General features: G+C 44.0%; 1 protein-coding gene, 13 non-coding genes and 1 pseudogene across 14 annotated transcripts; 6 read left to right on the top strand and 9 right to left on the bottom strand.

The window, feature by feature from the left end:
• Positions 1 to 9,220: 9,220 nt before the first annotated feature.
• On the bottom strand, positions 9,221 to 11,541 carry LOC137335624 (zinc finger protein 271-like; the record flags this gene model as incomplete). The annotated part of the gene is made up of 1 exon (XM_068000926.1): positions 9,221 to 11,541. A coding segment is annotated over one exon (1,734 nt), but the record flags the coding sequence as incomplete, so codon positions are not given.
• An 8,948-nt stretch (positions 11,542 to 20,489) lies between these two features.
• On the bottom strand, positions 20,490 to 27,799 carry LOC137335919 (zinc finger protein 84-like; annotated as a pseudogene).
• A 9,652-nt stretch (positions 27,800 to 37,451) lies between these two features.
• trnak-uuu (transfer RNA lysine (anticodon UUU)) lies at positions 37,452 to 37,536 on the bottom strand. The gene is given in 2 exon segments: positions 37,452 to 37,487; positions 37,500 to 37,536. It is a non-coding gene; the product is annotated as a tRNA-Lys (tRNA).
• Positions 37,537 to 45,213: 7,677 nt separating this feature from the next.
• Positions 45,214 to 45,285, top strand: trnaw-cca (transfer RNA tryptophan (anticodon CCA)). The gene has a single exon. It is a non-coding gene; the product is annotated as a tRNA-Trp (tRNA).
• Positions 45,286 to 49,160: 3,875 nt separating this feature from the next.
• On the bottom strand, positions 49,161 to 49,252 carry trnar-ucu (transfer RNA arginine (anticodon UCU)). Its single transcript is given in 2 exon segments — positions 49,161 to 49,196; positions 49,216 to 49,252. It is a non-coding gene; the product is annotated as a tRNA-Arg (tRNA).
• A 2,629-nt stretch (positions 49,253 to 51,881) lies between these two features.
• On the top strand, positions 51,882 to 51,954 carry trnar-acg (transfer RNA arginine (anticodon ACG)). The gene has a single exon. It is a non-coding gene; the product is annotated as a tRNA-Arg (tRNA).
• A 7,672-nt stretch (positions 51,955 to 59,626) lies between these two features.
• On the bottom strand, positions 59,627 to 59,699 carry trnak-cuu (transfer RNA lysine (anticodon CUU)). Its single transcript has one exon. It is a non-coding gene; the product is annotated as a tRNA-Lys (tRNA).
• Positions 59,700 to 62,433: 2,734 nt separating this feature from the next.
• On the top strand, positions 62,434 to 62,523 carry trnap-ugg (transfer RNA proline (anticodon UGG)). Its single transcript is given in 2 exon segments — positions 62,434 to 62,469; positions 62,488 to 62,523. It is a non-coding gene; the product is annotated as a tRNA-Pro (tRNA).
• Positions 62,524 to 63,049: 526 nt separating this feature from the next.
• On the bottom strand, positions 63,050 to 63,123 carry trnai-aau (transfer RNA isoleucine (anticodon AAU)). Its single transcript has one exon. It is a non-coding gene; the product is annotated as a tRNA-Ile (tRNA).
• A 2,511-nt stretch (positions 63,124 to 65,634) lies between these two features.
• On the bottom strand, positions 65,635 to 65,708 carry trnai-aau (transfer RNA isoleucine (anticodon AAU)). The gene has a single exon. It is a non-coding gene; the product is annotated as a tRNA-Ile (tRNA).
• A 1,873-nt stretch (positions 65,709 to 67,581) lies between these two features.
• Positions 67,582 to 67,671, top strand: trnap-ugg (transfer RNA proline (anticodon UGG)). The gene is given in 2 exon segments: positions 67,582 to 67,617; positions 67,636 to 67,671. It is a non-coding gene; the product is annotated as a tRNA-Pro (tRNA).
• Positions 67,672 to 68,197: 526 nt separating this feature from the next.
• trnai-aau (transfer RNA isoleucine (anticodon AAU)) lies at positions 68,198 to 68,271 on the bottom strand. Its single transcript has one exon. It is a non-coding gene; the product is annotated as a tRNA-Ile (tRNA).
• Positions 68,272 to 84,782: 16,511 nt separating this feature from the next.
• On the bottom strand, positions 84,783 to 84,854 carry trnaw-cca (transfer RNA tryptophan (anticodon CCA)). The gene has a single exon. It is a non-coding gene; the product is annotated as a tRNA-Trp (tRNA).
• Positions 84,855 to 105,037: 20,183 nt separating this feature from the next.
• On the top strand, positions 105,038 to 105,119 carry trnan-guu (transfer RNA asparagine (anticodon GUU)). Its single transcript has one exon. It is a non-coding gene; the product is annotated as a tRNA-Asn (tRNA).
• Positions 105,120 to 111,424: 6,305 nt separating this feature from the next.
• Positions 111,425 to 111,498, top strand: trnan-auu (transfer RNA asparagine (anticodon AUU)). The gene has a single exon. It is a non-coding gene; the product is annotated as a tRNA-Asn (tRNA).
• Positions 111,499 to 144,179: the final 32,681 nt, after the last annotated feature.

The raw sequence follows: 144,179 nt of genomic DNA, 5'->3' as shown, positions 1-144,179 counted from the left end.
CCCGAGTCATCCAAGGTTCCCTGCTTCTACCAGCCTTGCCCTTCACTTTATAAGGAATGTGCTTACCCTGAACCCTGGTTAACATACTTTTGAAAGCCTCCCACTTACCAGACGTCCCTTTGCCTGCCAACAGACTCTCCCAATCAACTTCTGAAAGTTCCTGTCTAATACCATCAAAATTGGCCTTTCCTCAATTTAGAATTTTAACTTTTGGGCCAGACCTATCATTCTCCATAGCTATCTTAAAACTAATGGAATTATGATCACTGGTCCCAAAGTGATCCCTCACTAACACTTCTGTCACCTGCCCTTCCTTATTTCCCAAGAGGAGGTCAAGTTTTGCCCCCTCTCTAGTCGGGCCATCCACATACTGAATGAGAAATTCCTCCTGAATACACTCAACAAATTTCTCTCCATCCAAGCCCCTAATGCTATGGCTGTCCCAGTCAATGTTGGGAAAGTTAAAGTCCCCTACTATTACCACCCTATTTTTCTTGCAGCTGTCTGTAATCTCCTTACATATTTGCTCCTCAATTTCCCGTTGACTATTTGGGGGTCTGTAGTACAATCCTATCAAAGTGATCTCTCCCTTCTTATTTTTCAGTGATGGGTCAGGGAGAGTCTGTAAATGAAGCACAAATGGTGATCAGTCAGGGATCGTCTGTAAATAAAGGGCAAATGGTGATTGGTCAGGGAGCTACTCCAACCCCCTTGCAATAAATTCCAACATTCCATTTGCCTTCCTGATTGCTCGCTGGACCTGCAAGTTAACTTTCAGTGTTTCTTGTACGAGGACAACCAAATCTCTCTCAACGCCAACATTTCATACTTTCTCACCATTTAAAAAGTATTCTGTTTTTCTGTTTTTCCTACCAAAGTGAATAACCTCACATTTCCCCACATAATACTCTATCTACAACCTTCTTGCCCACTCACTTAACCTGTCTATATCCCTTTGCTGACTCTTTGTGTTCTCCTCACAGCTTATTTTCCCACCTAGCTTTGTATCGTCAGCAAACTTGGATACATCCTTGTGGCACCCCACTGGTTACACGTCTAAGTCATTAATATATCTCAAAAAGAGTCATGGTCCTAATGCCAACCCCTGCGGATCATCACTGTACACTACCTTCCAGTCTGTGAAACAATGGTTCACCACTGATCTCTACATTCTGCAAATTTTGTATCCATGCTGCCATCGGCTTCAATTTTACCAACAGGTCCATTTGGTGGTACTTTACCAAACGCCTTTTAAATGTCCGTGTACACAACATCGAGTCACTACCCTCATCAACCCTCTCCGTTATTTCATTGAAGAACTCAGTCAAATTCGTCAGACATGATTTTACTTTTAACAAATCTATATTGACTGTCATTTATTAACCCACGTTCTTCCAAGTGAGAATTAATTTTGTCCCGGATTCTGGTCTCTAGAAGTTTCCCACCACCGACGTTAGGCTGACTGGTCTGTAATTGCCGGGTTTATCCCTCTCCCACATTTTTGAACAGGAGTGTAACACTTGCAATCCTCCAGTCCTCAGACACCACTCCCATACCAAGAAGGATTGGAAGATTGTGGTCAGAGCCTCCGCTATCTACACCCTTACTTCCCTCAGTAATCCAGGAGGCATTCCATCTGGACCGAAAGACTTTTTTACTTTGAGCACTGCCAATCTTTTAAGTACCTCCTCTTTATCTATTTTTAATCATCTCCAATATCACGACGACCTCCTCCTTTACTGCTACAATGGCAGAATCCTCTTCTCTGGTGAAGACAGATGTAAAGTATTCATTTAGAGCCTCAGCCATGCCCTCTGCCTCCACAAGAAGATCTCCTTTTTTGTCCCTAATCGACCCCACCCTTCCTCTGACTCCCCTTTTACTATTTGTATGTTTATAAAAGACTTTTGGATTCCCTTTTATGTTAACCACCAATCTATTCTCATACTCTCTCTTTGCACCTCTTATTCCCTTTTTTAGATCTCCTGTGTACTTTCTTTGTTCAGCCTGGTTCACTACTGTATTATGAACCTTACATTCATCACAAGCCTCCTTTTTCTGTTTCATTTTAATCTCTATCTCTTTAGCCATCCAAGGAGCTCCAGCTTTGGATGCCCTTCCTTTCTCCCCCGTGGGGATCTGTCTGCTCTGAACCTGAACCAACTCCTCCTTCAAGGCCTCCCATTGTTCAATTACTGTTTTGTTGCCAATTTTTGATTCCAATCCACCTGGACAAGATCCCTTTTTAACTCACTGGAATTAGCCCATTTTCACATTTGTTTGTTCCTTGTCCTTTTCCATAACTATTCTAGACCTAATGAGATTATGATCACTGCTGCCCCACTGAAACATGCTCCACCTGCCCCACTTCATTCTCCACACCGAGCCCACTGCTGTACTCACATTCGCTCTCTCACATTCGCTCTCTCACATTCGCTCTCTCACATTCGCCCTCTCACATTCGCCCTCTCACATTCGCCCTCTCACATTCGCCCTCTCACATTCACTCTCTCTCATTCCCACTCTCACATTCGCTCTCTCACATTCGCCCTCTCACATTTGCCCTCTCACATTCGCCCTCTCACATTCGCCCTCTCACATTCGCCCTCTCATATTCGCCCTCTCACATTCGCTCTCTCACATTCACCCTCTCACATTCACTCTCTCTCACATTCACTCTCTCTCACATTCACTCTCTCACATTCACTCTCTCACATTCACTCTCTCACATTCACTCTCTCTCACATTCACTCTCTCACATTCACCCTCTCACATTCACCCTCTCACTTTCACTCTCTCACAATCATTCTCTCACATTCAGTCTCTCACATTCACTCTCTCACATTCACTCTCTCACATTCACTCTCTCACATTCACTCTCTCACTTTCAATCTCTCACATTCACTCTCTCACTTTCAATCTCTCACATTCACTCTCTCACATTCACTCTCTCACTTTCACTCTCACTTTCAATCTCTCACAATCATTCTCTCACATTCACTCTCTCACATTCATTCTCTCACATTCACTCTCTCACGCACTCTCACATTTACTCTCTCTCACAATTATTCCCTCACATTCACTCTCATGCACTCTCACATTCACACTCTCTCACATTCACAATCTCTCACATTCACAATCTCTCACATTCACAATCTCTCACATTCACTTTCTCAGTTTCACACTCTCTCAGTTTCACACTCTCTCACTTTCACTCACTCACATTCAATCTCTCACAATCATTTTCTCACATTCACTCTCTCATTCACTCATGGTTTAGGACCACTGAAAGATGATGCGATGTGTTTGGATTTCAGCACAGGGAGGAGGGAGAGTGTTTGGGGCGGGGATTTACAGCTTTGGGGAACAAGAGAGGAAAGAATGTTCCATAGCATCTAGAATTGTCTGTTCTGAATTTCTATCCTGTATTTACAGTGATGACTTTTATAAACACCTTTTACAGGGTATGAGAAGGGGAGGATTTGCAGACAGGAAACTCAAACCAAAGATCACGTCAAGATCTGACAAGAGTCATTTGATTCATCAGGACTTGAATATCATCGGCCTTTGAATGTGGAAGGAGAAATGTTCGTCTGTTCTGTCTCTGGGAGAAGATTTCAAACATCAGTGTGAGTGGAAAAGCACCGAGACACACACACCCGAGTGAGAGTGTTCCAGTGCACTTACTGTGGAAAGAGCTTTCACCGGTTACACAGCCTGAAACAACATCACACCATTCACAGCGGGGAGAAACCGTACACGTGTTCTGTGTGTGGACGAGGCTTCAACTGATGTGTCTCTCCAGGTTGGACTAAGGACACCCGGACCACGGAGAAACCGTGGAAATGTGGGGACTGTGGGAAGGGATTCAATTACCCTTCAGAGCTGGAAATTCATCGACGCATTCACACTGGGGAGAGGCCATTCACCTGCTCCGTGTGTGGGAAGGGATTCGTTCAGTCATACGGCCTCCTGATACACCAGCGCACTCTCACTGGGGAGAGACCATTCTCCTGCTCTGTGTGTGAGAAGTTATTCATTTGGTCATCCAACCTGCTGAGACACCAGCGAGTTCATTCTGATAATGGACCTTTCAAATGTTCTGACTGTGAGAAGAGGTTCAAAAGCAAATGTAATTTGCTGGAACACCAACGCACCCACACCGGGGAGAGGCCGTTCATCTGCTCCGTGTGTGGGAAGAGATTCACTCAGTCATCCACCCTGTTGACAAACCAGCGAGTTTAATCTGATGAGAGACCTTTCAAATGCTCTGACTGTGGAAACAGCTTTAAAAGCACAAACAAACTGCTGACACACCAACGCACTCACACTGGGGAGAGGCCATTTACCTGCTCCGTGTATTGGAAGGGATTCACTTGTTCATCCCACCTTCTGACGCACCAGAGAGTTCACTCTGGTCAGAGACCTTTTAAATATTCTGACTCTGAGAAGAGATTTAAAAGCACAAACGAATTGTTGGAACATCAACGCACTCACACTGGGGAGAGGCCGTTCATCTGCTCCGTGTGTATTAAGGGATTCACTCGGTCATCCCACCTGCTGACACACCAGCGAGTTCACACTGATGAGACCTTTTAAATGTTCCGACTTTGGGAAGAGGTTTAAACGTAAAAGGAATCTGCTGACACACTAACCCACTCACACTGGGGAGAGGCCGTTCACCTGCTCCGTGTGTAAGAAAAGAATCACTCGATCATCCCACCTTCTGTCACACCAGCGAGTTCACTCTGATGAGAGACCGTTTAAATGTTCTGACTGTGAGAAGAGGTTTAAAAGCAGAAACGAACTGCTGAGACACCAACGCACTCACACTTTGGAGAGGCCGTTCACCTACTCCATGTGTCAGAAGAGATTTACTCGGTCATCCCACCTTTTGTCACACCAGCGAGTTCACACTGGGGAGAGACCTTTAAATGTTTTGACTGTGAGAAGTGTTTTAAAAGCACAAATGATCTCCTGAAACACCAACACACTCACACTGGGGAGAGACTGTTCACCTGCTCTGTGTGTGGGAAGGGATTCACTAATTCATCCCACCTTCTGAGACGGGTTGCACCAAAGCAGAACCGGGACCAATATCCTCGAGGGGGCATTTGCTAGTTCTGTTGGGGAGGGTTTAAACTAGTATCGCAGCGGGATGGGAACCAAAGGGCAGGTAAAGATAGGACAAATTCAGAACAGGAAACGGTAAGTAGAAAAGCAGTTAGTGACGTAGCTAGCGACTCAGAAAGGCAAAAGAAGCAAAGGTTAAATAGTGTTCAGCACAGGAATTTGATGGGGTTAAAGGGTATATACGTCAATGCAAGGAGTATTACAGACAAAGCAGATGGGGTGATATAAATCGAGTACAAAATTATGTGGGGCCAAAATAGAGTAGACAGGAAGTACCTATTTCCCCTCGTGGAGAGTTCAAGAACTAGAGGACATAGATTTAAGCTGATTCGCGGAAGGATGACAGGGGACATCAGGAAAATCTTTTTTATCCAGAGGGTGGTGGGTGTATGGAATTCGCTACCCGAATTGGTGGTGGAGGCAAGGACCCTCAACTCATTCAAAAGGTACCTGGACCTGCACCTAAAGTGCTGTAAGCTGCAGGGCTACGGACCGGGTGCTGGAAGGTGGGATTAGAATGGGCACCTCATTGTTCTTCGAGCCGGCGCGGACACAATGGGCCGAATGACCCCCTTCTGTGCTGTATTTTTTCTATGTTTCTATGGTTCTATGAGCTGAGGGCATAGATAGACACATGGCAGCATGATACCATTGCTATAATGGAAACCTGGGTTAAAGAGGGGGATAATTGGCAGCTCTGTATCCCTGGATATAGAGTTTTCAGGCAGGATAGAGTGGGTGATAAAATGGAGGGTGGTAGCATTATTGGTTAAAGAATCAATTACAGTTGTGAGGAGGGATGATATGCTAAATGGATCATTAATCGAGGCCATATGGGTTGAGCTAAGAAATAAAAAAGGGGCAGTCACACTACTAGGAGTGTACTATAGACCCCCGAATAGTGAAAGAGAGATAGAAGAACAAATATGTAGGCAAATTTCTGAGTGCAAAAATAAGAGGGCAATAATAGTCGGGGACTTCAACTCCCCTAACATCAACTGGGATTCAAACAGTGTGAGGGGCACAGATGGTGCAAATTTCTTGATCGGTGTCCAGGAGAACTTTTAGCCAGTACGTGACAAGCCCAACAAGAGGGGATGCAATTCTAGATTTAGTCCTTGGAAATGAAGATGGGCAAGTGGGTGAAGTGACAGTGGGTGACTATATTGGGGATAGTGACCACAATTCAGTTAGTTTTAGCATTATTATGGAAAAGGACAGAGTTAAATCAGGAGTAAACGTTTTAAATTGGGGTAAGGCAAATTTTACAGCACGAAGAGGTGATTTGGCAGAAGTGGGCTGGACACAACTGCTTGAGGAGAAATCAGTTGCAAGCCAGTGGGAGGCTCTAAAAAGTGGAATTTTACGGGTACAATGCAGACACGTCCCCTCAAAGAAAAAGGGTGACACTGCCAAATTTAGAGCCCCCTGGTTGTCTTGAAGTATTCGGGGCAAGATAAAGCAGAAAAAGAAAGCTTATGACTGTCACAGAAAACTAAATACTGCAGAAAGCCTAGGGGAGTATAGAAAGTACAGGGATGATGTAAAAAAGGAAATAAGGAAAGCAAAGGGAGGGCATGAAAAATATTAGCTGGTAAGATTAAAGAAAACCCAAAGATGTTTTATCAGTACATTAAGAACAAGAGGCTAGCTAAGGAAAAGGTGGGACCTATCACAGATGATAAGGGTAACTTGTGTGTAGAAGCAGAGGATGTGGGTAGGGTTTTAAATGAATATTTAGTCTCCGTATTCACAAAGGAAAGGGATGATCCAGAGGTAGTGGTTGAAGAGGAGAGGTGTGAAATATTAGACAAGGTAAACATAACGAGAGGGGAAGTACTAGAGGGACTGCAATCCATGAAAGTTGATAAGTCATCATGGCCGGATGGATTGTTTCCTAGACTATTGAAGGAAGCCAGGGAGGAAATAGCGGATGATCATTTTCCAATCCTCATTAGATACAGGGGAGGTACCGGAGGACTGGAAGACTGCAAACGTAAGACCATTGTTTAAAAAGGGTACGAGGGAAAGGTCGAACAATTATAGGCCGGTCAGTCTTACCTCGGTGGTGGGCAAACTATTAGAATCAATACTGAGAGATAGGATAAACTGTCACTTGGAAAGGCATGGTTTTATCAGCGATAGTCAGCATGGATTTGTTCAAGGAAGGTCATGCCTTACAATTCTGATTAAATTCTTTGATAAAGTGACAAGGAGGATTGATGAGGATAGTGCAGTGGATGTTGTCTACATGGATTGTAGTAAGGCATTTGACAAGGTCCCACATGGCAGACTGGTCAGAAAGGTAAAAGCCCATGGGATACAGGGAAATGTGGTGCATTGGATCCAAAATTGGCTCAGTAACATGAAACAAAGGGTAAAAGTCGATGGATAACTTTGTGAATGTAAATCCACTTCCAGTGGTGTGCCATAGGGCTCAGTGTTGGGTCCCTTGCTGTTTGTGGTATATATTAATGATTTGGACTTGAATGTAGGAGTGCATGATTGGCAAATTGCAGAAATTGGCTGTGTAGTTGATAGTGAAGAGGATAGCTGCAGACTCCAAGAAGATATCAATGGGTTAGTGGAATGAGCGGAAAAATGGCAAATGAAGTTCAACCCGGAGAAGTGTGAGGCAATGCACTTCGGGAGGGCAAACAGTAAAAGGGAATACGCAGTAAACAGGAATATATTGAGAGGGGTGGAGGAAGTGATAGACCCTGGAGTGCATGTGCACTGGTCCCTGAAGGTGGCAGTACAGGTAGATAAGGTTGTGAAGAAGGCATATGGAATGCTCTCCGTTATTAGCTGAGGTATGGAATACAAAAGCAGGGATGTAATGATGGAACTGTATAAAACGCTGGTAAGGCCACAGCTGGAGTATTGTGCGCAGTTCTGGTCACCACATTACAGGAAGGACGTAATTGCTCTGGAGAGAGTGCAGAGAAGATTTACAAGAATGTTGCCAGGGCTTGAAAATTGCAGCTACGAGGAGAGATTGGATAGCCTGGAGTTGTTTTCCTTGGAGCAGAGGAGGCTGAGGGGAGACTTGATTGAGGTGTACAAAATTATGAGGGGCTGAGATCGAGTAGACAGGAAGTCCCTGTTCCCCGATCGGAGAGTTCAAGAACCAAAGGACAGAGATTTAAGTTGATTGGCGGAAGGATTAGAGGGGACACGAGGAAAATCTTTTTTACCCAGAGGGTGGTGGGTGTATGGAATTCGCTACTCGAATTGGTGGTAGAGGCAGGGACCCTCAACTCTTTAAAAAAGTTCCTGGAGCTGCTACAGACCGGGTACTGGAAGGTCGGATTAGAATGAGCACCTGGTTGTTCTTCGAGACGGCACGGAAATGATGGGCCGAATGGCCTCCTTCTGTGCTGTATCTTTCCTGTGGTTACCTTATATCCATTAATACCAGGTTTTAGCTGTTGTCAGGAATAGTCCCTTCATGGTCGCCAATTGTAGGATTTAAACCACTATTTTCAGGATTATAATCTGATCCAATCTAAGGACTGGTTCCTGACAACAACAAGATCACCACTGGTACTGGTATTATAGTTAAAGGCAAAAGAGATTGAATAAGCACATCACAATTAGTACAAAAAGGTGATACTTAACATAGAAAAATGGTCAGTGTTCCTTGAAACCTCGGAAGTATCCCTCCAAGTGACTATGGCGCGGTCTCTCTCTCTCTCTCGCTGTGAGAGTTCTCTTCTTCCTTGCCAGAATCTTGCGCGCCTTCCTCAGCTTTTGAGGTCTATTCGAATCCCCTTTTTCAGTTTATGAGCAGTTCACTATCACATCCACATCTCTCAGCCTTACCATTATTCATGTCTCTCAACCTTCGGAAGTTACATTCCAAGCATAACTCCTGGTACCATCCGTGCCTTGTTGTTACAGACTGAACAGAACCTTATCTTAGAGTTTACATTGTCAGCCTTCACAGAACCGTTTCTATAAACAGACTTCTATTCACTAGCTTGCGGAGGCTCGAGATAGAGAGACCGAAGCCTGCGTGACTCCTTGATTTAATTAACCTCCAGTCCCAGTTATCTACATGTCTTTTAGACATTGTGCTATTACAGCACATTCCTCCCTTACTGCCTGTGATTTCCCCAAGGTCTGTTACTTCCCACTTTACTGTTGTCAGCATCCTTTTAGTTTTAACTGCAAACTTGACTATAATAACCATCATGCATCCTTCTCGGCCCACCAGCACTTTCTTATTGAATACACGTGACATGGTTCATACTATATTAATACACAGTACAGTTTACATTTATAGATACATAGATTCATAGCACATTTCATTCTACTTCCACTATTGATTATAATTGGACTGAATTATATCTGTTAATGGGATAATCCTTACACGTTATTCTTCCTGACTCGAAACACCATAGTTCAGTCCTGGATGTGATTAACTGCAGAATCCAACCCCTGCAGTAATATGTGAACTCGCTGGTGTCTCAGCACATGTGATGACTGAGTGAATCCCTTCCCACACACTGAGCAGGTGAACAGTCTCTCCCCAGTGTGAGTGCGTCGATGTCTTCACAATTTATATCTGTATTTAGAGCTCTTCACGCAGTCAGAACATTTAAATGGTCTCTCATCAGAGTGAACAAGTTGGTGTGTCAGCAGTTTGGATGAAATAGTGAATCCCTTCCCTCACACTGAGCAGGTGAACGGCCTCTCCCCAGTGTGAGTGTGTTGGTGAGTCAGCAGATTAATTTTGCTTTTAAATCTCTTCTCACAGTCAGAACATTTAAAAGGTCTCTCATCGGAGTGAACTCGCTGGTGTATTAGCAGGGTGGAAGATTGAGTGAATTTCTTCCCACACACGGAGCAGGAGAACGGCCTCTCCCCAGTGTGAACTCGCTGGTGCATCAGCAGGTTGGATGACCGAGTAAATCTCTTCTTACACATGGAGCAGGAGAATGGCCTCTCCCCATTGTGAATTCGCTGGTGTATCAGCAGGTGGGATGACTGAGTAAATCTCTTCTTACACACAGAGCAGGAGAACGGCCTCTCTCCAGTGTGAGTGCGTTGGTGTGTCAGCAGATTAATTTTGCTTTTAAATCTCTTCTCACAGTCAGAACATTTAAAAGGTCTCTTATCAGAGTGAACTCGCTGGTGTGTCAGCAGAGTGGATGACTGAGTAAATCTCTTCCCACACACGGAGCAGGAGAACGGCCTCTCCCCAGTGTGAACTCGCTGGTGTATCAGCAGTGTGAAGGACTGGGTGAATCCCTTCCCACACACAGAGCAGGAGAATGGCCTCTCTCCAGTGTGAATTCGCTGGTGTGCCAGCAGGTGGGATGCCCAAGTAAATCTCTTCTTACACACGGAGCAGATGAACGGCTGCTCCCCAGTGTGAGCACTTTGATGTCTCAGCAGATTAATTTTGCTTTTAAAGCTTCTCTCACAGTCAGAACATTTAAAAGGTCTCTCATCAGTGTGAACTCGCTGGTGTCTCAGCAGGGTGGATGACTGAGTGAATCTCTTCTTACACACGGAGCAGGTGAACGGCCTCTCCCCAGTGTGAACTCGCTGGTGTGACAAAAGTTGTGATGACAGTGTGAATCTCTTCCCGCTCACAGAGCAGATGAACGGCCTCTCACCAGTGTCACTGCGTTGATGTCTCAGCAGTTGGTTTCTGCTTTTAAAGCTCTTCCCACAGTCAGAGCATTTAAAAGGTCTCTCATCGGAGTGAACTCGCTGGTGTATCAGCAGGTTGGATGATTGAGTGAATCTCTTCCCACACGCAGAGCAGGAGAACGGCCTCTCCCCAGTGTGAACTCGCTGGTGTGCCAGCAGGTTGGATGACTGAGTGAATGTCTTCTTACACACGGAGCAGGAGAACGGCCTCTCCTCAGCGTGAATTCGCTGGTGTGCCAGCAGGTGCGATGACTGGGCGAATCTCTTCTTACACACGTAGCAGGAGAACTGCCTCTCCCCAGTGTGAACTCGCTGGTGTGCCAGCAGGTGGGATGACCGAGTAAATCTCTTCTTACACACGGAGCAGATGAACGGCCTCTCCCCAGTGCCACTGCGTTGATGTCTCAGAAGTTCATTTCTGCTTTTAAAACTCTTCCCACAGTCAGAGCATTTAAAAGGTCTCTCATCGGAGTGAACTCGCTGGTGTATCAGCAGGGTGGATGAATGAGTGAATGTCTTCCCACACACAGAGCAGGAGAACGGCCTCTCCCCAGTGTGAACTCGCTGGTGTCTCAGCAGGTGCGATGATCGAGTGAATCTCTTCTTACACACGGAGCAGGAGAACGGCCTCTCCCCAGTGTGACTGCGTCGATGAGTTTCCAGCTCTGACGGGTAATTGAATCCCTTCCCACAGTCCCCACATTTCCACGGTTTCTCCGTGGTCCGGGTGTCCTTGTCTCTCTCCAGGTTGGACGATCAGTTGAAGCCTCGTCCACACACAGAACACGTGTATGATTTCTCCCCGCTGTGAATTGTGTGATGTTTTTTCAGGCTGTGTAACTGGTTAAAGCTCTTTCCACAGTCAGTGCACTGGAACACTCTCACTCGGGTGTGTGTGTCTCGGTGCTTTTCCACTCACACTGATGTTTGAAATCTTCTCTCAGACAGAACAGACAAACATTTCTCCTTCCACATTCAAAGGCCGATGATATTCAGGTCCTGACGAATCGCGTGACTCTGTCAGATCTTGACGTGCTGCTTGGTTTGAGTTTCCCTCTGAAAATCCTCCCCTTCAAATACCCTGTAAAAGGAGTTTATAAAAGTCATCACTGTAAGTACAGGATAGAAATTGAGAACAGACAATTCTAGTTTCTACGGAACATTCTTTCCTCTCTTGTGCCTCAAAGCTGTAAATCCCCGTCCCACACACTCTCCCTCCTCCCTGTGCTGAAATCCAAACTCATCGCATCATCTTTCAGTGGCCCTAAACCATGAGTGAAAGGGTGAGAGAGTGAATGTGAGTACAGCATTGGGCTCGGTGTGGAGAATGTTTCAGTGGGGCAGCAGTGATCATAATCTCATTAGGTTGAGAATAGTTATGGAAAAGGACAAGGGACAGTCAAATGTGAAAATTCTTAACTGGAGGAGGGCTAATTTCAGTGAGTTAAAAAGGGATCTTGTCCGCATGGATTGGAATCAAAAATTGGCGAGCAGAACAGTAATTGAACAGTGGGAAGCCTCCAAGGAGGAGTTGGATTGGGTACAGAGTTGGATTGGGTACAGAGTAGACAGATTCCAATGAGGAGGAAAGGAACGGCATCCGAAGCTAGAGCTCCCGAGATGAATGAAGATATAGAGATCACCATTGCTCCTTCATTTACGGACGATCACTGACCGATCATCATTTCTCCTTCATTTACAGACGTTCCCTGACCGATTACTATTTCTCCTCCATTTACAGACATTCCCTGACCGATTACCATTTCTCCTTCATTCACAGACATTCCCTGACCGGTCACAATTTCTCCTGCATTTACACTCTCCCTGACCGATCACCATTTCTCCTTCATTTTCAGAAGCTCCCTGACCGATCTCCATTTCTCTTTCATTTACAGACAATCCCTGACCGATTACCACTTCGCCTCCATTTACAGACGTTCCCTGACCGATTACCATTTCTCCTCCATTTACAGACGTTCCCTGACCGACCACCACCATTTCTCCTTCATTTACAGCCGCTCCCTGACCGATCACCATTACTCCTTCATTTTTAGAAGCTCCCTGACCAATCATCATTTCTCCTTCATTTACAGACGCTCCCTGACCTGTCACCATTTCTCCTTCATTTACAGACGCTCCCTGAGAATTCCCAGTTTACACCGCGCATGCGCGGGGCCGCGGCCTTTTGTTGAGAGTTGGTCCGGAGCGAAACGGGAGAAACCGGAAACCGGCGGGTAGTGAGGGGGGATAATGTTCACTGTTTTATATTCGGGTCTGGGCCCGCACTCGGGGTTTGTGAAGCCTGAGCCTGGGCCTGAGCCCGGACCCGGGCCCCGGGGTTTATTGATCCTCTTGCTCCGATCCTCTCACCTGCACCGAACGCGCTCCTCCCGCAGCCTCGACTGGCCGCGCATGCTCAGGACACACTGCCCGATTATGAGTCACTACTGCGCCTGCGCGCTGTGTTCCACTGATTCAGATAGGGCACAATCTGTAGCGCGCTGCATGCTGGGTGGTGCAGCCGCCATTGATGATCTTAATATGTGGCCGAAAAGCAAAGACATTGGAACCAGGGAGAGCGCGTTTGGACCAAAGATAATAAAATAAACTGAAACCCCAGCTCCTCGTGCCATTTAAACCGGCAAAAACACACAGCGCAGACGCGCCCCCACTTTGGTGAACTCCAAAAAATATTTTTTTCGTAAGTTTTATTAATTTCGTTGTACTAAATGTTGCAACTGACGGGTTCGATTAATGTTTATTTTCCAACTGCAACTCAGGACCACCAGTCTCACTATTAACCCCGCCCTGATGATTAAGGGGAGTTCTGGACCAATAGCAGGAGCGGAAATTGGTTGGATGGATGCCGAACAGTTGGTCCTCCAACCAATCGGAGTGCGTGAGGGGCGGGAGTTGCGGCACCCAATGGGCGGGTCGAAGCCCAGATGTCCGTCATTGTCTGAAGCATCATTTAAAAAAAATATTTTTTCTTCAACTCCAGGAGAAAACTCGATCTTTCTGTTGCGTCTTGAAACAGATGAAATCCGATGAGGTGGAGCAAACATTTCAACATTTGTTAGAAAAACACATTAATTAAGAACAGGCAACATTGATTATTTGAGATAATTCAAGTCTACTGATAAAGGGAATGTAGTGGCTGTTGTGTAGTTGGATTGTGAAAAGGTGTTTGATAAGATGCCGGACAGGAGGCTTGTTGATTAAATTAATACTCACGGTATTAAAATGAATGGGGCAGTATGGATAGGAAGTTGTGTCAAGGGCAGAAAACAGAGAGTAGTGGTTAATGGATGTTCTTCAGACTGGAGGGATGTAAACAGTGGTGTCCCCCAGGGTCAGTGTTGTGACCATTCCTCTTCTCAATATAGAGAATGATCTCAGCTTGGGTCTGTGGGACACATGGTGAAAATCTATGCCCTCTATCTATTGACTTCTCTGCTAATGGAAATAGGTCCTTCTTATCCACTCTATCCAGGCCCCTAGTAATTTTATACACCTCAATTAAATCACCCCTCAGCCTCTTCTGATCCAAAGAAAACAGTCCCAGCCTATCCAATCTTTCCTCATAGCTAAAATTCTCCAGTCCTGGCACATCCTCTGTACTCTCCTCTGTACTCTCTCTATTGCATTTACACCCTTCCTGTATTGTGGTGACCAGTACTTTATGCAGTATCCGAGCTGTGGCCTAACCAGTGTTTTATAGAGTTCCAGCATAACCTCCCTGCTCTTACATTCTATGCCGTGTCTAATAAAGGAAAGTATTCCATATGCCTTCTAAACCACCTTGTCTACCTGTTCTGCTACCTTCAGGGATCTGTGGACATGCATTCCAAGTTCCCTCAATTCTTCTTCACCTTTCAGTATCCTCCCATTTATTGTGTGCTCCCTTGCCTTGTTTGCCATTCCCAAATGCATTCCCTCACAGTTCTCCGATTGAATTCCATTTGCCACTTTTCTGCCCACTCAACCAGTCCATTGATATCTTCCTGCAGCCTACAGCTTTCCTCCTCACGATCAACCATACGGCCAATTTTGTATCATCTGCAAACTTCTTGATCAAGCCCCCTACATTTAAGTCCAAATCATTAATATATATCACAAAAAGCATGGGACCTAGTACTGAGCCCTGCGGCACCCCACTGGAAACAACCCTCCAGGCACAAAAACACCCATCGACCATTTCTCTTTACTTCCTGCCATTGTGCCAATTTTGGATCCAATTTGCCACTCTCCCTTGGATCCCATGGGCTTGTACCTTTTTGACCAGTCTGTCACGTGGGATCGTCTTGAAAGCCTTGCTAAAATCCATGTACACCATGTACAAATCCTTGTACAAATGTGCTGCCCTTATTGACTCTCCTTGTTATCGCCTCAATAAATTCAATCAAGTTAGTCAGACACGACCTCCCCTTAACAAATCCATGCTGACTGGCCTTGATTAGCCTGTGGCTTTCCAAGTGACGGTTTATACTGTCGCTCAGAATTGACTCTAATAATTTGCCCACCACCGAGGTTCGGCTGACTGGCCTTTAATTACTCAGTCGATCCCTCGCTCCCTTTTTAAACAATGGTACAACGTTCGCAGTCCTCCAATCATCGGCACCATACCTGTATGAAGTGAGGATTGGAAAATGATGGTCTGAGCCTCCGTTATTTCCTCCCTTGCTTTTTCAACAGCCTGGGATACATTTCATCCGGTCCTGGTGATTGATCTCCCTTCAAAGATGCTAAACACTTTAAAACTTCCTCTCTCACTAAGGTTATCCCATCCAATATTTCACACTCCTCCTCCTTAACTACAACTTCTGCATTGTCCTTCTCTTTTGTGAAGACAGACGCAAAGCATTCATTAAGAACCATACCAACATCTTCCTCCTCCTCACGTAGGTTACCTTTTTAGTCTCTAATAGGCCCCACTCTTTCCTTAGTTATCCTCTTGCTCTTAATGTATTTATAAAAGATCTTTGGGTTTTCCTTGATTTTACTTGCCAATATTGTTTGATGCTCTCCCTTTCCTTTCCTAATTCCTTTTTAATTTCACCCCTGCATTTTTTATACTCCTCTAGGCTTTCTGTAGTATTTTGCTCTCGGTGTCTGACATAAGCTTTTCTTTTCTGCCTTATCTTACCCTGTATGCGCCTTGACATCAAGGGATATAATTTCATATTCATTGTTCTAAACATCACACATTACAATCTAATCTACTATATTACTCACTCTGGTTTAAGTTTATATTATGGTTGATAACAGACAAAGTCTTTTCTTTCTCCTTATCGGTTTAGAGATTCCAACGAGCCGATTCTGTGGAATGGAATGGCTGATTAGTGTTGCCATGGCGACCTGCCCGCAGTCAAGTGCCTGTTTGAGTTTCTAACTCAGACTAAACCTCTCCTCCCCATAATACACATTATATCAGACATTTGATGTCAATGTATTTTAGCCATGTTATGTTAATATCTCGAGACCTGCAAAATGTTGAGATACACAAATCTTTAAAAGTGGGAGCTCAAGTTGATAAAGTGGTTGAAAAAATACATGTGATCCTCGGTTTTACAAATAGGGGTATAGAGTACAAAAGGACAGAGGCCATGTAAACCTGTACAAGTTATTGGTTAGGCTGCGGTTAGAATATTGTGTCAAGTTTTGGGGATCTTACACTAGGAAAGGTGTCAAGGCCATGGGGAGGGTGCAGAAAAGATTCACTGAAATGATACGTCTGACGAGAGACTTTAGTTATGAGGAGAGACCAGAGAAACTGGGACTCTTTTCATTGGAACAAAGAACAGTAAGGGGAGATCTGAGGGAGGTGTTCAAATTTTGATTCTGGGCATTGTCTCCATGTGTTCGGGACACTCAATGTCTCCTAAGGACTGTGGACAGGGGAGGAGCAGATGGGTTTATCTTATCATCTTCGGGTTAAATGTTGTTCTCATCGAGATGAGCACCCAGTGTCAACACTCTCCAGTCACGTACAGCACGGGTTAGATACAGACTAAAGACCCTCTACACTGTACAATCAAACACTCCCAGGACAGGTACAGCATCGGTTAGATAGAGACAAAAGCTCCCTCAGCACTGTCCCATCGAACACTCCCAGGGCAGGTACAGCACAGGTTAGATTCAGAGTAAAGCTCCATCAGCACTACCCTATCCAACACTCCGAGGGCAACCACAGCACGGGTTAGACACAGAGTAATGCTCCCTCTACACTGTCCCATCAAACACTTCCATGGTAGGTACATCACGGGATAGATACAGACAAAAGCTCCCTCTTCTTGTCCCATCAAACAGTCCCAAGGCACGACAGCACAGGTTAGATACAGAGTGAAGCTCCCTCCACACTGTACCATCAAACCCTCCCAGGGCAGGTACAGCACCAGTTAAGTACAGAGCAGAGCTCCCGCTACACTGTCCCATCAAACACGCAGAGACCGTACAGAACAGTGTCGGATTTAAACCGCTACTTTCAGGATTATAATGTAATCCAATCTAAGGACTAGTTCGTGACAACAACAAGATCACCATGGTACTGGTATTCTGGTTAAAGGCAAAACAGATTTATTCAGCACATCACAATTCGTACAAAAATCCTCGAGATAGAGAGGCTTAAGGCCGCGTGACTCCTTGATTTAATTAAACTTCAGTCCCAGTTATCTACATGTCTTTTCAACATTATGCTATTACAGCACATCCTCCCTTAGTGTCTGTGATTTCCTCAACGTCTGTTCATTCCCACTTTGATGTCAGCATCCTTTTAGTTTTAACTGCAAACTTGACTATAATAACCATCATGCATCCTTCTCGGCCCACCAGCACTTTCTTATTGACTACACGTTACATGGTTCATACTATATTAATACACAGTACAGTTTACATTTAGAGATACATAGATTCATAGTACATTTCATTCTACTTCTACTATTAATTATAATTATACTAAATGATATCTGTTATTGGGTTAATCCTTACAATTCCCAACCTTGAGGGTGAGGTATTTATGCCGATCCCTCATACTGCATGCGAATATATTTTAGGTTCCCAGTTTTTGCTCCTCTCTATTAGGTCTTGGGTTCTTATATCTGATGATCCTGTCACTTCCATGGTGCAATTTAATCCTTTCTGATTCCTATCAAAACCACACGTGTCTACTGAATGGTCATATAAATCATCGGGTCAAATGAGGGCATCTTCACTGGAATAGCAACCCTGTAGGTTCGGTTCTATCCAAGTTAACTCTCTTAATTGGACCAACCATTGGGGTGGGGTCCAAAATCGGCTAACAGTAGCTCCTTTCACAACTCCTATATTTTGCACTCTGTAGTGTTTTGTTTTAAACACAGGTTCTGGATCTGAGACAATATAGTACACAGGGGAAAGTAAAAGGTGCTACTATATTGTCACACTTATAACATACAAGTACTGTAACAGACAAACAATCAATCACAAGCTCACGTCCGTCTGCCCGTCGGGGACCCCTGAAGTCGACGGCTGGTAATTGAGCCTGTAGTTTTCCCAGGCACCGGAAGCACTCCCAGTCCTCAGTGAAATCCTCCGAGTCTGGGAAGTCCCCGATAGTTATACTGGGGAGTAAACAAGTGGACTTGTGGCGGACGGCCAGGTCAAACAGCTGGTGGCCTTGAGGCGTCTTGCGCGATGTAAACACGTTTAGCTGCTGACAACACTTGTGATATGTCATACAGTTCACCCTTATGTTACACACTCTGAACAGGGTATTGGGTATCGTTCGGTTCATACTACATGGGAATTCCTACTCCTAGTTCCAATCAACTTCTGGCTCCCTACCTCGTGGCATTCATGCTTGATCGGACAAAATTTGATGAATTTTCTGATTTTACATAAATCTGTATCTCCATTGATAAGATTTAGATTTAAACCATATTCTTGCATCTCCATTTTGAACCTGAATGGTTCAAATTTTGGGTCAATTTTCACCTTAACCCGTAGCCTTAAAACAAAACAAATCAAATGTTTTTCAAAAGAAGAAAAGCAGATTGGATCAAGGCTGATGATTGCTTTTCCTTCTCTATTTAATTTTGAATTATTGAAACAAAATCACCATGCTGTGACATTTGATATCTGCCGATATCTGCAGCTAAGGTCTTAAATTTTTAACACCACTGGATCGCTTCCTGCCCCAAATTCCTCCAGCAAAGATTGCACCGTTACTTTGTAAAGCCATTTCATGTAAAAGAACGCCTCTTGGTAATCCTGCACCATCAACACTCATGTGGTCCCGAAAATCAGGGTCACCTGTTTTAAACGAAACACATAAAATCCATTGTGGCTCTTCCTGAGAGCCCATGGGGTTAATTTGTCAAATCATCATTTATTATTTCTTTTGTCCAAAGGAATAATCCCTTTACCCGAAACAAATCCAGAAAACAAAACAGGAGAGAGAGGGACTGCCCAGCCCCCCTCCCTCCCTCCCTCTCTGGAGCTGGCAGCCTGTCTGAAATAAAGCCTGTCTCTCCCACGCACAGATGTACGTAGGACTGCCAACTGGAATTTCCAACTCCAAATCCTTCTCTCTGTGTTTTCAAGATGTAACCACATTAAGAAAAATGTTTTGTGTTTTTGATTTCATTTATTCCCTCAGGGGAGGAGGGTTTAGGGGTCCTCACCATACACTCCTGAAGAAAGGAGGTGTCTCCCTTCAATATTCACAAAAATCATTGTTTTTATCAAGAGACAATAAAATTGTTTACAGTACCTGCTCTTTCCACTTTCAGAATGCTGTGACTCCAAAGGTGTCAGATCAAAATCTTAAAAAAAACTAGTGCAGTCCAAATACTTAACTTCAGCAATACAGAAGTACGAGTTAGTTACTTCTTGCTTCTCAAAACCTTCAGGGGTGAGGGAGGAATCAATCACAATCGCACAAAATGCTTCGAAGAAGTTCAAATTAATTTATAACCAGAGACCATCCTGCAACTGTAACTTGTAATTCTTTAAAGCTGCACTTTATCTTTTCTTTTATAATTAAATCTCATTTTGTCAATTATTTTATATGAATGCAAAGGTTGTTGCTTGGTGAAATGAAAACAGATGTCGGTGTCCTTGGAAGGGGTTATTTTTTGCAGAAACAAAACGACGGAGCCAGATATCAGATGCACGCAGCGTTCTCAGCTTATGTCAACACAGCTTTCACGTAAATTATTAAAAAAAAACATTCGTACAGGGAAATAGCATCTCTGTTCGTACATTTTAGTTTTTAGTTCGTCCAGTATTTCCAGACTGTTGTGATCAAAGTTTTGTTGAGGTCCCCCTCAATTTCTAATTGTTTCTTAAGTGTTATAATTTGCTATCATCGCCATAATACAACTCTAGCTTTCCAATTCATTGTTTTTTCACATACTTTCGTGGGTATGATTGCAACCAACTCTCCGAGTGTTCCAGGTTTCCTGCTTTTCCTATCAAGGTGATATCAGATATCCTTTTTTATCTCTTCCGTTTTTGGGTCACTTTTTTTTCAAACCACAGCCAATCACAAGATAAAAAGGGGTGTGCTGTCAGAGCTAACAGCTATCACACTTTAGGACAACTAAGATTAATCGCAAAATTATCAAAATTGATGCCCTGTACTAGACAACAAGATGTCGTTCTTCGATTTACAGTTACACAACATTAATTACTTACACCAATTCACACTCACCAATACTCAACACAACTTAAACTTCAAATCACTTGAATTTAAGAAATTCAAAATGCCAATTTTTCTGTGAAGATCCCATGTCTGGAATTTGACACACTCACATTTTATAAGAACCAGAATTTAATAGGTCACTTAACCTTAATAACGCCAATTTTAATTCAGCAATCTCAGAATTAAACACAAGACAAAACAGATACATTACACAAAAGAGGAAAACACGTAAGACGCAGTAAGAAAGGGGCGTGGCCCACAACACCAACAGAAAACACTCACAATAAAGGCAGGCTTTTTAAAGAGACAGTACACTGAAAACAAAAGAACACATTCTGTAGTTATTATCCCTCCCTTTTTAAATCATTTATCCTTCATCTCTGCACTCCATTTTCAATCTCTAATTTTTCCTACTTAACTTAATTCTAAATGATTTAAAATCTCATGTTGAAAGCCCTTTTTACCAGGCTTGTTTTTACTCCCATGTTGAAAAGCTTTCTTGTTTCGGGCAGCAGCTTGGTTAAAGACAATAAACGGAAGGCCACCTCCCAAGTCCGAAGTGAGAGCGGATAAAATAACATTCTTCATATCACTGTCTTCAAAATTGGGGTGGTAATTCCGAAACGTCTGTCGACACTGTCTTAATTCTGGGGGGCACGTTTGTGGACTAATTGGTCCTAATTGTTGGTCACATGCTTGTAGTTCGGAATAATCTAAGGGCTGAGACCGTTGGGATGCACCTGCCCAGGGGACCCCAGGTGGAGAATTTGCTCCTCCCGCTGCTGGTGCTGCACCTGGTACATTGGGAACTACCCGAGTTCTGATAATAACACTCACCGGGTTTTCTGCACTTGGGGAATCAAGTGGGCCTTGTCTTCGCCAGGGGCTTTTCCCTCAATTTGGGCAACGGAAACCGGTTTCTCCTCACGGTTCACATGGGGCGGGGGATCTAGTGCAGGGAGGGGTGGCAGAGGGGGATATAAGTTCTCACTACACTCATTTCTTTCTTGACCATAATCCACGTCAGGGTCCCCCCAGGGTCACTGCCGCTACCACTGCATGTTACACGCTCAGTTGTTTTTCTAACTGGCTAACTCTGGTATGGCATTGACGATGATCCGCCTCTCTCTGGGGGTGCTTGAGAGCTTCTCTCAAAGCATCTCTTGCATCCTCAAAGTTTTTAGTGAGGCGAGTATTGTCTTTCATTACAGTTTCTAGCTGACATCATATTTCTTCTAAATTATGTAATGCTGATCCAGCATTTACAGCCTTAACACTTTGATGTTACATGATTGCAGCTGCCGATGCAACTTGGTATTTTAGACCATCAACCTGACTATCTTTCTCGGCAAGTTCTTTCTGCTGCCATTTTAACTGGTCATCAACCTGACTATCTTTCTCGGCAAGTTCTTTCTGCTGCCATTTTAACTGGTCATCAACCTGACTATCTTTCTCAGCAAGTTCTTTCTGCTGCCGTTTTAACTGTTCATTCTGTACCAGGATAATGTGCCGATCTTGTCCCGTGCAATACGAGGGTGCAGAAGTGATCAAGCGGATCGCCCTATTCCGCCTCCATTTTTTACGCCACGGCGTCCTTCAATGTAACTTCCGGGCCTTTACCCAACCATTCTAACAATAAGACCTGTACATCGGTCCCACTACAGTTTTTCTTGATCCGGGTACTATACTCCTTCCAAAGATCCCCGTTCGGCATCTTAGTGTACTTTAGAGAGCCACTATCCGTTTGTTATTACTAATCCCCCACAAGGATTGACTGGTGATCAAGTGATAACCCTCGCGTCCGTTACCCTATATCCAGTAATACCAGGTTTTGGCTGTTGTCAGAAATAGTCCATTCGTGGTCGCCAATTGTAGGATTTAAACCACTACTTTCAGGATCATAATCTAATCCATCTAAGAACTGGTTCCTGACAACAACAAGATAACCACGGTACTGGTATTATGGTTAAAGGCAAAACAGATTTATTAAGCACATCACAATTAGTACAAAAAGGTGATACTTAACAAAGGGGAATAGTCACAGTCTGTTCCTTGAAACCTTGGAAGTATCCCTCCATGTGACTGCAGCGCGGTCTCTCTCTCTCTCTCTCTTTTGCTGTGATCTGTTGACTGAAGAGTTCTCTTCTTCCTTGCTCGAATCTTGCGCGCCTTCCTCAGCTTTTGAGGTCTCTTCTTATTCCCATTTTCAGTCTCTGTGGCAGTTCACCATCGCATCCACATCTCTCAGCCTCACCATTATTCATGTCTCTCAACCTTCAGAAGTTACATTCCAAGCATAACTCCTGGTACCATCCGTGCCTTGTTGTTACAGACTTAACAGTACCTTATCTTAGAGTTGACATTGCCAGCCTTCACAGAACCGTTTGTATAAACAGACTGCTATTCACTAGCTTGTGGAGGCTCGAGATAGAGAGGCCTAAGCCTGCGTGACTCCTTGATTTAATTAACCTTCAGTCCCAGTTATCTACATGTCTTTTAGACATTATGCTATTCCAGCACATCCTCCCTAAGTGCCTGTGATTTCCCCAAGGTCTGTAAATTACCACTTTAATGGGTTAATCCTTACACATTGTTCTTCCTGACTCCAAACACCATTGTCAAGGAGACTTCTGTTCCGTGCCTAGTAACTCTGAACCATGGAAGAGAGCGGCTGGGACACATTTCTTACACGCCTCAAGATTAACCCGCACGGCGACTTTGCTGTCAGGGAAGAGAGACGAGAAAGACCAAAGTGCTGTTTGTCCCTCTCAGTGTGGCCTTGAAGGACTGTGTCCAGGCTGAAGTTCTGCTCTACCGGACGATCCTCCCCCCAAATTGTCCTTTCTGAACTCCAGTCAGGTGATGCTATACACTCAGGTGGGAAAGAACAAAATCTACAACAAGGTGTTTAAAACAAAGCTTATTTATTTAACGTGTCCAGAATATTAAACTCTAGCCCAGTTATAGGGGTTATTAACATCAGCAGAAACAAACCCCAACTGTCAGAATGAACATGGTTCAGTCCTGGATGCGATTAACAGCAGAATCCAACCCTGCAGTCATATGGGGAAAACTCTCCAGTGGCTGGAGTCATATCTGGCACAAAGGAAGATGGTGGTGGTTGTTGGAGGCCAATCATTGCCTCCAACAACCACCAGGAGATCCTCAGGGCAGTGTCCTAGGCCCAACCATCTTCAGCTGCTTCATCAATGACCTCCCCTCCATCATAAGGTCAGAAATGGGGATGTTCGCTTATGATTGCACAGTGTTCAGTTCCATTCGCAACCCCTCAAATAATGAAGCAGTCCAAGCCCGCATGCAGCAAGACCTGGACAACATCCAGGCTTGGGCTCATAAGTGGCAAGTAATATTCGCGCCAGACAAGTGCCAGGCAATGACCATCTCCAACAAGAGAGAGTCTAACCACCTCCCCTTGACATTCAACTGCATTACTATCGCCGAAATCCTCACCATCAACATCCTGGGGGTCACCATTGACCAGAAACTTAACTGGACCAGCCATATAAATACTGTGGCTACAAGAGCAGGTCAGAGGCTGGGTCTTCTGCGGCAGGTGACTCACCTCCTGACTCCCCAAAGCATTTCCACCACCAACAAGGCACAAGTCAGGAGTGTGATGGAATACTCTCCACTTGCCTGGATGAGTGCAGCTCCAACAACACTCAAGAAGCTCGACACCATCCAGGACAAAGCAGCCCGCTTGATTGGCACCCCATCCACCACCCTAAACATTCACTCCCTTCACTGCAGTCGCACTGTGGCTGCAGTGTGTACCATCCACAGGATGCACTGCAGCCATTCGCCAAGGAATCGTCGACAGCACCTCCCAAACCCGCGACCTCTACCACCTAGAAGGACAAGAGCAACAGCTACATGGGAACAACAACATCTGCACGTTTCCCTCCAAGTCACACACCATCCCGACTTGGAAACATATCGCCGTTCCATCATCGTCGCTGGGTCAAAATCCTGGAACTCCCTTCCTAACAGCACTGTGGGAGAACCTTCACCACACAGACTGCAGCGATTCAAGAAGGCGGCTCACCACCACTTTCTCTGGGGCAATTAGGGATGGGCAATAAATGCCGGCCTCGCCAACGACACCCACATCCCATTAACGAATAAAAAAAATGTGAACTCGGTGGTGACTCAGCACGTGTGATGACTGAGTGAATCCCTTCCCACACACGGAGCAGGTGAACAGTCTCTCCACAATGTGCGTGAGTTGATGTGTCAGCAGTTCATTTCTGCTTTTAAAGCTTTTTTCACAGTCACTGCATGAAAAGGTCACTCAATAGTGTGAACAAGTTGATGTCTCAGAAGGTGGGATGAATTAGTGAATCCCTTCCCACACACCGAGCAGGTGAACAGTCTCTCCCCAGTATTAGTGTGTTGGTGTTTCAGCAGATCATTTGTGCTTTTAAAGCCCTTCTCACAGTCAGAACATTTAAAAAGTCTCTCCCCAGGGTGAGTACGTTGGTGTGTCAGCTGATTCCTGTTGCTTTTAAATCTCTTCCCACAGTCAGAACATTTAAGAGGTCTCTCATCACAGTGAACTCGTTGGTGTGTCAGAAGGTGGGAAGACCGAGTGAATCTCTTCTTACACACGGAGGAGGTGAACGGCCTCTCCCCAGTGTGAGTGCGTTGATGTCTCCACAGTTCATATTTGCTGTTATAGCTCTTCTCACAGTCAGAACATGTAAAACGTCTCTCCCCAGAGTGAACAAGTTGGTGCATCAGCAGTTCGGATGAAATAGTGAATCCCTTCCCTCACACGGAGCAGGTGAACGGCCTCTCCCCAGTGTGAGTACGTTGGTGTGTCAGCAGATTCCTTTTGCTTTTAAATCTCTTCCCACAGTCAGAACATTTAAAAGGTCTCTCATCAGTGTGAACTCGCTGGTGTCTCAGCAGATGGGATGGCCGAGTAAATCTCTTCTTACACACAGAGCAGGGAAATGGCCTTTCCCCAGTGTGAGTGCATTGGTGTGTCAGCAGATTAATTTTACTTTTAAACCTCTTCTCACAGAGAGAACATTTAAAAGGTCTCTTATCAGAGTGAACTCGCTGGTGTGTCAGCAGGTTGGATGACTGAGTGAATCTCTTCCCACACACAGAGCAGCAGAACGGTCTCTCCTCAGTGTGAACTTGCTGGTGTATCAGCAGGTGGGATGACCGAGTGAATCTCTTCTTACACACAGAGCAGATGAACGGCCTCTCCCGAGTGTGAGCGCTTTGATGCCTCAGCAGATTAATTTTGCTTTTAAACCTCTTCTCACAGTCAGAACATTTAAAAGGTCTCTCATTGGAGTGAACTTGTTGGTGTCTCAGCAGGGTGGATGACTGAGTGAATCTCTTCCCACACACAGAGCAGGAGAACTTACTCTTGCCAGTGTGAACTCGCTGGTGTATCAGCAGGGTGGGGGACTGAGTGAATCTCTTCCCACGCAGAGAGCAGGAGAAGGGCCTCTCCCCAGTGTGAACTCGCTGGTGTGCCATCAGGTGGGATGACTGAGTAAATCTCTTCTTACACAAGGAACAGGAGAACGGCCTCTCCCCAGTGTGAGCGCTTTGATGTCTCAGCAGATTAATTTTGCTTTTAAAGCTCCTCTCACATTCAGAACATTTAAAAGGTCTCTCATCAGTGTGAACTCGCTGGTGTCTCAGCAGGTTGGATGACTGAGTGAATCTTTTCTGACACACGAAGCAGGTGAACGGCCTCTCCCCAGTGTGACTGCGTCGATGAGTTTCCAGCTCTGACGGGTAATTGAATCCCTTCCTACAGTCCCCACATTTCCACGGTTTCTCCGTGGTCCGGGTGTCCTTATGCCTCTCCAGGTTGGGCGATCAATTGAAGCCTCATCCACACACACAACACGTGTACCGTTTCTCCCCACTGTGAATGGTCTGATGTTTTTGCAGACTGTGTAACTGGTTAAAGCTCTTTCCACAGTCAGTGCACTGCAACACTCTCACTCGGGTGTGTGTGTCTCGGTGCTTTTCCACTCACACTGATGTTTGAAATCTTCTCTCACAGACAGAACAGAGAAACATTTCTCCTTCCACATTCAAAGGCCGATGATATTCAGGTCCTGATGAATCGAGTGACTCTGTCAGATCTTGACGTGGTATTTTGGTTTGAGTTTCTCTCTGCAAATCCTCCCCTTCTAATACCCTGTAAAAGGAGTTTATAAAAGTTATCACTGTAAGTACAGGATAGAAATTCGGAACAGACAATTCTAGTTTCTATGGAACATTATTTCCTCTCTCATTCCTCAAAGCTGTAAATCCCCATCCCACACACTCTCCCTCCTCCCTGTGCTGAAATCCAAACCCATCGCATTATCTTTCAATATCCCTAAACCATGAGCAAAACGGTGAGAGAGCGTGAGAGAGTGAACGTGAGAGAGTGGTTGAGGTAGAGTGTGAGAAACTGAACATGAGAGAGTGAATGTGATTGCAGCAGTGGGCTCGGTGTATAGAATGAAGTGGGGCAGGTGCAGCATGTTTCATTGGGGCAGCATTAGGTTTAGAATAGTAATGGAAAAGGACAAGGGACAATCAAATGTGAAAATTCTTAACTGGAGGAGGGCTTATTCCGGTGAGTTAAAAAGGGATCTTGACCAGGTGGATTGGAATCAAAAATTGCCATAGCATATAAGGCTACGGACCAAATGCTGGAATATGGGATTAGAGTAGACAGGGCTGATGGCCGGCGCGGACACGATGGGCCGAAGGGCCTCTATCCGTGCTGTATAACTCTATGACTCTATGACTCTAGATCAGTAATTGAATGGGAGGCCTTCAGGGAGGTGTTGGTTTAGGTGCAGAGTAGACAGATTCCCACGAGGAGGAAAGGAACGGCCTCCAAAGCTGGATCTCCCTGGATGACTAAAGGTGTAGAGATCACTATTTCTCCTTCATTTACAAACCTTCCCTGCCCGATCATCATTTCTCCTTCATTTACAGACGCTCCCTGACCGATCACAATTCCTCCTTCATTTACAGGCGCTCCCTCACTTATCACCATTTTTAATCATTTAAAGATGGTCCCTAACCAATCACCATCTCGCCTTCATTTACAGACACTCCCTGTTCGATCACCATGTCTCCTTCATTTACAGACGCTCCCTCATCGATCACTATTTCTCCTTCATTTACAAACAATCCCTGAACAATCACCATTTCTCCTTCATTCACAGACGCTTGCTGACCGATCACCATTTCTCCATCATTTACAGATGGTCCTTGACCGATCACCATTTTATCTTCATTTACATACGCTTCCTGACCGATCACCATTTCACCTTCATTTATAGACACTCCCTGACCGATCATCATTTCTCCTCCATTCACAGACCCTCCCTGAACGATCACCATTTCTCCTCCATTCACAGACACTCCCTGACCGATCACCATTTCTCCTTCATTTACAGACACTCCCTGACCAATAACTATTTCTCCTTCATTTACAGACGCTCCCTGACCGATCACCATTTCTCCTTCATTTACAGACGCTCCCTTACCGATCACCATTTCTCCTTCATTTACAGACGCTCCCTGACCGATCACCATTTCTCCTTCATTTGCAGACGCTCCCTGAGAAGTCCCAGTTTACACCGCGCATGCGCGGGTCCGCGGCCTTTTGTTGAGAGTTGGTCCGGAGCGAAACGGGAGAAACCGGAAACCGGCGGGTAGTGAGGGGGGATAATGTTCACTGTTTTATATTCGGGTCTGGGGCCGCACTCGGGGTTTGTGAAGCCTGAGCCTGGGCCTGAGCCCGGACCCGGGCCCCGGGGTTTATTGATCCTCTTGCTCCGATCCTCTCACCTGCACCGAACGCGCTCCTCCCGCAGCCTCGACTGACCGCGCATGCTCAGGACACACAGCCCGATAATGAGTCACTACTGCGCCTGCGCACTGTGCTCCACTGATTCAGATAGGGCACAATCTGTACCGCGCGGCATGCTGGGGGATACCACCGCCATTGATCGTCTTAATATCTGGACGAAAAGCAAAGACATTGGAAGCAGTGAGATCGCGTTTGGACCATGGATAATAAAATAAACTGAAACCCCAGCCCTTCGTGCCATTTAAACCGGAAAAACACATAGCGTAGACGCCCCCCCACCCCCACGTTGCAGAAATCCAGAAAATATTTTGTCGGTAACTTTTATTAATTTCGTTTTATTAAATGTTGCAACTGACGGGTTCAATTAATGTTTATTTTCCAACTGCACCGCAGGACCGCCAGTCTCACCATTAACTCCGTCCTGGTGATTAAGGAGAATTCCGGACCATTTGGAGTTGCGGAAATTTATAGGAATTTCCTGCAACTAGTGGGATGCCGCAGGGATCAATGCTGGGGACCTCAACTATTTAAAATATATATCAATAACTTTGATGATGGAACAGAGTGTCTTGTGGCCAAATTAGCTGATGATACAAAGATAGGTGGAAAAGCAACTTGCGATGAGGACACAAAGTGTCTGCAAAGGGATATTGACAGGTTAAGCGAATGAGCAAAAATTTGGCAGATGGAATCTTATGTGGGAAAATGTGAAGTCATCCACATTGGGAGGAAAAATAAAAAAGCAAAATATTGTTTGAACGGAGAAATACTAAAAAATGCTGTGGAACAGAGGGATCTGGTGTCCTCGTACACGAAACACCAAAAGTGAACATACAGTTGCAGCAGGTAGTCCGGAAGGCAAACAGAATATTGGCCTTAATTTCCAGGGGTATGAAGTGTAAAAGCAGGGAAGTCATGCTACAACTGTACAGGATGCTGGTGAGACCACATCTGAGGTACTGTGTACAGTTCTGGTGACCTTATTTAAGGAATGACAGACTTGCATCGGAGGCAGTTCGGAGAAAGTTCAGTAGGTTGATTCCGGGTATGGAAGGTTTGTGTTATGTGGAAAGATTGAACAGGTTGGGTCTATACTCATTGGAATTTAGAAGAATGAGAGGAGATCTTATTGAAACATGCAAGATTCTGATGGGACTTGATAGGGTAGATGCCGAGAGGATGTTACCCCTCATGGGGGTATCTAAATCGAGGGGGCATAGTATAAGAATAAGGGGTCGCCCGTTTAAGACGGAAATGAGGAGGAATTTCTTCTCCCAGAGAGCCGTGAATCTTTGGAATTCTTCACCCAAAAAGCTGCGGAGGCTGAGTCATTGAATACATTCAAGGCTGAGTTAGACAAATGTTTGATCAGCAAGGGAGTTAAAGGATATGGGGAAAGGGCGGAAAAGTGGAGATTAAGGTAAAAATCGGATCAGCCATGATCTCATTAAATGGCTGAGCAGGCTCGAGGGGCCGAATGACCTATTCCTGCTCCGATCTCTTATGGTCTTATGGTAAATTGACTGGAGGGATGAGCGGACAGTTGGTCCTTCCACCAATCGGAGTGTGTGAGGGGCGTGAGTTGCGGCACTGAATGGGCGGGTCTAAGCCCAGTTGTCCGTCATTGTCTGAAGCATCATTTTTAAAGATTAATTTATCTGAAGCTCCAGGAGAAAACTCGACCTTTCTGTTGTGGTTTGAAATAAATGAAACCAGATGAGGTGGAGCAAACATTTCAACATTTGTTGGAAAAACACATTAATTAAGAACAACCAACATGGATTATTTGAGATATCTCAAGTCTACTGATAAAGGGAATGTAGCGGAGGTTGTGTAGATGGATTGTGAAAAGGTGTTTGATACGATGCCGGACAGGAGGCTTGTTGATAAAATTAATACCCACGGTATTAAAATGAATGGGGCAGGGTGGATAGGAAGTTGTGGAAAGGGCAGAAAACAGGGAGTAGTGGTTAATGGATGTTCTTGAAACAGAACAGATGTACACAGTGGTGTCCCCCAGGGTCAGTGTTGGGACCATTGCTCTTCTCATTATAGAGAATGATCTGAGCTTGGGTCTGTGGGACACAAGGTGAAAATCTCGAGTTGACGCCAAAATTTGCAGCGTGGGGAACTGTGAAGAGGAGTCAGTGACGTCATTGTGACGTCCACAGGTTCGGAATCAGGCAGGTGAAGTTTAATGGAGAGAAATGTGACGTCATACATTTTGAGAGGAAGAAAAATGAGATTAAATGTAAACTAAATGGTCAAAGTTTTAAAGTAGAGGAGCAGAGAGACTTAGGGGTGGAAGGTTCTAACTAATACGTTGTCTTATTAATTAACAAGTCTGAGAGTCAGCAACTTTAATACCTTATTAAGAAATATATGAGTAAATTCTCTTTCCTCTACCGTACCAGAGTAAACATGCATGGCCCCCGTGTACACGAGATGATCCCTCTGGATGGAACCTCAGGCGCCCTGAGCTTGATCTCCAGTGTCTCCAGTCCCGACTGCCCTTTACATCAGTATCCCCTCACTTTTATACACTGTAGTGACCCATCCCTGTCACTGGAGCTGGATCTTCCATAGTCTGTGGTTCACAGGGACACATTGCTTGGTTCCCAGCAGTTATTTTTCTTCAGCAGCGTTCTCATGACCCCTAAACTATCATGCTTACTGTTAATTAGAATCATGGAGTCAAAGGAATTTACGGCACAGAAAGAGACCGTTCGGCCCATCGTGTCTGTGCCAGCCGAAAAAGAGCTGTCCAGCTTAATCCCACTTTCCAGCTCTTGGTCTGTCGCCTTATAGTTTACAGCACTTCAAGTACATACCCACGTACTCTTTAAACGCGATGAGGGTGTCCGCCTCTACCATCCTTTCAGGCAGTGAGTTGCAGACCCCACAACCCTTGGGCGAAAGAATTTCTCCTCAGCTCCCCACTAAACCTCCTACCAATCACTTTAAATCTATGCCCCTGGTTACTATCCTCTCTGTGAAGGGATATGTGTCCTTCCAATCCACACTAGGCCCCTCATAATTTTGTACACCTCAATTAAATCTTCATTCAGCCTCTTCTGTTCCAAAGAAAACATCCCCAGCCTATCCAATCTTTACTCTTAGCTAAAATTCAGCAGTCCAGGCAACATCCTTGTAAATCTTTCATGCCTTGTATAAAATGTCTGTTATTTGAAAGTCGTGACATTGATCAAAGTCTGCGTTCCGTTTTCTTGCCATTTGTGTCAAGATTTGGAAAAGATCTGCTACCTGACACTTTAAATGTTGCCGACTTTAACTGTAGCTCACAGTGTCTGAACAGTTACTGTTAACATTGGCGTTTTATGTATCTTCTTGTGTTCCATCTCCTTAACAAAACAAGCTGATCACAGCAATGTTTTCATCAAATGGAATCCCAGTGTGAAAAAATGCACAATTTCAGAGCGAAGCAACATATGCAAGATTGGTGGGAGATGCGACTGGAGGGAATGGGTCTGGGCAGTGAGAACATCTCTTGAGCATTAAGATATTCAGTATCCGAAGAAGCAGGGAGATTAGGTCGTTGTGTCTATTTATCCAGGTATCTGCAAAATCCATCGTCTCTCAATGCGCAGCATCATTCTTCCCCTCTCCTGCTTTCCAGTTAAGGTTTTTTACTCGTTCAGTCGCAGTATTTACTTTGAACATCTATTTCACCGGCATCTGGAGGAGCAGAGGAAGCTGGAGATAAAGTAATGACAGCAACAGAAGGAGATGGCTCGTGATGGCAGAATCTTGTGTGTGTCAATTGCTTCAAGTGAGACATGACAGTCCTGCGTTGCCTTGCATCATTCCAAGGAGCTGCACTGATTCGGTGCGTGCGTTTTGGAAATGGAAACAGTTACACCAGCAGCTTGTGGTAATATTTCCCCTCACTGTCCATTTCATGTACCTGCCTACCCGCACTTGGTGCTGTCGTTGTCTGAACGAGTCTTTCATGTTCGAACAGCAAATTCCATTTTGTGCGAGCAACTTGTCTGGGACGAAAGTGACGTGAGTTTCAAAGGGACAAGTCGGAAAGGCAGCGTTGGTCTGCTTGCTTGAATTAAAATTGCAGCGGATTCGCTGGTGGTCCAGTGCTGAGGATTCGGCGCTCTCGCCGCCGCGGCACCATGTTTGATTCCCGATCAGGGAACTTGACTTTCCTGGTGTTGTTCAAAATAGCACCAACCAAATTCCCCCGACTGAGCACAAAGCTCGCTCCTGATCATCATGAGCAATTTCACCGCTCCTGCCTGAACAGCCAGCAGCCCATCATTCTTCAATTTTACAACCCATAAGAGCGATACACAATGCACTTTCTTGCCTTCTGTAAAATGCCTCCTGTTCGAAAGTCGTGCCGCTCATCAAAGTCTGCATGAAGGTTTCTTGCCATTTCTGTCATGATTTCGAAAAGATCTGCTGCCTGACACTTTAAATGTTGAAGAACCTTTAAATGTAGCTCACAGTGTTCGAACAGTCACTGTTATCATTAGCCTTTGATGTATCTTCTTTTACTCCATTTCCTGAACAACACCAGCTGATCACAGCTTCGTTTTCTTTAAGTTGAATCCCAGTGTGAAAAAATGAACAATTTCAAAGCTAAGCAACGTGTGCAAGATTGGAAGGAGAGTGCGAGAGGAGATAATTGGCTTGGATCAGTGATCTCTTGAGCATTCAGACATTCATTATCTGTAAGAAGCACGGAGATGATATTTTTGTCGAGATTTATCAGTGTAGAAAAGAAGCAGGGTGTTGAGATACTTTTGTCCATTCATCCTGCTACCTACAAAATCCTTTGCCTCCCAATGCCAAGCATCTTTCTTTCCAATCCCCTGATCTGCAGGGAAGTCTTGGTTTCATTAATTCTCCGTGCTTGCTGCAAACATCTAATTCACCTGGCAGATCTGGCCTTGTCTTCCAGACATAATACGTCCCATCGTGCTGACATGATGTTAGCAACTCAAGATAAGCTGTTTTATGTTGATGGAATGCATTCGAGCCAGTTTTCTTGATCAATATGTCGAGGAACCAACAAGGGAACAGGCTATTTTAGATCTAGTATTGTGCAATGAGACAGGATTAGTTAGTAATCTTATTGTAAATGATCCTCTGTGGAAGAATGATCAGAATATGATAGAATTTATTATTGAGTTTGAGAGTGATGTCGTTAAGTCCGAAACTAGGGTCTTGAATTTAAACAAAACCAATAACTTAGTTATGAGGGGTGAGTTGGCTCAGGTAGTTTGTGAAATTGGATTAAAAATATGATGGTAGATTAGCAATGGCGAACATTTAAAGACATAATTCATAATTCTTCAACAAGATTACATTTGCTTGAGGATTAAAAACTTCACCGGAAAAGTGGTTCTACCTTGGTTAACTGGAGAAATTAATGATAGTATTAGGTTAAAAGAGGCTTACAATGTTGACAAAAAGAGTAGTAAGCCTGAGGATTAGGAGGGTTTTTAGAAATCAGCAAAGGATGACCAAGAAATTGCTAAAATGGGAGAAAATAGAATGAAGGTAAACCAGCAAGAAATATTAAAATGGATTGTAAGAGCTTCTCCAAGTATGTATAAAGCAAGAGATTAGCGAAAGTAAACATGGGTCCCTTGGAGACAGAGACAGGAGAATTTACAATGGAGAAAACGGAAATGGCAGAGACGTTAAACAAGTATTTTGTATCTTTCTTCACAGTAGAAGACACAAAAATCATACCAGAATTATTGGGGAACCAAGGTTCTAATTTGAGTGAGGAACCGAAAGCAGTGAAGATTAGTAATGAAAAAGTACTGGAGAAATTAATGGGACTAAAAGCTAACAAATTCATTGGACATGATGGCTTACATCCTCGGGTTTTAAAAGAGGTGGCTGCAGAGAAAGTGGATGCATTGGATTTACCTTCCAGAGTTCCCAGGATTCTAGAAAGGTCCCCATGGATTGGAAGGTACCAAATGTAACCCCGCCATTCAAGAAAGGAGGGTGAGAGAAAACAGCGAACTACAGCCCATTTAGCCTGACAATAGTAGTGTGGAACTTGGGAGAATCGATTACTAGGGACGTGGTAACAGGGCACTTAGAAACTCATAATATGATTAGGCACATGGAACACGGTTTTATGAACGGGAAATCGTGTTTGACAACTCTATTAGAGGTTTTGAGGGTGTAAATAGCAGGGTAGATAAGGGAGAACCAGTGGATATAGAATATTTGGATTTTCAAAAGGCGTTCGACAAGGTGCCACACAAAATGTTGTTAAACAAGATAAGGGCTCATGGGATTGTGGGTAATATATTAGCATGGATTGGGGATTTGTTGACGTACAGAAAACAGAAAGTCGCAATGAACAGGTCATTTTCGTGTTGGCAGGTTGTAACCAATTGGGTGCCGTGAAGATCAGTGCTTGGGCCTCAGATATTTACAATCTATATTAATGACTGAGATGAGGGAACCGAGTGTAATGTATCCAAGTTTGCTGACGATAAAAAACTAGGTGGGAAAGTAAGCTGTGAGGAGGACGCAAAGAGGATGCCAAGTGATACAGACTGGTTACGTTAGTGGGCTAGAAGTTGACAAATCAAGTATAAAGTGTGGAAATGTGAGGTTATTCACTTTGGTGGGAAGATAAAAGCACAATATCTTTTAAAAGGTGAGAGACTACGAAATGTTGATAGTCAGAGAGATTTGTGTGTCCTTGTGCACGTATCACAGAAAGTTAACATGCAGGTGCAGCAAGCACCTGCATGTTAACTTTCGAATTGGCGGAAGCCAGTCTTCGGACAATTCGATTCACTCCACGTGATATCAAGAAACGGCTGAGTGCACTGGATACAGCAAAGGCTATGGGCCCCGACAACATCCCAGCTGTCGTGCTGAAGACTTGTGCTCCAGAACTAGCTGCGCCTCTAGCCAAGCTGTTCCAGTACAGCGACAACACTGGCATCCACCCGACAATGTGGAAAATTGCCCAGGTATGTCCTGTCCACAAAAAGCAGGACAAATCCAATCCGGCCAATTACCGCCCCATCAGTCTACTCTCAATCATCAGCAAAGTGATGGAAGGTGTCGTCGACAGTGCTATCAAGCGGCACTTACTCACCAATAACCTGCTCACCGATGCTCAGTTTGGGTTCCGCCAGGACCACTCGGCTCCAGACCTCATTACAGCCTTGGTCCAAACATGGACAAAAGAGCTGAATTCCAGAGGTGAGGTGAGAGTGACTGCCCTTGACATCAAGGCAGCATTTGACCGAGTGTGGCACCAAGGAGCCCCAGTAAAATTGAAGTCAATGGGAATCAGGGGGAAAACTCTCCAGTGGCTGGAGTCATACCGAGCACAAAGGAAGATGGTAGTGGTTGTTGGAGGCAAAGCATCTCAGCCCCAGGGCATTGCTGCAGGAGTTCCTCAGGGCAGTGTCCTAGGCCCAACCATCTTCAGCTGCATCATCAATGACCTTCCCTCCATCATAAGGTCAGAAATGGGGATGTTCGCTGATGACTGCACAGTGTTCAGTTCCATTCGCAACCCCTCAGATAATGAAGCAGTCCGAGCCCGCATGCAGCAAGACCTGGACAACATCCAGGCTTGGGCTGATAAGTGGCAAGTAACATTCGCGCCAGATAAGTGCCAGGCAATGACCATCTCCAACAAGAGAGAGTCTAACCACCTCCCCTTGACATTCAACGGCATTACCATCGCCGAATCCACCACCATCAACATCCTGGGGGTCACCATTGACCAGAAACTTAACTGGACCAGCCATATAAATACTGTGGCTACGAGAGCAGGTCAGAGGCTGGGTATTCTGCGGCGAGTGACTCACCTCCTGACTCCCCAAAGCCTTTCCACCATCTACAAGGCACAAGTCAGGAGTGTGATGGAATACTCTCCACTTGCCTGGATGAGTGCAGCTCCAACAACACTCAAGAAGCTCGACACCATCCAAGATAAAGCAGCTCGCTTGATTGGCACCCCATCCACCACACTAAACATTCACTCCCTTCACCACCGGATCACTGTGGCTGCAGTGTGCACCATCCACAGGATGCACTGCAGCAACTCGCCAAGGCTTCTTCGACAGCACCTCCCAAACCCGCGACCTCTACCACCTAGAAGGACAAGGGCAGCAGGCGCATGGGAACAACACCACCTGCACGTTCCCCTCCAAGTCACACACAATCCCGACTTGGAAATATATCGCCGTTCCTTCATTGTCGCTGGGTCAAAATCCTGGAACTCCCTTCCTAACAGCACTGTGGGAGAACCGTCACCACACCGACTGCAGCGGTTCAAGAAGGCGGCTCACCACCACCTTCTCAAGGGCAATTAGGGATGGGCAATAAATGCCGGCCTTGCCAGCGACGCCCACATCCCGTGAACGAATAAAAAAAAAAAAAAAAAATTAGGAAAGCAAATGGTATGTTGGCATTTATTGCGAGGTGGTTGGAGTACAAGGATAAAGAATTCTTGCTGTAATTATATCGGGGTTGGTGAGACCGCATCTGGAGTACTGTGTACAGTTTTGATGTCCTTATCTGTGGATCGATACACTTGCCTTAGAGTGGGTGTAACAAAGGTTCACTGGATTGATTCCTGGGATGAGAGGGTTGTCCTGTGAGGTGAGATTGAGTAGAATGAGCCGATATTCTCTGCAGTTTACAATAATGAGGTGATCTCATTGAAACATAAAAAATTCTTAGAGGGTAGATGCTGGGACGCTGTTTACCCTAGCTGGAGAGTCTAGAACTAATGGTTATAATCTCAACATCAGGGGCCGGCCATTTCGAACAGAGATGAGGAATAATTTCTTCACTGAGAGGGTTGTGAACCATTGGAATTCTGTACCCCAGAAAGCTGTGGATGCTGAGCCATTGAATATATTCAAAATTGAGATAGATAGATTTTTGGACACGAAGGAACTCAAGGGATATGGGGAGAGGACGGGAAAGTGGAGTTGAGGTCGAAGATCAGCGATGACGTCATCAAATGGCGGACCAGGCTCGAGGGACTGAATGGCCAACTCTTGATCCTTTCGCTGATGTTGGTCCGCTGGAAAAGCAGAACTTGCCAGCTGTTTTAAAACTTTTAGCCTGAACAGGGACTTGAACCCGAGACCCTCAGATCACTACGTGTTTTAAAAGTCTGATGCTGTACCGACTGAGCTATTCAGGCTCGCTGTTGGATTAGTTTTCATCATACAGATTCATGGTCGGACTCTGAATTATACCTGTCGCTGTCGAATTCGGGGGAGTATCCCCTTTGTACAATTTTCAGCATCGTGTTGAGGAGAATCCTTGTTTCTGTTGAACATGTAAGAAACATGGACAGTGAACTCGTGATTTTGCAATTCTTCTTGCTGTACAAAATGTCTTGTCATTCGTGAGTAGCAATTAAAAAAAACACTTCAGCCAATGGCTCAAAAGCTGAACTTGTTCCACACGGGAGCTGGAAAATGCCTCTCGACCTTTCAGCTGATAAATAATTGAAAGTTAAATAATTTCACCCGTTACACCGTGACACCAGGCAGCAGATTTGCCTGTAGAATTTTCCCGACACGACACTTCAAGCCGATGAATACCTGCTTCACGGAAAGAAGAATTGTGTTTTTGGTTGTTTAGATTTAAAGATTTCGTGCCGGCCCCTTTACCATTTCAGTTGTCGCCAATTGCCCCCTCTCCTCTTATGAACAAATAAACTCTCACCTGCTTTTGCAAGACGGTAGGCCAGAGGAGCCTCAGTGCCCACATGGGGACACGAAGAAGTTGAGGTGTTGTGGAACATACCGGTTGTGGCTTGAACTCTGGTCAAAATGTTCACCTACTTTAGATGGCGTTGGAACTCACAACGTCGAGCGAATAATTATTGTGGAAGTAACGCGCGCTGACCGATTGCGCCACTGGAGCCGCGCACGGTCTGTGTCACCAGTGCTCCCATCAAACAGCTTCAACCTCGGTCTCTCAATTATCGCTTCGAGATCTTTCCCACACAGAAGCCTCCAAACAAGAGGCGAATCGTTAAACATCCGCAGTGACATTTAAAAGCCGTGGCTTCTGAAACAAAACCCCAGACGACAAGAAATTTTAATTATATTATTATTATTAACTTAAGGACAATTATGTTCATGCTACTTTGAGGATTTGGGGAAATCGGGAGCTGAAACTAAGAAACTCTTCCTGTGCTGTCGTTGATTGAAGAGATGGGCGTCATTTTATTTGAAAACCGAAGCTCGGAACTTTCCGATGGAGAAGTGTGACAGAAGATTGTGGTTAGTGGCAGTTGTCGGGGAAATCCATTGGAGAGGGAGAAAAGTCAAAGTCACCGCTGTGATAGCTCAAGTGCTTTGCTTACCTGTAATATTTAAAAAGTAATGTTAAACACAGGACAAACCATTTTGGTATAGGTTATCAAAAATACTAAAAGTCCCGGGTTCAAAGGCGGATTTGTGAAGATGGAACTGATTTAACCGCCAGATCGAAATCATTCCACATGAATCTGAAGCGTCTTGCGGAAAACGGCAGTGCGAACTGTTATGTTCGTGTCATGACTTGAAAGACCCTCCAATTACCGACAGTATCTTTGAACGAGTTGTGCAGCAAAACCGTGATAGAAGCCGCTTTGCATTCGTCAAACGTGTAAGTGACGATATTGGGGTTGATAAGGGTCGATTTCAATTATTTGAAATCTCACCATGTGACCCGAAGATTGATGGCAGAATCGAGTTTTTCCTGTAAGTCCTGAATTGAAGGGAAAGGCGCAACAAGCAGGTCGGAGAAATGAAGAGCAGAAAATGTGGATGAAACTTGCACGAGTGAAAATCCCTGTATGTTGGAAGACTCAGTCCCCAGTGGTGGAGAGGATTGGGATTTCAAGCTGTTTCACAGCTCACACACACACCATTGGCTCATTTAATCACCTTCAACAACTCGATTACATCAACACTTAATCTTCTCTTCACAAGGAAATACAAACTTTTTCTCTGCAACTTGTCCGCATAATTTAACCATTTTAGCTCCGGTATAATTCTGGTGAATCTGCGCTGCACCCCCTCCAAGGCCAATATATCCTCCCTGAAGCGTGGTGCCTAGAACTGAATGCAGTACTCGAAATGTGGTCTGAGCAGAGTTTATATAACTGTAACATAACTTACACCCCTTTGAATTCCAACTCCCTTAAGATAAAGGCCATAGTTCCATGAGCCTTTTGAATTATTTTTTGTAACTGTCCACTGACTTTTAATGATTTCTGCACTTGGACCCGTAAACATCTTTCCTCCTCCACAGATCCTGGCTTCTCACCATTTAGAAAATATTCTCATCTATCTTGCTGAGGTCCAAAGTGGGTGACCTCACACTTCCCCGTATTGAAAGATTGAACAGTCTACGGCACTTTCCATGGAAAATAGAAGGCTGAGGGTGACCGGAAATAGTACTTCAAGATTATGCAAGGGTTTGATAGGTCAGAGGTGTTTGCAATTTTGTGGGGAGGAGTCCAAAATTTGGGCCATAAATATAAGATAGTCACATTTAATCCAACATGGCACTCAAAAGAACCATATTTACAAAGAGGCTCGCTGGAATGTGCAACTTGCTACCACAAGGAGTAGTTAAGGCGAAACGCATGGATGCATTTCCGGGGAAGAGAGATAAACACATGGAGGAGAAAGGAATATTCGGGTTTGCTCATCGGGTTCGATGAAGAGGGGTTGGAGGAGGCTCGTCTGCAGCATAAACACCGGCATAGGCTAGTTGGGCCGAATTGTCTGTTTCTGTGATGTACATTCTATGTAATTCTATGTAAGCTCCATCTGCCACAGTTTTACCAACTCACTTAATCTATCAATTTCCCTTTGCAACTTTATGCTCCCATCTACATTACTCACTGTGCCACCAAACTTGGTGTAGTCGACAAACTTGGATATACAGCTCTCTAATTCTTCATTTGCCTCATTTATACACATAGTAAAAAGCCGATGCCCCGGTACAGATCCCTGGGGGACACCCACTAATCACATCCTGTCAATTTGAGCACAGATCCGTTATCCCTACTCTCTGTCTCCTACCTCCTAACCAACTCACTACCCATTTCAATAGGTTGCTTTAATTTCCATGTGCTCTCATTTCTGTTAACAGTCTCTTATGTGGTACCTTATCGAATGCCTCTGGAAGTCGATACACATAAACACCCATAGACACTCCATTATCTACCACGTTATTACATCATCAAGAAGTTCAACTAGTTTCGTTAGACTTGACTTACCCTTTACAAATCCATGCCGGCTTCTCTGATTAATTCATATTTATCCAAGTGCTCAGTCACTCTTCCCTAATAACACATACTGGTAACTGCCCCACAAAAGACGTCAGATTAATTGGTCTGTAATTTCCTACTTTATCTCTGCTCCCATTCCTAAATAATGGAATGACATTGGCAATTTTCAATCCATGGAACAATTCCTGATTCAAGACAGTTTGAACGATCATGACTGAAGCATGTCCAATTTCCTCACCTACTCCTTTTCATCCCCTGGGATGGTCACCATCAGGTCCTGGTGATTTGCCTACCTTTAATCAAATTATTTTCTCCAATACCATTATTTTACTTAGACTGAATCCCCTTGATTTATTTCGGGGATGGTTGAGGTCTATTCGAGGTTCATACCCCGGAGCAGCCCAAATTTAGCCCTCGGCTTTTGATCTTGACGTGCGATTCAAACTTTTGTGAAGAAGGAAAAAAAGTCACCAAATTACTCCCCTGAATCTCAAGCGCTTTCAGAAGAAGTTCAGTTCAAACTATCTGGACTTTCAAGGCACCTCAGTGATCTGTACTTTCATTGAACGAGCTTTCTTTGCAATTGCCTTCCGCCTTGAAACAGCTCTGGGCTGTCATCTCACTGAAGCAGAGTGTGTCCGCTTTGTATCTGTGAGCATGTCGGTGACGAGGTTCGCTCTAATATGGGTCGCTTTCAATTTTGAAGATCTCGTCAACTTCAGGGAAAAGAAACCGAGAATCGAATTGTCCCTGTAAGTGATGAATTGAAGGGATTGGTGCTCCAAGCAGATCTGGAAAATGCGCAGTGCGGTCGATCAGGAGTTCCAAATCCACCCTCTCGCCACTCGGCGATCATATTAACTGAACTTTACTCTGGCCCAGTGTCACCGCGCTGAAATCGAGTATTTCTCCGGCACGTTTTTTTAAACTTCACAGATGCTGGTTTAAGAGGGAAGACCGGTTCGTTGGATTTTCACTCTTGCAAGCTTCAACCATTCATTTCGGAAAAGTAACCTGACAGGAGACAGCTGTTATATTGGTCGCTGCAGCCTCAAGGTTTAGCTCAGTGAATTACTGGTTTAGCAGGTGAACTCTTCACCTTTCTCGCTGGTGCTATTGGTAAGATTGATTCGAGCCCTTATTTTATTTTTCCTGAGGATTCATCGCCTCAAAGTTCCAGAGTTTCATTGTGTGTTTTGTCTGCAAGAAAATGTACTGTGATCATTGCCGGTTGAGCAGGGCTGTTAGTCCAACATTTACTCTGTGGACTAAAAAAAACCTTGTGATTGGAGAGCAGGCACATGAAACATATGAAGGAATGGAACATTGTCTTCACGCAAATCACAATTCATCTTGAGAGACAAGGTCCCGAAAGGCTAATTCGCTGTGACGTGGAGATTTCTGTCGTGAGCGAGACCAGACTGTTTCTATGTTCGGAGAATTAATGTCACACACTTTATGTTGGAAAAGAAAAACGGTGGGGATTGTTGTCACAGTCCGATGCCTTTCGTGTTGTATCAGATGCTTCTCGTTGCGTTACTTTCAACTTGACCGCATGTCCGGTTAGGGCGTTCTTGTGATAAATGGCGACAATTGCCTGCTTTGATAAATTTAACAACGGCTGCAGCAGATTCCTGGCGTCATAAACACTGAACTTTTAATCCCACTCTTAAGATACAGACTGTAAAATGATGAAATTTCATCACGTGCAAACGACAAAAAGCAAAGATTCCAACCACTCGCTGCGTAAAGACGTTTTTCCTCATGTCACCTTTGGTTTTTTTGTCAATCACCTTAAATCTATGCCTTTTGTTTCATGTCCCTTCCGCCAATGGGAACAGTTTCACTCTATCTACCCTGTCGAGACCCTTCATGATTTTGGATATTTCGATCAATTCTCCTCTCAGCCTCTTCAGTTCCAAGGTGAACAATCTCAGCTTCTTCAGTCTATCCATGTAATTTAAGTCCCTCATCCCTGGAATCATTACAGTAAATATCCTCTGCACCCTCTCAAGGCCTTCACATCCTTCCAAACGTGCACTGCCCAGAACTGGACCCAATATTCCATTTGTGGCCGAAATTGTGTTTTATAAAGGTTCATCATGACTTCCTTGTTTTTGTACTCTATGCCCCTCTTTATAAAGCCCAGGACCCCGTCTGCTTTTTAAACCGCTTTCTCAACCTGCCCTGCCACTTTCAACGATTTGCGCACATATACCCCCAGGTCCCTGTGTTCCTCTAACTCTTTTGGAATTGTGCCCTTTAGTTTATATTGTTTCTCCTCGTTTTTCCCACTGAAACGCATCACCTCGCATTGTTCCGCGTGAAACTTCATCTGCCACGTGTCCGTCCATGCCACCGGCGTGTCCATATCCTCTTCAAATTTATCCACCTCACTGTTCTCTACTCTTCCAAGTTTTGTGTAATCTGCAAATTTTGATATTGTACTCTTTACTCCAAAGCCCAAGTCATTCATATATATCAAGAAAAGCAGTGGTCCCAGCACCGACCCCTATGGGACACCATTGCACACCTCCCTCCAGTCCAAAAAACAACAGTTCTGTGTTTCCTGTCATTTAGCTCGTGTTGCATCCATGTTGCTATTGCCCCCTGTGTTCCATGGGCTGTAATATTGATAGCAAGCCTACCACGTGGCACTTTATCAAACGCTTTTTGAAAGTCCATATACACCACGTCAACTACATTGACCTCATCTACACTCCCTGTTACCTCATCAAACAACTCTATCAAGTTGGTTAAACACGATTTGCCTTTAACAAATCCGTGCTGGCATTCCCTAACCAATCCACACTCGTCCACGTGACTGTTAATTCTGTCCCGGATTATCATTTCCAAAACTTTCCCCATCACCGAGGTTAAACTGACTGGCCTATAGTTGCTGGGTTTATCTTTACACCCTTTTTTTGAACAAGGTTGTAACCTTTGCAATTCTCCACTCCTCTGGCACCATCCCCGTGTCTAAGGATGTCTGGAAGATTATGGCCAGTACCTCTGCAATTTCCCCCTTTACTTCCCTCACCATCCTCGGGTGCATCCCATCCGGACTAGTTGAATTATCTATTTTAAGTACAGCAAGCCTTTCTAGCACCTCTTCTTTCTCATTTTTTAACCCATCCAGTATCTTAACTATATCTTCCTTTATCGAGAATCTGGCAGCATCTTCTTCCTTGGTAAAGAACAATGCGAAGTACTCAGTTAATACCTCTGCCATGCCCACTGCCTCCATGAGTAGATCTCCTTTATGGTCCCTAATCGTCCCCGCCCCTCCTCTTACTACCCGTTGACTGTTAACATGTCTGTAGAAGACTTTCTGATTCCCTTTTATGTTTTTCGCTATTCTTATGCTCTCTCTTTGCCCCTCTTATTTCCTTTTTCACTTCCCCTCTGATCTTTCTCTATTATCTCTGGTTGGTACTTGTGTTATCAATCTGACACCTGTCATACGCCACTTTTTCCCGCTTCATCCTACTCTCTATCTCTCTTATGGTCCAGGGAGCTCTGGCTTTAGTTGCCCTACCTTTCTTACTCGGTGGAATGTACCTTCTCTCTACCCGAATCATCTTTTTAAAAGCCGCCCACTGTCCAATTATAGTTTTGCCTGACAATCTTTAATTCCAATTTACCGGGGCCGGATCTGTTCTCATCCCACTGAAATTGACCCTCCTCCAATTGAGTATTTTTACTTTAGAGTGAACAGAGTCCATTTCCATAGCTATTCTAATCCTTATGAAACTGATCGCTGCTCCCTAAATGCTCCCCCACTGACACTTGCTCCACTTGGCCCGCCTCATTCCTTTGAACCAAGTCCAGCAATGCCTCCTTCCTCAGTGGGCCAGAAACGCACTGGTCGAGAAAGTTATCCTGAACACATTTCAAAAATTCTTCCCCTTCTTTGTGCCTTGTATTATAGTTATCTCAGTCTGCATGAGGATATTTGAAATCCCCGGTTATTAATCCTCTATGGCTTTTGTACCTCTCTGTAATTTCCCATTCAAATTTGCTCCTCTATATCCGTCCCACCAGCTAGTGGCCAATAGAATATATCCAGTAGTGTAATCGCACCTCTATTGTTCCTTAACTCTAACTCAGTACCCAGGACAAATTCCCTGGTTCCTGAGCACTTTGTATTAAGCAGTAGTTAGCAGCAATCAGTGTTTGTAGTGGGACTGAGAAATGATAAAACAGCTGGCACCCTCGAAAACAGAGATCCAATATCGGTTTAAATAAAGTCCTGAACTGACAGAGCGGAGGGCAGATGAGGATTGAATTAAATCCCAATTCACTGAATCTGAACAAGGTTTAAATAAGTGAATCTGTCAGGAGTGGGATTCCTGAGCTTGTGTGTGAGCTGAAACTGGATCGGTCCCGTTCTGTAAAGAAAGAATGGCAGGCGGCTCCCAGTCAGGGCTCAGGCCGGGACTGGCAGCTCTCCGCTGGGAACGGCTGGATTCGAGAGCGGGGCTCCTGCGCTGTTGCTGTTGCTGCTTCCGCCTCTTCGAGTCCCTGTGGCGGTCGGTACCGATCTCCCTCCTATGGATCCGGATCCAGCTACTTGCTGTAGACCTCGTGGCGCAACGGTAGCGCGTTTGACTCCAGATCAGAAGGATGCGTGTTCGAATCACGTCGGGGTCATCGCATTTTCGCAACGTTCCAATGTCACTCTGTTTTATCGCGGGGCAGTCTTTCAGGGATGGTCTGTTCACTGTATGTAAAATAATATTTATCATCGAATGAACACACCACAGAAGGAGGTCATTCGACCCATCAATACCTTACCTGCCTTTTGTAAGAGCAATCCCATTGGTCCCATTCCCCGTCCCTTTCCCCGTTGCTCTGCATTTTCCCCTTCAAGTATTTATCAAATTATTTTTGAAAGCCACGACTGAATCTGCTTCCACCACCTTTTCGGGCAGCGCATTCCAGATCAGAACCATTCGCTGGGTAAAAAAGATTTTCCTCATGTCTCCTTTGGTTCGTTTGCCAATCACCTCAAATCTGTGTCCTCTTGTTCCCGACACTTCCGTCAATAGGAACAGCTTCTCTTTATTAACTTTATCTAAACCCTTTATGACTTTGAACACTTCCATCAAATCTCCTCTGAACCTTCTCTGTTCGAAGCAGAACAACCCCAGCACGGCGTAAATGCGGTCAATTAGCTCCAATTTATTTATTTGGGCATTAAACAAATCGTGAAAGACTGGCAAGGCGTTGTGCTCGCGGAGCTCACTGCTTTAAGACAATAAATCCAACCGCTGTGTGGGCGCTGGGTTCAAATCCAACTACTGATCGAGTTTCCGGCAATGTTCATTTTGACCTGTTCGCAGAAAACCCGCTTGTCGTGCGATGGGGCAGAGGATGTGAAAGAAGCTGAAAGTGAAAGTGCAGATATTAGTTTGATCACAGTGACTGGACACGTTTCCACAGGGAAGGGCCTCTTACAATTAAGATTCTTTCCAGCAGAGTGGGACAGGTGATCAAAGTGACCGGACTCGAGCGGCGCAATCAGTCAGTGCGCGGTGCTCATATGACAGGAAATGATCGGGAAATGGCGAGATTGTTAATTCCAGTCAGCTAAGTCAAACAATCATTTTGATTGTGAACATTTCGACCAGAGTTGAAGGTATAATTGGTGTGGTCCAAAAAGCATCTACTTATTTGAATTGCCATGTGGTTCCCCCGGACTACTCTGTTGCAAAGTTTCGTATTTTTTTATTCGTTCATGGGATTGGGCGTCGCTGGCGAGGCCAGCATTTATTGCCCATCCCTAATTGCCCTTGAGAAGGTGGTGGTGAGCCGCCTTCTTGAACCGCTGCAGTCCGTGTGGTGAAGGTTCTCCCACAGTGCTGTTCGGAAGGGAGTTCCAGGATTTTGACCCAGCGACGATGAAGGAACGGCGATATATTTCCAAGTCGGGATGGTGTGTGACTTGGAGGGGAACGTGCAGGTGGTGTTGTTCCCATGTGCCTGCTGCCCTTGTCCTTCTAGGTGGTAGAGGTCGCGGGTTTGGGAGGTGCTGTCGAAGAAGCCTTGGCGAGTTGCTGCAGTGCATCCTGTGGATGGTACACACTGCAGCCATTGTGCGCCGGTGGTGAAGGGAGTGAATGTTTCGGGTGGTGGATGGGGTGCCAATCAAGCGGGCTGCTTTGTCCTGGATGGTGTCGAGCTTCTTGAGTGTTGTTGGAGCTGCACTCATCCAATCAAGTGGAGAGTATTCATTCACACTCCTGACTTGTGCCTTGTAGATGGTGGAAAGGCTGTGGGGAGTCAGGAGGTGAGTCACTCGCCGCAGAATACCCAGCCTCTGACCTGCTGTTTTAGCCACGGTATTTATATGGCTGGTCCAGTTAAGTTTCTGGTCAATGGTGACCCCCAGGATGTTGATGGTGTGGGACTCGGCGATGGTAATGCCATTGAATGTCAAGGAGAGGTGCTTAGACTCTCTCTTGTTGGAGATGGTCATTGCCTGGCACTTGTCTGGCGCGGATGTTACTTGCCACTTATGAGCCCAAGCCTGGATGTTGCCCAGGTCTTGCTGCATGCGGGCTCGGACTGCTTCATTATTTGAGGGGTTGCAAATGAAACTGAACACTGTGCAATCATCAGCGAACATCCCCATTTCTGACCTTATGATGGAGGGAAGTTCATTGATGAAGCAGTTGAAGATGGTTGGGCCTAGGACACTGCCTTGAGGAACTCCTGCTGCAATGTCCTGGGGCTGAGATGATTGGCCTCCAACAACCACTACCATCTTCCTTTGCGCTAGGTATGACTCCAGCCACTGGAGAGTTTTCCCCCTGATTCCCATTGACTTCAATTTTACTAGGGCTCCTTGGTGCCACACTCGTTCAAATGCTGCCTTGATGTCAAGGGCAGTCACTCTCACCTCACCTCTGGAATTCAGCTCTTTTGTCCATGTTTGGACCAAGGCTGTGATGAGGCCTGGAGCCGAGTGGTCCTGGCGGAACCCAAACTGAGCATCGGTGAGCAGGTTATTTGTGAGTAAGTGCTGCTTGATAGCACTGTCGACGACACCTTCCATCACTTTGCTGATAATTGAGAGTAGACTGATGGGGCGGTAATTGGCCGGATTGGATTTGTCCTGCTTTTTGTGGACAGGAGATATCTGGGCAATTTTCCACAATGTCGGGTAGATGCCAGTGTTGCAGCTGTACCGGAACAGCTTGGCTAGAGGCGCAGCTCGTTCTGGAGCACAAATCTTCAGCACTACAGCTGGGATGTTGTCGATGCCCATAGCCTTTGCTGTATCCAGTGCACTCAGCCTTTTCTTGATATCACGTGGAGTGAATCGAATTGGCTGAAGACTGGCTTCTGTAATGGTGGGGATATCGGGAGGAGGACGAGATGGATCATCCACTCGGCACTTCTGGCTGAAGATGGTTGCTAACGCTTCAGCCTTGTCTTTTGCACTCACGTGCTGGACTCCGCCATCATTGAGGATGGGGATGTTTGCAGAGCCTCCTCCTCCCGTTAGTTGTTTAATTGTCCACCACCATTCACGACTGGATGTGGCCGGACAGCAGAGCTTTGATCTGATCCGTTGGTTGTGGAATCGCTTAGCTCTGTCTATAGCATGTTGCTTCCGCTGTTTAGCACGTATGTAGTCCTGAGTTGTCGCTTCACCAAATTGGCACCTCATTTTTAGGTACGCCTGGTGCTGCTCTTGGCATGCTCTTCTACACTCCTCATTGAACCAGAGTTGATCTCCTGGCTTGTTGGTAATGATCAAGTGAGGAATATGCCGGGCCATGAGGTTACAGATTGTGCTGGAATACAAATCTGCTGCTGCTGATGCCCAGTTTTGAGCTGCCTGATCTGTTCTGAATCTATCCCATTTAGCACGGTGATAGTGCCACACAACACGTTGGATGGTCTCCTCAGTTCGAAGGCGGGACTTGGTCTCCACAAGGACTGTGCGGTGGTCACTCCTCCCAATACTGTCATGGACAGATGCATTTGCGACAGGTAGATTGGTGAGGACGAGGTCAAGTAAGTTGTTTACAGGAGGGAGGTTGCGGTTTTGGAGACGCAAACTATGATTTTGATCCATTTATAAATCGTGGGATTTAACTGGAGCTTCAAACCACCACCTTTGACCGCTCAGCCAGGATGCTTTCCATCCTGCACTGCAGGAGTAGTTTTACAGGAATAGAATTACAGCAAACAAGAATTCTCCCCCTCAAGCACCAATGCTCGCACGGCAGCAGGATGCATGTGTCCAGTTCGAAACCTGTCTGAAGGAACATGCAGTCTGATAAAGCCGGAAGTCCAGCAGATTGACTTTCGGTCTGAGATGATGTTGAGTCTCCTCCTTGAGAGAGTTTCGCCAATCCAGCTCAGAGTGGTTTAAGAATCATAAATTCGGGTGTGACTGGAGCCACTTGTGTAAGATGAAGTGTCGGGGGCAGTTTCACATCCTTGACGGACATTAATGATCCTGTTGCGGTTTTGCTGCAAAATTTCACTTCCCAGCTCCCAAAACTGAAATTCAACTCTGGTGGGACTCGAACCCACAACCTTTGAATATCTCCTCCAATTATTAAGTAGAAGTCCAACACGCTATCCATTGCGCCACAGAGTCAGTTATGCAATGAGTGGGAGAGCGGTGATCCTGTGCTGTGGTTGAGGCGGTCATGCTGCTCCTGCTTCTGTTTCTCACATTCCGAGAGCCGCGGTGGCAGTCTGCACGGATCACCCTCCAAAGGATCTGGTTCCAGCCGCTTGTTGTGGTCCTGGTGCAAGAACAGTCGCGTCTGACTCCAAATCAGAAGGCTGCGTGTTTTGAACCAGGTTGAAATCACAGCATTTTCACTGTGGCTCAGGATCCTGCCGACTGATTTTAGATCGGGATAGTGTTTTAGTGATGGGATGTTCAGTGTTTGTGCAATAATATCAAAATTAAATTTGATACATGAATGAGCTTTTTTTCTGTTACTTTCTATTTACACCCTCTCCAGTTTTATGTAGAAACAGTTAACAATGTTTAAGGGATGCGGTGTGCAGTGTTTGTGGAATCAGTGTAATTAAATTTGATACTTTCATCTATTCCTTCTCTAATCCAGACCCTTATCATTAGATTTGTAGCTTCACCCTGTTTAAAATGGGTTACTCAGTGATATAAATAAATCAGTAACAACTCAGAAACCTCAGCGGGTATATTTGTTCCAATGCTTTGTGATGATCTCGATTTCCATTGAAATTTTCAATCAGCAAATCCCAACGGGTGTTTTGGGTTTGACAAACTAATTTATTACTTGCCTGGTTCCTGGAAATGTTCCAGTGGGGATTTCCTTACCCGTACAGATATAGAAATAAATACATTCCATCATTTCACAAATGACAGTTGCGTAAATAAATATATCGCGATATCCAACATGGAAAAGCAGCTCTTCATGTTCTTCAACAAATTTCCTCATTTTATTTTATGAATCCACTTACGTTTCAATGTCGAACATATATTCAGAGCATCTCTCTAAACTTAAAGAATGGTAAAACAATTGCAGATTTTACAAACACATAACACGCGATCGTATAAGTAAGATTAAGGCTGACTTTGTGAAATTTGTATTCTAATTGTCTTGATGATGGTGCGAAAAATATTTCAAGATGTCCGTCCCCAACATAACAGAGAAACTAAGATGAAAACCAAAAGGATTTTTCAAAAACTATTTGGAGCGATTTGATCGGTTCCCCTTCTCCTTTCTTTAATTGTTACCTTTTGCTAATTGTTCATCTTGATCCGTTTGCTTCATTTTTTTCAGTCATTTATGGTGAATTTTCTATCCGTTAACGTTCTTAAATATTTGATTTGTTTGTTCCCTTCATCTCGACTCGTGATTTGTCGACCTTCAGGTAAAAATCTGAATCAGAAATGTGTTCATATTGAGGCGTGACTCTGAAGTGTGAGACCGAGAGGTGATGCCGGATGTGTGACCGAGAGAACAATTGCTGGAGGCAGAACTGTCTCCTAACATACCCCGTGTGGCATTGCTCATGGCAGGTCGGATGACAATGTTTTATACTGACTGAACGGCTATGTGTATAACACACAACGGATTTTACTGCTGGTTTAACTCCACAAAGTATAATCACCATAAATGACCAAAGTCTCAGATCAGTTAGAATTGAATTACTGTTGGTGAGGGGAGTTTGTACATTGGAAGGAGTTTATACATTTACAGCTCCTGGTAAAACTGCAAACCGCTCTCGCCTGGAGGTGACGTCACCATGAGGTGTCCACCTTCCTTTTTGCTTCTGGACTTCTGAAGTCTGATTGAACCTTCCCAAAAGTTTCCTATAATTTGTGAGGAAGGAAGGTATCAGTGTAAATGGGAGATATAAACGTGGATGTTTCATTGGGTACCATGGGAACCAGATACACTGCTCATTCCAGTTATTTGTCCAGCAGGAAACAGAAATCATTCACTTCAACTGTACTCGCCCGAAGGAAAAGGAAAGAAACAAAACTGCTCAGTTCTTTGTTTTAGCTTCTTCTGCTGGTTTACGTTCACTCACAGAGAAAGTGACAGAGAGACTGAGAGATTGGATTGGCTTTTTCACTTTGTAATCGATTATACTTTGTACTTATTGCAAGAGACGGTTTCATCCCAATTGTCATGTGTCTGATATTCTCATTAATGCTATGATGTGTTCAAAATGAGTTTCTGCTAATTTTACAAAAGCTGAACAGCGAAACTGCTCTGAAACGAGTTTCGCTTCGCAAATTTAATGGAGATGGGTTGCTGGTTGTAACTAAAGTAGTTTGTAAAATCAGCCCTCTGGAACAGTATCCTCGAAACGTGTTTCGGAGACATTGTGTGAGAGCTCCATCTGTTCAATGAAGGAGCACTTCCGCACTGCAGTTCTGGAATCCTTTCCTTGTTGACTCCGAAACTAATACAAATATTATTTTGTTAAAGATCATTTTGTTGTTGAACTCACAAATTGGGTAAATATCACATCGGAGGCTTAAGACAATAAAGGACCCGACGAAACAGGCCCTTTGAGCAGCGAAGCCACGGAGCCAAATCAAGCTGCAAATTCACCATCTCCTCTCACTGATACCTGTCAGATACTCGCCACTCTGTGTTGGATTTTGAGGCCGTTTGGTTCATTTCGATTTCGCTTGCACATTTCGCTGTTTTTATCTGTCAACCTGTCGGTTGATTCTGAATGAAAAGTGAAATAAAATACATCAACTCCCATGACTTGGGCCAGTGGCGCAATGGATAACGCGTCTGACTACGGATCAGAAGATTGTAGGTTCGACTCCTACCTGGCTCGGGTTCATGCAATTTTATCTCTGACACTGGGGAACGAAGAATCAAATTTCGTAATAAGATATTGTTTATGGTGAAGCAGGAAAGAAAACATTCCATCTTGAAAGATTTAGGTTGAATTACAAAAAGAATCTGTGACCACAACGTTTTCCAACAAGCCGCCTTTTCGTTTGATGTCAGACACACGAACATTGCAGCACGACGTGGAGGCACCGCGCTGATGACCTTCAGGTGTATCCGGGCCGTTCAGACACTTCGTGTGACACAAGAGCTTTCCAATCCCCGCCAGCTCCTGGACGCCGAGACTTTCGTTAAAAGCAGCATTCACCGGCAGGACCGCTATTCCGCTCCCTTTGCCGGTCTGCGGGAAATCCGATGCTGAAAAACACAAAGCAGGACGGACAGTATCTGGAAAACAGTTGAACTTTCAGTGTTCAGACTTTGATGAGAACTATAAACAAGACTTTGGGGACATATAAAGTGGGTGTGGTGTAGCAGTGCGCTGTTCCTTTATAAACTGTGGGAGTGTAGATATGAGTGCGATGTTTATGTATGAACTGTGGGAGTGTGGACATGAGTGCGATGTTTATATATGAACTGTGGGAGTGTAGATATGAGTACGATGTTTATATATGAACTATGGGTGTGTATATATGAGTGCGATGTTTATACATGAATTGCGGAATGACCGGGAGGGGCAATTCCTCCCGGGGTTATACGTTCTTCCAACATAAGGACACAACGTTCAATTAACAGTGGGGCGGAAATAGCTCAGTTGGGAGGGCGTTAGACTAAAGGTCTTCTGATCCCGTGTTTCGGCAGTTTGAGTTATTTAGTTTCTGCTTCTTTGAATCCTAGAATCATAGAATGGTTTCAGCACGGAAGGAGACCATTTGGCGCGTCGGGTCCGTGCTTGCCCTTTGCAAGAGCAATCCAGCTCGTCACACTCCCCCGCAGTTTACCCGTAGCCCAGGACCTTTTCCCTTCAAGTACTTATCCAGTTCCATTTTGAAAGCCACGATTGAATTTGCCTCCAGCACTCACTCAGGCAGTGAATTCCAGATCTTAACTACTCGCTGTGTAAAATCGTTTTACCTCATGTCGACTTTGATTCTTTTGCAATCACCATAAATCTTTGTCCTCTGGTTCTTGACTCTCCGACCATGGGAGCAGTTTCTCTCTATCTACCCTGTCTGGACTCTTCATGATTTTAAATACATCGACCAAATCTCCTCTCAACATTCTCTGCTCTAAGGAGAACAACCCCAGCTTCTCCAGTCCACCCACGGAACTGAAGTCCTTCACCCCTACAACCATTCTATTAAATCTCTTCTGCACCCTCTCTAAGGCCTTCACAGCCTTCCTAAAGTGCGGTGCCCAGAATTGGACACAATACTGCAGTTGTGGCCGAAGCAGTGTTTTATAAAGGCTCATTGTAACTTCCTTGTTTTTACACTCTATGGCTCTATTTGTAAAGCCCACGATCCCGTGTGCATTTTTAACCGCTTTCTCAATTTGCCCTGCCACCTTTAAATATTTGTTCAGATTTCTCGGTTCTTGCAACTCCTTTCGAATTGTGCTCTTTAGTTTATTCCGCCTCTCCTCGTTCTTCCTCACAAAATGTATCGCTTCGCACTTCTCTGCATTAAATTTGATCTGCCATGTGTCCGCCCATTCCACCAGCCTGTCTTTGTCCTATCACTATCCCCCTCGCTGTTCACTACACTTCCAAGCTTTGTGTCATATGCTAATGTTGAATTTGTGCCCTGTACACCAAAGTCCAAGTCATTAATATATATCAAGAAAAGCAGTCGTCCGAGTACCGGCCCGTGGGGAACACGACTGTAGACCTCCCTCCAGTCTGATAAACAACCGTTCACCACTGCTCTCTGTTTACTGTCACTTAGCCAATTTCATACGGTCACAGCCCCTTTTATTCCATGGGCTTCAACTTTGATGACAAGCCTATTATACAACACTTTATCAAACGCCTATTGGTAGTCCATACATATCATGTCAACCACATCGCCCTCATAGACTCTCTCTCTTACTTCAACAAAAAACTCAATCAAGTTAGTTAAACACGATTTGCCTTCAACAAATCCGTGCTGCTTTCCTTAATTAATCCACACTTGTCCAAGTGACGATTAACTTTGTCTCGGATTATCGTTTCTAAAAGTTTCCCCTTCACCGAGGTTAAAGTGACTGGCCTGTGGTTCCTGGGTTTTTCCATACACGCCTTTTTGAACAAGGGTGTAATATTTGCAATTCTCCAGTCCTCTGGCACCACCCCCGTATCTAAGGATGATTGGAAGATTATGGCCAGTACCTCCACAATTTCCACCCTTCATTCCCTCAGCAACCTTGGATACATCCCATCCGGACCAGGTGACTGATCTACTTTAAGTACAGCTGGCCTTTCTAATACCTCTTCTTTAACAATTTATAGCCCGCCTCCTATCTCAACTCCTTCTTTTACTGTAACTTGGCAGCATCTTCTTCCTTGGTAAAGACAAATGCAACGTACTCATTCAGTACCACAGCCATGCCCTTTGCCTCCATGCGTAGCTCTCCTTTTTGGTCCCTCATCGGTCCCACCCCTCCTCTTCCTCCCCGTTTACTGTTCATGTGCCAAAAGAAGACTTTTGGATTCCCTTTTATGTTAGCCACCAGTCTATACTCATACTCTATGCCCCTTTTTCACTTTTCAGTTCCCCTCTGAACTCTCTACACTCTGCCGAGTTCTCACTTGTATTATCAACCTGACATCTGTCCTGCGCCTCTTTTTTTCTGTTTCACCTTACTCTTTGTCTCTTTCGTCATCCAGGGAGCTCTGGCTTTATTTGCCCTACTTTTCCCCCTCGTGGGAATGTACCTAGACTGTACCTGAACCATCACTTCTTTTAAGGACGCCCATTGTTCAGTTACAGTTTTGCCTGCCAATCTTTGATTCCAATTTACCCTGGCCAGATCCGTTCTCAACCCACTGACATTGGTCCTCCTCAATTAACTAATTTTACTCTAGATTGCTCCTTGTCCTTTTCCATAAACATTATGGATTCTAAACCTTATGATACTATGATCGCTGTTCCCTAAACGTTCCCCCACTGACATTTGCTCCACTGGGCCCATCTCATTCCCCAGAATCAGATTTGGGTCGATTCTTGCATTTATTTACAGTGATATTTTATATCCGCCACTGAAGGATTGAGGATGGAATAGAAAGGAATGAAGTTTGGGAAAATTTCGATCGTATTCCTTTAGCTTTTATTTCTCGATTCCCCTCTGCCTTTTTCTCTTGGTTTTGTCTCCCCCGGTTCCAGGTGACCATTTTATTTGATGCATTTGTCCTAAACTGATGTCTTTTCCAGATCTCGGGACGGTCAGACCCGCTCTGCCTGTCTGTTACTGCTTCTGGCCATTAATGGGAACAGGCCGCGAGTTAAACGTTTATCTGCAAACCAGAGGAAGACAAATAAAAAGAATGATCTGTTTTTTCCGCCCCGGGGGCAAAGATGCAATCGATGTTAACCAGAAAAATTCCCTTGACTCGGAGTGTGGATTTGCTTGTAAAGGTTGGATTTTAAGAGTTGCAAAAAACCGGAACAAATACAGTGAGCTTCTGATTGCCCGCACAGGGATCAAACCCGCGATTTTGACTAATCACGTGAGCTAACGAACCATTCAAATAGTCCGTTATTGATCTGAATTATGTTTTGTACCTGCACGCTCGTTGGCAGTGGTTTCTGTAAATAAACCCCTAAATCTGTCGACTCCGCCACAATTCCTAGCTTCTCGTCATTCAGAAAATACTCTGATCTATCTTTCTTCGGACAAAAGTGGATGACCTCGCACTTTCCCACATTGAACTCTATTTGCCGCAGTTTTGCCCACTCTCTTAATCTGTCAACGTCACTTTTCAACTTCCTGCTTCCATCTACATTATTATTGTGTCACAGGAAAGCTGCGTGTTCAAATCACGCGGGGCTAACAGTTGTTTTTAGAGTTGATCGGATTCTGGATGTTCCAGAATGAATGTTTTATTTGCTCATTCTAATTATACAGAACCTTACTCCAAAGTCTGTCTCCCGAGTTCCCCAGTTTCAGGGAGGTGTCTCTTTCTGCCCTCGACTTTTACATAGAGTCGACAGCACCGAAACAGGCCATTCGGCCCAACTTGTCAATGCTGGCGTTGATGCACCACACGAGCCTTCTCTCACCCTTCCACATCCATCCCGATCAGCATATCCTTCTATTCCTTTCTCCTTTGTGTGCTTAACTAGTTTTCCTTTAAATATATCTGTGCTGTTTGTCTCAACTACTCTTTGTGCTAGCGTGCTCCACATTTCGACCACAGCCTGGGTAAAGAAGTTTATCCTGAATTGACTATTGGATTTATCAGTGACTATCTTATACTTATGATCACTAGTTTTGGACACCTCCACAAGGCAAGTGGAAAGATTTTCTCCATGTCTACCGTATCAAACCATTTCATTATCTTCATTACTTCTATCAGGTCACATCTCGGCCTTCGCTTTTCTAGAGAAAAGAGCCTTAGCCTGTTCAGCCTTTCCTGATAAGTATATCCTCTCAGCCCTGGTAGCATCCTTGTGAATCTTATTGCACCTTCCCCATTACCCCTATATCCTTCTTATTATATGGAGACCTGAACTGTAGCCAGCACTCCAAATGTTGTCTAACCTAGGCTCACTGAAAGTTTAATATAACTTCTCTGCTTTTCAATTCTATCCCTCTAGAAAGGAACCCCGGTGCTTGGTTTGTTTCCTTATAGCCTTATTAACCTGCGTCGTGACTTTTAATGATTTGTCTATGTACCCATAGATCCCTTTGCTCCTCTCCTCCATTTCGACTCTTATTATCCAGCAGTATGTGGCCTACTTATTCTTTCTACCAAAATGCACCCCCTCACACTTAACTATATTGAAATTAATATGCCATTTGCACGCCCATTCTGCAAGTTTACTAATGTCTTCCTGTATTTTTCGCATTTTTCTTTTGTATTAACTACAGCACCCAATTAGGTGTCGTCCGCAAATTTTGAAATTGTACTTCCGATTTCCGTGTCCAAATCATTAATGCAAATTGTGAACAACAGTGGCGCCAGCACCGATAAATTGTGAACAACAGTGGCGCCAGCACCGATAAATTGTGAACAACAATCGTCCCAGCACCGATAAATTGTGAACAACAGTGGTCCCTGCACCGATAAACTGTGAACAACAACTGTCCCAGCACCAATAAACTGTGAACAACAACGGTCCCAGCACAGAAAAATTGTGAACAACAATGGTCCCAGCACCGATAAATTGAGAACAACAGTGGTCCCAGCACCGATAAATTGAGAACAACAGTGGTCCCAGGGCTTTTGACATTGAACTTCAGTTGAAACTTTTGCATAAAATGAAAAGAAGTCCCCAAATCGCCCCACGTGAATCTCAAACGCTTTGGGAAGAAGTTCAGTGCAAACAATCAGAACTTTAAAGGCACCTCAGTGACCTGCACTTGCTTTGAATGGGTTTTGTTGGCTATTACATTCGACCGTGAAATCGGCCTCGGCTTTCATCTCACCGAAGCTCACTGTCGCCGCTTTGTATCTGTCAGCGTGTAAGTGACGAGCTTGGATCAGGCACGGGTCTTATCCAATTTTTGCAATATCACAAGCGCCAGGGAAAAGGAACTTGGAGTCGAACTGTCCCTATTCGTGATGAGTTGAAGGAATATGGATCCAAGCAGATCTGGACAGCGCACAGTGCAGTCTCACAGGAGTTCCATATCCACTGTTCAGCTGCTCGGCAATCATAAATTTTAACTGAACTTTACTGTGGCCCGGAGTCACCCTCTGAAATCCAGTCTTTCTCGGACACATTTTTTTCTTAACATTACAACCACTGGTTTAAAAGTGAAAACTACGGTCCGCTTCACTGTGAGTGCAAGAGACAACTTTATAGATGCTGTGTAGCGTAAAAGGCCGGTTCGTTGGACTTGCTCATTTCAACTCATCTTATTTTCAGCAAACCTGAAAATTACTGAAATGGAGGATGGTGAATCACAGCTCGAAAGATCAATGCTGTCCATCACTGGGTGACTGAGTCTTCCAACACAGAGGCATTTAGGGGCAAGGGGAGTTTGAAGTTCAGAAATATGACAGCACCGATTTTCAATCGTGCAAGCTGCACAGCCTTTATTTTTGAAAAGTAAACTGATGATAAGACAGCAGTTATATTTATCGCTGCAAGCTGAAGCTTTCGCTCCGAAAATTAATGGTTCAGTTCGTAAGGCATTGTGTTTCTGTCGCACAATTGCTTATTGATAATGGTTGGTGGTTCAAGTCCACTCACAGAGAGAAGGGGGTAACTGTTACCTTAACATTCATTGTCTCACATTGCCAGGTTTCGAATGTGTCTCTTATTTGCTGCTATCAGCTGAGCACGGCTGATATTCCACCAATTCGCCGGCGATCGGAGAGCAGGCGCCTAGTGGTCCGATGCCGGGTGGTCCGTCCGGTTTTATTCTTATTATGACTTTTATTAGCGAGATTTTACAACTGAGTGGCTTGCTAGGCCTTTTCAGAGGGCAATTAAGAATCAACCACATTGCTGTGGCTCATTTATACTCACTCACAGTTCACATATAAACATCGCATTCATATATACTCACCCACAGTTCATATATAAACATCGCACTCATATTTTTACACCCACAGTTCACATATAAACATCGCTCTCATATATAAACTCATTCGGTTTATAAAGCAACAGCGCGCTCATACACCCACACCCAGTTTATAGTAGCAGATCGGTACCGATCGCCGATAGATCTCTCAGATTCCGAGAGTCCGAAGGAGCAGCGACCGAACAAATCCTGGATCTCATCCTCAACACAGACCGGTCGATCCACCTGTAAAATTACATCGCACTTGGATATCAGGGAGGGTAATGGGTTCTGAGAATGTATCAGGGAGCCTAATGGCTTCTTAGTGGCGATCCATCGGGGCAAGGGGATCTCAGAGAGGGGAAGGGACTGTCAGAGGGTATCAGAGAGTGTAAGGGGATCTCAGAGCGGGGAAGGGATAGTCAGATGTCATCAGAAAGTGTCAGGGGGCTCAGAGAAGGGAAGGGACTGTCAGAGGGCATCGGAGAGTACATTAAGAACTGAGAGAGGGGAAGGACTGCCGAGTCTGAGAGAGTGTAAGGGGGCTCAGGGCAGATCTGTGTAAGGGGCACTCAGTGGGTATGAGAGAAGGTAAAGAACGCTGACAAGGTTCAAAGATGATCATGGACTCTCTGAGGTCAGAGACAGAGTGTATCAGAGAAGTTAAGGAGCTCAGCGAGAATCAAAGAGGGTAAGGGGGGCTCAAGATGTATCAGAGAGGCGAATGGATCCAGAGATGTCATCTTCTAAATGTTACAATTTCTAACCTTCAACATTTTTTATAACAGCAATAAATGAAGCCGATTGAACCGATAATCTGCCGTGTCCCATCTGGAGGGAATGAGAAGGTAGAATCGGGAGGGACTGGATATTTGGCAACGCTCAAGGTTTCATTTCACACAGCTCAGTGTTGTGTCTGTTTTTTAACTGGATTTCATGAACTCGAGAAAAGAGGTTGCAATTTGAAAATTTTATTACCCATTGTGAAAAGTAGAACACAAATGTGCCCAAAGTGGGGCTCGAACCCACGACCCTGAGATTAAGAGTCTCATGCTCTACCGACTGAGCTAGCCGGGCTGGTTGCTAAAATTTTTCCCATTCTATTATTGTAGAGAGACAGCTGTTGGCTTTGCTGCAGGGGTTCAGTTCGTTCTGCAATCTCAGGGTTTCTCCTTCTGTGCACCTGATTTTCATTCTGGAGTCAGTCTGATGCCTTTTGCACGTCATTCAGCACCACGCTGAGCTGAAAAGGAACATCGGAACAGGAGAGGGCCATTCAGCCCCTCTTCCTGCTGTGCCATTCAATTCGATCATGACGTGATCTGCAACTCAACTCTCCTTCCCCGCCTTGGACACAAATCCCTTGGAACCCAAACCGAGAAATGATCGACCAATATCAGTCTTGAAAATTTGAATTGAGCCACAATCCACATCCTTTTGGCCGAGAGAGTTCCAGCTTTCGGCCGTATTTTGTTTGCTAAAGTAATTCCTGATTTCTTGCCTGATTGGTCTGTCTCCAATTTCAAGATTAAAACACCTCATTATGGATTCCGCCAACATAGAGAGAGATGACACAAAGATAGACAGAATTATAAGCAGTGTGGATGGAAGAATGAGATTACAGAGAGATATTACTCGATTAAGTGAATGGGCAAAACTGCGGCAAATCGATTTCAACGCAAGCAAGTTTGAGGCCGTCCACTTTGGACCTCAAAAAGATAGATCACAAAACATATTAATGGATGTCACTCCAAAAAATTAACCTTATGACATTTTGTGTGGATTCGCTTGTTTCTGAAGTCTGCCAAACTTTGAAAAGTTACCGAAATATTGCAATAGGAACCTTATGGCCAGTTCGGGGATCGAATCCGCGACCTTGGCGTTATTCGCCCCACGCTCGAACCAACTGAGCTAACCGGCCATGTATACATCTTAGCTTTATGGGCTTACCCACGTGTTGGGTAGTTTGTGTTTATTTTTACACCGGCTGACACGGTTTTTGGACGAATGTTGATAACACCACATCCCTTTAACATTGTTACTTGTTTCTGCATACATTGTCGATGATCTTGATCAAAATTAACAAACAAAGAGCACTTTAATGTAACAAATTAAATTCCGATCAATATTATTTTACTAACAATCAACAGCCCATCCATAAAACACTGCCCCGCGATAAAACCTGTGGGCAGGACCCTGAGCGACTGTGAAAATGATATCACCGCAACGTGATTCCATCACGCTGCGTTTTGACGTTGAGTCAGATGTCTGTCTGTCTATCTGTCTGTCTGTTTATCCGTCTGATTGGGTCTCGGCCTTATTCTCAGGCCAGGCTTTTTGTTTACTGGCTGCAGGCCTCGCTCCCCGACTGACTGAACAAATGCCGGGCCGTGTGTCAGAATCAATGACTGTGACTGACTGTCTGCCCATTTATGGCCACATTTCTGAGTTCCTGCCTTCGCTCTGTGTCGCAGGCCTGTCTCTGTCCCTTAGGATCACAACACACCCACAAGCTTCACGACTGAACGCAGGTTTGGTCATTCTGTCCTCGCAGGTCCTTCGGAAGCTAATGATTTTGAACTGAATTATTTTTCCTGAGTGTCTTGTGAAGTTTTGTTCAGTGATATGTTTGCGAAAGAGAACGGAGGAAACAGTTCGTGTGCAATTCGCCATTTCTCTACATCGGAATAGAAAACGTGATTGGATGGATAGAAGAGGTCTGAAAGGATGGCCGATCGGCTGTGGGTGGCAGCGAATTCTGCAGTGGCTGCAGTGGTTCATTACCGGTAGTGAAAATGAGGTAATATACTACCACAAGCTGCCGGTGAAAATCATTCAATTTCCCAAACTTGACCCACCGAATCAAATGAAGCTGCTGGGAAAGCTACAAGACAACGCCGGTCTATCGGGCATCGTTTGAAGCAACTGGCAGTTTAAAGTGGCATCTACAGCCATGCAAGTACTGCCATGTGCCGCTGCGATCGCCGAGTGGTTGAAGCGTTAAATTCAAGATCAAATGGAGTTTTCCTTCGCAGGTTTGATTTCTGCTCGCTGAATTATTGTTTAAAGATCCGTTCAATGCTCAAATGAATGAACTGGATCTAACTCACTTCATTTATCTCTCTCAGAGCATGAGAGATACTCGAGCGTGGCCGGCGCTTTTAATTGGGTGCCCAATGTACTCTTGCAAAATTCAAATACACAAGAAAGAATCTTGCCCAATCTGCAACTAAAATTCTGCTACTTTGCAGAACCACCCATTTATAAGCGACTTTATTTACATGAATCTCTCTATCTCTCCTTGTCTCTTGTCTCTATGTTGTCCCCTGATGGACTTCTCAGGCTTCCTGGAACGGTAAAGGCTGATCGAACCTGCAACACCAGCAGGGAAAGGTGAAGGAAAAAAAGACTGAGAAGGTCGGAAAAGTAAAGGTGCAACCCAGCTGATAAATTCGTAGCAAATGTCTCCACATTTTTGTCTCTTCGCCCTCACAGTGAAAGAAAACAGCAATCTGAGTAAAATATACTTATGATAGCTTGTATACTCTGACGATGCCGAGACAGATGCCAATGTAGCTTCAGATGAACTAATTCTGAAAAGTATTATTTGAAAAAACAAGTCGTACAATGTAAACGAATTTAGTAAAGAGAGGCTAATATTGGTGACTGGAAATAGGTCGTGTACAACTTGATATTGCTGTATTTTGGAATAGAAAACGAGATTGGGTGGACAGAAGCGGTTGGAAAGGATAGCCGATCGGCTGAAGACTATGGTGAAATTTTAGACCGGCTGCAGGGCTTTCTAACAAGCGGCTCGTTGGTCTAGGGGTATGATTCTCGCTTTGGGCGTTTTTCTAATGGAATATGCGAGAGGTCCCGGGTTCAAATCCCGGACGAGCCCTGTTATCTCACTGCTTTTTAGTGAAAAGTCACCAATTGGATTCTGACATCTTTGCAGTTGTTCGAATTGAATTATATTTGAGCTCCAGAGGACAAAGTGCAGAAGTTTCCAAGGCGCAACACACACGGAGTAAATAAAATGTCTCAAGATGATGTGGAGATTGAAGCTGAATGTGAATTTACCCCAATTGAGGCGGTCTCATTGATATTAGATGACGGGATCGAGAACCACATATCCAAGTTTGCCGATGACACAAAGATAGACAGAATTATAAGCAGTGTGGATGGAAGAATGAGATTACAGAGAGATATTACTAGATTAAGTGAATGGGCAAAACTGCGGCAAATGGATTTCAACGTAAGCAAGTTTGAGGCCGTCCACTTTGGACCTCAAAAAGATAGATCAGAAAACATATTAATGGATGTTACTCCAAAAAATTGACCTCATGACATTTTGTGTGGATTCGCTTGTTTCTCAAGTCTGCCAAACTTTTAAAAGTTACCAAAATATTGCAATTGGAACCTTATGGCCCGTACGGGGATCGAACCCGCGATCTTGGCGTTATTAGCACCACGCTCTAACCAACTGAGCTAACCGGCCATGTAGACATCTTAGCTTTATGGGCTTACCCGCGTGTTGGGTAGTTTGTGTTTATTTTTACACCAGCTGACAGGGTTTTACAACGAATATTGAATCAACCACATCCCTTAAACATTGTTACTTGTTTCTGTATATACTGTCGAGGATGTAGATCAAAATTAACAAACAAAGAGCACTTTAATGTAACAAATTAAATTCCGATCAATATTATTTTACTAACAATCAACAGCCCATCCATAAAACACTGCCCCGCAAGAAAACCTGTGGGCAGGACCCTGAGCTGCTGTGAAAATGATATCACCGCAACGTGATTCGATCACGCTGCGTTTTGACGTTGAGTCAGATGTCTGTCTGTCTATCTGTCTGTCTGTTTATCCGTCTGATTGGGTCTCGGCCTTATTCTCAGGCCAGGCTTTTTGTTTGCTGGCTGCAGGCCTCGCTCCCCGACTGACTGAACAACTACCGGGCCGTGTGTCAGCATCAATGACTGTGACTGACTGTCTGCCCATTTATGGCCACATTTCTGAGTTCCTGCCTTCGCTCTGTGTCGCAGGCCTGTCTCTGTCCCTTAGGATCACAACACACCCACAAGCTTCACGATTGAACGCAGGTTTGGACAGTCTGTCCTCGCAGGTCCTTCGGAAGCTAATGATTTTGAACTGAATTATTTTTCCTGAGTGACTTGTGAAGTTTGGTTCAGTGATATGTTTGCGAAAGAGAACGGAGGAAATAGTTAGTGTGCAACTCGACATTTCTCTACATCGGAATAGAAAACGTGATTGGATGGATAGAAGAGGTCTGAAAGGATGGCCGATCGGCTGTGGGTGGCACCGAATTCTGCAGTGGCTGCAGTCGTTCATTACCGGTAATGAAAATGAGGTAATATACTACCACAAGCTGCCGGTGAAAATCATTCAATTTCCCAAACTTGACCCACCGAATCAAATGAAGCTGCTGGGAAAGCTACAAGACAACGCCGGTCTATCGGGCATCGTTTGAAGCAACTGGCAGTTTAAAGTAGCATCTACAGCCATGCATGCAAGTACTGCCATGTGCCGCTGCGATCGCCGAGTGGTTGAAGCGTTAAATTCAAGATCAAATGGAGTTTTCCTTCGCAGGTTTGATTTCTGCTCGCTGAATTATTGTTTAAAGATCCGTTCAATGCTCAAATGAATGAACTGGATCTAACTCACTTCATTTATCTCTCTCAGAGCATGAGAGATACTCGAACGTGGCCGGCGCTTTTAATTGGGTGCCCAATGTACTCTTGCAAAATTGAAATACACAAGAAAGAATCTTGCCCAATCTGCAACTAAAATTCTGCTACTTTGCAGAACCACCCATTTATAAGCGACTTTATTTGCATGAATCTCACGATCTCTCCTTGTCTCTTGTCTCGATGTTGTCCCCTGATGGACTTCTCAGGCTTCCTGGAACGGTAAAGACTGATCGAACGTGCAACACCAGCAGGGAAAGGTAAAGGAAAAAAAAGATTGAGACGGTCGGAAAAGTAAAGGTGCAACCCAGCTGATAAATTCGTAGCTAATGTCTCCACATTTTTGTCTCTTCGCCCTCACAGTGAAAGAAAACAGCAATGTGAGTAAAATATACTTATCGTAGCTTGTATACTCTGACGATGCCGAGACAGATGCCAATGCAGCTTCAGATTAACTAATTCTGAAAAGTATTATTTGAAGAAACAAGTCGTACATTGTAAACGAATTTAGTAATGAGAGGCTAATATTGGTGACTGGAATAAGGTAGTGTACAACTTGATATTGCTGCAAATAGGAATAGAAAACGAGATTGGGTGGACAGAAGCGGTTGGAAAGGATAGCCGATCAGCTGAAGACTATGGTGAAATTTTAGACCAGCTGCAGGGCTTTTTAGCAAGCGGCTCGTTGGTCTAGGGGTATGATTCTCGCTTTGGGTGTTTTTCTAATGGAATATGCGAGAGTTCCCGGGTTCAAATCCCGGTCGAGACCTGTTATCTCACTGCTTTTTAGTGAAAAGTCACCAATTGGATTCTGACATCTTTGCAGTTGTTCGAATTGAATTATATTTGAGCTCCAGAGGACAAAGTGCAGAAGTTTCCAAGGCGCAACACACACGGAGTAAATAAAATGTCTCAAGATGATGTGGAGATTGAAGCTGAATGTGAATTTACCCCAATTTAGGCGGTCTCATTGATATTAGATGACGGGATCGAGAACCACATATCCAAGTTTGCCGATGACACAAAGATAGACAGAATTATAAGCAGTGTGGATGGAAGAATGAGATTACAGAGAGATATCACTAGATTAAGTGAATGGGCAAAACTGCGGCAAATGGATTTCAACGTAAGCAAGTTTGAGGCCGTCCACTTTGGACCTCAAAAAGATAGATGAGAAAACATATTAATGGATGTTACTCCAAAAAATTGACCACATGACATTTTGTGTGGATTCGCTTGTTTCTCAAGTCTGGCAAACTTTTAAAAGTTACCAAATTATTGCAACAGGAACCTTATAGCCCGTACGGGGATCGAACCCGCGACCTTGGCGTTATTAGCACCACGCTCTAACCAACTGAGCTAACCGGCCATGTATACAGCTTAGCTTTATGGGCTTACCCGCGTGTTGGGTAGTTTGTGTTTATTTTTACACCATCTGACAGGGTTTTACAACGAATATTGAATAAATCACATCCCTTAAACATTGTTACTTGTTTCTGTATATACTGTCGAGGATGTAGATCAAAATTAACAAACAAAGAGCAATTTAATGTAACAAATTAAATTCCGATCAATATTATTTTACGAACAATGAACAGCCCATCCATAAAACACTGCCCCGCAAAAAAGCCTGTGGCCAGGACCCTGAGCTACTGTGAAAAAGATATCACCGCAACGTGATTCGAACACGCTGCGTTTTGACGTTGAGTCACATGTCTGTCTGTCTATCCGTCTGATTGGGTCTCTGCCTTATTCTCAGGCCAGGTTTTTTGTTTGCTGGCTGCAGGCCTCGCTCCCCGACTGACTGAACAACTACCGGGCCGTGTGTCAGAATCAATGACTGTGACTGACTGTCTGCCCATTTATGGCCACATTTCTGTGTTCCAAATCGCTCTGTGTCGCAGGCCTGTCTCTGTCCCTTCGGATCACAACACACCCACAAGCTTCACGACTGAATGCAGGTTTGGTCAGTCTGTCCTCGCAGGTCCTTCGGAAGCTAATGATTTTGAACTGAATTATTTTTCCTGAGTGACTTGTGAAGCTTTGTTCAGTGATATGTTTGCGAAAGAGAACGGAGGAAATAGTTAGTGTGCAACTCGACATTTCTCTACATCGGAATAGAAAACGTGATTGGATGGATAGAAGAGGTCTGAAAGGATGGCCGATCGGCTGTGGGTGGCACCGAATTCTGCAGTGGCTGCAGTGGTTCATTACCGGTAATGAAAATGAGGTAAGAAACTACCACAAGCTGCCGCTGAAAATCATTCCATTTCCCAAACTTGACCCACCGAATCAAATGAAGCTCCTGGGAAAGCTACAAGACAACGCCGGTCTATCGGGCATCGTTTGAAGCAACTGGCAGTTTAAAGTGGCATCTACAGCCATGTAAGTACTGCCACGTGCCGCTGCGATCGCCGAGTGGTTGAAGCGTTAAATTCAAGATCAAATGGAGTTTTCCTTCGCAGGTTTGATTTCTGCTCGCTGAATTATTGTTTAAAGATCCGTTCAATGCTCAAATGAATGAACTGGATCTAACTCACTTCATTTATCTCTCTCAGAGCATGAGAGATACTCGAACGTGGCCGGCGCTTTTAATTGGGTGCCCAATGTACTCTTGCAAAATTGAAATACACAAGAAAGAATCTTGCCCAATCTGCAACTAAAATTCTGCTACTTTGCAGAACCACCCATTTATAAGCGACTTTATTTGCATGAATCTCACGATCTCTCCTTGTCTCTTGTCTCGATGTTGTCCCCTGATGGACTTCTCAGGCTTCCTGGAACGGTAAAGACTGATCGAACGTGCAACACCAGCAGGGAAAGGTAAAGGAAAAAAAAGATTGAGACGGTCGGAAAAGTAAAGGTGCAACCCAGCTGATAAATTCGTAGCTAATGTCTCCACATTTTTGTCTCTTCGCCCTCACAGTGAAAGAAAACAGCAATGTGAGTAAAATATACTTATCGTAGCTTGTATACTCTGACGATGCCGAGACAGATGCCAATGCAGCTTCAGATTAACTAATTCTGAAAAGTATTATTTGAAGAAACAAGTCGTACATTGTAAACGAATTTAGTAATGAGAGGCTAATATTGGTGACTGGAATAAGGTAGTGTACAACTTGATATTGCTGCAAATAGGAATAGAAAACGAGATTGGGTGGACAGAAGCGGTTGGAAAGGATAGCCGATCAGCTGAAGACTATGGTGAAATTTTAGACCGGCTGCAGGGCTTTCTAGCAAGCGGCTCGTTGGTCTAGGGGTATGATTCTCGCTTTGGGGGTTTTTCTAATGGAATATGCGAGAGTTCCCGGGTTCAAATCCCGGACGAGCCCTGTTATCTCACTGCTTTTTAGTGAAAAGTCACCAATTGGATTCTGACATCTTTGCAGTTGTTCGAATTGAATTATATTTGAGCTCCAGAGGACAAAGTGCAGAAGTTTCCAAGGCGCAACACACACGGAGTAAATAAAATGTCTCAAGATGATGTGGAGATTGAAGCTGAATGTGAATTTCCCCCAATTTCGGCGGTCTCATTGATATTAGATGACGGGATCGAGAACCACATATCCAAGTTTGCCGATGACACAAAGATAGACAGAATTATAAGCAGTGTGGATGGAAGAATGAGATTGCAGCGAGATTTCACAAGATGAAGTGAATGGGCAAAACTGCGGCAAATGGATTTCAACGTAAGCAAGTTTGAGGCCGTCCACTTTGGACCTCAAAAAGATAGATCAGAAAACATATTAATGGATGTTACTCCAAAAAATTTACCTCATGACATTTTGTGTGGATTCGCTTGTTTCTCAAGTCTGCCAAACTTTTAAAAGTTACCAAAATATTGCAATAGGAACCTTATGGCCCGTACGGGGATCGAACCCGCGACCTTGGCGTTATTAGCACCACGCTCTAACCAACTGAGCTAACCGGCCATGTATACATCCTAGCTTTATGGGCTTACCCGCGTGTCGGGTAGTTTGTGTTTATTTTTACACCAGCTGACAGGTATTTACAACGAATATTGAATAAACCACATCCCTTAAACATTGTTACTTGTTTATGTATATACTGTCGAGGATGTAGATCAAAATTAACAAACAAAGAGCACTTTAATGCAACAAATTAAATTCCCATCAATATTATTTTACTAACAATGAACAGCCCATCCATAAAACACTGCCCCGCTCTAAAACCTGTGGGCAGGACTCTGAGCTGCTGTGAAAATGATATCACCGCAACGTGATTCGATCACGCTGCGTTTTGACGTTGAGTCAGATGTCTGCCTGTCTATCTGTCTGTCTGTTTATCTGTCTGATTGGGTCTCTGCCTTATTCTCAGGCCAGGCTTTTTGTTTGCTGGCTGCAGGCCTCGCTCCCCGACTGACTGAACAACTACCGGGCCGTGTGTCAGAATCAATGACTGTGACTGACTGTCTGCCCATTTATGGCCACATTTCTGAGTTCCTGCTTTCGCTCTGTGTCGCAGGCCTGTCTCTGTCCCTTAGGATCACAACACACCCACAAGCTTCACGACTGAACGCAGGTTTGGTCAGTCTGTCCTCGCAGGTCCTTCGTAAGCTGATGATTTTCAACTGAATTATTTTTCCTGAGTGACTTGTGAAGTTTGGTTCAGTGATATGTTTGCGAAAGAGAACGGAGGAAATAGTTAGTGTGCAACTCGACATTTCTCTACATCGGAATAGAAAACGTGATTGGATGGATAGAAGAGGTCTCAAAGGATGGCCGATCGGCTGTGAGTGGCACCGAATTCTGCAGTGGCTGCAGTGGTTCATTACCGGTAATGAAAATGAGGTAATATACTACCACAAGCTGCCGCTGAAAATCATTCAATTTCCCAAACTTGACCCATCGAATCAAATGAAGCTCCTGGGAAAGCTACAAGACAACGCCGGTCTATCGGGCATCGTTTGAAGCAACTGGCAGTTTAAAGTGGCATCTACCGCCATGCAAGTACTGCCATGTGCCGCTGCGATCGCCGAGTGGTTGAAGCGTTAAATTCAAGATCAAATGGAGTTTTCCTTCGCAGGTTTGATTTCTGCTCGCTGAATTATTGTTTAAAGATCCGTTCAATGCTCAAATGAATGAACTGGATCTAATTCACTTCATTTATCTCTCTCAGAGCATGAGAGATACTCGAGCGTGGCCGGCGCTTTTAATTGGGTGCCCAATGTACTCTTGCAAAATTCAAATAATCAAGAAAGAATTGTGCCCAATCTGCAACTAAAATTCTGCTACTTTGCAGAACCACCCATTTATAAGCGACTTTATTTACATGAATCTCTCTATCTCTCCTTGTCTCTTGTCTCCATGTTGTCCCCTGATGGACTTCTCACGCTTCCTGGAACGGTGGAAGCTTATCTAACCTGCAACACCAGCAGGGAAAGGTAAAGGAAAAAAAGACTGACACGGTCGGAAAAGTAAAGGTGCAACCCAGCTGATAAATTCGTAGCTAATGTCTCCACATTTTTGTCTCTTCGCCCTCACAGCGATAGAAAACAGCAATTTGAGTAAAGTATACCTCTGGTAGCTTGTATACTCTGACGATGCCGAGACAGATGCCAATGTAGCTTCAGATTAACTAATTCTGAAAAGTATTATTTGAAAAAACATTCGTACATTGTAAACGAATTTAGTAAAGAGAGGCTAATATTGGTGACTGGAAATAGGTCGTGTACAACTTGATATTGCTGTATTTTGGAATAGAAAACCAGATTGGGTGGACAGAAGCGGTTGGAAAGGATAGCCGATCGGCTGAAGACTATGGTGAAATTTTGGACGGGCTGCAGGACTTTCGAACAAGCGGCTTGTTGGTGTAGGGGTATGGTTCTCGCTTTGGGCGTTTTTTTAATGGAATATGCGAGAGGTCCCGGGTTCAAATCCCGGACGAGCCCTGTTATCTTACTGCTTTTTCGTGAAAAGTCACCAATTGGATTCTGACATCTTTGCAGTTGTTCGAATTGAATTATATTTGAGCTCCAGAGGACAAAGTGCAGAAGTTTCCAAGGCGCAACACACACGGAGAAAATAAAATGTCTCAAGATGATGTGGAGATTGAAGCTGAATGTGAATTTACCCCAATTTAGGCGGTCTCATTGATATTAGATGAGGGGATCGAGAACCACATATCCAAGTTTGCCGATGACAAAAAGATAGACAGAATTATAAGCAGTGTGGATGGAAGAATGAGATTACAGAGAGATATTACTGGATTAAGTGAATGGGCAAAACTGCGGCAAATGGATTTCAACGAAAGCAAGTTTGAGGCCGTCCACTTTGGACCTCAAAAAGATAGATCAGAAAACATATTAATGGATGTTACTCCAAAAAATTGACCTCATGACATTTCGTGTGCATTCGCTTGTTCGTAAAGTCTGCCAAACTTTTAAAAGTTGCCAAAATATTGCAAATGGAACCTTACGGGGATCGAACCCGCGTCCTTGGCGTTATTAGCATCACGCTCCAAACAACTGAGCTCACCGGTTATGTATGCATCTTAGCTTCATGGGCTTACCCGCGTGTTGGGTAGTTTGTGTTTATTTTTACACCAGCTGACAGGGTTTTGCAACGAATATTGAATAAACCACATCCCTTAAACATTGTTACTTTTTTCTGTATATACTGTCGAGGATGTAGATCAAAATTAACAAACAAAGAGCACTTTAATGTAACAAATTAAATTCCGATCAATATTATTTTACTAACAATGAACAGCCCATCCATAAAACACTGCCCCGCTATAAAACCTGTGGGCAGGACCCTGAGCTACTGTGAAAATGATATCACCGCAACGTGATTCGATCACGCTGCGTTTTGACGTTGAGTCAGATGTCTGTCTGTCTATCTGTCTGTCTGTTTATGCGTCTGATTGGGTCTCTGCCTTATTCTCAGGGCAGGCTTTTTGTTTGCTGGCTGCAGGCCTCGCTCCCCGACTGACTGAACAACGACCGGGCCGTGAGTCAGAATCAATGACTGTGACTGACTGTCTGCCCATTTATGGCCCTGAATGGCCACATTTCTGATTTCCTGCCTTCGCCCTTTGTCACAGGCCTGTCTCTCTCCCTTCGGGTGACAACACACCCACAAGCTTCACGACTGAACGCAGGTTTGGTCAGTCTGTCCTCGCAGGTCCTTCGGAAGCTAATGATGTTGAACTGAATTATTTTTCCTGGGTGACATGTGAAGTTTTGTTCATTGAAATGTTTGCGAAAGAGAACGGAGGAAATAGTTAGTGTGCAACTCGACATTTCTCTCCATTGGAATGGAAAACGTGATTGGATGGATCGAAGAGATCTGAAAGGATGGCCGATCGGCTGCGGCTGGTACTTAATTCTGCAGTGGCTGCAGTGGTTTATTACCGGTGGTTTATTACCGGTGGTTTGTTACCGGTGGCTTGTTAGGCTTGGAGTGTGATTCTCGCTTTGGAATATTTGACGATTGATTCTGAGCGAGGTCCAGTTTCTCAATGTTGTTTAAAGCTCAAATAAATATGAACCAGATTTAACCAACCGCATTTCTCTCCTTCAAACAGATACTTCAGCGGACGAGTGTCCAATAGTCTCTTACAAGACATTTGAAGGAATCTCTCCCGAGCTCCATGTTAAATTCTTGCTCGTTCGCAGAACTTGACATTTGTTTCTATCCTTTAATCTGTCTCTTGACTCTCTGTGTTTTCACCTCATGGACTTCTCAGGCTTTATTAAACGGCCAAGAATGATTGAATCTGCAGAGAAGTGTAAAGATAGGAAGGCGGAGACGGTCGGAGAAGCAAAGTTGCAACCCAGCTGATGAATTCAGAACTAATGTCCACTAATGTCTCTTCGCCCTCACAGTGAAAAAATCAGCAATTTGATTACAGTATACTTTTGGTAGAGCGTATAATCGGCAGATGTTGAGACAGACACCAATCGAACTGTTGTCGTGGCGATGAAAGCGCCCAATGCTAAACACTAGATCACAAGGTAACGCTGAACATTCTTTGCTGTGAACAAGCTGACCAACGCGGCCTTTCCCACTTGTCATTTTCGGGCCAGGCAAGCTGCTCGCACAAAATCGCATTTTCTATTTGAACTACGATCGGGACAAAAGGTGATGTTCAGTCAATGACAGCACCAAGTGCAAGTAGTCATATACACGAAATAGAAAGTGAGGTAATATACTACCACAAGCTGCCGGTGAAAATCATTCAATTTCCCAGAATTAACGCACCGAATCAAATGTAGCTCCTGGGAAAGCTACAAGACAACGCAGGTCTATCGGGCATCGTTTGAAGCAACTGGCAGTTTAAAGTGGCATCTCCTGCTGCTTCTGTGGGGAGTGAGAGAGAGAGACACACTGTCGGTATCTGCGTACAGTTTGATTTTGTACAGAACTGCAGAGAGAAACAGCAAATATACCGGGGCTGTGAGATATGGTGTCTTATTCAAATTTAACTGCAAGAATATCCGGAATCAAATGCTGAAAGGAATGGAGAGATCAGAGGCCTGAGAATAAACACAGAGCTGAATGAATCACGAAAGAGTGAAAGAGAAATAAATGGCATCAGTTCCACAGTGTCTGGTGCGGAATGTTGAGAACTCCCCGGTGGGCTGGTGGTTTGAATTCGGTGCTTTCACCGCCACGTGGTTCGATTCCCAGTCAGGGAATGAACGTTATACAAGAATTAAGAACCTATTGAATTAACTGCATGAAGCAAATTAATCGCAGTTCGTCGTTGCATCATTGTTTGAATCAACAGATAACTTTTTATTTCAGACTGAAGGAGATACTGACAGGGTCATCAAGAGACAGTCAAAACTTTAAAAAGATTTTTGCTCTTTGCATGTGATGAATTTTTATCATTTTACACATTGTAAGTCATAAAGTAATGCAAAAAATTCAGAAGCCTTTCAACCGAGTAAGAGTCGAACCTATAATGTTTTCAATTTATTAGAAGATACGTTATTTACTGCACCACTGGCTCAGATTGCAGAAAGCAAGCATCAGCTCACACTCTCACAGCGCTGCGAGATGAACAGGTCCCGAGTCAGCCTCGGTCATGAGCACGGGACACCACGAGTCTGAGGGCATCAAAAGGCGCTCACGAAAAAATTACCAAAGAGAGGTACGTTTTTTTTCCGGCCGACGACACCTTTGCTGGTCGAACAGAACACTTCAAAGGAGTAGATCTTTATGATCGTTGGTTCAATTCCGTCTCAATGGAGCGATCAAGCAGCAATTAGCTCAAGGCCGCTCTCGTAAGTTGACAGCTTAACATTTTGGCGCTGTGGCACAGGACGCCTCTTTTCCTTTCTCAAACCTTCAGGCTTTCTGTGTCTGCTCAAACACGGCTGTTTTGCTGGAGCATTTGCCTCTCCTCACCAGCAGGGAGTGCCATCGAGCTGCAACACTTCAAACCGCATTCACTTTCAGGCAAAAAATCTTCTCCCACTCAGGCAGACAAACTCTCCCTCCTTCCAAAAGCTCTGGGCGGCTGTTTCATTCCGGTAACCTGATCTGCCTTCCACAGGATCGGGCTCTTCTCAGCATCATTCATGATTAATGTGGTTTTCCGTTCTGCTGTTGTTCACTTGCTGATGCTCGATACCGCCGATTGTAGCAAAGTAATTAATGTATTCAGAGAGCAAGGCAAGATTTCGCTGCTGGTCGTGGAGCTGCTTGGAGCCGAGTGCGAAGCAGCTGCTGTGAAGGACAATCCGTTCTTATATTTTTTGCTGGTTTACTTGAAAACAAATCTACCGTGGACGGATATCGGGTTGATTTTCTGGAAGGATCAAATCAACAGCTCAGAAAAATCTACCAAAGCCAAAGGAACAAAAAATATCTCCGTCTTTGTAAAGGATTAAATGCCGGAATTCAGAATCCAACCCACGCCTCGAGGAGAGGTGGAGACCAAAAAGCAGCGCCTTCGACCCGCGAGGCGATCGAAACTCCGAAACTGTGATTTACTGACCCTGATTTGCCCAATGAGGCGCCAAGAAAGTTTCACGTGGTCTGATTTTCGGTGGATGCTGTTGGAACGCTAAAGGATCCCTCATTGGTCAGAAATCAAACCTTTCAGGTGGTGAGCGAGAATTCGACCCCTGAACCACCAATACATCCATGATCAGTAAATGCATGTGTCCTGTTGGAATCTTATCTGAAAGAACATGCAGTCGGACAGAGCTCCTGTGATCACCCAACTCAGTCTGATCCACAGCCATGTAAGTACTGCCATGTGCCGCTGCGATCGCCGAGTGGTTGAAGCGTTAAATTCAAGATCAAATGGAGTTTTCCCTCGCAGGTTTGATTTCTGCTCGCTGAATTATTGTTTAAAGATCCGTTCAATGCTCAAATGAATGAACTGGATCTAATTCACTTCATTTATCTCTCTCAGAGCATGAGAGATACTCGACCGTGGCCGGCGCTTTTAATTGGGTGCCCAATGTACTCTTGCAACATTCAAATACACAAGAAAGAATCTTGCCCAATCTGCAACTAAAATTCTGCTACTTTGCAGAACCACCCATTTATAAGCGACTTTATTTACATGAATCTCTCTATCTCTCCTTGTCTCTTGACTCTATGTTGTCCCCTGATGGACTTCTCAGGCATCCTGGAACGGTAAAAGCTGATCTCACCTGCAACACCAGCAGGGAAAGGTAATGAAAAAAAAAGGCCGAGACGGCAGGAAAAGTAATGGTGCAACCCAGCTGATAAATTCGGAGCTAATGTCTCCACATTTATGTCTCTTCGCCCTCACAGTGAAAGAAAACAGCGTTATAAGTGAAGTACACTGATGGTAACTTATATTCTATGACGATGCCGAGACAGATTACAATGTAGCTTCAGATTAACTAATTCTGAAAAGTCTTATTTGATAAAACAAGTCGTTCATTGGAAACGAATTTTTTAAAGAGAGACTAATATTGGTGACTGGAAATAGTTAGTGTACAACTTGATATTGCTGCACATCGGAATAGAAAACGAGATTGGATGGACAGAAGAGGTCTGAAAGGATGGCCAATCGGCTGAAGACGGTGGTGAATATGCGAGAGGTCCCGGGTTCAAATCCCGGACGAGCCCTTTTTGTCACTGTTTCTGTGTTCGAAGTCACCAATTGGATTTTGATATCTTTGCAGTTATTAGAATTGAATTATATTTGAGCTCCAGAGGACAGACTGTGGAAGTTTCCAAAGCGCAACACACACGTAGTAAATAAAATGTCTCAAGATGCTGTGGAGATTGAAGCTGAATGTGAATTTAGCCCAGTTTGACCGGTCTGATTGATATTAGATGACGGGATCGAGAATCACATGTCTAAGTTTGCCGATGACAGAATTGTAAGCAGTGTAGGTGGAAGAATGAGATTACAGAGAGATATTACTAGATTAAGTGAATGGGCAAAACTGTGGCAAATTGATTTCAATGTAGGCACGTGTGAGGCCGTCCACTTTGGACCTAAAAATGTTACATCAGAATACTTTATAAATGGTAAATTGCTCGAAACTCTTGAGGTCCAAAGGGACTTCGGGGTCTATGTACATACATCATTAAACTGTCATGGACAGGTACAGGAAATAATCAAATAGTCAAATAGAATGTTGGCCTTTATATCTGGAGGGTTAGAATACAAGGGGTTAGAAGTCATGCTTCAGTTATACAAAGTTCCTGGTTGGACCAAACCTGGAGTACTCTGATCAGTTCTGAGCACCGCACCTTAGGAGTTATATATTGGCCTTGGGGGGAGTGAAGCATAGATTTACCAGAATGGTATCTGGATTCCCAGCGCTAAATTATGAGGAGAGATTACACAAACTAGGGTTGTTGTGGGGAAAATGCTGGAGTCTATAATTAAGTATAGGGTGACTGAACACCTCGAGAATTTACAGTTAATCAGAGAGAGCCAGCATGGATTTGTGAAAGGAGGTCGTGCTTGACAAACCTGATTGAATTTTTTGAAGAGGTGACTAAAGTAGTGGACAAGGGAATGTCAATGGATGTTATTCATATGGACTTCCAGAAGGCATTTGATAAGGTCCCACATCAGAGATTGTTAGCGAAGATAGAAGCCCATGGAATCGAAGGAAAAGTACGGACTTGGTTAGAAAGTTGGCTGAGCGAAAGGCGACAGAGAGTAGGGATGGGTAGGTACTCACATTGGCAGGATGTGACCAGTGGAGTCCCGCAGGGATCTGTCTTAGGGACTCAATTATTTACAATATTCATTAACGACTTCGATGAAGGCATCGAAAGTCTCATATCTAAGTTTGCCGATGACATAAAGATTGGTGACATTGTAAGCAATGTAGATGAAAACATAAAATTACAAAGCGATATTGATAGATTAGGTGAATGGGCAAAACTGTGGCAAATGGAATTCAATGTAGACAAATGTGAGGTCATCCACTTTGGATCAAAAAAGGATAGAACAGGGTCCTTTCTAAATGGTAAAAAAGTTAAAAACAGTGAATGTCCAAAGGGACTTAAGGGTTCAGGTACATAGATCATTGAAGTGTCATGATCAGGTGCAGAAAATAATCAAGAAGGCTAATGGAATGCTGGCCTTTATAACTAGAGGACTAGAGTACAAGGAGGCAGAAGTTATGCCAGAGCCGTACAAAACCCTGGTTAGACCACACCTGGAGTACTGTGTGCAGTTTTGGGAACCGCACCTTCGGAAGGACATATTGACCTTGGAGGCAGTGCAGCGTAGGTTTACTAGAATGATACCCGGACTTCAAGGTTTAAGTTACGAGGAGAGATTACACAAATTGGGGTTGCATTCTCTACAGTTTCGAAGGTTAAGGGGTGATCTGATCGAAGTTTATTAGGGGAACAGATAGGGTGGATAGAGAGAAACTATTTCCACTGATTGGGGATTCTAGGAGTAGATGGCACAGTCTAAAAATTAGAGCCAGACCTTTCAGGAGTGAGATTAGAAAACATTTCTACACACAAAGGGTTGTAGAAGTTTGGAACTCTCTTCCGCGAACGGCAATTAATACTAGCTCAATTGCTAAATTTAAATCTGAGATGGACAGTTTCTTTTTGGCAACCAAAGGTATTAAGGGATATGGGCCATAGGCAGGTACATGGAATTAGATCACAGATCAGCCATGATCTTATCAAATGGCAGAGCAGGAACGAGGGGCTGAATGGCCTATTCCTGTTCCTATGTTGCATTCCCTAGAATTCAGAAGATTAAGGGGTGATTTGATCGAAGTTTCAAGATATTAAGGGGAACTGAAGGGGTAGATAGAGAGAAACTATTTCCGCTGGTTGGGGAGTCTATGATGAGGGAACATAGCGTAAAAATTAGAGCCAGGACTTTCAGGAATAAAGTTAGGAAACACTTCTACACGCAAAGGTTGGTAGAAGTTTGGAACACGGTTCAGCAAACGGCAGTTGAAGCGACCTCAATTGTAAATTTTAAATCTTAGATTGACAGGTTTTTGTTAACCGAAGTTACGAAGAGATATGGGGCTGAGGCGGTTATAGGGAGTTAGGTCACAGGTCAGACATTTTTAAAATATTCATAGAATGTGGGCGTCGCTGGCAAGGCCAGCATTTATTGTCCATCCCTTACTGCCCTTGAGAAGGTGGTCGTGAGCCGTCTTCTTCAACTGCTGAAGTCCGTGTGGTGAAGGTTCTCCCACAGTGCTGTTAGGTTGGGAGTTCCAGGATTTTTACCCAGTGACGACGAGGGAACGGCGATATATTTCCAAGTCGGGACGGGGTGTGAATTGCAGAGGAACGTGCAGGCGGTTTTGTTCCCATGTGCCTGCTGCTCTTTTCCTTCTAGGTGGTAGAGGTCGCGGGTTTGGGAGGTGCTGTTGAAGAAGCCTTGGCGAGTTGCTGCAGTCCACCCTGTGGAAGGTACACACTGCAGCCACTGTGCACCGGTGGTGAAGGGAATGAATGTTTAGTGTGGAGGATGGGGTGCCAATCAAGCGGGCTGCTTTGTCCTGGATGGTGTCGAGCTTCTTGAGTGTTGTTGGAGCTGTACCCATCCAGGCAAGTGGAGATTATTCCATCACCTTCCTGATTTATGCCTTGTCGATGGTGGAAAGGCTTTGGAGAATGAGGAGGTGATTCACTCGCCACAGAATACCCAGCCGCTGACCTGCTCTTGTCGCCAGAGTATTTATGTGGTTGGTCCAGTTAAGTTTCTGATCCGTTCTCACCCCCAGGATGTTGATTTGAGTGATTCTGCGATGGTAATCTCGTTGAAAGTCAAGGCGAGGTGGTTAGAAAGTCTCTTGACTGGCACTTGTCTGGCGCGAATGTTACTTGCCACTTATGAGCCCAAGCCTGGATGTTGTCCAGGTCTTGCTGCATGCGGGCTCGGACGGCTTCATTATCTGAGGGGTTGCGAATGGAAATGAACACTGTGCAATCATCAGCGAACATCCCCATTTCTGACGTTATGATGGAGGGAAGGTCATTGATGAAGCAGCTGAAGATGGTTGGGCCTAGGACACTGCCCTGAGGAACTCCTGCAGCCATGTCCTGGGGCTGAGATGATTGGCCTCCAACAAACTCTACCATCTTCCTTTGTGCTCGGTATGACTCCAGCCACTGGAGAGTTTTCTCCCTGATTCCCATTGACTTCAAATTTACTCGGGCTTCTTGATGTCACACTCGGTCAAATGCTGCCTTGCTGTCAAGGGCAGTCACTTTCACCTCACCTCTGGAATTCAGCTCTTTTGTCCATGGTAGGACCAAGGCTGTCATGAGATCTGGAGCCTATTTGTCCTGGTGGAACCCAAACTGAGCATCGATTAATAGCTTATTGGTGAGTTCGTGCCGCTTGATAGCGCTGTCGACGACACCTTCCATCACTTTGCTGATGATTGAGAGCAGACTTATGGTGCGGCAATTGGCCGGATTCGATTTGTTCTGCTTTTTGTGGACTGAATTGCGGAACAGACTCGATGGGCGAGATGGCCGAATCCTGATCCCGTGTTCCTCATTGGTGCAGAATTTGGAACGATCCTGCATTGGCCAGGTATCAAGCTCGAATCGCATGATAAGCAGGCGAGAATTCAATGCCAATACCACCAATCCTCCCATGGCCATTTGCTGCATGTGTCCGTTTGGAATCCTCTTTTAAAGCACATGCAGTCTGACGGAGGTACTGTGATCCCCCTCCTCATTCTGACCCACAGCTGTGCAAGAATTACTTTGTGCAGCTGCAATGGCCTCGTGTTTGAAACGTTGGACTCACCCCACTCGGGTTTTCTTGCCCCGGTTTGAATTCTACTCGGTGAGTTACTGTTTAACGATCTGTTCAATGTCCAAATGAATAAACTAGAGCTAATTGACCGCGTTTACCTATTTCAAAGCAGGAGAGGCATTCCACCGTGGCGGGCGACCAATGCTTTCTTTCAAGATTTCAAGACACGAGAAGTATTATCTCCCAATCAGCAACTTAAATTCTGCTAGATTGCAGAACCTGGCATTTATACTCTTTGTTTATTTCCTTGCATCTCTGTATCCGTCACTGACTCTGTCTCTTGTCGACAAGTGTTTAATTTTTTACATACATTATTCATGTGTATAATATATTATATAATAATTCATGTGTTTAAATTATTATCTAAATAATTCAATTGTTTAACTTATATAAATAATTCAATAGTTTAACTTAATATATCAATAATTGAATTGTTTAATGTATTATATAATGAAATTGTTTAATTGATTGCATAAATACTTCGTGTTTAATTTATCATATAAATAATTCATTTTTAAAATTTGTTATATCATCAACTGTTTAATTTATTATATAAAGAACACAAGTCTTTAATTTGTTCATACAAAATTCAATTGTTTAATTTCTTTTATAATAATTTGTGTTTCATTTATTATATAAATAATTCAATAGCTTAATTGGTTATCTAAATAATTCAATTGATTAATTTATCATATGACTAAATCAATTGTTTAATTTATTGTATAAATAGTTCAATCCTTTATTTTTATGTATAAATAATTCAATTGTTTATTTTATCATATCAATAATTCAATTGTTTATTTTATCATATCAATAATTCAATTGTTTAATTTATTATATAAATAATTCAATTGTTTAATTTACAGTATAAACAATTTAACTGTTTCATTTATTATACAATTTATTCAAGTGTTTATTTTTATATAAACACTTCAAATGTTTAATTATCAAAAAAATTAAAGGATTTAATTTATTATACAAATAATTCAATCGTTTAATTTATTATCCAAATAATTCAATTGATAGAATTCTCAGGCTTCCTTGAATGGTGAAAGCTGATCTAACCAGCAACACCAGCTGGCTGAGACGGTAGGAAAAGTAAAGTTAAAACGCAGCTGATGAGTTCGTAGCCAATGTCTCCACATTTATGGAGCTTCAGAGCAATTCATTCAGCAAAGTGTTTCATGATAATGCAAGTCGTACATTCAAAACGAATTTGGTGAAGAGAGGATAATATTGTTGACTTGAAATAATAAGTGTTGAATCTGATATCGCTGTATATCATATATTGTAGAAGAAAGCGAGAATGGACGGATACTGTGTTCTGGAAGGATGGCTAATCGGCTGCGTGACAGCGAAATTTTACATTGGCTGCACGGCTCTGTTGCCAGTTGATCTTTGGATCTGATTCCCGCTCAGGCAATTTCACTGGTTCAAATCCAGGAGCTCTTATTCACTTTCACTGGATTTCCCACTAAAGCCCAAATAAAGTTTCACTCTCTTCGGTCCTCCATAAATCCTGATGTCGCAGCCTCTCTCACTCCGGGAGCTGGCGAACAGCAGAAAACTGATGGTTTTGTTGTCGCATCTGGAATGCGGTTTTGAACTGTTGCTATTCGCCGAGACAGCGCTGCAGGAGCCTTTAATGATCTCGTTCAGTGAAGAGAGACCGGCAGGCGGCTCCCAGACAGGGCTCAGGCCGGGACCGGGCAGCGGCTGGATGAGAGAGCGGGGCTCCTGCGCTGTTGCTGTTGCTGCTTCCGCTTCTGTGAGTCCGTGCGGCGGTCGGTACTGATCTCCCTCTTATGGATACGGCTCCAGCTATTGGATGTGGGCCTCGTGGCGCAACGGTAGCGCGTCCGATTCCAATGTCGGAAAGATGCGTGTTCGATTCACGTTTCCACGGCGGTTAAATGTCTCTCTGTTTTATAGCGGTGCCGTCTTTTTGGGATGGGCTGTTCAATGTTTGTAAAATAATAATTATTGTAGAATCATAGAATGGACACAGTACAGAAGGAGGCCATTCGACCTATCGAACCCATGCCGGCATTATGTAATGATGTGGAGATGCCGGTGATGGACTGGGGTGGACAAATGTAAGGAATCTTACAACACCAGGTTATAGTCCAACAAATTTATTTTAAAATCACAAGCTTTCGGAGATTATCTCCTTCGTCAGATGATTGAATGAAAAGGTTCTCAAATCGCATATCTTATACGATGTTGGGACAGCATCACACCAATCAAAAGGTGTCGTTGTTATTCAAACAGGCCAGTCACGGAGAACAGCACGTCCCAGTACACTCGATATACATTGTGTCTTTTACACAGGCAGGCAGAAAGAAACTCAAAATGGCAGAGAGAGAGAGAGAGAGAGAGAATTTTAAAAAACATATAAATTTTTCCCCCTTTTTGCTGGTGGGGTTACGTGTAGCGTGACATGAACCCAAGATCCCGGTTGAGGCCGTCCTCATGGGTGCGGAACTTGGCTATCAACTTCTGCTCGACGATTCTCTCTCTCTCTCTCTCTGCCATTTTGAGTTTCTTTCTGCCTGCCTGTGTAAAAGACACAATGTATATCGAGTGTACTGGGACGTGCTGTTCTCCGTGACTGGCCTGTTTGAATAACAACGACACCTTTTGATTGGTGTGATGCTGTCCCAACATCGTATAAGATATGCGATTTGAGAACCTTTTCATTCAATCATCTGACGAAGGAGATAATCTCCGAAAGCTTGTGATTTTAAAATAAATTTGTTGGACTATAACCTGGTGTTGTAAGATTCCTGGCATTATGTAAGAGCAACTCAGTTAGGCCCTTTCCTCGTAGCCCTGCATTTTTTCCGCTTCAAGTACTTATCAAATTCCTTTTTGAAAGCCACGATTGAATCTGCTTCCACCACCCTTTCAGGCAGCGCATTCCAGATTATAACTACTCGCTGCGTAAAAAAGATTTTCCTCATGTCGCCTTTGGTTCTTTTCCCAATCACCTCAAATCTGTGTCCTCTGGCTCTCGACAGTTCCGCCAATGGGAACAGCTTCTCTTTATTTACTTTATCTGAACCCTTCATGACTTTGAACACTTCTATCAAATCTCCTCTGAACCTTCTCTGCTCGAAGGGAACAATCCCAGCACGCGGCAAATGCGGTCAATTGGTTCCAATTCATTTATGTGAGCATTAAACGGACCTTTAAACAGTGGCCATGTTTTATGGAAGCCTGATCTGGTGGTCAGAAGCGCTTGGATCCAATGTCTGTGTTGTTTCTGCGTTCAAATTTCACCACTGACAGAATTTTTGGCAATGTTCATTTTGACCTGTTCACAGAAAACCCGATTGTAGAGCGATGGAGCAGAGGATGTGAAAGAAGCTGAAAGTGAAAGTGCAGATATTAGTTTCATCACGGGGACAGGACACGTTTCCACAGGTAAGGACATCTCACCTTAAGATTCTTTCCAGCAGAGTGGGACAGGTGATCAGAGTGACCGGGCTCTCGCGGCACAATCGGTCAGTGCGCGTTCTTTTTATGCCGTAGATTCTGGGGAAATGCCGAGGTTGTTAATTCGAGTCTCAGCTGGATCAAACAATCCTTTTGCTTGTGAACATTTCGACCGGAGTTGAAGGTACAATTGGTGTGTTCGAAAATGTATCAACTTATTTGAATTGCCATGTGGTTCCTCCGGACCACGCTGTTGCAATAGCAGATGAAGATGTTTAGTATTACTTGTTTACAGGAGGGAGGCTGCGGTTTTGGAGACGCAAACTATGATTTTCATCTATTTACAAATCGTGGGATTTAACTGGAAATTTAAACCAGCGCCTTCGACCGCTCAGCCAGGATACTTTCCATCCTAGACTTCAGGAACTAGTTTTACAGGAATAGAATTACCGCAAGCAAGAATTCTACCCCTCAAACTCCAATGCTCACACGTAAACTTCTCGGCATTGTGATAATATACACTCTACCATAAGTATACTTCAATCAAATTAGTGTTTTGTTTCACTGTGAGAGCGAAGAGACATTGATGTGTAGGCATTGGCTGCAGCAGCTGGCTTGCAACTTTACTTTTCCTACTGTCTCAGTCTTTTATTTCTTTACCCTTCTCTGCTGGTGTTGCAGGTTACATCAGCCTTCGCCGTTCAAGGAAACCTGAGAAGTCCATCGGGGACAACGCAGAGAGAGAAGAGCCAGAGACAGGGAGATATAGAGGGATGAATGCAAAGAAAATAAGGTGTATAAATGTCAGGTTTAGCAAACCAGCAGAATTTAAGTTACAGATTCCGTCTCCGGATCTTGCAAGAGAAGTTTTAACATCCAATTGAAAGCATCGGCTACGCTGTTGTATCTGTCATGCTGGGAGAGCATTGAAGAGATCTTTAAACAGTAGCGCTTCCAACAGAATTCAACCCTACGCTGGAAAACCCCAATTGGAATTTTGAGCCCAACGTTTCAACCATTCGGCCATCGCAGCTGTCAACCCCATGTTCGTGCAGACAGAATTCCAAATGGACACATGCAGGAACGCTAGGTACGAGCATTGGTGGTTCAGGGGTAGAATTCTCGCTTGCCGTATGAGAGACCCAGGCTCGATTCCCAGCCAATGTAGGAACGTTTTGCATTCTGCACCAATAAGTAACTTCGGAACAGGGTCCAGTGGTCACTATTAAAAGGTCTGTTCAATGCTCAAATAAATGAATTGGAACGAATTAACCGCATTTGCCGCGAGCTGGAGTTGTTCCCCTTCGAGCAGAGAAAATTCAGAGGAGATTTGATCGAAGTGTTCAAAATCATGAAGGGTTCAGATGAAATAAAGAAAGAAGAGCTTTTCTAATTTGCGGAATGGTCTGGAACCACAGGACACAGAATTGAGGTGATTGGCAAAAGAACCAAAGGCAACATGAGGGAAAACTTTTTAAAGCAGTGAATAGTTATAATCTGGGATGCGCTGTCTGTGAGGGTGGTGGAAGCAGATTCAATCGTGGCTTTTAAAAAGGAATGGATAAACACTTGATGGGGAAAATGCAGAGCAACGGGGAAAGTGCCCGGGAATGGGAAGAACTGGATTGCTCTTACAAAAGGCAGGTACGGGATTGATGGGTCGGACGGTCCATTGTATGATTCCATGATAATTGTTATTTTACAAATAGTGAACACACCATCCGCTGTGAAACAGAGTCAGCGAGACACTGAAACGCCGTGAAAATGTTTATGACCCCGACGTGATTCGAACACGCATCCTTCTGATCTGGAGTCAGACGCGCTACCGTTGCGCCACGAGGTCCATACAGCACCCTTTGAGCCGGATCCATGGGAGGGAGATCGGTATTGAACGCCACAGGGACTCTCAGAGGCGGAAGCAGCAGCAGCAACAGCGCAAGAGCCCCGCTCTCCAATCCAGCCGCCGCCCGTGGTGAGTTACCGGTCCCGGCCTGAGCCCTGTCTGGGAGCCGCCTGCCGCTCTCTCTTTACAGAACGGTACCGATCCTGTTTCAGCTCACACACAGGATCAGGAATCCCGCTCCTGACAGATTCACTTCTTTAAACCTTAGATTCAATTAATTGGGATTTAATTCAATCCTCATCTGCCCTCCCCTTTGTCAGTTCAGGACTTCATTTAAACCGATACTTGGAGCTCTGTTTTACAGGTTGCCCACTACAAACACATTTTGCTGCTAACTTCTGCTCAATAAAAAGTGCCCAGGAACTCGGGAATTTCTCCTGGGTACTGAGTTCGAGTTAAGGAACAATAGAGGTGCGATTACACTACTTGGTGTATTCAATAGGCCACCAGCTAGTGGGACGGATATAGAGGTGCAAATGTGCAGGGAAATTACAGAGAAGTGCAAAAGCCATAGAGTAGTGATAACGGGGGATTTCAACTATCCGAATATAGACTGGGATAACAATAATATAAGGCGCAAAGAAGGGGAGGAATTTTTGAAATGTGTTCAGGATAACTTTCTCGACCAGTACGTTTCTGGCCCACTGAGGAAGGAGGCATTGCTGGACTTGGTTCAATGGAATCAGTCGGGCCAATTGGAGCAAGTGTCAGTGGGGAAGCATTTAGGGAGCAGCGATCAGTATCATAAGGATTAGAATAGCTATGGAAATGGACTTTGTCCACTCTTAGTATAAATACTCAAATGGAGGAGGGCCAATTTCAGTGGGATGAGAACAGATCTGGGCCCTGGTAAATTGGAATCCAACATTGTCAGGCAAAACTATAATTGGACAGTGGTTTGTCTTTAAAAAGATGATTCGGGTATAGAGAAGGTACATTCCAACGAGGGAGAAAGGTAGGGCAACTAAAGCCAGAGCTCCGTGGGTAATAAGAGAGATAGAGAGTAAGATGAAGTGGAAAAAAGAGGCGTATGACAGGTATCAAGCTGATAACACAAGTACCAAACCGAGATAATATAGAAAGTTCAGAGAGGAAGTGAAAAAACAATAAGGGGGGCAAAGAGAGAGTATAAGAAGAGCAGACAACATACAAGGGAATCCAAAAGTCTTCTACAGACATGTTAACAGTAAACGGGTAATAAGAGGAGGGGCGGGGACGATTAGGGATCATAACGGAGATCTACACATGGAGGCAATTGGCATGGCAAAGGTACTAAATGAGTCCTTCGCATTGTTCTTTAACAAGGAAGAACATGCTGCCAGATTCTCGATAAAGGAAGATATAGTTAAGATACTGGATAGGCTGAAAAATGAGAAAGAAGAAGTACTAGAAAGGCTTGCTGTACTTAAAATAGATAAGTCAACTAGTCTGGATGGGATGCACCCGAGGATGCTGAGGGAAGTAAAGGGGGAAATTGCAGAGGTACTGGCCATAATCTTCCAGACATCCTTAGATATGGGGATGGTGCCAGAGGACTGGAGAATTGCAAAGGTTACAACCTTGTTCAAAAAAGTGTGGAAAGATAAACCCAGCAACTATAGGTCAGTCAGTTTAACCTCGGTGATGGGAAAAGTTTTGGAAACGATAATCCGGGAGTGAATTAACAGTCACTTGGACGAGTATGGATTGATTAGGGAATGCCAGCACAGATTTATTAAAGGCAAATCGTGTTTACCCAACTTGATAGAGTTGTTTGATGAGGTAACAGAGAGGGTAGATGAGGTCAATGCAGTTGACGTGGTGTATATCGATTTTCAAAAAGCGTTTGATAAAGTGCCACGTGGTAGGCTTGCGCTCAAGATTGCGGCCCCGTGGAACACAGGGAGCAATAGCAACATGGTAACAGAACTGGCTAAATGACAGGAAACAGAGAGTTGTGGTGAATGGTTGTTTTTCGGACTGGAGGGAGGTGGGCAATGGTGTTCCATACGGGTCGGTGCTGGGACCACTACTTTTCTTGATCGATATTAATGACTTGGACTTGGGAGTAAAGGGTTCAATATCAAAATTTGCAGATGACACAAAACTTGGAAGGGTAGTGAACAGTGAGGTGGATAGGCTTCAAGAGGATATGGACACGTCGGTGGCATGGACAGACACGTGGCAGATGCAGTTTAAGACGGCAAAATGCGAGGTGATGCATTTCGGTGGGAAAATGAGGAGAGGCAATATAAACTGGAGGGCACAATTCTAAAAGGGTTAGAGGAACAGAGGGATCTGGGGGTATATGTGCACAAATCGTTGAAAGTGGCAGGGCAGTTTGAAAAAGCGGCTTAAAAAGCAGACTGGATCCTGGGGTTATAGAGAGGGGCGTCGAGTAGAAAAACAAGGAAGTCATGATGAACCTTTATAAACCAAATCGAATATTGTATCCAGCGCATTTTTGGAAGGATGTGAAGGCCTTGAGAGGGTGCAGAGGAGATTTACTGGAGTGATTCCAGGGATGAGGGACTTAAATTACATGGATAGACTGGAGAAGCTGGGATTGTTCTCCTTGGAACTGAGAAGGTTCAGAGGAGATTTGATAGAGATATTCAAAATCATGAAAGGCCTAGACAGAGTAGATAGAGAGAAACTGTTCCCATTGGCGGAAGGGACATGAACCAAAGGGCATACATTTAAGGTGATTGGCAAAAGGACCAAAGGTGACATGAGCAAAACTTCTTTACACAGCGAGTGGTTGGAATCGTTGATTTTTGTGCTTTGCATGTGATGAAATTTCACCATTTTAAAGACTGTACCGTAAGAGTGCGATTAAAAGTTCAGTGCTTCTGACACCAGGAATCTGCTGCAGCCGTTGTTAAATTTATCAATAACAGGCAATTGTCCCCGTTTATCACAGAAACGCCCTAACCGAATATGCGATCAAGATGAAAGTAACGCAACGAGAAGCATCTGATACAACACAAAGGCATCGGGCGATGACAAACATCCCCACCCGTTTTGCTTTTCCAACATAAAGAGTGTGACATTTATTCTCTGAACATAGAAACAGTCTGGTCTCGCTCACTACAGAAATCTCCATGTCACAGCGAATTAGCCTTTCGGGACCTTGTCTGTCAAGATGAATTGTGATTTCCGTGAAACCAATGTTCCATTCCTTTATAAGTTTCATGTGCCTGCTCTCCGATCACAAGGTTTTTGTTTAGTCCACGGGGTAAATGTTGGACTAACAGCCCTGCTCAGCCGGCAATGATCACGGTACATTTTCTTGCAGACAAAACACACATTGAAACCCTGGAACTTTGAGGCGATGAATCCTGAGGAAAAATGAAATAGGTGCTCGAATCAAACCCTCAGTTTTCTCATGAAATCACGCCCATCTCTTCAGTCACCGACAGCCCAGAGAGAGTTTCTTAGTTTCAGCTCCCACTTTGCCCAAATCGTTCTTAAAGTACCAAAAAAAAATATCCTTCAGTTAATAATAATATGAATAAAAGTTCTTATCCTTTGTGGTTTTGTTTCAGATTCCACGGCTTTTAAAGTTCATTGCGGATATTTGACGAAGTGCATCCTGATTGGAGGCTTCTGTTTGAGAAAGATCACGAAGCGATAATTGAGAGACCGAGGATGAAGGTGTTTGACGGGAGCATTGATCCTCCGTCGCCGTATCATTGAGAGTCGTTGTCGTGGGGCAATCGGTCCCGAAATGCCCAGGTTGTAAGTTTAAGCCTCACCTTCAACAGTCGAACCTTTCACTCCGAACATTTTGAACGGAGTTTACGGTTCAACTGTTATGTTCCATAACACGTGTTCCCATGTGGGCACTTGGGTTCCTCTGGCCTACCGTCTTGCAACAGCAGGTGTGAGTTTACTTGTTCATAGGGGAAGAGGGGGCTTTTAGCGGCAGCTGATATGGCAAAGGGGCCGGTACGAGATCTTTAAATCTAAAGAACCAAACACACAATTCTTCTTTTCGTTAAACGGATATTCATTGTTTGGAAGTTTCGTGTGGGGAAAATTTGGAAGGGAAATATGCTGCCTGGTGTCACTGTGTAACGAGTGAAATTATTCAGCTCACAGATGTTAATACGCTTAAAGGTAGAGAGGCCTTTTCCAGCTCCCGTGTGGGACAAGTTCAGCTTTTGGGCCACTGGGCAAAGTGTTATTTTAATTGGTGACAACGAATGACAAGACATTTGGCACAAACAAGAAGAATTGTAAACTCACGAGTTCACTGTCCATGTTTCTTACATCATGTTCAACAGGAACAAGGATTCTCCTCAACACGTTATTGAGAATTTAAAAAAAGGGATCTTCACCATGTTTCGATTTCGACGAGGAATAATTCAGAGTTCTACCATGAATCTATATAATGGAAACTGCTCGAAAGCGAGCCTGGTTAGCTCAGTCGGTAGAGCATCAGAATTTTAAAGTGGGTGGTGATCTGAGGGTCCAGGGTTGAAGCCCCTGTTCAGGCTGTAAATTTTGAAACAACTGGCAAGTTCTGTCTTTGCAGCGGAGCAACAATTGCGGGACAGACGCTGCTTGCGATGTGCTGTCAAAGCTTCTGTGGTGTTTTGTTTCCCAGGGATGGGCGATGATGCGCTGTTTGAAGCGGCATTTGCTGCTTTCCGCCAGCAACTTGTGATTCGAGAGAATGGGGCCGGACAGGCGGCCTGAATGTTGTTGCTGTCGTGGCCTCACTCAATCCGGGAGCTGGGGAACATCGAACATTGAAAAACTGAAGTGATTGTTTCCGCGGCTGCAATGCTGTTAAGAACTGTAGTTATTAACCGAGGCAGCGCTGCAGGGTCCTTTAATGATCTCTCACAAATCAACTGAATTCAGTCGCAATGTGCAGCTTTGAGAGGGGTTTCCTGCACCTTCAGGGCAAGAAACGGGAGTGAGGGAGAGACACTGTCGGTATCTGTATAGTGTTTGAGTGTGTGTGGAGCTGGACAGAGAAAGGAAAATATAGTGGTTCTGTGAGGCGTTGTACTTTATTCATCTTTAACCACAGAGTGAATTCTTGCTTTTTAATATATTTATAGATTATTGGTGGATAATTTTTTCAAAATATTTCGGCGCGGTTTTGAACCGAGGACCATTAGCGATAACCATTACACGACGGAAACTCGACTGTGGGAATTAGTAAAGCAAAAAGTCAGAAGACAGCTGCCGTCTACAAATGCTTTGAATGCGGCAAACGGGTTCGGTTCACAAGCAGGGAATTAACTTTTACAAAATAGTTTACTGTCAGTTTTGCAAAACTCATTAAACTCTGTAGAAAAGATAACTACTTGTTCTAATCGCCATGAATCAACCAGTAACTTCCTGTTTCAGACTGAAGAGAATCATAACATTTTTTTGTGTTCATTCATGGAATGTAACCCGTCAGTCTGATGCACACTCGCCAATCTCATGCTCGGGTCTATCTTGTGTTTAATTGACGAGATGTTAGTGGACATGGCCTGTAATAGGAGGGCTTTCTATGGGATATTAGAGAATCCCAGGTGGGATCGTGAGTTGTGAGCAGGATGCAAAGAGGCTTCAAGACGATTTAGAAAAGTTGAGTGAGTGGGCAAATAGATGGGAGATGCAGTATAATGTGGATAAATGTGAAGTTATCAACTTCGGAAGGGAAAACAGAAAGGCAGAGTTTTATGTAAATGGTGATAGTTTGGGAAATGTTAACGTACAAAGCGACCTGGGTGTCCTTGTACACCAGTCACTGAAAGCAAACATGGAGGTGCAGAAAGCAGTTAGGATGGCAAATGGTATGTTGGCCTTCATTGCAAGAGGATTTGACGACAGGAACAAGGATGTCTTACTGCAGTTATACAGGGCCTTGGTGAGACCACACCTGAAGTATTGTATGCAGTTTTGGTCTCTTTACCTAAGAAAGGATATACTTGGCATAGAGGGAGTGCAGCGAAAGTTCACCAGACTGATTCCTGGGATTGCAGGACTGTCGTGTGAGGACAGATTAGGTCGACTCGGCCTGTATTCACTCGAGTTATAGAACAATGAGAGGGGATCACATTGAAACATATAAAATTCTGACAGGGCTAGATAGACTGGATGCAGGGAGGATGATTTCCCTGGCTGAGGGGTCCAGAACGAGGGGTCATAGTCTCAGGATACGGTGTAGGACATTTAGGACATAGATGAAGAAAAGATTCTTCACTCAGACGGTGGTGAACCTGTGGAATTCTCGACCTCAGAAGGCTGTTGTTGCCAAGTAACTGAATATATTTAAGAAGGAGCTAGATAGACTTCTAGACACAAAGGGCATCAAGGGGTATGGGGAGAGAGCGGGATTATGGTATTGAGGTAGAGGATCAGCCATGATCATATTGAATGGAGGAGCAGGCTCGAAGGGCTGAATGGCCGACTCCTGCTCCTATTTTCTATGTTTCTATGCTTCACAGGCCGTCTTTAAAATGAAAAACCATCCCAAGGGGCTTCACAGAGGCGTGGGGATCAACAGGCACAATAGGAATAAGAAGATATCAACAGTACTGGCGAACACTTTGGTCAAAGAGTGGGTTTATGGATGGAGTAACGGGCGTACAAGTAAGCAGTGCAGATGGAACCATGAAATTACAGAGAGATATTGATAGATTAAGTCAATAGGCGAAACTGTGGCAAATGGATTTCAATGCAAGCAAGTGTGAGATCCTCCACTTTGGTGAAATGTTTGAAGCAGAGGAGGTCCAAAGAGACTTACGGGTCCATGTACATAGATCATTAAAATGTCAGTGACAGGTTAAGGAAATAATCAAAAAGCCTAATGGAATACTGCCCTTTATATATAGAGGACTAGAATTCAAGGGAATAGAAGTAATGCTGCAGCTATACAAAGGTTAGACCAAACCTGGAGTATTTTGTTCAGTTCTGGGCACCACACCTTCGGAAGGGTATATTGACCTTGGAGGGAGTGCAGTGTAGATTTACTAAAATGACACATGGACTCCAATGGTTAAATTATGAGGAGAGATTATACGAACTAGGGTTATATTCCCTGGAATTTAGAAGGTATGGGGTGATTTGATCGAAGTATTCAAGATATTAACGGGACCAGATAGGTTGGATAGAGATAAATTATTTCCGCTGGTTGAGGAGTCTAGGAATAGGGGACATAGCCTAAAAATTAGAGCCAGGACTTTCGGGAGTGAAGTTAAGAAACAAAGGTTGGTAGAAGTTTGGAACTCTCTTCCGCAAGTTGATGCTAGATCAATTATTAATTTAAAATCTGCGATTGATAAATTTTTGTTAACCAAATGGATATGGGGCTAAGGCGGGTCAAAAGAGTTAGGTAACATATGCGCCATGATCTCATTGAATGCCTGAACAGGCTCGAGGGGCTAAATGGCCGACTACTGCTCCTATCTTTCTATATTCCTATTGTCCTAAATGTTGAGGTTGAGGGGGTAAGATTGGTTTACATGAGTAGAATTTAGATCTCTGAAGGATAAAAATGGGGCTCCGGCCACAGAAGGAGATATTAGGAGGGATGACAAAAGGTTGAAGCAAGAGCTGGGTTCCATGCAAGGACTGAAAGGCGGAAAGAACTTGCCTTTATATAGCGCTTTTCAAGACCTCAGAACATTTCAAAAGAGTCAATGAAATACAGTTTAAAGTGTAGTCACCGTGTTAATGTAGGAAGCGCGGCAGCCAATTTGCACACAGCAAGGTCCCACACACTGCAATGAGATGAATGACTAGAAAATCCGATTTAGTAATAATGGTTGAGTGTTAAATATTGACCAGGGCACCGGAGAAAACTCCCCTGCACTTCTTTCGAATAGTGCAGGGGGATCGTTTACATCTACCTGAGAGGTCCGATGGGGCCCTCGGTTTAACGTGTCCATCGAAAGTCGGCACTCCCGACAGTGTAGCACTGCCACATTACTGACCCACCGACAGTGCACCACTCCTTCAGTACTGCGCTGCAATCTCAGCTGGATTATGTGCTCAAGTCTCTGGAGTGGGACATAAAATCACAACCTGCTATCTCAGAGGTGAGACTGCTACCACTGAGCCACGGCTGAATGAAAGCAGGAGAGGGAGATCGAGCGGCTGAGGAAGGGCATTCTGGAGTGTAAATATGGCTGAAGGCACGATTGTCAAAAGTAGGGCAAATATACTGCGGATGCACAGGCGGCCAGAGGGTGAATAGCAGAACGCTTGGAAGGGATTGTCGGGCTGGAGGAGGTTACAGAGATAGGGGTGGGGAGGCCCTGGTGGATTTAAGTGTAAGAAAGAATAAAAATAATCTGCAGGCTGAGGAGACTGCAATCCAATGCAGATCAGTGAGGGCTTGGGTGATTTGTGAGCTTCTCACCAATGAAAGTACAAGAGTAGGGATGGAATCCGTGCCAAGGGTATTAATATTATGGGGCCAAAGATCATGAGTTCCCAATTTTTATCTTGCGGAAATTGAGGCTAATCTATAACAGAATGTGGGTCTGACAACACAAAGACATTGGAAGGGTCAAGAGCGGTGGTGGTTTTGTCAGCGTACATTTGAAAGCTGGTCCGTATCTGCAGTCGACGTCACCAAAGGGCAGGATGTAGATGAGGAAGAGGAGGGAGCCAAGGATTGAACCTTTTAAATCACCAAAGATAAGGATAATAGGATGGGAAGAAAAGCTTCTCCTGGCTATGATGAGATAGGTGAGTGGAAGCAAGCGAGGGTAGTCCCACCAAAAGAGGCCAGTGTCCATTCAATAAGGTGGTCATGGTAGGCCGGCCAGGAACGCATTGGAGGTAGGGAGTCTGGAGAGGACAGAGGCATCGTTGAGGGTGTCAATGGCAATGGGATGAGTATGGAATGAAGGCGAGTGAGGGAATCACGGCGCCTTTGCGATGGAGGTAAAATTGGGTCATGTGCTTAGCTGGGTGTTACACGTGACCAATTTCACTGCAGCCATTCACCAATGTAGAATATCTGCAGTAAAATAGCGGAGAGAGGAATCTCATTGGGGCACGTTCAGTGTCCGTCCCCTTTTATCATCTACAGTAAATTGTCGGCTGCAATCCGGAACGTGGCCTTCAACTGTCCTCCTGTCAGACACTCAAAATTTATATTTTAACTGGGAAACTGCCGGAACAGAGTGAAACAAGTCTGCTTGTGTCATTGGATTAAGTCCACACTGCAGGGAATTCGGTAAAATTTGGAAATGAATTGGCAGAATTGCACATGTTCAATACAACTATATGAAAACTGAGAATGAAGCCGTTCATTATTGTGGGATAAGTCCTGTATGTGTACAGCCTTTAGTCTTATTCCCAAGAGAAGGCTGATTAAGATAATCTCCTAGGCTTTGAGATGTTTGTGTTATATGCACCACATAATTAATATTGGAGTCAAAGCTGCTGATGTAATGTGTTTGTTCAAGTGACTGTAACTAGCAGCAATGATCAGGGGCTTCACCTTGTGAGGGGAGACTTATGCCCTGTATAAATCAAGGCTTGTTGGAATGGATCAGCTCAGAGTGCCTGCCGGAGCTCTGGGTTTCAGGCCAACAGAAGTCAGTGCTTCTCACAGAAATGGAATACCCAGTAATCTATCAGATAGAAGACATTTACTATCCTGTTCTTGCAGCCATTGGAACTTCTGGTAAGCGATTATCTCCAGCTGTTAATGTTGTATATCGGTATCAACTCTGCTGCTGTACTTGATATTTTATTTCTACCTGCATCTTTTACACAGCCGCCTCTTCTGTCCTATCAGTTGAATGATGAAATGCCCTAAGCGAGTGCTCTTTCTGTCTTGTAGCAATTGCATTATTATTTGTAATGATCTTTTTGACAGTTGTGATGAAAGGTCTTCGGCTTGAAACATTAACTATGTTTCTGTCTCCACACATGCTGCCTGACCTGCTGAGCTACTCCAGCATTTTTTGTTTTTATTTCAGATTTCCAGCACCCGCAGTATTTTGCTTTTTTGTATCAAGCCTGGCATTGTTGCTGGAATATTATCTGTGCTGAATGTATAGGAATCAGCTATCTGGGGTAAGAGCTGGTATTAGACCATTGGGAGCGGTTAACAGTTTCATATTGTGCATCAAAAGTGTCTTGGAATATTTTTTCATTAATGTGTTTTCAGAGATTGATCATAAGATAGCTCACGGTCTCAGTGTTACAAGGAGGCAACGCAATGTCAGCTCTCCCCCAGAACATGCTTCAGTTTAACTGGGATTTCAATGTATTTATTGGTTATCACTATTATGAAATATTATTCTATTATTTTTGTGTCTGACGTTGCCTCAGATGTCTGGCTACTGAACTGAGTTTGCTGCTGACTCTTTCACATCTCATTCTCTGCTTCACTTTCGATGAATTGATTGGCTGTCACTGGACTGCATTGTGAAATGAAATGTTTTCACGTTATGTTGTATCAGTTTGCACTGTATCTGTTCGAATCTGGAGTACTTCGATTTATCTGTAGATTATAAGTCGGAGTGATAACGTTGGCCTTTTATTCTTTGAACAATGCCGCTACCTATCACTGTATTTGATAATTACAGGAGAAGAAATCTCAATTATTGTGAGATCTGTCTGGAAGAGGCAATCCATTCTGTTTATTCCATGCAATATAGAGGAAGTGAACAGCGTAGGTGAACAGGTGGAGACTTGGGTGATCTGTAGAAACATTAAACTATTCACAGAGGCTTCACCATTTTATAAATTGACACTAAAAATAGGATCGTTGGAACACGGGACTGGTGAGCAGAATGCAGGCGCAGGATGATCGGATTTCATCGGATATGAAAAGGGGCTTTGAGAAAGAGAGTACAAACAGTGCGGAGAACTAGAGAGGAGCGATAGAGAAAGCGACTGAGAAGCAAAGCGAGAGGGAGGGGAGATGGAACGCGAGGAAAGAGAGAGAGAGAGACAAGGCTGAGAGAGAGAGCGAGAGAGAGAGAGAGCGGCAGCGGTGTAAACAATTCATGGAATGAACTGCTGAAATTTCCAGTACAATTATGAGGAGGAAATGTTACTTGAAGGTGTTGTTAGAATGTTGTCATATTGTGAGAGTTTAAATGTACTCTCGCCGGCTGTGTTTGTGGCTATCAGATCCTCAGTCTGTTTAAGTGAATGTTCCTTTTACTTATTTACTGAATGAATACACAAACATAATTGAAATGTATTTAAAGAATAGAATCAGTGTTTTCTTGATCGTAATAAACTATTAGGTACTGTATTCTAAAAGTTATGTGTCAGCTTAATTCAATAAAGAACGAGGTGATTTAATCAATATATTTTGATTTAATTTTAATTGAACGTGCAAAGTAAATTTATTGCACACATTATGTACCCCACGAGCTTTTCCTTGACACCAATAACCACAGACATGAACAGGTTAATTTATTAATTGCGTTGTGCTTCTGGGGCCAATAGATTGAAATACATCCAACATTCTGCTGCAGTCTCTCCCTGTGAATCCCAGTCTCTCCGCCCACTGCACTGAATCCTCTGTCTCCACATCCGTTGCTTCAGTTGACCCACTTTAGTAAACCATCTGATCCTGATTCCCCTCCAGCTCCTCCTTTTCCTTGTCTCCCTCCCAATCTCATTCACTGGCTCGGTCTCCAGCTGCCTTTCCCATTTAGTGCCAGCCCCTGTCAGCTCTCTTCATCCAAATCAATAAACCAGCTGCACCGCCACCTGTCCCCTCACCTTCGCTCTCTTTCCCGCCCACCTGGAGCCCAAATCCAGCTTTAATACGGTGGATTCCCGCTCGGTAGGACCCCTTCTCCCGTCCCCACCGGCACTGCGCCCTCACTCAGCCCTCCCAATGGATCCAGTTCTCATTTTATTCACTTTCTGTATCGATCTCCCGATTCATTACTGCTCATTGTGTTTAAAACATCTCTCTGCTCGAAAACGCTGCCCAGGGCAATGAATCACTTTCCAACTTTTCATGCAGCAACAAAGGTGGACATTTCATCGCCGATCCTCTCAAACTGCTGCTTTGGTAGTAATTTCTCTGCATTCTTTCCTCTCTCTCAGTTAACTTGATGGCGATTGTGATCCTGTCCCGAGGAAAGTGCGGTCTCTCCAAATGTATCAGTCGCTACCTGATGGGAATGGCAGTGGCCGATCTCCTGGTCGTTGTCTCTGATGTGATATTGAGACAGATTGGTTGGAATTATTTCTCATTTTCATTCCTGAACATTACTCCCGTATGTCGTCTCATTTACTTCCTGGTTTATTCATCCACAGATGTTTCTGTCTGGCTCACAGTCGCTTTTACCTTTGATCGATTTGTGGCCATTTGTTGTGAGAAGATGAAAACAAAATATTGCGCGGAGAAAACGGCGGCTGTGGTTCTCGGAACAGTGAGTGTGCTGAGCTGTTCAGTGTGTGTCCCCTGGTACTTTCCATATGAACCTGAAAAGATCGTCGACAATGTTCCCTGGTTTTGTATCCTGAAAACGATTTTCTTTGCTTCCCCCGCATGGGCCGCATTTGACATGTTTCACCGCATTTTAACCCCTTGTGCTCCGTTCATTCTGATTTTGCTGCTCAATGTTCTGACGGTCAGGCGCATTTTAGTGTCCAGTCGAGTTCGCAGGGGACTCCGTGGCCGCAGTAATGGAGAGAATCACAAGGATCCAGAGATGGAGAACCGAAAGAAATCCATCATTTTACTCTTCAGTATATCGGGCAGTTTTATATTGTTATGGGTGGGCCGGGTTGTGTCTAACATTTATGTGCGAATTGCAGGCAGTCGATACTATTATTCCTACACTGACTCTGTTTATATCGTACAATCCACAACTGGAATGTTGCAACTTCTCAGTTCCTGCACAAACACTTGTATTTATGTCCTCACCCTGACTAAATTCAGAGAGGAACTGAAGAACATCGTAACATACCCACTCAATCTAATTGTTAAATTAGTGAAATCATAAAAAGAGCTGAAGGGTTTCAAGCACCAGAACTAAATCCCATTTCACACTCCATCCCCTACACTTCCCCAGGACGGAAAGTACATCTTATATTAGCAGCACAACGCAATGAAATGATCTTCAGTCTGGTTCTGACATATTTTGTTGATAATCTTACCAATTGAGGCAGGAATTGCTCTGCAGACATATGAATTTTTCCTCAAAAAGGCAGCACTGAAGAGCTCAGCTGGACTTCAACTAAATGGCCGACCTGCACCTGCATCAAAATGGGCAAACTGGCCAATCACAGTCACAGCCGTGGGCCTGATCAGAACGAGGTGCACTCCAGCTAAATGGAGAGACAGAAGGATCGAGGGTGAGAGAGAGAGAGAGAGAGATCGGGAAAGGAGACAGAGAAAACATACAATATATAGAGAGACAGATAGGAGCAGAGCGAACAGAAGAACAAAGGAAGAGAGAAACAAAGGGAGTTAAACAAAGAGAAAGAAAGAGAGAAACACAGAAAACGAGGGAGAGTGTGAAACGGAGAGAGACAAACCAAGGGAGAAAAAACGGAGAGAACATAGGAAAATAGAAACAGGAGTAGACAATTCAGCCCAACAAGCCTTTTCGGCCATTCAATTAGATCATGTCTTGGTTCCGTATCTCTTAATACCCTAAATTAGATCACCACTTAATCTTCTATAATCAATGGAATACAAGCGTAGTCTATTCAATGTGTTCTCATCATTTAACCATTTGAGTCCTGGCATCATTCTGGTGAATCTGGGCTGCTCTCCATCCGAAGCCAACATATTCTTCCTGAGGTGCGGTGCCCAGAACTGAAAGCAGTGCTCCAGATGCAGTCTTACCTGGGCTTTAAACAACTGTAGCATACGGGATCTTTGGATTTATAAACAGAGGCATAGAGTACAAAAACAGGAAATTAGGCTAAAACGTTATAAATTAATTGTTATGCCCAACTGGTGAATTGTTTCCAAATCTGGGCACTGGAAAGGTGTCAATGCCTTTTAGAGGTTGCAGAGATTTACTAGAATGGTGCCAGTGATGTGGGGCATCAGTTATGTGGAGAGACTTGAGAAGTTGGGGTTGTTCTCCTTAGAGCAGAGAAAAATAAGAGGAGATTTAATGGAAGTGTTCAAAATTGTGCAGGGCTTTGATAGAGTAAATAAGGAGAAACAGTTTCCAGTGGCAGAGAGGTCAGTAACCAGAGTTCACAGATTGGCGTTCGTTAGCAAAAGAACCTGAGGCGAGACGAGGTGAGTTTTTTTTTACACAGCGAGTTGTTATGATCTGAAATGTACGGCCTTAAAGATGGTGGATGCAGATTTAACAATAACTTTCAAAAGAGAATTGCATAATGCTTCAAGGAGAAAATGTTTTCAGGACATTGGGGAAAGGGCAGGGTAGCGGTTCTAATTGGATAGCTCTTTCAAAGAGCCGTAGCAGGCACAATTGGCCAAATGGCCTCCCTCTGTGCGATATCATTCCATGATTCCATAGTTCTAACTTCAACCACTTTGTATTCCAGCCTCCTTGAGGTAGAGGCTAACATTCGATTAGCATTTTTGATTATTTTTTTGTAAAATAAGAGAGAAACATAACATGGAGAGAGAGAGAGAGAGGGAGAGAGAGATCCTCTGGATCATTTACTGTCGAACTTCCAGCTATAGTATTCCCTTCAGCTGCTCTTGGAAAGTGACAGTGAGAGAGAGAAGCGAGAGAGATAACGTGAAAAAAGGGAAGGAAGCTATAGTTACAGATGCAAAGACACAGCAAGCGGCAGACTGAAGGGGGAACTGAGAGAGAGGACGAGTCAAAATAGAGAGAAAGAAAACAGCTAGAAACAGATAAAGAAGAGAAAGGTATTAAGACAGATCGATCAACAGAAAATGCGAGACAGTACTGAACAGTAGAAAGGGGCAGAGAGGCATCGACAGAAATAACAAGGTAAAGAAAGAAAAACACGTGAAAGACTAATTAAAACACAACGAGGCAGAGGGCGAGAGATATAGATAAAGAAACTGCCAGACATAGAGACAGTCAGACAGAGAAAAGTGATAGACAGGAAGAGAAAGCAAGAGAGAAACAAAAAAAGTCAGAGGCAGAGAAAAGGGAAAGCGAACAGTGAAAGAGAGAAGTGAAAGAAAGGCAGAGAGCGCGCGCACATAGGGAACAATGACAGTTATACATTAAAGAGAGACAGTAAATGAATAACACAGATTACCATTAAAAGGGACGGTGAGTGTGTGTGAGCGAGAGGGAAAAGGGAGAGAGATGGGTACACAGATGGAGAAATATACTGAGGAGCAGAGACAAAGTTCGATGGAGGGTGAGTGAGAGATGAGGGGAAATAAAGAAATGGATTAAGAAAGGGAGAGAAAATAAAACAGAGAGCAGAGAGAGGCGGGAGAAGAGACAGAGACACAGAGAGAAATCAGGTAGAGATAACAGAAGTCAAGCACACAGAAAAATGACAGAGAGAAAGAAGCAGTGATATAGTCAGAAAAAGTCAAGCAAAGAGAATTTAAATACAAAGAAAGAGGGAGAGCCTGAGCATAACAGTCAGAAACAGATACGTCGTGAAACAAAGAATAAAGTGATCAATTTTTGGGCGACATATGTACAATGCAAAGATTCCTTTTAAAAGTTGCATTGAAGTCAATGGAAATAAAAATCACTATAGATGTAGAACGGGCTGCAGATTCGCTATCTCCCGTTCTGCAGTATAGCACAAAATCAAATTACCCCCGGAGAGTACATACAGAAAGCACTGACTAATTTAAAAACTAATTATTATCAGCCTGAAGTGTGTGAGTGCTGACTGGCAGAACAGCAGCAGATGAAGCAGGCGAGACAGTTAATGTTTTTTCTGGAGTAACGTTCTCTTCGATTTAATTTTGACAATTGTAAAGTTGATGCCTGGAGACTGCACAATAAAGTCACTCAGTCTTGTGTAACTGACCCTGCCCATTACTTACTGCATGAGTTTTCCCAACTGTTCGGTACAATGTGTAAATTTCCCAGTGACCTGCTGTATTTTGTAATAAATCACAATATACTCTTACCCTTCTGCTGTGTTACTAAACTAGACAGGGTCCCGCAGCACTGCCCCCCTTTCTTTTATTGTTACAAATATTGTTATTGTTTCAGATTATATAAAATTTGATGAAAAAGATATATAAGCTGAATCAGATTTCAGAACTACATTAAGGTTTAACCTAATTTTATTCAGATTTATGAAATAAAAGTGTATTCGCATTCTCTACAGATAATGACGGATGCACCTTTCCCTCAGAGTGATCGATCTCTCCCTCTCCATAAACATTATTTCGAAGTAAATCATTTCGCTCCATTTACTCTTTACTGTAGTTAATATGTCAAGAGTTTAATTCCATCTCTGCCCTGCAGTATTCTGTGTTAAACTCTTGCCAGTGCCATTTTAAGAAAGTTTTCAATCCCGTTTAGTTTAAGCCTTTTATTTCGTGCAGTCAGAGATTTAACAGGAACATTCATTTAACCCACTCCGCGTCTCTCACCTTAACAACCAATGACTAACATGTTTGCTTCACCGAGACTTAACAGTCGGCCCCATCTTACACTTTACATCCAACGACAAGTGGGTCTACCAGCCTGCACCAAAACGAGATAAATTCACATATACATCTGATGGCCAACGGTTCATGTCTGTCCCCCTCTGAACAAAGCTGGAAAAACCACACCAGGCTCTCAGCCTGAACACCGAGACCTGCTCACTCCGTGTTTAGAGGGAATTAATTTCTCAAAACCTTATCTTAAAGTAACGTTCACTGGCTGGAAATGTCAGGTTGAGAATATTTTCCTGTTATATTAATGGCATTGGAGCGGAGGAGCAGATGGAAGGTGCTCTTCAACCGGGAGGTTTGAAAGGAGGTGAATGAGGAAGGGGTCGAATAGGGAAGGGAACGAATGGGTAAGGGAGCAACTGGGGAAGGGGTGAATGGGGAAGGGGAAAAGAGGAAGATGGAGAATGGGGAAGGGGGCGATCCAGGTACAGCTCACACGCAGGTTCAGGAATCCCACTCCTGACAGATTCACTTGTACAAACCTTGTTTAGATTCAGTGAATTGGAATTTAATTCAATCCTCATCTGCACTCCGCTCTGTCAGTTCAGGACTTTATTTAAACCGATACTTGGAGCTCTGTTTTACAGGGTACCGGCTGTTTAAGCATTTCTCAGTCCCACTATTCCCATTAACAACACTTTTTGCAGCTAAATTCTGCTTAATTCAAATTGCCCTGGAATTGGGAAATTTCTCCTGGGGACTGGGGAATTGATTTGGTTTTCGGTCAACCCTCAAATCCACAAAGTTATTTTCACTGCTGCTGCACACGATTAAAGGAAGGGACCGATCCAGTGATAATCAATACATATCAGTGATAGACACCGTTGTTGAATATGTGATCTCAACACTCATATTCGAATGACGTACCCATGTGCACTTTAACCTTTTTAAGTTCGTTGTTGAAATGGTGCGTTGAAACGGGAGCGGGCAGATAGGCCGTTGGACGGGAGTACAGTTCAAAATACAGAAATGTAAACGGGAGGAGACCAGTGAAAGGAAGTACAGACTGAATGAGAGTGAAGGTATGGAAGGATGAAAGGGCGCAGATACTCACATCTTTAAAATTCATCCTATTACAGTTTGAGAGCTGTTAGTAATTGGGGCCCACAAAAAATAATCGACAAGATCACTCCCCGTGAATCTCAGCAGTGCCCTTTGCGGTATTGATGCGGTCGGGGCAGTTTATGTGAGGTCAGTTATCTGCATTGTTGGCGCCACACCTACGGTGCAAATCCGGGTCACGGCACAGCTTGTTTTGCTCTCTGCGACACACGCTAATAGAACGCAACGAGAAATCAATATTTACTACATGAAAAAAAGAAGTTTTGTGGATGCGAAAGTCCGCCGACTCTTTTACATCCGAGCACTCTCATGTGTCTCTGCTGGATGATCCTAAATTCAGACCCGCCGCTTCTTCCAGCTTTTTCTTCCTTCCACAATCATGGTCCATTTCATTGACACTTTCCTGCGGCCTTTCCTACTCTAATATTTACTCTCACATTCTTACGCTTTTAGTTTGCTCTACAGCGACCGTTGTTCCTCGGCGGCACATGTCCCGTTCGCACCAATGTTCATTTGTGCCTTGAGACCAGTCGATACATTTCGATCTTCGTGACTGTTCCAGAGACAAGCACTAAGAAAGCAGGGCTGGCATTCGGAAGGACAGCGCATACTTTTCCGTGAAATTTCCATGGGGTATCTTGTGACACGGGGGATGTTAACTGAAGAACTGGGTTTTGTTTTCATGGTCATTGGCGCTTTTCCCCGAGCAGTTGATGTGCGGGAGAGACGAGCGGCGCGACATAGCTGTGAATGACGGCTTAAAGTTGCACATTTGGCAATCTGTGCGGTGCAGTAAGATCGGAAATGTTCCGCTTGATCTTAATAGGTCTGTGGAAATGTCCAATTGAACAGGAATGAAGAGAAATGAAAAGAGCGGCAATGGTGAAAAAGTGTCCATTACAGGAAGTTGGCCGTGAGCGAAAGGTCCTTTGAATGTCCGTCGCTGAGGGGATTTTGTTCCGAAACGACAGACTTCAAAGCGCGTGGGGAAAGTGAAGTGCGTGCTTCATCCTTGCGTCAAATTAGGTGTTTTCAGAAAAACAGCCATTGTGAATTCACAAAAATGAAAACAGAAAATGCTGGAAACACTCAGCAGGGCAGGCAGCACCTCTGGAGAAAGAACCAAAGGTAATGTTTCAGCTCTATGACCTTTTTCATCAAAAATGAATATACTGCAATGTCGGAGAAGTCGCTGAGCTTTCTGAGTTGATGGAATCAATCTTTTAATTATGTGGGTTCGAATCCCACCTCAGCCACAATTTAGACCCGCCGCTTCTTCCAGCTTTTTCTTCCTTCCACAATCATGGTCCATTTCATTGACACTTTCCTGCGGCCCTTCCTACTCTAATATTTACTCTCACATTCTTTTGGCCGCCTCACTTCTTCTTTCCGAAGAAGTGCTTTTCCGCATTGCTGACTTACATCTGCTGCACAAATCAACAAAGTCTGAATTGCCACCCAAACTGTTTCTTGCACGGAGGTGTTGGGAGTGTAAGGGGTGATCTAGGTGAAGTATCAATCAAAGTGCACAAGGTCCCCCTGGTAAACGAAGTGTCTCTTGTGGTCAGCATAAGATAAAGGATATGCCGATAATTATGAATTCCTTCTTTGCTTCAACACTCGGATTTATTATCAGGGAAAGTACATGAGCAGGACGATTTACGTCACGCTCCAGTCGTTTTGCATCGCCCCCGACACATAGAATAGAATCATCGAAAGGTTACAGCACGGAAGAGGCCATTCGGTACAGTAAGATCAATCCAGATCGACCCCCGCCCTTTCCCAGTAGCCCTGTATTTTTTTTCGTTTCAGATACTTACCCAGTTCCCGTTTGAAGGCCATGATTGAATCTGCCTCCATCGCCCCCTCGGGCGGTGCATTCCAGATCCTAATCACTCGCTGTGTAAAAAAGTTTTTCCTCATGTCATCTTTGGTTCTTTTGCCAAACACTTTAAATCTTTGTCCTCTGGTCCTCGACCCTTCCACCAATGGCAACAGTTTCTCTGTATCTACTCTGTCTGGACCCTTCATGATTTTGAATATCTCTATCAAATCTCCTCACAACCGTCTTTGTTCCAAGGAGAATAACCCCAGCTTCTCCAGTCTACCCATGTAACGAAAACCCCTCATCCCTGGAATCTTTACAGTAAATCGCTTCTGTGGGTGATTCGGAATTATCATCGCCGAATCCCCCACCATTAACACCCTGGAGGTCACCATTGACCGGAAACTTAACTGGACCAGCCACATAAATACTATGGCTGCAAGAGCAGGTCAGAGGCTGGATATTCTGCGCCGAGTGACTCACCTTCTGACTCCCCAAAGCCGTTCCACCATCTACAAGGCTCACGTCAGGAGTCTGATGGAATATTCATGTGATGGTCATCGAACTGAAACGCTATTTCTGTATCGAAAGTTTCTGCCTGACCTGCTGAGGATATCCACATTTATTGTTATTTTTTATTTCAGATTGGCAACATCGCCAGTATTTTCACTTTGAATAAAAGGGCTTTCATAGGTGCTTGCATTTGACGAGGTGGCGGAGAGGTTAAGGCGATGGACTGTTAATCTATTGTGCGCTGCACGCGTGGGTTCGAATCCCATCCTCGTCGTTATTTTGTTTCTCTCATTCAGTCGAAACGGCAGACGGAGGTTTTTGCATTGTTTACTGAAATCAGCAACAGTTCCAAACACGAAGGTTTTGAGATTGTAAGCTCGCGAAGTATCAAAGTGTACTGTGGTGTCATTGTAAAAGGAGTAAATCTTATGGCCAACGTAAGAGTACCATAATTTTAATTTATGTCCGGATCATTCCGTCTCTGTCTGTTACAAAGGAATATGCTGTCAGTCCCGGATCTTTCCTTGTTTCTGTCTGTTTAAAAGTGATGTGATGAAAGTCCCGGATCATTCCGTGTCTGTGTCTGTTTAAAAGGGATGTCATAGAGTCATAGAGTCATACAGCACGGATAGAGGCCCTTCGGCCCATCGTGTCCGCGCCGGCCATCAGCCCTGTCTACTCTCATCCCATATTCCAGCATTTGGTCCGTAGCCTTGTATGCTATGGCATTTCAAGTGCTCATCCAAATGCTTCTTGAATGTTGTGAGGGTTCCTGCCTCCACAACCCTTTCAGGCAGTGAGTTCCAGACTCCAACCACCCTCTGGGTGAAAAAGTTCTTTCTCAAATCCCCTCTAAACCTCCCGCCTTTTACCTTGAATCTATGTCCCCTTGTTAAAGAACCCTCAACGAAGGGAAAAAGCTCCTTAGTATCCATCCTATCTGTGCCCCTCATAATTTTATACACCTCAATCATGTCCCCCCTCAGCCTCCTCTGCTCCAAGGAAAACAAACCCAATCTTCCCAGTCTCTCTTCATAGCTGAAGCGCTCCAGCCCTGATAACATCCTGGTGAATCTCCTCTGCACCCTCTCCAAAGCGATCACATCCTTCCTGTAGTGTGGCGACCAGAACTGCATACAGTACTCCAGCTGTGGCCTAACCAGTGTTTTATACAGCTCCATCATAACCTCCTTGCTCTTATATTCTATGCCTCGGCTAATAAAGGCAAGTATCCCATATGCCTTCTTTACCACCTTATCTACCTGTTACGCCGCCTTCAGGGATCTGTGAACTTGCACACCAAGATCCCTCTGTCCCTCTGTCTTGCCGAGGGTCCTCCCATTCATTGTGTATTCCCTTGCCTTATTAGTCCCTCCAAAGTGCATCACCTCGCACTTTTCCGGGTTAAATTCCATTTGCCACTGTTCCGCCCATCTGACCAACCCATCTATATCGTCCTGCAGACTGAGGCTATCCTCCTCGCTATTTACCACCCTACCAATTTTTGTATCATCAGCGAAATTACTGATCATACCTTTTACATTCATATCCAAGTCATTAATGTAGACCACAAACAGCAAGGGACCCAGCACCGATCACTGTGGTACCCCACTGGCCACAGGCTTCCAGTCACAAAAACAACCTTCGACCATCACCCTCTGCCTTCTGCCAAGAAGCCAGTTTTGTATCCAAAGTGCCAAGGCACCCTGGATTCCATGGGCTCGTACCTTCTTGACCAGTCTCCTGTGGGGGACTTTATCGAAGGCCTTACTGAAATCCATGTATACCACATCCACTGCGTTACCCTCATCCACACGCCTAGTCACCCCATCAAAAAATTCAATCAAATTAGTCAGACATGATCTTTCCTTGACAAAGCCATGCGCTGTGTGCCACTTTTCTGGCAGAAAAGGATGTGCTGTAAGTCCCGGATTATTCCGTTTCTGTGTCTGTTTAAAAGGGATGTGCTGTAAGTCCCGGATCATTCCGTGTCTGTGTCTGTTTAAAAGGGATGTGCTGTATGCCCCGGATCATTCCGTGTTTGTGTCTGTTTAAATGTGATGTGATGTAAGTCTCGGATCATTCCGTGTCTCTGTCTGTTTAAAAGGGATGTGATGTTAGTCCCGGATCCCGGCGACACGATGCAAAAATAATAAGCAGCGAGTAGTTGTGGTCTGGAATGCACTGCCTGAAAGGGTGGTGGAAGAAAATTCAATCGTCGCTTTCAAAAGTTAATTGGATAAGTAGAGGAAGGGAAAAAGTGCATGGCTACGGGGAAAGAGCGAGGGAATGGGACAAAATTAATTGCTCTTACAAAGAGCGGCTACAGGCTCGATAGGCTGAAAGGCCTCTGTCTATGCTCTAACGATTCTATGATTCTGTGATTTGAGTAACTTGATCGAAATTTTTGAGCAGGTAACAAGGAGGAACGATGAGGGTAACGCATTTGATGTAGCGTACATGGATTTAAGGAAGGCTTTTGACAAGGTCCCACATGGCAGACTGATCAGAAAAGTAAAAGCGCATGGGATCCAAGGGAAAGTGACTAGTTGGATCCAAAATTGGCTCAGTGGCGGGAAACAAAGCGTAATGGTTGATGGCTGTTTCCAGTGGGGTCCCGCAAGGCTCAGTCCGAGGTTCTTTGCTTTTTGCGATATATTGTAATGACTTGGATTTGTATTTGGAAGGCTTGAGCATGAAGTTTGCAGATAATTCAAAAATTGGCCGTGTGGTTCATAGTGAGGACGAAAGCTGTAGACTGCAGGAAGATATAAATGGACTAGTCAGGTGGGCAGAAATGTGGCAAATCGAATTCAATCCAGAGAAGTGTGAGCTAATGCATTTGAGGTGGTGGGAGGGGAGGCAAACAAGGCAAGGGAGTACACAATAATTGGGAGGATACTGAGAGGTGTAGAGGACCGAAAGGGCCTTGGAGTGCATGTCCACAGATCCTTGAAGGTGGTAGGACAGGTCGATAAGTTGGTTAAGAAAGCATACGGGATACTTTATTTTATTAGTCTAGGCATAGAATATAAGACCAGGGAAGTTGTACTAGAACTGCATAAAGCATTGCTTAGGCGACAGCTTAAGTACTGCATACAGTCCTGGTCACCATATTACAGGAAATATGTGATCGCACTAGAAAAGGTACAGAGGAGACTTGCGTGCACATTGCCAGCGCTGTAGAATTTTAGCTATGGGAAAAGATTGAATGGGCTGGGGTTGTTTCCTTTGGATCAAAGGAGGCTGAGGGTAAATTTAGTTGAGGTATATAAAATTATAAAGGGACGAGATGGAGTGGATAGGGATGACCCATTTCCCTTAGCAGAAGGGTCAGCGCCAGCTCGTGAATACTGAGCCATCCATCAGAAGCAGCATTCACCGTCAGGACCGATATCGCGCTCCCTTTGCCGGACTGCAGGAAATCCAATGCTGAAAATACAAAGCAGGACGGACAGTATCTGGAAAATAGTTAAACTTTCAGTGTTCAGACTTTGGTGAGAGATGTGAACAGGACTTTGGGTAAATGTAAACTGGGTGTGTATTAGGAGTGTGCTGTTGTTTTATAAAGTGTGGGAGTGTAGATATGAGTATGATGTTCACATATGAACTGTGGATGGTTATATATGGGTGTGATGTTTACATCTGAACTGTGGGTGTAATTATGTATGAGCCTGATGTTTATATATGAACTGTGGGTGTGTATATATGAGTGTGATGTTTATATATGAACTGTTGGTGTGTATAAATGAGTGTGATGTTTATGTATGAACTGTGGGTGTGTATATATGAGTGTGATGTTAATATATGAACTGTGGGTGTGTATATATGAGTGTAATGTTTATATATGAACTGTGGGTGTGTATATATGAGTGTGATGTTTATATATGAACTGTGGGTGTGTATAAATGAGTGTGATGTTTATATATGAACTGTGGGTGTGTATATTTGAGTGCGATGTTTATATATGAACTGTTGGTGTGTATATATGAGTGTGATGTTTATATATGAACTGTGGGTGTGTATATTTGAGTGCGATGTTTATATGTGAAGAGCGGAATGAACGGGAGGGGCAATGCCTCCCCGTGATTTATCTTCTTCGAAGTCAACGACACAAAGTTCAATTGGACGTGGAGCGGAACTAGCTCAGTTGGGCGAGCGTTAGACTGAAGATCTGAAGGTTCCGCGTTTCGGCAGTTTTTGGTTATTTAGTTTTTTCTTCTGTGGGTCGATTCTCGCATTTATTTACAGTGAAATTTTATTCCCGCCACTGAAGGATTGGGGATTGAATAGAGAGGCATCAAGGATGGGAAATATTTATATCGTTTGTATTTTGCTTTTATTTCTCTGTTTCCTTCTGCCTTTTTCTCTTGTTTTTTTCTCTCTCGGTGCCGGGTGACTATTTGATTTCATACATCTGTTCTAAACTGATGCCTTTTCCACATTTTGGGGCGGTCAGACCCGCTCTGTCTGTCTGTTGCTGCTGAGGATCATTAATGGGAACAGGCCGCGAGTTAAACGTTTATCTCCAAACCGGAGAAAAACAAACAAAAAACACGTGTCTTCCGGCCCCGGTGCAAAGTTACAATGAATGTTTTTCAAAAAACCGTCTCCGTGAATTTGTCTGTGAATTTTTTTGTAAAGCTTCTATTTTAAAAGTTTCAAAAACCCAAAATAAACCACAAGAATCGACCCATGATCATAGCATGACAACACATTCTAATCAAATGAGTTAACCGGCCGGACCAACCATCGAGTCGACTCTTTAATTAATTCTTGTACTTGTATGTTTGTTGGTAGCGGTTTCTGTACATGGACCCCGAAATCTCTCTGTTCCTCCACAGTTCCTGGTTTTTCACCATTTAGAAAATAGTCTGATTTATCTTTCTTAGATTTAAAGAGGATGACCTCGCTTTCCTGCACATTGAACTCTATTTGCCGCAGTTTTGCCCACTCACTTAATCGACCAATTCCCACTTTTCGACTTCCATGTTTCTATCTGTATTACTGATTGCGTCACCAGAAGGCTGCGTGTTCAAATCACGGGTTAACCGTTGCTTTTCGAGCTGATAGGATTCTGGATCGTTTCGGAATGAATGTTTTATCTGCTTTTTCTCAATAAACAGAACCTTGCTCTAAAGTCTGCGTCCCTAGTTCCCAAATATCAGGGAGGCGTCTCATTCTGCCCTCGACTTTTGATCTTGAATTGCGAATGAAAGCTTTGCAAAGAGAGATAAGAATCCCCAAATCGCTCCAACTGAATCTCAAACGCTTTGGGAAGAAGTTCACTGAAAACATTCAGGAATTTAAAGGCAACTCAGTGACCTGCACTGTCTTTGAATGAGTTTTGTTCGCCTTTGCATTTGACGGTGAAATCGCTCTCAGTTTTCGTCTCAATGAACCAGAGTTTGACCGCCTTGTATCTGTCAGCGTGGTACTGGCGAGATTGGGTTCAGCACGGATCGTTTTCAACTTTTGAAATCTGATTTTTTTTAGCTGGTTGAAATAATGGTCCAATAGCAAATCTTTACTGTCTGTATGGAGGAATTGGTTAGCGCGTTCGGCTATCAACTGAAAGGTATGGGGGTTCGAACTCAACTCAGGGGCTTTAAGACAACTTTTACCATAAGATTCATTGTCTTGCTTTTTCTGGTTTCGAATTTGTGTTTTGGCTGCAAATGAAATGCACGGTTTATTTGCCCAGCTGAGCACGGCCGATATTCCACCAACTAACCTGTGATTGGCTTCACGGAAATCAGAATTCTTCGTGACAGACAAGGTCCGAAGGTTGCAGGAGAGCCGCTTCACTCTGACATGGATATTTCTGCAGTGAGTGACACGAGACTGTTTCAACAATGAATGTTCCGCTCTTTATTTTGGAAACGTAACATTTTGTTCAAATTCCGAAGGGTTTCAGTTCATTACTTTTCAAAACTGTGGTAGATGGAATTCAATGTGGGAAAGTGTGAGGCCAGACACTTTGGACCTAAGAAAGGTCGATCAGAGTTTTTATTATAAATGGTGAGAAGCTGGGAACTTTAAATGAGCAGAAATATTTGGGGGCCCAAATCACGAAAATGTATTTCACGGGTACAAAAAACTTGAAAAGGCTAATGGAACACAAAGGGGTGAAAGTTATGATGCAGCTGTACAGAGTTCTGAATAGAACTCATTTAGTGTACTCTGTTCCGTTCTGGGCACTGCACCTTACGAAGGATATATTGGCCTTAAAATGGGTGCAACGCAGATTCAGCATTAATAAACTGTAAACAATTTTACAACACCAAGTTATAGTCCAGCAATTTTATTTTAAATTCACAAGCTTTCGGAGGCTTCCTCCTTCCTCACGTGAACGTAGTTGTCACCTGAGGAAGGAGGAAGCCTCCGAAAGCTTGTGAATTTAAAATAAAATTGCTGGACTATAACTTGGTGTTGTAAAATTGTTTACAATTGTCAACCCCAGTCCATCACCGGCATCTCCACATCATAAATAAACTGATAGTTGAGAGATGTTGTCTTGGTCGCTGCAACCTGAATTTTTAGCTCGTTAAATCAGTTGTGCAATCATGCATCCGTGTGGTCTCTGTAGCGCAATCGGTTTGCGCATTCAGCTATTAACCGAAAGGTTGGTGGTTTGAGCCCACCCAGGGACGATAGAGGAAAGTTTTACTTTTAGATTCATGGTCTCGCGTGTCCTGGTTTCGAATGTGTGTTTTGGCAGCAAAAAAAATGCACAGCTGAGAACGGCCGATCTTCCACCATTTAATCTGTGATTGGATTCACGGAAATCAGAATTCTTCTTGATAGACAAGGTCTGAAGGTTGCAGGAGAGCCGCTTCACTCTGACATGGATATTTCTGCAGTGAGCGACACCAGACTGTTTCCACAATGAATGTCACTCCCTTTATTTTGGAAACGCTAAATTGTATTCACATTCCGAAGGTTTTCAGTTATTTTTGTAAGAGATCTTCAAAGGATCCTGCAGCGCTGCCTCGGATAATAACAACAGTTCCAAGCCGTATTTCAGTCGCGGCAACAAATCCTCACATCCATTTATCTGCACACTTAAATCCAAGTATCTGCACCCTTAAACCGGAGTATCTGCACACTTACACCGGAGTATCTGCAGCTTTACACCGGAGCATCTGCACCCTTACACCGGGGTATCTGCACACTTACACCGGAGTATCTGCAGCTTTACACCGGAGCATCTGCACCCTTACACCGGGGTATCTGCACACTTACACCGGAGTATCTGCAGCTTTACACCGGAGCATCTGCACCCTTACATCGGAGTATCTGCACCATTACATCGGAGTATCTGCACCCTTACACCCGTTAATTCAGTAACCATTCCCAATCACCTTTAGCAGCATCTGGAACACTAAACAAAACCCAACACAGAAGAAATGAGCTTTATAACTTTTCACTCATGTACGGACACATTTCTTTTACTGTGCTTTAAGGGAGATTTGGGGAAGGTGGGCGCTGATACTCAGAAACCCTCCCTCGCGTGTCGCTACTTGGTGCTATTTTTTTTAGCAGGCTCGTTGGTCTACTGGAATGATTCTCGCCTTGGGGTTGCTGATTGAAATATGCGAGAGATCCGGGACGAGCCCTCATTTTTCCAACGAATTTTGATCTTGACCTGCTGTTAAAACTAGCGATTTCGGCGCTGGAAAGTAAAATTTTGCAGCAAAACAGCAACAGGATCATTCATGTTGGTAAAGGAAGGGGTACAACCTCCTGCACTTCATCTTATACAAGTGGCTCCAGTCCCACCCGAATTTATAATGCTTAATCCACTCTGAGCTGGATTGGCGAAACACTCTCACGAAGGAGGCTAATCACCTGCTAACTGCAAAAGTCAATCTGCTGGAATTCGGCTCTGTCAGATTGCATGTTCCTTCAGACAGGTTTCCAACTGGACACATGCATCCTGCTGCCGTGCGAACATTGGTGCTTGAGGGGTAGAATTCTTGCTTGCAGTAATTCTATTTCTGTAAAAGTAGTTCCTGAAGATCGCAAGATGGAAAGTATGTTGGCCGAGCGGTCTAACGCGCTGGTTTAAAGCTCAAGCTAAATCCCATTATTTGCAGATGGATCCAAATCATAGTTTGTGGCTCCAATTCCGCAGCCTCCCTCCTGTAAAATAATAACACGAAACATATGATCTGCTGTTGCAACAGCGTCGTCCGGAGGAACTAGACGACAATACAAAGTAGATGCATTTTGGAACACACCAATTGTACCTTCAACTACGGTCAAAATGTTCACAAGGAAAAGGATTGATTGATCAAAGTGAGAGTCGACTAACAACCTCGGCATTTCCCGGCCATGGACTGTCATATAAGGACCGCGCACTGACTGATTGCGCCGCGAGAGCCCGGTCACTTTGATCACCTGTCCCACTCTGCTGGAAAGAATATTAACGTGGGAGGCCCTCACCCGTGCAAACGTGTCCTGTCCACGTGATGAAAATAATATCTACATTTTCACTTTCAGCTTCTTTCACATTCTCTGCTCCATCGCACTACAATTGGGTTTTCTGTGAACAGGTCAAAATAAACATTGGCAGAAATTCTAGCAGCAGTGGGATTCAAACCCACGCCTCCATAGAAATTTGATGGAACACTTTAGACCGTGGGGCCCACGCTACCATAATGTTACGGTAATGTTTAAAGAGCTGTTTAATTCTCAAATAAATGAATTGAAGCTAACTGACCGCATTTACCCCGTGCGAGCGTTGTTCTGCTTAGAGCAGAGAACATTAAAAGGAGATTTGATAGAAGTGTTCAAAATCATGAAGGGTTTAGATAAAGTAAATAAAGAGAAACTGTTCCCATTGGCTGAAGGGTCGAGAACCAGAGGTCACAGATTTAAGGTGATTGGCAAAAGAACCAAAGGCGACATGAGGAAACACTTTTTTACCCAGGGAGCAGTTGTAACCTGGAATGCACTGCAGGAAAGGGTGGTGGAAGCAGATTCAATCGTGGCTTTCAAAAGGAATTTGATAAATAGTTGAAAGGAAAAAATGCAGGGCGACCGGGAAGGTGCGGGAGAATGGCACTAATTGTATTGCTCTTGCAATGAGCCGGCACAGGCACGATGGGCCGAATAGCCTCTTTCTGTGCTGTTAACATTTTATGATTTCTATTCAATATATTCTTTTCATGCATTTCTTTATCTCTTTCTGTTTATCTCTTGTATTGTCCCCTAATGGACTTCTCAGGCTTCCTTGAACTGTTGTGGCTGATCTAACCTGCAACACCAGCAAAGAAGATTAAAGAAAGACTGAGACTGTAGGAAAATTAAAGGGGCAACCCAGCTGCTGCAGCTAATGTCTATACCTTAATATCTCTTCGCTCTCACAATGGAACAGTGCACCAATTTGATTAAAGTATGCTTATGGTAGAGTGTATATAATAAACGATGCCGAGGTAGACGGCAATCAAATATAGAACCACACAATCATGGAAATTTACGCCACAGGAGGCCGTACTGCCCATCATGTCTGTGCCGGCCGAAAAAACCGGCATCTAGCCTCACCCCACATTCCAGCGCTTCGTCCGTCGTCTTTTCGGTTCTGCCTCTTCAAATGCTTATTCAAGTTCTTTTTAAATGCGATGAGTGTTTCTGCCTCTACCACACTCTCAGGCAGTGAAATGCCAGACCCCCACCTCCTTCTGGATGAAAAAAATTCTCCTGCGCTCCCCTCCAATCCTTCTACCAATCAAGTTAAACCGATGCCCCCGGATTATTGACCTCTCTGCTGAGGGAAATAGGACCTTCCTATCCAATCTATCTAGGCCCGGCATAATTTTACACGTCTCAATTAAATCGCTCCTCAGCCTCGTCGGTTCCAAAGAAAAAAAAAACAGCCTATCCAATCTATCCTCATAACTAAAATTCTCCAGTCCTGGAAACATCGTCGTAGATCTCCTCTGTACCCTCTCGAGTGCAATCACACCTTTCCTGTAGTTAGGTGACCAGAAGTGTAAACAATACTCCAGCTGTGACCTAACTAGTGTTTTACACAGGTCTAGCATAACCTCCCCGCTCTCATATGCTGTGCCTCGGCTAAATAAGGAATGTATCCTGTATGCCCTCTTAACCACCTTACTTAGCTATCCTCCTACATTCCGGGATCTGTGGACATGCACTCCAAGGTCCCTCTGTTCATCTACACCCCTCAGTATCCTCCAAGGTAATGCAGTTTCAGAGCAACTAATTCTGAAACGTCTCACTTGATAATTCAAATCGTACACTCGAAACAAATTTGGTAAAGGGAGACTAATATTGGTGACAGGAAATAATTTAGTGTGCAACAAGAAATTGTTGTACACCGGAATGACAGCTTTTCAGTGTTGCTGTTAGTAGAATTGAATTGTATCCAGAGTATGTTTGAGTTCCAGAGGACAGAGTGCGGAAGTTTCCAAGTTGCAGCACACGTGAAATAAATAAAATGTCTCAATATGATGAGGAGATAGAAGTTGAATGTGAATTTACCCCAGTCCAAGTGGTCTCGTTGATATTAGATGACGGGATAGATAGCGATTTATCGAAGTTTGCCGATGACACCAAGATGGGCAGCATTGTAAGCAGTGCAAATGGAAGCATAAAATTACAGAGAGACATTAATATAATAAATGAATGGGCAAAACCGTGGCAATTGGATTTCAATTTAGGCAAGTGTAAGGTCATCCTCTGTGGACCTAAAAAGGATCGATCAGAATACGATCTAAATGGTGAACAGTTCGAAACCCATGTGGAGTTCCAAAGGGACTTTGGGATCCATGTATATAGATCATTAAAATGTCATGAACAGGTACAGAAAATAATCAAAGAGGCTAATGGAACGATGGTCTTTATATCTAGAGGACGAGAATAGAAGTGGATAGACATTATGCTATTACTATACAAAGCTCTGATTCGAACACCCCTGGAGTACTGTGTTCTGGGAACTGCACCTCAGAAAGAATATATTGGCCGTGGAAGGACTGCAGTACAGATTTACTAGAATGATACCTGGACGCTAGGCGTTAAATTACGTGGAGAGATTACACAAATTAGGGTTGTAATCCTTGGAATTTAGTGGATTAAGAGCTGATTTGATCGAAATTTTCAATATATTAATGTGAACTGATGGCTTAGGTAGAGAGAAACTATTTCTGCTCGTCTTGGACTCGGGGGAAATAGACTCAACATTAGATTCAGGACATTCAGGAGTGAAGTTAGGAAACACTTCCACAAGCAAAGGTTTTAGAAGTTTGGAGCTCTCTTCCACAAACGACAGTTGTTGCGAGCTCAATTTTTAATTTCAAACACGTGATTTATAGATTTTTATTAACCAAAGGCATTAAGAGATATGGGGCTGAGGCGGGTAAATGGAGTTAGGTCACAAATCAGCAATGATCTCATTGAATAGCGGAACAGGCTCGAAGGGCGAAATGGCCTACTCCACAAGGGGATATAGACAGGCTGGGTAAGTGGGCGGAGATTTGGCAGATGTAATACAATATTGGAAAATGTGAGGTTATGCACTTTGGCAGGAAAAATCAGAGAGCAAGTTATTATCTTAACGGCAAAAAGCTTGAAAGCACTGCAGTACAAAGGGATATGGGGGTCCTAGTGCAAGAAAATCAAAAAGTTAGTATGCAGGTGCAGCAGGTGATCAAGAAGGCCAACGGAATATTGGCGTTTATTGCTAGGGGGATAGAATATAAAAACAGGAAGGTATTACTGCAGTTATATAAGGTATTGGTGAGACCGCACCTGGAATACCGCATATAGTTTTGGTGTCCATACTTAAGAAAAGACATACTTGCTCTCGAGGCAGTACAAAGAAGGTTCACTCGGTTAATCCCGGGGATGAGGGGACGGACATATGAGGAGAGGTTGAGTAGATTGGGACTCTACTCATTGGAGTTCAGAAGAATGAGAGGCGATCTTATTGAAACATGTAAGATTGTGAAGGGGCTTGATCGGGTGGATGCGGTAAGGATGTTCCCAAGGATGGGTGAAACTAGAACTAGGGGGCATAATCTTAGAATAAGGGGCTGCTCTTTCAAAACTGAGATGAGGAGAAACTTCTTCACTCAGAGGGTAGTAGGTCTGTGGAATTTGCTGCCCCAGGGAGCTGTGGAAGCTACATCATTAAATAAATTTAAAACAGAAATCGACAGTTTCCTAGAAGTAAAGGGAATTAGGGGTTACGGGGAGCGGGCAGGAAATTGGATATGAATTTAGATTTGAGATTAGGATCAGATCAGCCATGATCTTATTGAATGGCGGAGCAGGCTCGAGGGGCCGATTGGGATAGTCCTGCTCCTATTTCTTATGTTCTTATGTTCTTACTCCTGTCCCTAATTTGTCATTGGTGCAGAATACAAAATGACCATGTATTGGCCGGGAATTCAAACCGGGTCTCCCGCGTTGCAGGTGAGAACTCCACCCCTGAACAACCAATGCTGGGATGGGTAGTAGCAGCACGTGTCCATTTGGAATCCAGTCTGAACGAACATGCCGTTTACAGCTGCGATGGCTGAGTGGTGAAACCATTGGTCTCAAAATTCGAATCGAGTTTTCAACGGAGGTTTGAAGTCTGCTCGCAGAGCTACTGTTCAAAGCTCTCTTCAATGATCACATCGATTAATAGGAGTTAATTGACAGCATTTACTTCTCTCCCAGAATGAGAGATACTTCACCGTGGCAGCTGCTTTTAATTGGGAGTCCAATCTTCTCTTGCTGGATTTCAAGACCCGAGAAGGAATCTCTCCCAATCCGTAACTTAATTTCTGCTCTTTTGCAAAACCTGACATTTATAATCTTTATTTTATTTGCATTCATCTCTCTATCTCTCCTTGTCTCTGTCTCTTACCTCTCCGTGATGTCCCTCATGGACGTTTCAGGCTTTCTTGAACAGAGAAGGCTGATCTAGCCTGCAACATTTATCTAGCCTCTTCCCACTTTCTAGCTTTTGGGCCGTACTCTTGTCGGTTCCGGCTCTTCAATTTCATATTCAAGTGCTTTTTAAATGCGATGAGGGTTTCTGCCTCTCCCACCCTTTCAGACACTGAGTTCCAGACCCCCACCACCCTCTGAATGAAAAAAATTATCCTCCGCTCCTCTTTAATCCTTCTACCAAATACCTTAAATCAACGCAATGCCCCCTGATTATTGATCTATCTGCTAAGAGAAATGGGTCCTTCCTATCCACTCTATCTAGGACCGTCATAATTTTATACACCTCAATTAAATCTCCCCTCAGCCTCTTCGCTTACAAAGAATACAACTCCAGCCTATCCAATCTATTCTCATAACTAAAATTCCCCAGTCCTGGCAACATCGTCGTAAATCTCGTCTGTACTCTCTCCAGTGCAATCACACCCTTCCTGGAATGCGGTGACCAGAACTGTATGCAATACACTTGCCGTGGCCTAAGGAGAGTTTTATACAGTTCTAGCATACCCTCCCTGCTTTTACATTCTATGCCGCGGCTAATAAAGGAGAGTATTCTGTAGGACTTCTTAACCACCTTATCTACCTCTCCTGTTACCTTCAGGGATCTGTGGAGATGCAATTCAAAGGTCCCTCTGTTCATCCACACCTCCCAGTATCCTCCCAAGCAATGTAGTTTCAGAGCCACTAATTCTGAAACGTCTTACTTGATAATTCAAGTCATAGAGTCGAAGCTAATTTGGTAAAGGGAGATTAATATTGCTGACTGGAAATAGTTAGTCCACAACTTGATATTGCTGTACACCGGAACAGGAAACGAGATTGCATGGACAGAAGAGGTCTGAAAGGATGGTCGATCGGCTGTGGGAGGTAGCGAACCTTTACACTGGCTGCGCATGTCTAACCACAGTGGCTCGTTGGTCTAGGGGTATGATTCTCGCGTTGGGGATTTCATCGCTTAATATGCGAGAGGTCCCGGGTTCAACTCCCAGACGAGCCCTCTCGTGTGGTCTTACTGGTTTTAGTGAAAAGTCATCAATTGGCTTTTGACATGTGTTGGTGTTGCTAGAATTGAATTATATCCAGAGCACGTTTGAGCTCCAAAGGACAAAGAGCTCAAGTTTCCAAAGCGCAGCTGACGTGAAGTAAATAAAATGTCTCAAGGTGATGAGGAGATTGAAGCTGAATGTGAATTGACCCCAGTTCAGACGGTCTCATTGATATCAGATAACTGGATAGAGAGCCACATGTTTGCGGATGGCAGCATTGGATGCAGTGCAGATGGAAGCATAACATTACAGAGAGATATTAATATAATAAATGAATGGGAAAAACTGTGGCAAATGGATTTCAATTTCGGCAAGTGTGAGATTTGGACCTCAAGACGATAGATCAGAATACGATCTAAATGCTGAAAAGTTAGAAATCCCTGTGCATTTCCAAAGGGACTTCAGGATCCATGTATATAGATCGTTAAAATGTCATGGACAGTAAGAGAAAATAATCAAGCAGGCTAATGGAACGCTGGTCTTTATATCGAGAGGACGAGAACACAAGTGGATAGACATTATGCTATCACTATACAAAGCTCTGGTTACAACACATCTGGAGTGCTGTGTTCGTTTCTGGGCACCGTACCTTAGGAAGGATATATTGCTCTTGGAGGGAGTGCAGTTTAGATTTACGAGAATGATACCTGGACTCGAAGGGTTAAGTTATCAGGAGTGATTTCACAAATTAGGGTTGTATTCCCTGGAATTTAATCGGTTGAGGGCTGATTTGATCGAAGTTTACAAGATATTAAGGGGATGTGATGGGGTAGATAGAGAGAAACTATTTCTGCTCGCTGGGGTGTCAAGGACCAGGGGACATAGTCTAAACATTGGAGTCAGGACTTTCAGGAGTGAAGTTAGGAAACACTTCGACAAGCAAAGGGAGGTAGAAGTTTGGAACTTTCTTCCGCAAATGGCAGTTGATGCGAGCTCAATTGTGAATTTTAAAGCTGAGATTTATGGATTCATGTTAACCAAAGGTATTAAGGGATATGGGGCTAAGATGGCTGTACGGGGTTAGGTCCCAGATGAGCCATGATCTCGCTGAATTGCGGAACTGGCTCGAGGGGATGAATGATATACTCCTTCTTCCGTTGTTCCTCTTTGGTGCAGAATGCAAAAACGCCCTGTCTTGGACGGGAATCGAACCTGAAGCTCCGATATAGTAAGCGAGACATCGATCCCTGAACCACCAATGCTTGAATCTACAAATACTGGGCTCATTTGGAATGCTGACTGAAAGAATTTGCGGTTTACAGCTGCGATTGCCCAATGGTTAAAGCGTTGGTCTCAAAATTCCAATGGGATTTTCCTGCGTAGGTTTGAATTCTGCTCACAGTGCTACTGTTTAAAGATCTCTTCAATGCTCAAATACATTAATTTGAATTAATTGACCACATTTAGCCGTCTCGCAGAATGAGAGATACAACAACGTGTCCGCTGCTTTTTAGTGGGTGTCCAATCTTCTCTTGCAAGATTTCAAGACCCGAGAAGGAATCTCTCCCAATCTGTAACTTAAATTCTGCTGGTTTGCAAAGCCTGACATTGATACTCTTTATTTTCTTTGCATACATCTCTCTATCTCTCCCTGTTACTGTCTCTTCTCTCTCTGTGTTGTCCCCGATGGACTACTCAGGCTTCCTTGAGCAGCGAAGGCTGATCCAACCTGCAACACCAGCATCGAAGGGTAAAGAAAAAACGAACTGAGACGGTAGGAAAAGTAAAGGTGCAACCTAGCTGCTGCAGCCAGTGTCGAAACATTAATGTCTCTTCGCTCTCACAGTGAAACAAAGCACCAATCTGATTAAAGTATACTTCTGTTGAGTGTATATTATCACGATGCCGAGACAGACGGCAAACATATCAGAGAATTGAAATTTACGTCACAGAAAGAAGCCATTCGGCCCATCGTGTCTGTGCCGGACGAAACATGTATCTGGCCTCATCCCACTTTCCAGCCTTTGGTCCGTAGTCTTGGAGGTTACGGCTCTTCAAGTGCACATTGAAGTGCTTTTTAAATGCGATGAGGGTTTCTGCCTCTCCCACCCTTTCAGGGATTGAAGTTCCGGACCGCCACCACCCTCTAGGTGAAAAACTTTATCCTCCGCCCCCCTCAAATCCTTCCACTAATCACCTTAAATCTATACCCCCTGATTATTGACCTCTCTGCTCAGGGAAATAGGTCCTTCTTATCCACTCTATCTCGGCCCGTCATCATTTCATACACCTCAATGAAATCTGTACTCAGCCTCCTCCAAAGAAAACAACCCCAGACCTGGCAACATCATCGTAAATCTCCTTTGTTCCCTCTCTCGTTCAATCACATCTTTCCTGTAATATGGTGGCCAGAACTGTATGCAGTACTCTAGCAGTGGCCTAACCAGAATATTATACAGCTCTAGTATAACCTCCCTGCTCTTATATTCTTTGCCTCCGCTAATAAAGGAGAGTAGCCTGTATGCCTTCTTAACCACCTTATCTACCTGTCCTGCTGCCTCCAGGGATCTGTGGACGTGCACCCGAAGGTCCCTCTGTTCATCGACACCTCTCAGTATCCTCCCAAGCAATGTAGTTTCAGAGCAACCAATTCTGAAACGTCTTACTTGATAATACAAGTCGCACAGTCGAAACCAATTTGATAAAGGGAGATTTATATTGGTGACTGGAAATTGATAGTGTAAACTTCATACTGCTGTGCACGGGAACAGAAAACGTGATTGGATTGACAGAAGAGGTCTGAAAGGATGGCCGATCGGCCGTGGGAGACAGCCTTTACAGTGGCTGCAGGATTTCACTGACAGCAGCTCGTTGGTCCAGGGATATCATTCTCGCTTCAGTGGTTTCATTGGTTGATATGCGAGAGATTCCGTGCACAACTCCCAGAGGAGCCCTGCTGACATACCGCTTTTCGTGAAAATCACCAATTGACTTCTAACAGCTTTTCAGTTTGGTTTTAGGTAGAATTGAATTCTATCCAGAGCATGTTTGAGTTGTGGAGGACAGAATGCGGAAGTTTCCAAGGGGCAAAACAGGTGAATTAAATAAGATGCCTCGAGATTATGAGCAGATTGAAGCTGGATATGAATTTACCCCAATTCATGCGGTCTCATTGATATTGATGACGGGAAAGAGAGCCACATATTCAAGTTTGCCAATGACACCATGAAGGGCAGCAGTGCAGATGGAAGCATAAAATTTCAGAGAGACATTAATATAATAAATGAATGGGCAAAACTGTGCCAAATGGATTTCAATTTAGGCAAGTGTGAGTTCATCCACTTTGGACCTAAAAAGTGTAGATCAGAAAACTTTCTAAATGGTGAAAAGCTCGAAACTGTGGAGTTCCAAAGGGACTTAGGGGTTCATGTACATAGATCATTATAATGACATGGAGTGTTTCGGCCTCAGCTGGAGTATATTGTACAGATCTGGGCACCAGACGTTAGGAAGGATGAAAAGTCATTGAAGAGGATTCAGAGCAGGTTGACCTGGATGATACCAGGGATGAGGGAATTCAGTTATGTCGAAAGATTGGAGTAGCTGGGATTATTCTCCTTACAGCAGAGAAGGTTAAGGGGAGACCTAATAGAGGTATTGAAAATAATGAGGGGTTTGAAAGTACAAGTAGGGAGAAAGTGTTTCCTCTGGCGGGTGGGTCGGTAACCAAAGGTCGTACATTTAAAATATTTGCAAAAGTACTCGAGGGGAATTGAGGAGAATTTTTTTCACACAGAGGGTTTGTTAAGAACAGGAACGCACTTCCTGAAAGGGTGGCGGAAGCAGATTCCATAGAATCATTCAAAAGGCAATTGGACATGTACTTGAAGAGGATTAATTTGCAGCGATAAATAAGGGGTGTGGGTCCAATTGGACAGGTCTTCGAAAGAACCGGCACAGGTATAACGGCCGAATGGTCTCCTTCCGTGCTGGAAGATTCTATGATTACCTTCTGAATCATTGCAGTTGATCCTTTTCAGTGTTGAGGAACCAAGAAAATTATAACCGTGATATTCTGCTTCTCCATTCCCTTATGAATATCGCAGATTATAATATCCAGGCGGGGGTGGGACTGAATGGGGGATAGAGTGCGGAGATTGGAATAGAAGCCCAGCAGAATGAACTTGGTCTCATCAGTTTTTGTTATTTTTCTTACCAGTTTCCCGAAGCAGGCGGTGAACTTTCTTCTCGAGAGAGGAACGTCCTTTCAGTTCAGAAGGAAAAGATATCAAGAAAATCGGGTGACACAGACACGGAATGATCCAGGACTTACAGCACATCCCTTTTCAACCGACACAGACACGGAATGATCCGGGACTGACAGCACATCCCTTTTAAACAGACACAGATACGGAATGATCCGGGACTTACAGCACATCCCTTTTAAACAGACACAGACACGGAGTGATCCGGGACTAACATCACATCCCTTTTAAACAGACACAGGCACGGAATGATCCGGGACTTACAGCACATCCCTTTTAAACAGACACAGGCACGGAATGATCCGAGACTTACAGCACATCCCTTTTCAACCGACACAGACACGGAATGATCCGGGACTGACAGCACATCCCTTTTAAACAGACACAGACACGGAATGATCCGGGACTGACAGCACATCCCTTTTAAACAGACACAGACACGGAATGATCCGGGACTGACAGCACATTCCTTTTCAACCGACACAGACACGGAATGATCCGGGACTGACAGCACATTCCTTTTAAACAGACAGAGGCACGGAATGATCCGGGAATTACACACATCTCTTTTAAACAGACACAGGCACGGAATGATCCGGGATATAAATCATAATTATGGACATAAGTTTCTCTTCCGTTGACCATGAGATGAATTCTTCTTACCAGGACACCACCGTAGACTTTGATACTTCGCGACCTTACAATCTCAACACTTCGTGGAAGGAACTGTTGCTGATTTCAGCAAACAATGCAAAACCCTCCGTCTGCCGTTTCGAGATGGATGGGATTTAAAGCCAGACTTTCTGGATGAACTGAATGAAGGAAAGAAAACTTATACGCAATAACGACGAGAATGTGATTCCAACCCTCGCGTGCAGAGCACAATGGATTAGCAATCCATCGCTTTAACCTCTCGGCCACCTCGTCGCATGAAGAAAGCTGTGAAAGCCCTTTTATTCAAAATGAAAATACTACCGATGTTGGCAATCTGAAATAAAAACGAAAATGCTGGAAATCCTCAGCAGGTCAGGCAGAATCTGTAAAGAGAGAAACAGAGTTAGCGTTTCAGTTCGATAAGCTTTCGTCAGAGGTCGGTCAGAACAAAAGCGCTTTTATTTTCTTCTTTCTCACTGTAAAGCCCTGGACTCTGCGGACAAGAAAGTCTGACCGTACAATATGATCCGCCCATGCACCCATATCGAGAATGTTGAAAATGTCCAGTCAGCTGCTGTAACCAAACTTCGGTGGAAGAACAACTTTTACCACTGGATGCAGCGATGTTAGAAAGACCAAAGACTGTAATGGCGAGCGTGGGGAATTGCCAGGATACCAAGCAGAACGATTCACTCGATATTTTGGCGGAGAGGCCGTTGATAAATTTCAGATGGAACAGCAACATGCTGAAATCCAGTCGGTGTGTGAAAGAAAGCGAGTGCTGATGGAAGGGGCTGGGAGTTCAGCAGTGTGGGACCGTGTGCCGAACCACAGCAGTTAAATCCGATTCCCAATTAGTGAACCGATCCAAAAGGTACAGGAGGCGATGCAAAGCGACCGGAGCGTGTCGTTAATCGACCTGCTCATGTACATTCACTGATGATAGATCCTCGCGTGATGCAAAGAAGTTGTTCATAATTATCATACATATTTTTTAACTTATGCGGACCATACAAAATACTCGGTTTACCAGGGCGCCATTGCGCACTTTGTTTGATTGTTCAACGAAATCACACCTCACACTCACAACAACTCCGTGCAAGAAACAGTTTTGGTAGCAAGGAAGACTTTGCTGATTTGAGCAAACATTATAAGCCAATAATGCGAAAAGCACTTCTGAGTACCGTTGGGTTTTTGGTGAAGGCCGAAGCAAACCGTTCCAACAAATTCGAGCAGCGGTGGGATTCGAACACGTTCATTCACAAAGGTCGCAATCGAAACCAAGGACCTTAGGCAATGCATGCCGCGATTCCACGTGAGTTAATAGATGAATCCTCGCTTACCGGCGGGAAAACAGGGATTTGTTTCCTGGCCAATTCATGATCCTTTACCTTTTGTATTCTGTTCCCATGAGATCGCATGAATTGCGATAAGCTAATGTGTCGGCTTCAATCTGTGCAATTTCTTGAAAGATTATCTTCATTTCCTCTACGTGTGTTACGTGGACAAACCCTCTGCATTCTGTCCTCTAGTGCTCAAACATGCTCTGCTAGAGATAAGTCAAACCTGCCTTCTGCACCACTGAAAATATGTGAGAAGCCAGTTGGTGATTTTTGACTAAAAATGGGGACACAACGGGGCTCATCCGGGATTTGAATCAGTGGAACTTCCTGATCGATAATCAGATCCAAAGATCAACTGGCAACAGAGCCGTGCAGCCACTGTAAAATTTCGATGCCACGCAGCCGATCCGCCATCCTTTCAGAACACCATGGCCATCCAAACTCGCTTTCTTGTACGATGTACGATGTGGAACAATATCAGGTTCTACACTAATTATTTCATATCAACAATACTAGCCTATCTTTGCCACATTCATTTTGAATGTATAGATTTATAGATTCATAGAAAATTCACGGCAAAGAAGGAGGCCATTCGGCCCATCGTGTATGCTCCGGCTGAGAAACGAGCCATTCAGCCTCATCCCATTTTCCCGCATTTGATCCGTAGCCTTGCAGGTCACGGCTCTTCAGGTGCACATCTTGGTATTTTTTAAATGAGTTGAAGGTTTCTGCCTCTACCACCCTCTCAGGCAGTGAGTTCCAGACCCCTACCACCCTCTGGGTGAAAACGTTTTCCTAATTTCCGCTCTAACCCCTCTACCAATCACTTTAAATCTATGCTCCCTGGTTATTGTCCCCTCCACTAAGGGAAATAGGTCCTTCCTATCCACTCTATCGAGGCCTCTCATAATTTTGTACATCTGAATCCATTCAGCCCTCAGCCTCCTCTGTTCCAAGGAAAACAACCCCAGACTATCCAATCGGTCATCATAGATAAAATTCTCCAGTCCTGGGAACATCCTCGTAAATCTCTTCTGCACCCTCTCTAGTGCAATTACATCCTTCCTGTAATGTGGTGACCAGAACAGTACGTAGTACTCAAGCTGTGGCCTAACTAGTGTTTTATAGAATTCCAGCATAATATCTCTGCTTTTATATTCTATGCCTCGGCTAATAAAGGAAAGCATTCCATATGCCTTCTTAACCACCTTATCTACCTGTCCTGCTACCTTCATGGATTTGTGGACGTGCACTCCAAGGTCCCTCACTTCCTCTACACCTCTCAGTATCCTCCCATTTATTTTATATTCCCTTTCCTTATTTGTTATCCCCAAATGCATTACCTTACACTTCTCCGGATTGAAATCAATTTGCCTCTTTTCTGCCCATCTGACCAGTCCATTGATATCTTCCTGCAGTCTCCAGCTTTCCTCCTCAATATGAACCACATAGAGCCTATCCTGTGTCATCCGCAATTTTTTTAATCCTGCCCCCGACATTTAATTCATATCGTTAAAGTATACCACAAAAAGCAAAGGACCTAGTACCAAAGCCTGCGGTACCCGACTTGTCCGACTTAAATTATCAAGTAACACTTTGCAGATGAATTGCTCTGAAACGACATTGTCGTCTGTCTCGACATCGCCAAACTATACACTCTACAGTATGTATACTTTACTCAAATTGCTGCTTTCATTCACTATGAGAGCGAAGAGTCATACATGTGGATACATCAGCTACGATTTTATCAGCTGGGTTGCAGCTTTACTTTTCCTACCATCACAATCTTGTGTTTCGTTACCCTTCTCTGCTGGTGTTGCAGGTTAGATCAGCCTTCGCTGTTCGAGGAAGCCTGAGAAGTCCATCGGGGACAAAACAGAGAGACAAGAGACAGAGACAGGGAGACATAGAGACATGCATAGGTCCTATATTTTCCTTAGTTATCCTCTTGTTCTTAATGCACTGATAAAACATCTTTGGGTTTTCTACATGTGTATATTTGATTACAAACATCTCCCACCATTCAGTAACCAAGGAAGTAAATGAGTCACAATGATTAAAAACACCCGCACACTCTGCTTATCATCTGATCATTTTACCAACAGAATGGTCAAAGTCCACATGTATACGCCGTGCAAATGAGATCACTTGCCAAAGACTGTCTAATAATGTGTTTTAAAATTACAATCACAATTGAAATTATTCACATCTGTACCGAATTAGCCACACGTGACTAGTATCTAACCTATTGGACAAAACTGGTCGATCTCACAATAGATTGATTCAACGGGCCGTGTTCTGCTGAACCCCAACTCTGTCCATTCTTACAAACAATAAAAACAATCCTGTCGCGGATGCAGTTCAGGTTGTTTTTCTGGAAGAAGCAAATCAACTAGGTTATAAAATCACCTCCACCCAAATAACTGTTCGGTTTACGTTAAAATTCTCAACATCCCTTGATATTCAACGGTATTACCATCGCAGAATCCCCCACCATCAACATCCTGGGGGTCACCATTGACCAGAAACTTAACTGGACCAGCCATGTAAATACTGTGGCTACGAGAGCAGGTCAGAGGCTGGGTATTCTGCGGCGAGTGACTCACCTCCTGACTCCCCAAAGCCTTTCCACCATCTACAAGGCACAAGTCGGGAGTATGATAGGAATACTCTCCGCTTGCTTGGATGAGTGCAGCTCCAACAACACTCAAGAAGCTCGACACCATCCAAGATAAATCAGCCTGCTTGATTTGCAACCCCCCACCACCGTAAACATTCACTCCCTTCACCACCGGCGCACTGTGGCTGCAGTGTGTACCATCCACAGGATGCACTGCAGCAACTCGCCACGGCTTCTTCGACAGTACCTCCCAAACCCGCGACCTCTACCACCTAGATGGACAAGAGCAGCAGGCACATGGGACCAGCACCACCTGCACGTTGCCCTCCAAGTCACACACCATCCCGACTTGGAAATATATCAAATATACCACCAAGGAAGCAAAGCGCTCACAACGATCAAAAACACTCGCACACTCTATTTTCATCTTATCTTTTCACCAACAACACACCAAAAGGTTAAAGTTCACATGCATTCCGAATGTGAATATGAGTATTGAGATTACAGGCCCAAAGACTGTGTCCATCACTCAATTTTATTTGGAAATCTCAATGGCAAATAGTTACATCTGGGCTCCCATTTCGCTGTAGGAGGCTGGTGGTTAATGTATTGGACCACCTTGGTCAATGTCACAATGGATTGATTACACGGTCCGTGTTCTGCCGACCCCCAAAACTGCACATTCTTACAACAAATAAAAACAAACCTGCCGGGGACGGATGTCGGGTTAAACATAGAAACATAGAAAATAAGAGCAAAAGTAAGCCATTCGGCCCTTCGGGCCCGCTCCAAAATTCATAATGATCAAGACTGATCGTCTAACTCAGTACCCTGCTTTTTCCCCATATCACTTGATCCCTTTAGAATTAAGAACTATATCTCGCTCCTTCTTGAATACATCTAATGACTTGGCCTCCACTGCCTTCTGTGGTAGAGAATTCCACAGGTTCACCACCCTCTGAGTGAAGAAATTTCTCCTCATCTTGGTTCTAAATGGCATACCCCGTATCCTGGGACTGTGACCTCTGGTTTTGGACACCCCAGCCATCGGGAACATCCTGCCTGCATCTAGTCTGTCTAGTCCTGTTAGAATTTTATATGTTTCGATGAGATCACCTCTCATTCTTCTAAACTCGAGTGAATATCGGCATAGTCCACCCAATCTCTCCTCATACGTCAGTCCTGCCATCCCAGGAATCAGTCTGGTAAATCTTCGTTGCACTGCCTCCATGGCAAGGACATCCTTCCTCAGATAAAGAGACATAAACTGCACACAATACTCCAGATGTGGTCACATTAAGGCCCTGTATAACTGCAGTAAGACATCTCTGCTCCTGTACTCAAATCCTCTTGCAATGAAACCTTGGTCCAAACATAGACAAAAGAGCTCAATTCCAGAGGTGAGGCGAGAGTGACTCCCCTTGACTTCAAGGCAACATTTGACCGAGTGTGGAACCAGGAAGCCCTAGCAAAGTTGAAAGGAATGGAAATCAGGGAAAACATTCCAGTGGCTGGAATCATACCTTGCACAAAGGAAGATGGAGTGGTTGTTGGAGGCCAATCATCGCAGCCCCAGGGCATTGCTGCAGCAGTTCCTCCTGGCAGTGACCTCGGCCCAACCATCTTCAGCTTCTTCATCAATTACCTTCCCTCCATCATGAGGTCAGAAATGGGGATGCTCGCTGATGATTGCAGTGTTCAGTTCCATTCGCAACCCCTCAAATAATGAGGCAGACCTGGTCAATATCCAGACTTCGGCTGATAAGTGGCAAGTAACATTTGCGCTAGGCAAGTGCCAGGCAATGACCATCTCCAACAAGAGAGAATCTCACCACGTCCCTTTGTCATTCAACGGCATTACCATCGCCGAATCCCCACCATCAATATCCTGGGTGTCCACATTGACCAGAAACAAAACTGGACCAGCCACATAAATATTGTAACCACAAGAGCAAGTCAGAGGCTGGATATTCAGCGACGAGTGACATACCTCCTGACTCCCCAAAGCCTTTCCAACATATATAAGTGATAAGCCAGGAGTGTGATTGAATAGTCTCCACTAGCTTGGATGAGTGCAGCTCCAACAACGCTCAAGAAGCTTGGCACCAACCAGTACAAAGCAGCCCGCTTGATTGGCACCCCATCCACCATCCTAAACATTCACTCCCTTCACCATCGACGCATCATGGCTGCAGTGTGTACCATCCACAGGATGCACTGCAGCAACTCGCCAAGGCTTCTTCGACAGCACCTCCCAAACCCGCGACCTCTACCACCTAGAAGGACAAGGGCAGCAGGCACATGGGAACAACACCACCTGCACGTTCCCCTCCAAGTCACACACCATCCCGACTTGGAAATATATCGCCGTTCCTTCATCGTCGCTGGTTCAAAACCCTGGAACTCCCTACCGACAGCACTGTGGGAGATCCTTCACCACACCGACTGCAGTGGTTCAAGAAGGGGGCTCACCACCACCTTCTGAAGGGCAGTTAGAGATGGGCAATAAATGCTGGTATTGCCAGCGTCGCACACATCCCGTGAACGAATTTAAACAAAGAATGGAATACAAGTATATACATCAAAGGCTAATGATCACAGTGACTGTAGCTGCCTGAGTAGTGTTTGATGGGACAGTGTAGAGGGAGCATTACCATATATCTAACAAATGCTGTACCTGTTTGGGGAGTGTTTGATGGGATAGTGTAGACGGAGCTTTGCTCTGTATCTAACCATTGCTGTACACGCCTTGGTAGTGCTTCATGCGACGATGTAAAGACACCTTTGCTCTCTTTCTGACCCGTGCTCTATCTGTCCTTGCAGTGTTTTACGGTACAATGTAGAGGGAGATTTGCTCTGTATCTAACCGTGCTGCACTAGCCCTGTGACTGTTTGATGAGACTGTGTAGAGGGAGCTTTACTCTGTATCCAACCCACGCTGTACCTGCCCTGGAAGTGTTTGTTGAGACAGTGTGGAGGGAGCTTTACTCTGTATCTAACCCGTGCTGTACCTGCCTTGGGATTGTTTGATGGGACAGCGTAGAGGGAGCTTTACTCTGTATCTAACCCATGCTGTTCCTGCCCTGGGAGAATTTGACGGGACGGTGTAGAGGGAGTTTTGCTCCATATCTACCCCGTAATGTACATGCTCTGGGAGTGTTTGATGGGACAGTGTAGAATGACCATTACTCTGTATCTTACCCATGCTGTTCCTGCCCTGGGAATGTTTGATGTGACAGTGCAGAGGGAGCTTTATGCTGTATCTAACACGTGCTTTGCCTGCCTGAGGAGAATTTGATGGGACAGTGTAAAGGGAGCTTTGTCCTGCATCTAACTCGTGCTGTACCTGCCCTGGGAGTGTTTGATGGGACAGTGTAGAGGGAGATTTGCTTTGTATCTAATCCGTGCTGTCTCTGACTGGAGGGTGTTTTAAGCAGACACGAGGTGCTCAGAATGCCACACGTTCCAGCTCTGACATCCATCTCCTCGATGAGTACAACATTTAACCTGAAGATATAATCATAGAATCATTACAGCACAGAAAGAGGCTTTTCGGTCGATCAAACTTGTGTTGGCTCTTTGTAAGAGCAATCCAGTTGGACCCATTCCCCCGCTCTTTCCCTGTAGCTCCCGTAGATAAGAGAAACAAATCAGTTTGTCACTTGACACAGATCTGGAAGGACAGTGAGTGTCCCTAACATTTTTGTACAGTGTGTTCGATATTTTATCCCTGGATCTGAGTCTTTTGTTGATGATTTGAAATTGATTCGGTTTAGTTACTGAATCACCAACCAGTGGAATTATTTTTACTTTATTTAACAGATCAATTGTTGAACACCACTTACCCATCTTTGTTCCAATGAAAACAGCCCCAGTTCCTCTAGTCTCTCCTCATTACTAAAGTCTCTCGTCCCTGGTATTATCTCCGTGAATCTCTTCTGCACCCTCTCCACGGCCTTGACATTTTTCCGAGTGTAAGATGCCCAAAACTTTACACCATATTCTAACTGCAGATTAACCACTGATTTGTACAGTTTTACATGACCTCTGTCCTTTTGTACTCCATACCCATATTTGTGCAAGTTAGGGTTCCATGTGCTTTTTTAACCACTTTATCAACTTGTCCTCCCACTTTTAATGATTTGTGTATCTGAACACCATGTAGATATTGGTGAAATTTACTTAACATGGTTAAAATACATTGACATAAATCTGATATAATGTGTATTATGGGAAAGAGAAATTTAGTCTTAGTTAGAAACTCAAACAAGCGCTTCACAGCAGACAGGTCGCCATGGCAATACTGCTCAGACATTCCATTCCACAGAATCGGCTAGTTGGTAACTCTAATCAGATAAGGGGAAAGAACAGAGGCTTTCTCTGTTATTATCTACACTATAAGCTTAAATCAGCGTGAGCAATATAATAGATTAGATCATAATGTGTGCTGTTTCCACCTATAATTGTAAAAGTATAATAAATAACATAATTAACAGAGTAGTTTAGGGATAATGATGACATTACTGAAGAAAAGGAACTGCTGGGAACCAAGGAATGTGTCCTTGTTATTCACAGATCAGAGAAGTTCCAGCTGTCCTTTCCTCACTTTCGTCCTAAATCCAGCAGGGAAAACAAAGAAGAGTCAGGTGACAGAGATGGATCACGACAGGGTATAAAAGTAAGGGGATACTGATGGAAGAGGGCATTCGGAGTGGAGACACCGGAGATCAAGCTCAGGGCGTCCGAGGTTCCATCCAGTGGGCTGACCTCGTGTAAGTTACTGTGGACTCTGGGGACTTGCATGTTTACTTTGATCGATGGATCAATATACGGTTGAGGACAGAGAATCTGCTCATCTTGTATTTCTTAATAAAGTATTAAAGTTGCTGACACAAGACTGTCGAATCTGCTAATTAAAAAGACAACGCTTTAGTTAGAATCTTACATCCCGCGACTGTTCTGCTCCTCTACTCGTTTTAAACTTTTATCTTTTAGTCCCGATTTTATCTTTTTTTAAAATCACAACATATATCACCTCATATTGCTCTGCGTTAAATTTCATCTGACACCTATCTGCCCCATTTACTAACCTATGTTTGTCACTTTAAATTCACTTACAGTCCTTTTCACAGTTTGCCCTGGTTCCTTTTTTGGCGTCAACTGATGATTTTCTTCTTGTGCCCCATATACCCAAGCCCAGGTCATTTATTTATATTGAGAAGAGCAATGGTCCCAACACTGACCCTGGGGGACACCATTGTTTACATTCCTCCAGTCTGAAGAACATCCATGAACCACTACTCTCTGTTTCTGCCCTTTACCCAACTTCCTATCCGTGCTCCCCACTCCCTTTAATTACTTTAGCCTTAATTTTATCAACAAGGCTCGTGTACGGCACCTTATCAAACACCTTTTCAAAATCCATCCACTCAACATCTGCAGCATTACCTTCATCACTACGCTTGAGGTATTACCTCAAATAACCCATGGTGTCCTTAATAAATCCATTTTTCCAACAAATGTTGAAACGTTAGCTCCACCTCACAGGGTTTCATCTGTTTAAAGCCACAATATAAAGGCTTCTCCTGGTGTTTAATATAAATTATTTTTAAAAAATGATGCAGAGTTTCAGACAATGAGGGTTATCCGGGCTCAGTCCCGCCCACTCGGTGCGGTCAGCACCGCTCCTCACACACTCTGACTGGTTGGAGGACCAATTGCCTGCTCGGTCCTCCAGGCCCTCTCCGCTCTTCGCATTGGTCCGGAACTCTCCTTAGTCACCAGGGCGGGTGAAGAGTCAGAGTGACGTCCTGAGGGACAGTTGGGCAATAAACATTAATTGAACCCGTCAGTTGCAACATTTAGTAAAACGAAATTAATAGTCACGGGAAAAAAAATCATATGTGCAGTTCACCAAAGTAGCGGGTCGCAGCTGCGCTGAGTGTTTGTTGCGGTTTTAATAGCACCAAGTTTTGGGTTCAGTTTATTTTATTATCCTTTGTCCAAACGCGCTCTCCCTGATTCGAATCTCTTTGCTTTCAGTCCGGAGATTAAGCGCATCAATGGCGGCTGCAGCCCCCAGCAAGCAGCGCGGTACAGAATGTCACCTATCTGAATCAGAGGAGTCCAGTGCGCAGACGCAGTAGGGGCTCATTGTTCGGATGTGTGTTCTGAGCATGAGCGGTCGTGGAGGCTGCGGGATTCGGAGCGGTCGGTGCAGGTAAGAGGATCGGAGGGAACAGGTTAATAAACCATGGGGTGAGCGGGCCCCAGGCCCGAGTATAAAGCAGGGAACGTTATCCCCCCAAACGCGACCCGACACGACGGAATCCGGCTTCTCCCCTTTCGCTTCGGTCCAACTCTCAAACAAAGGCCCGCGGCCCCGCGCATTCTCAGGGAGCGTCTGTACATGAAGCAGATATAGTGACGTGTCAGAGAGCTTCCTTAATTGAAGGAAAAGTGTTGACATATCAGGAAGCGTCTGTAAATGAAGAGGATATGGTAATGATGTAAATGATGGAAAAATGGTGATGGGTGAGGGAGAACCCTTCAGCAGAGCTGGGAGATATTGCAGATTGATAGCTTACAAGGAGGGACAGGGTGATGGGACGTGGGGAGAGAGACAGAGAGAAAACATGTTGATAGAGCGAGACAATACCAGCAAGAAATAAAAAAATAGATTGTAATAGCTTCCTACGGGAAGTAAAAATGAAGAGATTACCGAATGTTAATGTGGGTCCCTTACAGGCTGAGACAGGAGAAATTATAATGGTGAATAAGGAAATAAACATTTTTTTTTTAATCTGTCTTCACAGTGGAAGACACAAAAACATACCAGAAATAGTGGAGAAACAAGGAAAAAATCCGCTCCGTCTCTACTCTATCGAATCCTATTATCAGTTTAAACATCTCAATCAGATCACTCCTCAACTTTCTAAACTCAAGGGAACACAACTCAGGTTTATGCAACCTGTCTCCGTAATTTAACCCTTTCATCCTCGGTTCATTTTGGTCAATTTTCACTGTTCACCTTCTCAGGCCAATCCATCCTTCCTGAAGTGTGGTTCCCAAAACTGAACACCGTTCTCCAGATGGGGTCTGATCAAGATTCTAAACAACTGAAGCATCACTTCCGCCCCTCTGTATTCCAGCCCCCTCGAGATAAAGGCCAACATTCCATTCACCATCTCGATTCCGTGTTATACCTATTCAGTAGTTTTTAATGATTTGTGTCCTGGAACTTAAATAATATATTTGGCAATTGTTTGCTTGTTTTAAATAATTGGCAAAATTTGGGGATTCCCTAACAATGGGGCACAATCATAAAATTAGAGCAAGTACATTCAGAAGTGAAATCAGGAAGCACTTTTTCACCAAAAGGTTCGTGAAAATCTGGAATTCTCTTCCCAAAAGGCAGTGGAGGCTGGGTGAATATATATTTTCAAAAATGACAGATCATTTTGATGAGATAAGTGTCTCCAATATTATAGATCAAAATGACTATATTGAGTTGAGTTACAGATCAGCCACGACCGAATGAAATGACGGAACAGGCACGAAGGGCTGAATGGCGTCGTCCTATTCCGAAGTTCCCTCTGCTGGTGACTACTGGACGGTGCAGCAGTTAGTCTGAAAACGCCCTCTGTTGGTGAGTAATTGCATTATTTAGCTTTGAAAATTAAAATCCAAAAACATTGGCCCTGAAATTGTGATCAGATTCTCCTGATCTCCCGCCACACTCCGGAATCCCCAGGTATAGGTGTAGGGCAGTGAAACAACATTGTGGTGTGTCTGGGAACCGGTTGTAGGGAAGTGTACAGTGGTGTTCCCCAAGAGGTCAGTATTCGGACCAGTGCACTTTTTAACATATATTAATGACTGGACTTGGGGAGAGAGCATTTAATTTCAAAGTTTGCAACTCGGAAATGGAGCAAACATTGTGCAAGTTAGTAAACAGACTTCAGGAGGCCATAGACAGGCGGGTGAAAGGGGCAGACACATAGCGGCTGAAATTTAACACAGAGAAGTGTGAATTGATACATTTTAGTCGGAAGAACGAGGAGAGGCAATATAAACTAAATGGTACAATTTTAAAGGGGGAGTGCAGGAACGGAGAGACCTGGGGATCTATGTGCACAAATCTTTGAAGGTGAAAGAACAAGTTGAGAAGGCTGTTAATAAATCCAAGGATCCCATATGCTTTTTCAATCCCTGTTTAAAAAAAGCATATTGGATCCTTAGATTCATTAACAGAGGCTTACAGTACAAAAGCAAGGAATATTTGCTAAACCTTCATAAAACACTGGTTCGGCCTCAGCCTTATTGTGTTCAATTCTGGGCACCGCACTTTAGAAAGACAAGACATTAGAGAGGGTGCAGAAGGGATTTCCCAGGTTTGTACCAGGGATGAGGGACTACAGTTATGTGAAGAGACTGGAGGAGCTGGGGTTGTTCTTCTTTCAGCAGAGAAGTTTAAGGGGAGATTTGATAGAGGTGTTCAAATTCATGAACGGTTTTGATTGAGTAAATAGAAACAGAGAAAATAGGAGCAGGAGTAGGCCATTCGGCCCTTCGAGCCTGCTCCGCAATTCAATATTACCATGGCTGATCGTTTATCTCAATACCATATTCCCGCTCTCTCCTCATACCTCTCGATGCCTTTTGTGTTAAGAAATCTGTCCATCTCCTTCTTAAATATATTCAGTGACTTGGCCTCCTCTGCCTTCTGTGGTAGAGAATTGCACAGGTTCCCCACCCTTTGAGTGAAGGAATTTCTCCTCATCTCAGTCCTAAATGTCCTATCCCATATCCTGAGACTTCGACCGCCTAGGTCGAGAGCCCATAGCCAGGGGAAACACCATCCCTGCATCCAGTCCGTCTAGCCCTGTCAGAATTGTTTACGTATCAATGAGATCCCCTCTCATTCTTCTAAACTCGAGTGAATACAGGTCTAGTCGACATTCCTGTCATCTCAGGAATCAGTCTGGTGAACCTTCGCTGCACTGCCTCTATGGCAAGTATATCCTTTCTGTGGTAAGGAAAACAAAACTGTTCACAATACTCCAGGTGTGGTCTCACCTATTCCATGTATAACCGCAGTAAGACATCCTTGCTCCTGTACTCAAATCCTCTTGTAATGAAGGCCAGCATAGCATTTGATTTCCCAACTGCTTGCTGCACCTACATGTTTGCTTTCAGTGACTGGTGTACAAGACCACCCTTTGTAGATCAACATTTCCCAATCTATCACCATTTAGATAATACCCTGCCATTCGGTTTTTCCTTCCGAAGTGCATAACTTCACATTTATCCACGTAATACTGCATCTGTCATGTATTTGCCTACTCACACAACTTGTCTAAATCGCCTTGAAACGTCTTTGCATCCTCCTCACTACTCACGATCCCACCTAGTTTTGTGTCGTCAGCAAACTTGGAAAAACAACATTTGGTTCCCTCATACAAATCATTGATATATATTGTGAATAGTCGGGCCAAGCACTGATCCCAGCGGTACTCCACTAGTCACTGCCTGCCACCCCGAAAAAGACCCATTCATTCCTACTCTATGTTTCCTGTCTGTTAACCAATTTTCAATCCATGCCAGTATATTACCTCCAATCCCATGTGTTTTAATTTTGCACACTAACGTCTTACGTCGGACTTTATCAAAGGTCTTCTGAAGATCCAAATGCACCACATCCACTGATCCTCCGTAATCTATTCTAACAGTTACATCCTCAGAAATTTCCAGTAGGTTTGTCCAACACGATTTCCCTTTTATAAATCCGTGTTGACTTTGTCTCATCCCGTTAATATTTTTAAGTATCCTGTTATCATATCCTTTAAAATAGACTCAAGCATTTTCCCCGCTAAGGATATTCGGCTAACCAGTCTGTCGTACCCTGTTTTCTCTCGCCCTTTTTTTTAAATAGTGGAGTTACTTTTGCCACTCTCCAATCTGCAGGAACTGTTCCATAATCTATGGAATTTTGGAAGATGACAACCAATGCATCCATCATTTCCTCTTTAATACTCTGGGATGCAGATTATCAGGCGCTGGGGATTTATCGGCTTTCAGTCCCATTAATTTCTCCAGCACTATTTTTTTTGCTCATGCTAATTTCCTTTAATTCCTCCTTTTCACTGAACCCTTGGTTCCTTAGCATTTCGGGGAAGTTATTTGTGTCGTCTTCCTTGAAGACAGATTTTGTTTAATTACTCTGCCATTTCCTTGTTCCCCATTATAAATTCTCCCATTTCTGACTGTAATGGGCCTACATTTGTCTTCACTAATCTTTTTCTCTTTAGATACTTGTCGGAGCTTTTACAGTCCGCTTTTATGTTCCTTGCAAGTTTACTCACGTAATTTATTTTTCCCCTCTTAATCAATCTGTTGGTCATTTGTTGCTGAATTCTAAACTGCTCCCAATGCTCAGGCTTGCTTCTTTTTCTGGCAACTTTACATTGCTCCTCTTTGGATCTAATGCTGTCCTTAAATAAGGAGACACTGTTTCCAGTGGCAGAAGGGTCGGTAGCCAGAGGACACAGATTTAAGGTGATTAGCAAAACAACCAGAGAAATATGAGGAAACGTTTTTTTACGCAGCAATTTGTTATTATCGGGAATCTGCTGTCTGAAAGAGTGGTGGAAGCAGATTCAAGAGTAACTTTCAACAGGGAATTGTATAAATACTTGAAGGGAAAACGTTTACAGGACTATGGGGAAACTGCAGTTGTGTGGAACTAATTGGATAGCTCTTTCATAGGCATGGTAGGCCAAATGCCCTCTGTCTGTGCTGTCCCATTCCGTGAGACGACGATACCATGTTAATAACTTGAATATCTTAAACAGAATTACACCAGTAAAGGCACACATTCCAACTAAAATAGTGAACCAACGTATTTTTTTTATTATTATTGAACAGTATTTACGCTGTACATCACCACTTACATTATGAGACGGCAGCAGTCTCTGCACATCGAGCAGAAGGTGGGAAATCATCTGTTGTTTCAACTTCTGTGGCTCTGGAGGGACCAGTTACAATAAAGGGAGATAAAACAGACAGACCATTCATTGGACCCCCTGCGGGTTCTAAAACTCGTTTAATGATGAGATATGAAAAAGTGAAGCGATCACATAATGAAGTTCCTGTAAATCCATTGTTAATAAACACAGGTTCTCTATTACAAAGTTGGTCCATCGATGCAGAACAGCGTATATACAGTATCAACACAAACTGAGCAATGATCAGAAATACATTGTTTCTGTTTTACATTTGTCAATTAAACAGAACACAGACACTTTCAGGCAGAATGTGGAAAAACATCAAATCCAGTTATTTCAACACAACGTAAAATGGTGATCGATTAAAATAAAGTGATGTTTTTATCGTGATGAAAATCACATTCAGCATGTTCACACTGATGGATAAGTTAATGGACATTCTCTCAGAATTAACACAGAACATTTCCCGCCAGTCTGTGACACGTATCGGGACATCACATCCTGGATTTCACGTTGACTTTTACCTGGAATACAAACAAACGATGAGAGAGAGAGAGTGAGAGGGAGAGAGAGAGAGAGAGCGGTGAAAACAATTCCCCCAGCACACGCTAGAATCAAATATAGTCTTTCTTCATCACTAAATATTCAGAATATTCTCTCTGATAGTTTCTGCATCATTAATTATAATAAATATAACCCCGCTATCACACAATAGAATAAAATGCGGTTAGTGTAAAGGGAACTTTTATTTAATTATAAAACTGCAGCAGGTTCTCTTTGATAATTTATGAATCATAAATTGTAGGAAACACACTCCCCACAATCAGACAATATAATTAAATGCAGCCAGTATTAAAGGGGAATTATATTTAAACAGTAAAGACACAGAATATTCTCTCTGATACTTTCCATCACTCTCCATTATTGGACAGTAAATATCAACCGGGTATCAACGATTAACCAACACTGGGACATCAGGGAGAGAACCAACTGCAGCCCTTGGTTAATATGTGTATCATTATATCATGGTAGATACAGCACAGAAGGAGGCCATTTGGCCCATCGTGCCTGTCCCGGCTCTTTGAAAGAAGTCCTGCTCCCCCTGATCTTTCCGCATAGCCCTGCAAATATTTTCCCTTCAAGTATTTATCCAATTCCCTTTTGAAAGTTACTATTGAATCTGCTTCCACCACTCTTTCAGGCAGTGCATTCCAGATCATAACAACTTGTTGTGTTAAAATAGGTTTCCTCATTTCGCCTCTGGTTCTTTTGCCAATCACCTTATATCTGTATCCTTTGTTCACCGACCATTCTACCACAGTTTCTCCTCATTTACTCCATCAAAACCGTTCATGATTTTGAACACCTCTAAAAAATCTGCACTTAACCTTCTCTGCTCTAAGGAGAACAATCCCAGCTCCTCCAGTCTCTCCACATAACTGAATTCCCTCATTCCTGGCACCATTCAGGTAAATCTCTTCTGTACCCTCTCCAAGGCCTTGACATCCTTCTAAATGGTGGGGCCCAGAATTGAACACAATACTCCAGCTGCGGCCTAACTAGGTTTTTATAAAGGTTTACCATAAGTTCTTTGCTTTTATACTCCATCCCTCTATTGAAAAAGCCCTGGATCCTGTATGTGTTTTTTTAACGGCCTTTTCAATTTGTCAATGTCCCGGAAACGGGGTGGAGGAGGGGGAGGGGGTCGTGGTGTGGGGGTTGTGTGCGGGGAGGCCTCCTGTCAAGTTGCCAGGAAGTAAGCTGCCTGTCTCATCCTGTTGGACATGAGTGTCCAAACTACAGCTCAAGGTCACACGTCAACCCTCACCAAGCGCTGGCAATTGGGCTCTCAAAGCCCAGACAACTCGATCCTCTTTGCGCTTACATTTCTCATTTGTTTGTGTCCAGATTGAATTTTATGGATCTAGAGGGTTGCACAGGGCTGCTCTTGGCACTGTTGGTGGATAAACCCTCAATCAGACACCAGGATGGTTCGGATTCACGGCTTGAGACATAACGCAGATTAACAGGAACAGGGATTTCAACTTACATGTGGCCCAGGAGTCTCAATGGTAAGTAGCTATGTCGCCCATGAGGACGAAAAGCTTGTACATTTCTGCTTTGGGTACATGAAGTCCATGACTCTGAAGTGACCAGCAAGGGGGATGGAGGATGAATGGGAACAGAGGAACATTAGGAACAGGATGAGACCGTTGAGTCTCTCGAGCCTGTCCCGCCATTCAACTCGATCATTGCCTTTCTGTACCTCAACTGCATTTACCTATCTTTGCTCCATATCTCTTCATACCTTTGCCGAACAGATATCAATCAATCTTAGCCTCGAAAGCTCCAATTATCCCGCAGCATCAACAGCCTTATGAATATCAATATCACCCGGGACTGGACACTCCCCCAGCACTGGGATATCAGGGATAGAAACAACTGCAGCCCTTGGTTAATATGTGTAATAATCAATATCACCCAGGACTGGACACTCCCCCAGCACTGGGATATCAGGGGTAGAAACAACTGCAGCCCTTGGTTAATATGTGTAATAACCAACATAACCCGGGACTGGACACTCCCCCAGCACTTGGATACCAGGGAGAGAAACAACTGCGGCCCTTGGTTAATATGTAATAATCAATATCACCCGGGACTGGCCACTCCCCCAGCACTGGGATATCAGGGATAGAAACAACTGCAGCCCTTTGTTAATATGTGTAATAATCAATATCACCCGGGACTGGACACTGATCCAGAAATCAGCCTAAACCTCTCCTGGATTCTTCTCCTTCACTTTAAGACCACCGGGAGAATTGCTGCTCCCGCTCTACCTGAATTTCCTGATTGATTTCGGCACAGAAATATTCTGCTTATCCGGACCTATAGATATTTGCTGTACATTTGGGAAAGTTTACACAGATTACCGTCCTCTTGTACTGGGATTCAGTCTTTGCGATAAGGGCAAAGTTCGTTTTCAGACATTCAGCTGACATGTGTTTTCAGTGAATTGATGATATTGCCCAGATATACTTCCCTCAGATACATTGACCTGCTGGTTGTTATGCCGCCTATGTTCAAATCACAAGGGGAAAGTTCCAGCAACATTATGTCAATATTTCATGTGCGCAGACAACAAAACTCGACAACAGAAATCCCCACAACGCCAGGTGCTTCCTGTCAGTTCAACAGAACAGCAAAACACAGCGACTGGTCTGAGACACTGCAGACTGTGAGCGGCTTTTCACACACTGGGGTTATGGAAAGTCATCCTCGATTCCAAGTGATCACCTTCTATGAATCACTTCCCTTTTTGTCAACAGGGAACACTCGTGCATTTCATCGATGGTGATAATGTGCAACTTCTGATTCCCAGTAAACGTGTCCGTGGGCTCTGCTTCTCTGTGAGAGTCTCACTGAAGGATCAAAACACATTTCCTCCATTCTTTGGCAAGTTGCCATAAAAAGTAACAAGCTCATTTATAGATTGTGACTGTTAAAATGTTCTGAATGGCACAGTTCAGACACGGTCTGCCCCTGGACAGTGGATAAATACAGCAAAACTGGGCTATAAACAATGGGTGTTCCAGTACAATGGGTAAATAGAGCGAAACTGGGCGATAAATAATCGGCCTCCCTGTACAGTGGGTAAATGCAGCATGACGACATTCAGTGAAAATAGTCAGAGCAGGGTCAGTTCCAATACTAAACTGTTCAATAAACAATGGAGGTCCCTGTACAGTCGGTAAATGCAGCATCACTACAGTCAGTGATACTAGTCAGAGCAGGGTCAGTTCCAATACTAAACTGTTCAATAAACAATGGAGGTCCCTGTACAGTGGGTAAAAGCAGCATCACTACAGTCAGTGATAATAGTCAGAGCAGGGTCAGTTCCAATACTAAAATGTTCAATTATGAATGGAGGTCACTGTACAGTGGTTAAATGCAGCATCACTACAGTCATTGATAATAGTCAGAGCAGTGTCAGTTCCAATACTAAACTATTCAATAAACAATGGAAGTCCCTGTACAGTGGTTAAATGCATCATCACTACAGTCAGTGAAAAGACTCAGGGCAGGGTCAGCTCCAAAACAAAACCCTTCAATAAACAATGGGGTCCACATATCCAACCACATACGCAGTGCATCCCCAAGACCGCCGAATTCTATCTCTGTAATCTGGCTTGTCACCGCCCCTGCCTCAGCTCATCTGCTGCTGAAATTCTCATCCATGCCTTTGTTACCTCTACATTTGACTATTCCAATGCTCTCATGGCTGGCGTCCCATCATCCACACTCTATAAACTTGTGCTTATCCAAAACTCTGCTGCCAGTATCCTAACTCACACCAAGTCCCGTTATCTGATGGCCCCTGTGCTCGCTGACCAACATTGGCTCCCGGTCCAGGAACGCCGCTTTTTAAAAATTCTCATACTTGATTTCAATCTCTCCATGTCCTCGCCCCTCGCTATCTCTGTAACCTTCTCTAGCCCTACAACCCTCCGAGATTTCTGCGCTCCTCCAATTAATGCCTCTTGTGCTTCCCCAATTTTAATCGCTCCACCATTGGCCTTCAGCTGCCGAGGCCCTAAGCTCTGGAATCCCCTCCCTAAACCCCTCCGCCTCTCCACCTATTTCTCCTCCTTTACGACATTCCTTAAATCCTAACTCTTTGATCAAGCTTTTAGTCACCTGTCCTGATACCTCCTGAAGTGGTTAGTGTCAAATTTAGTTTGAAAATCGCTCCTGTGAAGCGTCTTGGGACGTTTTACTACGTTAAAAGCGACGTTAAATGCAAGTTATTTTTATTGTTGTTGGTCCCTATACAGTTGGTAAATGCAGCATCGCTACAGTCAGTGATAATTACATAGAATTGCATTGAATTACGTAGAATTTAGAGCACTGCTACTGGCCATTCGGCCCATTTGATCTATACTAGTGTATATTCTCCACACGAGACTTCTCCCACGCTTCTTAAACTCATCCTATCAACATATCCTTCTATCCTTTTCTCCCTCATGTACTGATCTAGGTTCCCCTTAAATGCATCAAAGCTATTCGCCTCAACCACTCTATGTGGCAGCGAGCTCCACATTCTCACCACTCTCTGAGTAAATAAGTTTCTCCTGATTTCCTTATTGGATTAATTAGTGACCATCTTATATTTATGCCTACTAGTTTTGTATTCCAACACAAGTGGAAACATCTGCTCTACGTCTACCCTATGAAACCCCAACATTATTTTGAAGACCTTTATTGTTTCATGCCTCAGCCTTCTCATTGCAAGAGAAAAGAGCCCCAACATCTTCAGTCTTTCCTGATAGATATCAACTCTCAGTTCTGGTGCCGGCCTTATGAATTGTAATTGGACCGTCTCCAGTGCCTCTCTATCTTGTTTATGATATGGAAGCCAGAGCGCTGCACAGTGCAATTTAGGTGTGGTCTAAACAAGGTTCTATATAAGTTTAACATAATTTCTCTGCTATTCAGTTCG

Source organism: Heptranchias perlo, chromosome 20 (assembly GCF_035084215.1).
Source record: "Heptranchias perlo isolate sHepPer1 chromosome 20, sHepPer1.hap1, whole genome shotgun sequence".
Classification (NCBI taxonomy): Eukaryota; Metazoa; Chordata; class Chondrichthyes; order Hexanchiformes; family Hexanchidae; genus Heptranchias; species Heptranchias perlo.
Note: the sequence above shows the minus strand (reverse complement) of the source record. Positions and strands in the feature narration are given on the sequence as shown.